This window comes from Pogoniulus pusillus, chromosome 11 (assembly GCF_015220805.1).
Source record: "Pogoniulus pusillus isolate bPogPus1 chromosome 11, bPogPus1.pri, whole genome shotgun sequence".
In the NCBI taxonomy this organism is placed as follows: Eukaryota; Metazoa; Chordata; class Aves; order Piciformes; family Lybiidae; genus Pogoniulus; species Pogoniulus pusillus.
Window position 1 is genome coordinate 25507918 of NC_087274.1, and position 140683 is coordinate 25648600.

At 47.8% G+C, this 140683-nt stretch overlaps 5 protein-coding genes across 6 annotated transcripts; 1 reads left to right on the forward strand and 4 right to left on the reverse strand.

The window, feature by feature from the left end:
• Positions 1 to 1665: 1665 nt before the first annotated feature.
• On the reverse strand, positions 1666 to 54657 carry FAM53A (family with sequence similarity 53 member A). The gene is made up of 5 exons (XM_064151542.1): positions 54564 to 54657; positions 36645 to 36892; positions 32208 to 32262; positions 29117 to 29916; positions 1666 to 2167 (listed from the first exon to the last, which is right to left on the reverse strand). The coding sequence occupies exons 2-5, from the start codon at positions 36720 to 36722 to the stop codon at positions 1844 to 1846; spliced, it is 1257 nt and encodes a 418-aa protein (XP_064007612.1). The 5' UTR covers positions 36723 to 36892; positions 54564 to 54657; the 3' UTR covers positions 1666 to 1843.
• A 16387-nt stretch (positions 54658 to 71044) lies between these two features.
• On the reverse strand, positions 71045 to 79039 carry LOC135179567 (histone RNA hairpin-binding protein-like). Its single transcript, XM_064151543.1, has 8 exons — positions 78641 to 79039; positions 77581 to 77712; positions 75857 to 75961; positions 75194 to 75253; positions 74808 to 74939; positions 73382 to 73531; positions 72821 to 72905; positions 71045 to 71884 (listed from the first exon to the last, which is right to left on the reverse strand). The coding sequence occupies exons 1-8, from the start codon at positions 78682 to 78684 to the stop codon at positions 71768 to 71770; spliced, it is 825 nt and encodes a 274-aa protein (XP_064007613.1). The 5' UTR covers positions 78685 to 79039; the 3' UTR covers positions 71045 to 71767.
• Positions 79040 to 80366: 1327 nt separating this feature from the next.
• Positions 80367 to 96052, reverse strand: LOC135179568 (uncharacterized). 2 transcript variants are annotated; one of them, XM_064151545.1, is made up of 14 exons: positions 95975 to 96052; positions 92465 to 92536; positions 91680 to 92022; positions 89819 to 89935; positions 89471 to 89578; positions 88247 to 88378; positions 87376 to 87525; positions 86668 to 86805; positions 85633 to 85740; positions 84918 to 85016; positions 84383 to 84496; positions 83543 to 83656; positions 82081 to 82275; positions 80367 to 81531 (listed from the first exon to the last, which is right to left on the reverse strand). In XM_064151545.1, the coding sequence occupies exons 1-12, from the start codon at positions 96003 to 96005 to the stop codon at positions 83551 to 83553; spliced, it is 1518 nt and encodes a 505-aa protein (XP_064007615.1). In that variant the 5' UTR covers positions 96006 to 96052; the 3' UTR covers positions 80367 to 81531; positions 82081 to 82275; positions 83543 to 83550. The 2 variants fall into 2 exon arrangements, with proteins under 2 accessions (XP_064007615.1, XP_064007614.1); XM_064151544.1 differs by having other exon boundaries at positions 85600 to 85740.
• Positions 92868 to 99940, reverse strand: TMEM129 (transmembrane protein 129, E3 ubiquitin ligase). Its single transcript, XM_064151547.1, has 4 exons — positions 98926 to 99940; positions 97703 to 98177; positions 96872 to 97031; positions 92868 to 96234 (listed from the first exon to the last, which is right to left on the reverse strand). The coding sequence occupies exons 1-4, from the start codon at positions 99128 to 99130 to the stop codon at positions 95986 to 95988; spliced, it is 1089 nt and encodes a 362-aa protein (XP_064007617.1). The 5' UTR covers positions 99131 to 99940; the 3' UTR covers positions 92868 to 95985.
• A 680-nt stretch (positions 99941 to 100620) lies between these two features.
• Positions 100621 to 120826, forward strand: TACC3 (transforming acidic coiled-coil containing protein 3). Its single transcript, XM_064151548.1, has 16 exons — positions 100621 to 100687; positions 104864 to 105044; positions 105177 to 105322; positions 108366 to 109481; positions 110849 to 110927; positions 111354 to 111546; positions 113471 to 113517; positions 114366 to 114499; positions 114588 to 114699; positions 115503 to 115640; positions 116726 to 116802; positions 116890 to 116933; positions 118162 to 118322; positions 119198 to 119304; positions 119973 to 120093; positions 120659 to 120826. The coding sequence occupies exons 2-16, from the start codon at positions 104865 to 104867 to the stop codon at positions 120722 to 120724; spliced, it is 2721 nt and encodes a 906-aa protein (XP_064007618.1). The 5' UTR covers positions 100621 to 100687; position 104864; the 3' UTR covers positions 120725 to 120826.
• Positions 120827 to 140683: the final 19857 nt, after the last annotated feature.

The following is a 140683-nucleotide window of genomic DNA, read 5'->3' on the forward strand; positions in this document are numbered from 1 at the left end:
CAGACTATGCAAAGTCTCATCTAGAGACATTCAAGACCCACCTGGATGTGTTCCACAGGTGACCTGCCCTGGGTAATCCTGCTCTGGCGGGGCAGGGGTTGGACTGGGTGATCTCTCAAGGCCTCTTCCAATTCCTAACATTTTGTGCCTGTGAAAAAAAGCCTGGTCCCATCCTACTGCCACACCCACCACTGAAGTATTGCTCAGCATGGATGAGATCCCTCCTCAGTCTGGCACTCTCCAGGCTAAAAAGCTCCAACTCTCTCAGTCTTTCCACATCAGAGAGATGTTCCAGTTCCCTCAGCATCTTGGCAGCCCTGTGAGGAACACATTACAACATCTGAGATGACCACAGTGCATGCAGCCACTGAGAGAGTTGGGGATCCAGCATGAGCTATTCCCTGGCTCTCCAGACCTGATGTCACTTTCTTTGCAGATGACCAGGAATCTGCCCTCCTCTCTCCACCCATCCTGCACATAATTCATGGAGTGGTCTGGGTTGGAAGGGACCTTCAAGATCATCTAGTTCCAAGCCCCTGCCATGAAGCAGGGCCACCTCCCACTGGCCCAGCTTGCTCAAGGCCTCATTCAATCTGGCCTTGAACACCTCCAGGGAGGAAGCATCCACAGCCTCCCTGGGCAACCTGTTATCGTCTCTCACCCCCCTCACTCTAGGGAATTTCTTCACACCCAGTCCCAATCTTCCCTCTTCCAGCTCAAAGCCATTCCCCTCTGTTGTATTAGCTTTTTTCCTGATCTCCAGTCTAAATCTGCCCTCCTCAAAACCACATCCCAGAACCTGCCACAGACCCCCTCACACACCATTTCCCACTGGTGCAATTCAGCAGCAGACAACAAGTGCAAAGCAAAAATGTCATTTTTATTTCTTTCAAGGACTATTTTCCTTCTACTATTGCTGAAGGGATCACCTCCTGGGGAATTGATCACTACAAACTCCCTGTCTAAAAGTTCAAGTGCTCTTGTTGTACATTCTTTTGAACCACAGAGAAAAAAAAAAAAAGAAGGAAAAAAATAACCCCACAACCCATAATGACCAAGTAGGTGGGCAGCTGCTTGCAGTTTTATCCCACCCTAGCATTGCTTCAGGCTAGAAAACAATTCAAGTAGTAAAAGAATGGAAAACAAAACTGTTAACCTTTAAGGTCACTGCCATCTTTTGATCCAAAAGGTCCTGACTGTATGTAAAAGAAGATCTGTAGATGCTGGGAAGGTTTGAACCAGACCCTCTGCAAAGGTGGCAGTTAAGGATTTTGGAGCAGTTGCCAGCTAGGGATTGCTGAGTTCTAATCTGAAGGTTTAATTCCCAATTTCATGATGCAATTTCACTTTTCACGTGAAGCTCTTCAAACAAAAGCAACAAATACCTGCAGCAGAATCACCGGAGACAGATTTTTGTTTCACAGAATGCCCTTCTGAAAATTCATTTCAAAATAGAGATGCCTTTTTCCCAACCCCCTCTTTGTCTCTTTTTTACCCCCTCTCCAGAACTGTAAAAGGCTTAAAAATGCAAAACATCCCTTAAGAAACTTTGAATCGAAACTTAATTCCTTAAATGTTCAAAGTAACATTTAACCTCCTAACTTTTGTTGTCATCCACGTATTGATCAGCAACAGACTTCAAACAGGTAACAAAACGGTTCAACGTTTGGTTGTTGGGTTTTGTTTTTATTGTTTCGTTTCCCCACCCCACCCAAAACATTTCTAAAGACAGGCCCAAACCGGGGCGAGATTCAGGGACATGGATTATGCACGGCAAAGGTAATCCTCTAGCAAGTTGAATTTAGAATGACTCTGATTCTAGCACACAACTCTTTTTGGAGTCTCAGTTGTTTTCGATCTGCTCTAGGTCCAAGTCCCCACAGTCCAGAGGGAAGATGCCCTCCTCAGTGCTCTCACAATCACTCGTGTCCTCGTCGCTTTCACAGACCGCAGCTGCCTGCTTGTACTCCCTTGCCTGGAAGCTGCCTCGGCGTGACCCGCGGTGCCTGACTTCATCCAGCTGCTCTCTCACGGGGCTGGAACCTGGCGTGATGATGTTCATGAGATCGTTTGAGTCACAGGGGGATGACACAATGGTCTTCATCTGTGTGTCATCGTCATCATCTTCGTAGTCAAGGGAGCAAAGACTTTTGGAATTTTTTAAAGTCTGCAATTACAGAAAAGAGAAACAAAAGGAAATATTAACGGTGAGGCTACAGCAGTAAAGGCAGAGTGGGGTGGGTGGAAGGGAATTTTAGAATCATCCAGCTCCAGAGTGGGGTTGGGGGGGAAGGGACTTTCAGGATCATCCAGCTCCAGAGTGGGTTGGGGGGGAAGGGACTTTCAGGATCATCCAGCTCCAGAGTGGGGTTGGGGGGGAAGGGACTTTCAGGATCATCCAGCTCCAGAGTGGGTTGGGGGGAAGGGACTTTCAGGGTCATCCAGTTCCAGAGTGGGTTGGGGGGGAAGGGACTTTCAGGATCATCCAGCTCCAGAGTGGGTTGGGGGAAAAGGGACTTTCAGGATCATCCAGCTCCAGAGTGGGTTGGGGGGGAAGGGACTTTCAGGATCATCCAGCTCCAGAGTGGGTTGGGGGAAAAGGGACTTTCAGGATCATCCAGCTCCAGAGTGGGTGGGGGGGAAGGGACTTTCAGGGTCATCCAGCTCCAGAGTGGGTGGGGGGGAAGGTACTTTCAGGATCATTCAGCTCCAGAGTGGACTGGGGGGGAAGGGACTTTCAGGATCATCCAGCTCCAGAGCGGGTTGGGAGGGAAGGGACTTTCAGGGTCATCCAGCTCCAGAGCTGGTTGGAGGGGAAGGGATTTTTAGGATCATCCAGCTCCAACCCCCTGCCATGGGCAGGGACACCTCCCACTAAGCCAGGGCCTCATCCAACTTGGCCTTGCAGACCTCCAGGTAGGGGACAGGTGCTACCTGTGTGCCTCAGCTAAAGGGAGGAAGTGCCCAAGTGCCTCACATAGCTAAAAGAGACTTGAGGAGACTCCAGAAACAACATTTAGGAAAGGAAATGGATCTCTGCAAGCAGCAGAATGAAGATCTGAACAACTGAAGCACTTCTCGACTGCGCTACACTCAAGTCAGACAGGGAAAGGAGGTGGAACCAGACAGGGCTCCTCTCGGAGGTGGTAAGTGGCAGCAGAACAAAGCTGTGCTTGCTTTCAGTGTCCCAGTGAAGTGACTCCTGCCTCTCACACACAGCAATCACTTTAGAACAAGCAGATCCACAGGGAACAAACCAAACTTTCACACCCATCTTCAGCTTCCTCCCCAATTTGTCATTTATTAAGTATTTTGTGTTTGTTGATAGATTCAGATGGAGCAGGAACATTGCAAAATTCCCAGAACACCACATTCCAAACGCTTACTCCTCCAGAGCAACTGGATCATCCTTCCACCTCATCAGTGCATGTCAGCAGCCACAGGAGCAGCTTTCCAAGATCTTTGGGTGTTTGCTTAACCAAAACTCCACACATTCAGAGGAAATCTGAAGGAAAAGCCTTGCCTGTAGACAACTGGATAATGGGAGAGTGAGGAAACCTCACTGAGGTGACCTGCCTGCTCCTTGGGGTCAATGTTTGACATGGAACACCTTGCAGACAAGCCCACAGCCACTCTGCAAGGTGATGAATTTCTTTGGCCACCTCTACAGCTAACCTAGATGGAAAAGTTTACTGTAGAGAGGGCCTGGGTGAAGGTAAAGAGCACCACAGTTGAAGTTTAAGAGTCCAACCACAGCACAACCAGGATGAGGAGGGAATAGCGGTACTGGCACAGGATGGTGGCTCAGCATGGCTAGTGTCTCTCCATAGGTGAGAGTGCAGCAGCACCCCCCAAACTAGGACTCTTCGATGTGGCACTTCCCTCTGCTCAGAGGGTGCTGTACTGCACAGCTCTGCTCCTGCTCTAGTAACTTCTGTTAGAAGAAACTTCCTCACAAAAGCTCCCAAGGACTGGCACAGGCTGCCCAGGGAGGTGGCTGAATCTGCATGCCTGGAGGTGTTTCCCTATGTGGTGCTGAGGACCACGGTTTAGCACCAGCCTTGGTTAAGTTAGAGAATGGTTGAACTGGATGATCCTAATAGCCTTTTCCAATCAAAACCATTCCATGACTCTACATTAGATAAGCCACAGCTTTTCAGGCCAGAATGACCTCTGAGGGACAATCCAGTTTGGACAGACACAAACAAGACCTCATTCAGGAGCTGCAACTCCAAGACCTGCACCCAAAGATCAAAGCAATCAAATAGGTCAATAGGAAGCGACCAAAGCCTTTGCTTCCTATGCTGAGAACCTACATCCAGTTCTGTGTAACTAGCATCCAAAATGCTGACAGTGTTGTGCAATCACAGAGCTTTTCACTTCCAAATTTCACTCCCCTACAAAACCAGTTCTGCTATAAAACACATTCCTGTTTCCCAAACATTTCTCTGTTGCTCACAGCTTACTCAAGTGCAAGCAGCTGAGCTCCATTTTCTGACTGAGGGGTGACAATTTCTCTCATTTCACTAAAAGCAAACCAGTAGAGTTTTGAAGTACAAAGTGCAAGAGAAGATTTGAATCCAAATTTATCTCATGGCTCTGGAAGTGAACACATTTCCTGTTGTGTATCCCCAAACAGGGGACCATATTTTCAGCTCTTGAAATCTCATGTTCACAGAGTAATTTTGGTTGAAAAGGCCCTTTGAGATCATCCAGTCCAGCTACTCTCTTAACTCTCCCAAGGCTGGTGCTAAACCATGGCCCTCAACACCATGTCTCTGTCTCTTTGAAATACCTCCAGGGATGGGGATTCAGCCACCTCCCTGGGCACCCTGTAACAGGCTTTGAGAACCCTTCCAGGGAAGAAATTTCTTCTGATGCCCAACCTAAACAGGCCTTGCTGCAACTTGAGGCCATTTCATAGATCCACAGAATGATTTGTGTGGGAAGGGACCTTCAAGATGATCCAGTTCCAATCCCCCTTTCATGGGGACAGGGACACCTCCCACTAACCCAGGTTGCTCAAGGTGTCATCCAATGTGGCCTTGAACACCTCCAAGGAGGGAGCATCCACAGCCTGCCTGAGCAACCTGCTCCAGTGTCTCACCATCCTCACTGTCAAGAATTTCTTCCTCATCTCCAGTCACCACCCCTCCTCTTCCAGCTCATTCCATCCCCCCTTGTCCTATCACTACAAGCCCTCATCCTGTCACTTGTTACTGGGGAGAAGAGACCAAGCCCTACCTGGCTCTGGGAAGCAAAGGGATCAAACCAAGGCAAGCTTTGGAAGTCCTGTTGTCAGTCTTTCAAGGAAGGAATTCCCAAGTTCCTCTTCAACACCACCTTTGACTGGATGCACTGCTGGGAGCCAGCCCGGGCAGCCAGCTGTCCTGCTGGCAGGTTGGGTGCAGAGCTGGAGAGCTGCCTGCTAGCTGTGCTGAAACCACTTGAATGGGGACTTTTAACCGGTTTCAACACAGCAAAAAAAGCATTCAACTGGTTCTTTGTTCCCCCCACACACACTTGTCACAGCCGCACCAGGCTAAAAATAGGTGGATTTATTATCTCGGAGCACAATCCCACTCCTTTCAGCAAGCAGAAAGGTAGAAATTGCAAAGCATTCAGGCCGCTGAGCTGGGCCTGGGTACAGTACCACACCTTCCAGGCACAATTGTGCCCAGTGGGGAGCCTACAAGTACTTGCTCAATGGTCCTGGTTTCATAAAGGATGCTGGACTAAGAAGACAAAGGAGTCCACAGTTGGCAATGGATAGGACTCAATCAGCTAAAAGTATTCTTTTGTGTGATGGGGGAAAAAAAAAGAAACTGAGTTTTAAATGAAGTGAGGCAATAAAATGTCTGAATATTAAGGGGGGGGGGAGGGGGGAACCACCCACAAAACAACAAAAACCCACCCAACTTTGTGCTGAAAACAATGGTGGGGAAGGAAATCAAAGAACTCTCTCTAGACCCTTGCCATAGAAAGCAAACAAGAAAAAGGCCCAGAGCAGCCTGAAAGGAAGCTAATGTCTGTACTCTGGGCTAACCCCCCCAGTGCAGGAGCTCCCAACACATCACTCTCTAGATATCAAAAGCAATAAAAAAGTTGGGTTTGGTTTGCTGACACAACTCCAGCATCTGCTGCAGTAGGCAAGGACAAAGTGAGCTGCTGCTCTGCATGCAAACCCAGGGCACAACGGCGGCAGCAGCAGCTCTCAGGCTGCTTCCCTGTGCCCCCATCACAGCCCCTCAGCACCCCCTCCCCCCCCCATTCCTGACTGAGGCTGGCAGATACAGCTGCTCTGAAGAGGTGCAGCTGCAGCAGCTGGCACAAAGCAAGGAGCAGAGGAAGCCTGAAACCACCAGAAGCCCAAAGCCCACCCAACTGCCTCTTGACACTATGAGAGGCTGGGCTGTTCCCTCAAGGCACAGGCTTTGGAAGAGAAGGAATCCTGGTTAGAGCAGTTACCTGACTGAATTTCTGCGCTTTTGGTTTAGAAAAGCCTTCTGTGATCATCCAGTCCAAACATCAGCCCAACACCACCATGGCCATTAAACCATGGCCCAAAGTGCCACGGCCACAGGTTTCTTGAACACCTCCAGGGATGGTTACTCCACCACCTCCCTGGGCAGCCTATTCCAATCCCTGAGACCGATCTTGCAGTGCAGAAATCTTTCTTAATCTTCAGTCTAAACCTCCCTAGTGCAACTTGAGGCCATTTCCGCTCATTCTATCACCCAATACTAGGGAGAAGAGATCAATCCCTACCTGGCTCCAGTCTTCTTTCAGGGAGCTGTAGAGAGCAATGAGGTCTTCCTTCAGCCTCCTCTTCTCCAGGCTAAACACCCCCAGTTCCCTCAGCTGCTCCTCACCAGCCCTGCTCTCCAGACCCTTTTGCAGCTCTGTTGCCCTTCTCTGTTCACTTTCCATAGCTCTGCAGAGCCCCTGAAGTTTGACATCCATATTTATACTGCCAAATGCAAGGCTGATTTCATCAGCTACACCTAGCAGCAGACAAAAAAGGCGGCACTGGATGGGAAAGAGAAAGAGCAAAGAACAGAGGTTCTATGCCATGTAATTAGACACTTCACTCTAATCCCCATTTCTCACCTCAGAGAGAAGATGACTGCTGCAGCTTGTTGTTGAAGGTAAATCCAGCTGCAAAGCCACAGACCCAGTTAAAGAATCAACCCAAGCTGGCACAAAGCAATGTGGTTATAACTTGAAATGAAAAGTTGTTCAGTACTTTGTCTCTGCTGGATCTTCAAAGGTTGCTTTAATTTTTTTTACCTGTAGGTGCCCAGGAAGAGAAGCAAACAGACAGCAGCTTGTTCCACATCACTTGCTGAACAGCACTGTGAAGGAACAGGCTTTCATCTGCCACTAACCAGACTGTTCTAGATTTAAGCCTGCAGTTTTCTGCTGCAGTCTACCACAAAAGTTGATCTATTTATTGGCCTAGATTTCAGTGCATGTACTCTAAAAATTGTGCCACAGTAGCCTTCTGAATTTTGTTGATGAACTTTTAGACTAGAAATTATGGAGAAATTCTTTCCAGTGAGGGTGGTGAGACACTGGAACAGGTTGCCCAGGGAAGTTGTGGATGCTTCCTCCCTGGAGGTGTTCAAGGCCAAGCTGGGTGAGGCCTAGAGCAAACTGTTCTAGTGGAGGGTGTCCCAGCCCATGGCAGGGGCTTGGAATTGCATGATCTTGAAAGTCTTTTCCAACCCAAACCATCCTAGGATTCTGGGAATCACAGAATGGTCTGGGTTGGAAGGAACCTCCAAAGGTCACCTAGTCCAACCCTCAACTTCTGACTCCATTTGGCTTTTTACTTAGGGCTATTAGTTGACTAAAGTCTTCTGGCTAAAGAAGACCTTTTCACCTCTCACCTACAGAGGTGAAAAGCCGAATGAGTCGGATCACACTTTGTGCAGTGGCACAAAGCTGTTCAGAACAAGACCGCTGACAGAAAGCACTGGAAGAAGGTCTACCAATGAGAAAGACAGACTGGAGTGGCCTGGGCAGCCCAATTGCTTCCCTGTGCACCAGCACTGGTGGGCAGACTCTGGGAACTCATCCATTGCAGTCTGCAGAGTGGCACAGCAGACTGCTCATTTAGCCAGGACATTTTGTAAGATCCAAACCAACTAACAGCCCCTCCAACCCCTACCAAATTCCAAGACACAGGCAGATCCCAAACACTGCAGGGATGACAACCACCAAGGATTCAACTCCACCTCACCTGCTCACCCCAAATTCAGACATAAAAATTATCATGGAATGGTTTTGGCTGGAAGAGACCATCTAGTCCAACCTACCCTGCCATGGATCCTCAACCAGATCAGGCTGCTCAGAGCTCTGTCAAGCCTCACCTTGAATATCTCCAGGCATGGGGCCTCAATAACCTCCCTGGGTACTCACGATGGGCACTCTGCATACAAAATTCAACTTCCCACTTGCTCTAAGGAGCCTCTCCACACCTCTTCCTCCTAAGGGTTCACAAAGATCAGCTGAATCCCCCAGGAAAAATCCCCACATCCCTCTCAGAGCCATCAGCTCACTCCTCATGGGCTCAATTAAGTTGTGACATTAAGTGACATCAGAAGCTAAGTAATTGAAGCAGATGAAAGGCAAGTTTGTCAGTCTAAAGGGGTTCCTCTAAACTGGATTTAAGCAGACAAGACCCTACTGAGAGCTCTTACTCATCACCTTCTAAATTTTGGTTGGATAGGGGCAGTGTAGGGCAGGGAACTCAGGTGCTGGGGGTTAGGAGTTGCTACAAGTCCAGCTCCATTCACCACAGAGGTTCACTTTGCTGTTAAGGATAAATTGGAAGCTAAGCTGGTCATGAATCCTAGTGCTGACTGCAGTACAACAGCAGCACTGCCATGAAGGTGAACACAGAGAGCAGTTTTCCCCTTAGGAAACCCAGGCTGACATTAAACTGCATCTTTAAAAGTTTACTGTGTGGAATTTTAATTAAGATGTTGGCACCTCACACTCTCCAATTCAGTGGATTTGTGAACTGCAACCTTTTACCTTTCCTCCAAGTATAAATCATTCAGGATTTTATTATAAGAAAGTGGAATTAGACTCTGCAAACCCCAGGCCCATTTCACCTGCATGTAATTAAGGAGAGTAAGTTTCAACTGTTCTTAGAGCCAGCCCAGCAAGTTTCAATTCCTACAGATGCTGGGAATTACTCCATTAACTGACCCACAGGAGGGTCAGAACACCAGGCTGGAAGAGACTCCTCCCTGGAAGAGTTCAGCATTGGATGAGGCCTTGAGCAACCAGGCCTAGTGGAAGGTGTCTCTCCCTGTGACAGGGGGTTGGAACAAGATCATTTTGAAGGTCCATTCCAACCCAAACCATTCCATAATTCTATGACAATCAAACCAGCAGAGAAAAAGTTGTAGCTGTGCTTCCCCAAAACTCCTACAGCCACATTCTGAAGTTCACTTCACGCTGAACTCTGGTTTTAAGTACCAGAGTTCACTGATTATGCACCAGAGTAACACAGGGTTGGATTACACCCCTCTGGCTTTGAAACATACCCACATTGGCTTTGTTTCCTGCCATTTATACCATCTGTTTTTATAGAGGACTTTGATTCCTCAGCAATTTGCCAAGGTCTTGTTCCTTCATGACTTTGCCATGAGCTGCTATGACTTCCATCACTGGGGTACAGGGAGTACAGAGTACAGCCATGAAGCAACTTCTCTTCAAATGCTAGCACGTTCCTTGCTGTTCCTCCTCAGGTCTAACAGAGATGAAGCAATGGGTCAAATTTAGAAGAAATTAGGAAAGCAAACTCCAAATGCTGATTCCAAGGCTGCCCTCATTAGGTACTGACAGCCATCAGCCTCACCTCTGTTATTGGGTTATGCTGGCACTCCATCATAACCAGCATTTTAGGGGATCCTGTAATTGGGCCATAAAGTCCATTTCTGCCAGAGAAGGGGGGTGGGAGAAAGAGGCAAACACAGTCTCAGTTCAGAACAGCTCTCCCTCCTTCAGACCAATTTTCCACTACAGCAACGCTTGTCCAAAGCAAAGCCTGAAGATCCTGTTACACCTACAAATGCAACAGACATACACTGTACAAGGGCTGCTGCAAATCATCTGCTCAGCTCAATGCAAACCCCATAATCTAGCAGTGAATAAGCAGTCAAACTGGAGGTGGACTCTCACCATTAATCACTTCCAGAGAAGAAGTGAACACAACACATTTGTGGAAAGAGAACAGAATTAGCACTGCTCCCCTTCCATCTCTGTTCTCTGTTGCAGATTTCCAGCTCAGCAGCTGATTCTGGAGCATTCTGAACACTAGGCTGAGGAAGTGCTCTTGGCATGAAGCGGCAAACCTGCTACAAGCTCCTATTACTGAGCCAACCTGTGCTAAAATTGTTTGAGAAATACAGTTTCATAGAATCACAGAGTGATTTGGGTTGGAAAAGCCCTTTAAAATCGAGTCCAATTGCTCCTAACTCTAGCAATGCTGGAGCTAAAAACTGCATCCCTCAGCACCACAGCACTGCCTCTTTGACACACCTGCAAGCAGGGGATTCAACCACCTCCCCGGGCAGCCTGTTCCAGTCTTTGAGACCCCTTTCAGGGAAGAAGTTTCTTCAAATGTCCAACCTAAACCTCCCCTGGAGCAATTTGAGGCCATTCCCTTCCATCCTATCACTTGTTAGGAGGAAGAAAAGACCAACCCCACCTCACTGCAGCCTCCTTTCAGGGGGTTGCAGAGAGCCAGAAGGTCTCCTCTCAGCCTCCCCTTCTCCAGAACTGAAGACTTTCAGCTGCTCCTCACCAGACCTTTTCTCTAGACTCTCCATCAGCATCACTGCCCTTCCCTGGACACACTCCAGCCCCTCAATGCCCTTCTTGGCCTGAGTGGCTCAAAAGTGAACCCAGTACTCAAGGGGTGACCTCACCAGTGCCCTTCTGCTGGTCACACTGTTGCTGATGCAGGCCACCCTGGACACATTTACTGGTTCAAACGCCCAAGCAGACAACACTTCAGCACTTGAAGCACACAATACTTTAAAAAACTAATTCAGGAAACCACATTTGTAGCCTTTCTCCTGCAATGGCACAGAAAAGCAGCAGTACAAGCTGGGGCTGTTCAGTCTGGACAAGACTGAGAGGGGACCTTATAGATGTTTATCAATGTCTGAAGGGTAGGGGCAAGAAGGGGCCAGGCCCTCTTCAGTGGTGTCCTGTGACAGGACAAGGGGCAATGGACACAAACAGGAAAACAACCATTTCCACCTCAATATGAGGAGAAATTCTTTGCTGTGAGGGAGCTGGAGCCCTGAAGCAGGCTACCCAGAGAGGTTGCAAAGTCTCTGGAGACTTTCAAAACCCACCTGAATGCATGCCTGTGTGACCTGCTTTGGCAGGGAGGTTGGACTCAATCTGCAGAAATCCCTTCCAACCCCTGGGTTCTATGAAGCCCTTTCCCAAAATTACCCTTTAAGTTACCCCAATTAATTTGGAAATCTAATTTATTACTGGCCAGGAGATCTGGAAAAAAACATTCCCCCATCAGAGGCTGAGCATGACTCAACACATCTGCTGCCACCTTCTCTTGTAACTCAGAGCAAGGGCAAAACCTAACACCTGCCAGCTGCCAAACCCCAGATGGTAAAACCTGAGAAGAGTGCTCTCACCTCTTTAAACCCCCTGCTGCAGCTCAGGCACATGAAGTACCCTGTGTGTAACACTGAGCCTGAGCTCAGCTCAATGCTGGGTTCTATTCCAAGCAACCACCATCAATAATTTTAGCATAATCCAATTTTATGACAGGCTAAGTAATAATTAAAAGACAAAATATCCACAGCTGGCTGAAAGCTGGCCTGTCAGCTAAGAGATGGCCCCTTCTCACAATGTCAGCTGCAGGCCTGGTCCTCATTAGCTCTTTCAACAGCAAGCACTGACTGGGACATGCAGGAACTTGCCAGAAAGCAAAAGCAAATCCGCAGTAGATACTCAGCTGCCTCCTTCTCTTCCAAGTACACTGCTGACAGCAAAGTGCTCCAAACATACACAGCTAAGTTCAGGTAGGACAAAGCGATACAGTGCTGAACAGCTCTGAGCAGCTCCAGCTGTCTGCAGGGCATCTGTTACAGGGTCTCTGCCAACAGTATTGGTTCTATCTATTCCCTGACAGGAGCTTGGAGCCAGGTGCGGGCTGCTCTGTTCTCCCAAGGAAGGAGTGATAGAACAAGAAATGGCATCAAGTTGCAGCAGGCAGGGCTCAGGCTGGACACGGGGAATAATTTCTGCCCCTTGTGGGTTGTCAAGGCCTGTGTCAGACTGCCCAGGGCAGTAGAGTCCCCACCCCTGGAGGGGTTTCCAAGCCACACAGATGCAGTGCTGAGGAACATGGTTTAGTGGTGACCTGGCACCACTGGGGTAGTGGTTGGACTTGATGATCTGAAAGGTCCTTTCCAGCCCAAAGAATTCTGTGAGTGCCATGTATAACAGGCAGGGATCGACCTCTGTCCTCAGTAAGACTTCCTTCCCTGTCCTCCCTTGCTGTGGGAGCCCAGGGAAAAGTCTAGCACTGCAGCTCAGTCCATCACACTCCCTTCTGGGCCTGATTTCACATGGTGACCCACGCTGCTGATGCACAGAAAGCCAAACACCAGATGTTCTCTGTGCTTGCAGACTCATTCACCAGGCCAAAACACTTCCAGTCACCCATTCAAAATGAAGCACCCCCAGCCTGCTCTGTCCTGCCACAGGACAAAGTGCTGGCTTGTCTTCAGCTCACTTTTGATGCTTGCCTATCATCTCCCAGCCCAGCCTACTCCTATCTCCTTTCCTTCTTCCCAAGCCTGCTGGAATTTGAACTTTAAATGGATGCCCTCCATGGCAACAATAGATAAAAAAGGAGCCTTTGATTGTTCATGCATCAAGGCAAAGAAAGGAGGAGATTCATCCTGGCTGTGACCTAGCAGGAACTCATCAAGCACGGCTCCCCTTCCATTCCAGTGGGATGCCTTTCCCTGTAGCTACTCATTCAAGCTCCCTGCATCTCTGTTTCCATTCAGAGAGGATGAATTCCTCAGGTTTCCCCTGTTAAGGAATTAAACGTTGATCCTATGAATGAAGGGCAACACCAAGCTTGGAGAGCTGCCAAAAGGTTCTGTAGCACTCAGCAGTTTGCAGTTAATTCAATACTTATTGATATCCAGCAGGATTTATGGCTGCATTATTTATAAGGGGGGGGGGGTAAGTCAGAGCCATATTTAGACCTTGGTAATAAACTATTTTTAGCACCATCTGTTTTTCTGGCTTAGACAAGAGCACACTTCTACCCAGTTCCTTCTCCCATGCCCATTTAAAAGAACCCACAAAGCCTGCAAAGTCCAAGTAAGGATCACACCGAGTTATTTCTTGCCCAGCAGTCCTCCTAATCAAGATTTGGAAACCAAAGCTGCTGAGCAAAGCTAGCCGCGGGGCGGTGCAGCAGCATGTGGTGTCTCCAGTGAAAGCCTGTGAATGCAAGGGGCAGTGTGCTGCACGCAAGGAAGGTTGTATCTGGAAAGAAACAACTGATCCTTAACTGCATGAAGCCACCTGAGAAGTGTTCACACACTCCTGGCAGTGCTTTTCTGCTAGCTGCCAAGTCTCACCCTCATTAAACTCGCAGACCTTTTGTCACAAGCCAGGCTGCTGTTGGAGGGGAGACACAGATCATAAGCAGCTGCTGCAGGCATCTTGGAAGAGATGTTGCAAGCTGCAGCTTCCACCCAGCCAAAAGGTCCCCCCAAAACCTCAAATTTAAGCTTATATTTATATGGTGATTTTAGCATGGGACACGACACAGGTGGCCTCTGCAGCATGCCAGGAGGGACAGAGCGAAGGGGCTGCTGGTTCCCTGATCTCCAGGGGAAGCAAGGCTTTGGGTGGTCCTCACAGCCTGATTCAGTTCTCAAACACTGGATAGCAGCAGTGTCTCCACCTGTCCTCCTGACTCACACAAGTTTCCGTTTTACATGAAATAGCAGCACAAATATTTGAAAGCTTTCCTGTTGCGTCAGATGAAGAAACTGTACTTGGGAGGAAGGCAGAAACCTCATCTGAAGTGTGAGCTCCTGGAGTCCTTACTCCTTGCCAAGGGCAGCAGCAGGGAGGGTCTCAAGCTGCTCTACTGCTTGACCATTCCTGGTGAGTGGAAGACACGTAGCAAAACCCAGGCAAAAATCCCAGCAGGCAGCTCCTAGGTCAAAACTCAATCCTATAAATGCACAACAGACAAACATGCAGCACTGATGGAACTGGCAGAGTGGGGCCAGGGGAGGTTGGAGCAGCTCTGCTGTGAGGACAGGCTGGGAGAGTTGAGGCTGCTCAGCCTAGAGAAGGCCCCAGGAGACCTTAGAGCAGCCTTCCAGTACCAGAGGAGATGGGGAGGGACTTTGTACAAAGGCACAGAATGACAGAATATGGGGTGATGGCTTCAAATGGGAAGAAGCTGGACTGGGATCAGACATGAGGAGGAAATTATTCCCCATGATGGTAGTGAGGCACTAGAATAGGTTGCCCACAGAAGCTGTGGAGGTTTCAAACCTGGGAGTGCCCAAAGGCAGGTTGGATGGGACCCTGAGCAAGCTGAGCTGGTAGGAAGTGTCCTTGCCCATGGCAGGGGCTTGCAACTAGACAGCCTTTAAGGTCCTTTCCAACCCAAACCATGCTGTGATTCCAACGCATTTCAACAGGGGACTCTGAAAGGTGCAAGTGATCAACAGACCATTCATTTGGCACTGACACTGTGGCACTATCTTTGAGTGAGAAGGAAATGAAACCTGACAGTGCTGTCCCACCAGCAGCCCTTGGGATGCTTCCTTCCACTCTACCATGTTTTCCAGTGGAGGAAACAGTGCACAGCAGTTCTAACAGTCAGGTAGATGGAAGGGCTGCCTGGCAGCCTGCTGCAGACTCAGGCCATCCCCAAGATCAGAGCCAGGGCACCAAACCTCCTCCCGGTGAGAAGCATCTCCGCACACCCTAGCAGCAAATGCTGTGTCCTATCTGCCAGACAAAGCTCAGTGGCTGCCACCAACTGCTGTGCTGAGTGGCCTGTACCTCTCAAGGAAAAAAAGCTCCCATCTGGGCAGCCTGGCCCAGATGAAGACTTCAATAAAAGGAGAAAAATCCAACTCTGCAGCACTTTCAGTGGCCATAGAACACAGATGGACAACAGCCAACATCCACAGGAACTGTCACAGTGAATTTAAGAGCTACTGCCAAGCACGTTTAAGAGTAAAAACTGAGCTTGCAGCTTGTAGTGCAGCTCCCTAAGGCTGTTGCATAACCTGCAAATACATTACAACAGGAGAACAAAGTCACACTGATTAAACTGGAGTGTCAGCAGAGAAGCTGGAAATCAGAGATTCACAGAATTGTTGGAGTTACAAGGGACCTTCAAGATCATCCAGTTCCAACCCCCTGCCATGGGCAGGGACATCTCCCACTAGCCCAGCTTGCTCAAGGCCTCATCCAGCCTGGCTTTGCACACCTCCAAGCAGGGGGCATCCACAGCCTCCCCTTTCAGTGTCTCACCACCCTCACTATAAAGCATTTCATCCTAATCTCCAGTCTTTGAAGTGCAGCTTGTTGCAAGCACTGCACCAAAGCATCCAACCCTGGGGTGGGTGAGGATGCTCCCTTGTTTGCACTCAGCATCTGTCTCATACTACTGCACTTCTACACAGAGCTGAGAGTGAAACTCACCTTACTCCTACATTTCACACCTCATCAGCTAGCATCCAGGCATTGTTAGTACGACTATACATGTAGACAGACAGGGCTACAGGGACACAGGTGCTGAAAAGTCTCAGAAAGCAACTGGAGGTGGTGATGGCAAAGAGAGCCAGGAGAAGGCTTGTTAGGATCTGCCCAGCCACTCTTCCCTCACACACCACATCGCCACAGAAAGAAAACAGTTATTTGTCCTCCCAAATCAGTGCTCACAAAGAAAGGACTTTGTGATTAACTCCTAAGTCCATACCCACTGGAGACCTGGCTGGAAGCCAGCGAAGGAACTGTGGCAAAACAAAACAGGGGAGTCTGCACAAGCTCCATTTAGATCCTAACCCACAGTGACCTCTCTCTTCCATTTCATGACCAGTAGGGCTCTACGGAACTGTGGTCCACAACTTCACCATCGAAGTGAGGACAACCTGGGCTGGTGAAGGCATCCCTGCCTGTGGCAGAGGGGTTGCAACTAGGTGATCTTGAAGGCCCTTTCCAAACCCAAGCCATTCTATGAATCTATGGAACTCTTTCTTGGCCAGTATTGTTACACAGCGAGGCCACGTTCAAACGACCTACATCTGGTTCCAGCTGTAACAAATATACTGGCAAACCCCAGGAACCATTAGGAGATTTGCAATTTATCCTGATTAAGCAGCTAATAATCTGTGAGTGAAGTCTGAGTTAATCTTTAACCCCTGAGTTTAAAAATAATGCTCCCAAAGCACCAAGGGGGAGCTTGGGAGGGACTTTTCACAAAGGCTTGCTGTGACAGGGAAGGGGCCAGTGGATTTAAGCTGGAAGAGGGGAAGTTTAGACAGGAGATTAAGAAAAAAATTGAGTGAGGTTGGTGAGACACTGGAACAGGTTGCCCAGGGAGGTTGTGGATGCCCCCACTTTGGAGATGTTCCAGGCCAGGTTGGCTAGTGGAAGGTATCCATGCCTATGGCAGAGGGTTGGAATTAGATGATCTTGAAGGTCCTTTCCAATCCAAACCATTCTATGAACAGCAATGGTATTTTTTCAGCATGGAGTGCAGATCTTGTCCAGCTGCTCTCTCCAAGCCATGTGAAGGCAGGTAAACTCTTCAGCAAATACCCAAATGGCACTGGCATCTCCAAGACCACTGAATGACCTAAGGTAATTTTCTTCATTACTGCAAGCTCAGGAGTCTGATTAAAAAAGCTGTTGGGGGGCTGAAGGGTGTCACACCAATACTGCAACTTCAAATAACACACAGGAATGGAGAAGCTCCTCACAGCCTTGCAGTTTGACTGTTAAAAGGCAAAGTACTGCTTTAGTCACTACAGGTTTACCATTAGCTGGACTGATCCTCTGACCTAGAAAAATTCAGCTTGATACACAAAGACTTAGCTATGACTTCAGCTGCAGCACAGGAGGTTCCAGCTCAGCACAAGGGGGAACTTCTTGCCTAGAAGGGTCCCAGAGCCTGGCACAGGCTGCCCAGAGAGACTGTGGAGTCTCCTTCTCTGGAGCCTTTCCAGGCATGTCTGGATGTGTTCCTGTGTGCCCCGAGCTAGCTTGGAAGGTCCTGCTCTGGGAAGGGGTTTGGACTTGATGATCTCCTTGGGTCTACTGCACCTCAGAGCAAAGAACTCCTGTTCAGGAGTTGCATTTTGCTCTCCACTTTATTATTACATAACAGTTTGGGTTGAAAGGAACCTTAATGGCCATCTAGTTGCAAGCCCCTGCCTTGGGCAGGGACATCTCCTATCAGGTTGGCCTGCTCAAATCCTCATCCAACCTGCCTTTGGACACTGTCAGGTTTGGAGCATCTACAGCTTCTGTGGGCAACGTCTTCCAGTGGCTCACCACCCTCACACAGAATAATTTCTTCCTCATGTCTGATCTCAGTCCAGCTTCTTCCAGTTTGAAACCATCACCCCTCATCTTGTCACTCCATTCCTTTGTCACAAGTCCCTCCCCACCTGTCCCATAGGCCCCCCCTTCAGGCACCAGAAGGCTGCTCTAAGGTCTCCTGGGGCATTCTCTTCTCCAGACTGAAGAACTCCAAGTCTCTCAGCCTGTCTTCATAGCAGAGGGGTTCCATCATCTGGACCAGCTCTAACAGCTCCAGTACAACAGACCTTACCTGCAAGGTACCACCTTATTTGCTGGTTAATGCAACTATTTACTTGAGCTATTTAACTTCATCTTGAAACCAGACAGGTGAGGTCTGATCAAAGAGTGTTCCTGACAGTCACAGACAACCTAGCAGCAGATGTGTTCACGTGGCAGAGAAACATCATTGTCTATGGTGTGATCCCCAGTCCTTGGAACAGTGCAGAGGAGCTATAACCATGACAACAGGTAGAGAAAAGCTGCAACAGCCTCCTGGTACACAAACAACACACCAGTCCCAGCTTCAACCCGAGTTGCCAAAATGCATCCCCAGTCTGATGCTTTTAGTCTCAGACCTCTGAAAAACAAACTTGAAGCAAGCTCTTCTTGCTAAGCAGACAAGGAAAGGAATCAGATTCAAGAACTGAGGAAACCAAAGACTGCAGGACCTAAAGAAAAGCATCACCAAGTCTCTGCACGCATGACAAGCAGACAACTCCAAACACCTAGAAAGGAAGACACTAGCGACAGCTGAGAACTTCAGTCTCCTTTGCTGCTCTTCATTTTCTTTACAGAACAGAATCATGGAATAGTTGATTGGAAAGGACCCTTCAGATCAAGTCCAGCTGGCTCAGGTCCAGCTTGTCATGCACCACCACTCTCATCTACAGGGCTGCTCTCAATCTCATCATCCCCCAGCCTGGACAGATATGGATTGTCCTGACTTAGGTGCAGGACCTTGCACTTTGCCTTACTGAACCTCATGAGATTCTCCTCAGCTCACCCCTTCAGCCTGACCACATCCCTCCACATGGCACCCATCCTACAGTCACTTTTAAATGAATTAGTGATACTCAAACTCTTTACCTTGTTAGGGTTAAGTACTCAAAAGCTTTTCAGTTGGAAAAATAGGTACAAACCAGATGAAGGAATTCTAAATATGCCTTATCTGGGACTGCTCTGTGGAAGCAGGAGCCAATGCAGAGGGAGTCAACAGCAGCATTTGTAGTTTGCTAACAGCTCCACTGAGCTTTGCTCTACAGATCAGAGATTATTACAAATATGACTGCTTGCTAAAAATGCTTTTCAACATCCTGCCATTGCTCTTCATTTCCTTCCCTGTAATCCTCAGTTTTACAGTTTCCAAGCATGAGCTTCAAGGACTGAGTTACCTCTGTAATTTCAAGGTAAAGCTACTAACATGCATCACAGACTTTTATTACCACAGAACTGGACTTGATCCCCACACTGAATGGGTCTAGATGAAATGATCCCAACAGAAGGAATGAGATCAAATCTGTTTTGTAATAAGGGAAGGACTTAACCACAAGTGAAGAAATAAAAAAATACCAAATATGAGAACAGCTAAGGCAGCCCAGCAGCACTGCTTGCAGTATTTCCTGTAAGATATCAAAGGAAAAAAAAGGTCTTATTTTCATTTCTTTTCCCTCAAAATAAACAGAGAAGAAATTCAAAGTGTCCCAAACCTGTCACTCGTTCTGCTCTGCAGACAATGTGCTGGAGCACTGGTTTGAATCTCTTCCTTATTTAGGTCACACTTCCTGCTGCTCCCCCAAGTTCATAGATTCATGGAATGGTTTGGGTTGGAAAGGACCTTCAAGATAATCCAGTTCCAACCCCCTGCCATGGGCAGGGAAACTTTCCACCAGACCAGGTTGCTAAAGGCCTCATGTAATCCAGCATTAAACACCTTCAGGGAGGAGGCATCTGCAACCTCCCTGGGCAACCTATTCCAGTGTAAAGGCAGAAGATCCAACATTTTTCTTAAGTCTCATACCTGAAGAAGAAACATTCCTGAAGCTTAAAGAAGCTATCTGAACCCAAAGGCTGGCTCAACACTGCCACTTGTACAAACAGTGCTGCTCAGGGAAATAATGGAAAGAGACAGGCACTGAGAGCTATTCAGAGACCTCGAGCTTAAACAAAAGAACTGCAGAAGACAGATTCTGTCCTTCCCCTTTCAGATGCCAGCAACCCCCCCTGAAATACCAAAGTCTGCTTTTACTAACCCAGAGCTTTAAGGGACCAGCTCCCAGGTAGTCAAACTGCTGAGAGAGGTAAAGAAAAAAGTAACAAAAAATTTTCTCAAATTTGTTTGGGAATGAGACTTCTGGAAAGTTTTTACACTTTTGCTACTATTATCTGGCTGCTGACTGTGCACATCCTACTTGTGAGACTCAAATCGTGGCACCTCAGAGGTCTACAGATGTTTCGGCATACACCAGAGCCATGCCCAGCAGTTGACAACTCAGTATGGCCACATTAGAGACTCTGAGTCACCACTGTGGAAGTGAAAGCCCCAGCAAGAGATGCTTCCATTAATGTTCACAGAATGGTTTTGTTTGGAGAAGGCCAGCAGTTCCCTAAATCTACCAATTCTGGTGATAAACCATGTTCCTCAACACCACAGCTCTGCCCTTCTGGAACACCTGCAGGCACAGGGATTCAACCACCTCCCTCGGCAGCCTGCTCTACTCTGAGAACATTCTCAGGGAAGAAGTACATTCTAGTGTCCAACCTAACTCTCCCCAGCACAGTTTTCTTCAACAGCTAAATTAGGCCAATCCCTGACCACTCTGGCACCAAAGTCATTTTCCTTCTGGATGTGTCCTCTTGTCCTATCATCTGATACTCCCCACCTTGCTCCACTCCAACTTCCTTTCAGGGAGTTGCAGAGAACAAGGTCTCCCCTCAGCCTCCTCTTCTCCAGGATGAACAATCCCAGATCCCTCAACTGCTCTTCACCATTTTTTTTGTCTTTCCCTGGGCAGGTTCCAGTACCTCAATGCCCTTCTCTTGGAGTAAGGGGCCAAAGCTAAAGCTTGTATTCAAAATGTGGCCTCGCCAGTCTTAAGTACAGAGAGAACAACAACAACATTTCAGTCAAGATGGCTCAGAGGTGATCAGCTTGGATACTGAAAAGATGACCCTTTTGTACCAACAGCAGGAGCATCTAAGAGGGAACTGTAAGTAAGGATGTGAAAAGACCTCACATGGCTTCAAAATACATTTGATACTCCCCAGCCTGGCCCCCAAACACATTGTGACTACACTTGAGCTATCTGACAAGAGTCAGGGTCTCCAGGTCCCTTCCTCAACTTATCAGAACACTTCAGTAACATGCATAAAGCAGCTCCTACAGCAGCCCCAGACCACCTCTGTGTACAGAGAAACTGAGGGTAGCATCTGCAGCTTGTCACAGTGAGAACAGAGTTCCACTAGAACTTTCCATCAGAAGGTACAGAACACTTCTTACTGCCCCAGGGAAGACAGAGCAGGTTTAGTAATACTCAGCACCAGGAGGCACCACTGGTTTCCTGGTTGGTTCTTCTCTACAAAGGAATCTAAACAGGATTTTGACACCAAACCAAAGAACTTTAAAAAAAAATCCCTGAACAGAAACCAGCAAAGCAAGGCAGAGCAGCAGAGATAACTCAGAGCAACACCAAACAGGGCTCACAGAGCAGTCATACCCAAGAAGCATGAAGCTGAAGAGCAGCAAGCTGTGTAAACTACTTAATTCAGCACATGCCCTGGTTTCACACAGTAATCTAAGAAGAATTACTCCTGCTTCCAACATTTACTTCTCCTGTCCTCCCCCCAAAGAGAACTCACAGCAGTAAATAATCATCCACAGCTTCCCTGTAAAACATAAGCACATGCAGGACAAATCCAGTCCTGGGAAAAGAGGCTGACAACACTTTAGAAGGAAAACATTTTGAGAACATGTGGAATGAGTCAGGAGAGAGCAGGCTGGCTTGCCAGCTCCCAGTGAACATAAATGTGTGTAGTGTAAGATGCTGAGCTGCCATTTGATCCAAGTCATAGAACTGTAGAATCACAGAATGGGGTGGCTTGGAAGCAACCTTCAGGATTATCCAGTTCCAACCCCCTGCCATGGGCAGGGACACCTCCCACTAGCCCAGCTTGCTCAAGGCCTCATCCAACCTGGCCTTGAATAGCACCAGGGAGGGGGCATCCAGAACATCCCTAGGCGACCTGTTCCAGCATCTCACCACTCACACCGTAAAGAATTTCTTGTCAATATCCAGTCTAAATCTCCCCTCTTGCAGCTCAATATATGAAGGATCATTCTCCTGCTCATCTAAATAAAAAAATGAAGTCAGTATCAGATGCAGACCGGGGGCAATACATCACTTGACCCCCAAGATATAACAGGAATTATTTTCTTAATGCATAGAAAACTTAACCTCAGCTGCTGTAAACTCACAAGAGCTCACTAGAACAGGCTGGCCAGAGAAGTTGTGGAGGCTCCAAGCCTGGAAGTGTCCAAAGGAGGTCTCATAGAAGGGGTCTTTGCCTATGGCAAGGGGGTTGGAACTAGATGACCTTGAAAGTCCCTTCCAACCCAAAGTAGTCTGTAATTCTGCAATTTTCTGTAACTGAACTTGTCAGAAATCAAGGGCACAAAGCCATCCCCAAAAGGCAACCCTGTGAGAACAATTCACACTGATTTTGCACCACAACATAGAAATAGACATTTCAAGGCTTCATGTATTAGATCAGTTTATCAACTGGGTTTCTCCAGTCCATCCCACTGAAAGGCAAACTACCTGTTAGGTACTAAATCTTAGCAGAAGAGGACACTAATCATCTATTACTCATTAGCCATCCCACAAATCTGTAATTGCTTCCTCTCATGGAAAGTTCTTCAGGGCTGTCATATTCTGAAGCCTGGCAGGCAGAAGATGACTCACTTGCTTTGAGACAAAACATGACCAAAATAATGCCTGTTGCACACAGACTTTGTAATCACCATTGTATGTGCAAGAGGAAAACAAGGAAAAGGAATTCAGCTTCCCTTCCTCTGAGTCCTCACACAAAACTCAAACCACAGGGGTGGCAGTGGAAGGGGAAAAACAAAAAGTGGTTTCTATAACCAGAACTTTCCTCATTTCAAAGCAGACTAAGTGATGGCACAACAGGAATATTCCATCTCCTCTGAACCCTCTCAGAGTCATTCTGGTTGGAAAAGACCTTTATGATCGAGTCCAACCACTCTCTAATTTTACCAAGGCTTGTACTACACCATGTCCCTCACTGCCACATCTCTGCCTCTCTGAAACACCTCCAGGGAACAGTTTCACCTTGTGCAGTGTCTTAACTGAATAAACTATGTTACCTTGGTAGTTCTTAAGCGTAATAAACAGACTTTTAAACCAAAACACCAAGAATTTTAAGCACTTCCCATTGAACCCCATTTTCAGGAGGGATGGGTGTAGCAGCCCACCATCAGTTTTCAAACAGCACAGCTTTAGTAAGAGCTGGGTAATTATAGCTAAGCCTTTTAGCTGCTGGTAACAAAGTCACTCCTGAAATAGAAATATTTAGAGGCTTCCCACGTCCCTTTCACACAGCAGATGTGCTGCTCAGCTATTTAGGTTCAGCAGGATGAAAGCGCCACACAACTCCTCCTGAAATGCCAAATTCCAAGCTCAGAACTGATTTTATCTGATAGTAACATAAAGCCCCATGGAAAACACAGATTTCTAACAAGGCTAAAAAGCTGCCTGGAAAGTTAAGTGAAATGAACAGTTTAATACTTCCCTGAAAATACTGCTGCTGTTTAGCTGAGTTCCTGCTCAAATGATGGGCATGGCAAGAGACAAGCACTGAATGCTACGCATGAAGTTTAGAAGGCTGCTAACAAGTACAGGTGTATTTAAGATACATGACTCCAAATATAGGAACAAATCCCTGCTTCAGAGCCAACACCACAGCCCAAGTTCAAGCACAGAGCAGAGGGGGTGGCTTGCTTGCCTTCAGTCAGAAAGCAGCATTGCCTGTGTCAAGCTACTGCTCATCCCTCTTGGGGAATTTTCTTTAAGAGGGAAAACATAATTTGATCTGGAGAACTCCCCACATGACCTTCCCTCTGTTGAGCCATACAGTTGTTTCAGGTGGAAGGGGCCTCTAAGATCACTGAGTCCAAGCATCAGCCCAACATGACCATTAAACCATGGCCTTAAGTGCTACATCCACATGTTTCTTGAACTACACCACCTCCCTGGGTAGCCTGTTGTAATCCCTGACCACTCTTGCAGCAAAGACATTTTTCCTAATCTCCAACCTAGACCTCCCCTGGAGCAATTTCTGGCCACGTCCTCTCCTCTTATCACCTGACACTATGGAGAAGAGACCAACCTCACCTCACTCCACCCTCCTTTCAGCAAGTTGTAGACAGCAATGAGGTCTCCTCTTTGCCTCCTCTTCTCCAGGGTGAAGAAACTCAGGTACCTCCAGACCCTTCACCAGCTTTGGTGGTGGAGGCACCGTCCCTGGAGGTCTTCAAGAAAAGCCTGGATGAGGCACTTAGTGCCACGGTCTAGTTGACTGGTTAGGGCTGGGTGCTAGGTTGGACTGGATGATCTTGGAGGTCGCTTCCAACCTGGTTGATTCTATGATTCTAGACCTGCTTCAGCAATCCCAGTGTCCTTCTTACAGCAAGGAAGCCAAATCTGAACAACTGTAACAATGCAGGCTATAAAGCTGTGTTGGTTTCATTTTTTTTTGTGTTTTGTTTTTAAGTGCCTGGAGTTGAAGTCCACTTGCTAGTCACACACACCTCTACTGCAGATGACAGAACACAGGCTTTTTTTTGTCCTGATGCAACAGAGGTTTTATGGATTTGGTTTTGCTTTTCTCAGTTTTGAAAACAGCAGCTTATTTATTTAAGCAGAAGAACTGCAGCACAGGAAGCAGCATCTGTGCAACACTTCACAAAAAGAGTAAATAAAACTTTAGATGACTGAAAAGGTTCATTGCTTTCTACCAGACATTCATTTTGATTAACCTATTTTACTGGAGCACTTTAAAGAGCTTTAAATTAAGAGCTGGGTAGATTGAGACTGCAGATTAGGAAGAAATTCTTGACAGTCAGAGTGGTGAGACACTGGAACAGGTTACCCAGGGAGGTTATGGATGCCCCCACCTCGAGGTGTTCAAAGCCAGGTTGGATAAGGCCTTGAGCAAGCTACTCTAGTGAAAAGTGTTCCTGCCCATGACAGGGATTTTGGAACCACATGATCTTGAAGGTCTCCTTCTAGTCCAAACCATTCTATGATTCTGTGAATATCTGCTCTCCCTCCTATGACTCCTGCAGAAGCTGCTTTCAAATTGAGACCAAGGGAGCTCATGTAGTCCTCAACCAGAGGATCAAGATGCTAAATTTAAAGTTTTATTTCCCTAAAATATTATCGTGGCAGTAGGACAGAGATCCAAAAATACATGCCTCTATTTAAGTGAGTCTAAATTTTTATAGCTTAAGTGAAGTTGCCCTTGCTACCCACAACAGCCTCTTTATCTGCTAAGGAAACCACATCCCTGGAGGCACGTAAAAGGCTAGAGTGGACCAAGGAGCAAAGAAATACATCTTTGTGGGGAGTAATCACACATCAGCAGAGCATTAGACAGGATGATTTAAAAGTTCTTTCCTCACCCATGATTTCCACAATTGGTTTTACAGATGGATAAGGAAGCCAGATGCAAAGAGTCATTCGAAGTTCAACTCAAGGCACTGTGCATTGTTTTTGTGTTTCATATGAGGACACTGGAGGCACAGCCACACTACCTGGCAGATCGCTCAGCTTGCAAGAAACCAATCTAGCCTACATTCCAAGTCAAAATACTTGGAGTTTAATAGACAACCATCATCCACAGAGCTGTGAAGAGTTCAAGATCAGCTGTGCTGTGTCACCTGTGACAGAGGTGCTGGGATTGTCACTGACCATCACTGGAGTATGTTCAAAGTCTCTCCTCTTCATACATTCATTACACAAGGAGCAGACATAGAATCAACCAGGTTGGAAGAGACCTCTAAGATCACCATATCAAACATATTAACTGTTCCAGCCTTCCACATACCTATTTGCCTCCAAAGAGAAGTTCTTTCCTATGATAGCAGTTCTCTAGCTTCTACAGAAGGCCTAGCTGGACAAAGCCTTGAGCAGCCTGGTCTAGAGAAAGGTGTCTCTTTCAATGGCAGGTGGTGTTGGAACTAGATCTTAAAGGTTCCTTCCAACCAAAGCATTCTATGAATTCTAAATTAATTTACAATGAATAAGTTTAAGAGCTTGGCCAAACTCTAGCAGCAAAAAGTCCACTTGCATTTCATTATTCAAAATCCTGTAGAGAGCTTCATGCTGATCACTGAAGTTTTAAAAAGCCAAAGTCCTTACATCCACATCCATCCAAACATTTTGTCCTCCAAATCAACAAGGTAGCCCTTCAAGAAACAACACATTTTGGAAATCAAAGAACCACAGAAGGGGTTGGACGGACCCTTAAAGACCGTCCAACTGCTGAAGTCTTTGGCCTCCAGCATGCAGAAGGATATTGTGCAGGCCAGCAGCAGAAGCACTTCTCCTGAGAAAATAGAATGATCTGGGTCCAGAGTGACCCACAAGCCTTTTACACTGATTTTGGACCTTCTAGAAAGAAAAAAAAACCCAGAAAAATCAATCAAGGTGCTTGGAGAAAGGGATGATGAACCTGAGTTTATTGCAATGAAACTGCTGTGGAATACTGGGAAGGTCCAAGATAAAGAGTTAAACCCCAGATCTTTCACAGAACCCAGACCTATCGGTTGTTAGTTGTTGTTTAGTTTGAACCACTGAAGCCTCCAAGATACACCCTGGCTGAAGCCAGGCCATCATGCTGCACTCATATAATCCTACAATGGTTTTAGTTGAGAAGGGACCCTCAAGATCACCTATTTCAAATCCCCCTGCAATGGGCAGGGACACCTTCCACTAAATCAGCTTGCTCAATGCCTCATCCAACCTGGCTTTGAACACCTTGAGGGAGGGGACATCCACAACCTCCCTGGGCAACCTGTCCCCAGTGTCTCACCACCCATGGAAAGGAACTTCTTCCTAATCTCCACTCTAAATCCATTCCCCCTTGTCCTATCACAAGCCCTTTGAAGACAACAAAATATTTGCACTGAAGCTTAGAACAAAAAAAACATCCTTAAAACCACTTGTTTTCAGCATAGGTCTTGCATAAACTGACTTAGAAGTGATTTTGAAATCACAGAAGATGACTTTCTGGAAGCAGTAAGGAGCCATCAAAGTACATGAAAGAGGTCTGATGGCAGCCCTGACCTCCACTGAGCTATATGCAGACATGGACACATCCACGTCTTGTGTAGCACTTCAAAACAAGTCCTTGTAGACTCACAGAATGGTCTGGGTTAGAAGTAACCTTCAAGATCATTTAATCCCAATCCCCTGCTATGGGCAGGGACACCTTCCACTAGACCAGCCTGCTCAAGGCCTCATCCAACCTACCTTGAGCACCTCCAGGGAGGGGGCATCCACAGCCTCCCTAGGCAACCTGTTCCAGTATCTCACCACTCTCACATCAAGAATTTCTTCTTCATACCCTGTCCAAATCTTCCCTCTTCCAGCTCAAAGCCATTCCCTTCCACAGTATTAGCTCAATGTTTTGCATAGCAGTAATTTAGCTTAAATTTAGACAGAAACACTGAAGATCACAGTATCAGTTTCAAAGCACACATCTGGCAGAGTTTGGGGCATGGGGAGAAGGTAGAGTAGGAAGAAATGGAAGAGTTCTAACAACATCACAGGGAAGCAAACTGTCAGCATACAAAAACCCCAACAGTTCTTGAAAACTTAATTCAATTTTTTTCCACTTCAAATGTCTTCAGCACTTGCTTGGTTTTCAAACAGATGTTTTCACTAAAGTTGAGCATGTTTGGAAACCAGAGATGCATTTCCAAGCTACATTGTGCCTTTGATTAAATACACAGTAATGTCTTTAGAGGAAGAGTCTACTGAAATAGCTGGAAAACCAACCCCACCAGGCCTTGACACTGCAGAGTGAACTTTGCATAGACTCATCACAAAAAGCAGCATTTCAAAACAGGTCTCATGGGGGGAAAAGTGATCAAGACTGAGTACTAGTCCCATGTACTTTTCAACACAGCAGAAAATCTACATGGCCCCAAGCCCTTCCACCGGGAACCAAAGCTTTCCTACAGACAACAGCTGTACCAGGTTTGCTCCATAAGTGTGGGTTATTCAGGTGTGCCATCTGAGCAATCAAACTCTGCCTCACCTGTAGAGCTTGAAAGGCACAAACAGCAAGCTGGCAAAAACACCCCATGACCAGCTTCCACATTTTATGTTCAGTATAAATCAAGACACCTGCCCACAGGGGCAGCTGAAAGGCAAACCAACCCTCTATATTGCTGGAGTAGATTAGTAAACTAATCTGAGCACCAATTAACACAGAAACAGGTAAGAGCTGATTACCTATTCAGGAAACTTGCATCTCAACCAAACCTCAGTGCCTAATAATACCTAAAACCTGGTAACCAGCCTCAGAAGCCAACAGACCACCCTGGATGGCTTGCCAACCAACCAATTACCCCACAGCTCCAAAACACTTACCTATTTCTCAATGGAAAATGCTTTAAGCTGCAAGCTGTCTCATGAAGGTACAAGAGATAGACAGATGCCATCATACAGACCTTTAGTCAAGCAAAGCAGACAAACTAAAAGGAAACTACTTGTAAATTCAGTGAACATCCCACAGCAGGCTTTTTAATCACCTGATGACAGGGAGAAGAGATTAATCCCACCTCACTTCAACCTTTCAGGCAGTTGTAGAGAGCAATGAGATCTCCCTTCAGCCTCCTGTTTCCAGGCTGAACACCCCCAGTTCCCTCAGCTGCTCCTCACCAGCCCTCTTCTACAAACCCTTAGATAGCTTCAGTGCCCTTCTCTGGACCTGCTCCAGCCCCTCGATGTCCGTGGAGTGATTGGCCTCAAAACTGAACCCAGTCCTCAAGGTCTGGCCTCAGCAGTGCTGAGCACAGAAGGACAATCCCTGCCCTGGTCCTGCCGGCACCATTGCTGATCCAGGCCAGGATGCTGGTGGCCAGTGGCCTTCTCTGCCACCTAGGCACACACTGGCTCACATTCAGCTGCTGTCAGCCAGCACCTCCGGGCCTTTCTGCTGGACAGTTTCCAGCCACTCTACCCCAAACCTGGAGCCTTGAGGGGGTTGTTGTGACCCAGGTGCAGCAGCCAGCCCTCGGCATTGCGAAACCCCACTCAAAGCGAGGTTGTGACGCACACCAGCACAAGGAGACAAGTGAACGGCACAGCTACAGAGGAGCAGCTGCCTCTGCAGGGTTAGGAGCTCTCTCTGCAAGAGCTCCCTTCACAGACTGAGGAAAGTAAAATCTCACCCGTGTCATTTTAAAAAAGTCCAAGGAGGGCCTGTTCCACCGCACGTCCTCCTCCCGCCTGCGCTTTAGCCGGCTCTTCTTCTCGTTGAGGACACAGGGCTGGGAGCGGCACCGCAGCAGCCCCTGCCGCCGGCTCAGCTCGGGCGTGGAGGTGGGAGTGCTGCTGGCTGAAGGCAAGAGGTTCCCGGCCTCGGTGATGTGCTCCTGGGACAGGGAGAGGCGGCGCCTTGGGTTAAAGTCACAAGGGCCTCCAGAATTCCAGCGGCTGCTGGAGCTGGTGCTGCCCTCGCTGCTGTCCACGAAGCCGCTGCTGGCAGAGGAAGGTCTGGGGACCGGTGAGGTGTTGAAGCTGGTGACGGTGAAGACGTTGTTGAGCGAGAGGATGTTCTGCGGCAGGCTGATGCTTGTGCTTCTCTGCAAGGTGGCGCTCCCGTGGCTGTTGCAGCGCTGCAGGGTGGCACTGCCGCCGCTGTTGCAGCGTCTCTTTGACACAGGAGTCCAGACTTTAGAGCTGCCAGGCTTCCACGGGGAGCGGCAGCGGGCCAGCTCGTCGGGTTCAGACAGAGACCTGCAGTGGCGTTTGGTTGGTGGGGCCAAGGGCTGGCCCGAGTTCTCGTTCAGGTTGAGTTCACTTATCCATCCCGACACCATCGACGTGCTGGAAGGTTCCTGCTGCCACTGCAGAGCACCATTGCTGACCGTGCCGGTGCTGAACGGGCACACTGGGAAAGGGTAAGCTGAACTCCTGGTGTCAGTCTGGATTGGGCAACCCCCATTTAAAGCTTTCCAAGGACTCTCTTCTGAAAACAAGAAAGATGCAGATGAGAGATGGAAAGGGACCATTCGTTTTACACTTAGCTCAGTGAAAAAACTCTAATCCACAGACTTTGAAGGATGAGCTACAAATGTCCAGCTTCATCTAAATTTCACACTAGCATTCCACATTCATTTGAAAAGAGGCAGGAAATTCCCAAATCATGAGGATTTATTTCAGGAGCCAAACCAGGCATTCCCAGTACCTTGTTAATGTTTCCTCCTGTACAGAGAAAGGGTTTTAGTGAGCAGCAGGGCCAGCTTCCTTACCTGCTTCCTAACACGCACCACACTGAAAAGCTGTAACAGGGACAACCAAATTGGATTAGCAAATCATGCCAGAACCCACTGGGGAATCAATTTATTTATTTTTGATATGAAGAGCAGGATAATCTCTGCTGCCCTTCATTTGGCTGTTTTAATAACACCTTTCTAAAGAAACATTACAAAGAGTTCATGTTCGGTGGTGTGAAAAACTTTACTTGAAACTACAAACAGCATAAAGCAAAATCAGGCTGCAGGTTTCCTTTTATTTTGCTCAAAGAGCAAGGGGGGGGGGGGAAATAAATATCTTAATTCAACACAAAGTACCCCTGAAGAACCCACTGCAAGCCTTGCTGTGAATACAGTGCCCAACTCCCCAGCTGAAGTGGCAGAGCTGGGTAAAAAAGCAGGCTGCCAGCGAAGCCCCTCGCTCCTTTTGTGAAGCTTTTCTTTGAGAACATTCTGCACATTTTACAGCTGTTCCTCCACATTACACAATGAAGTGTAAGAAGAACTACAGCACTTTGGATGTGCAAATTGAAAAGCAGCAAAAAAAAAATCCCCACCACCACACAAACCCTGTTGGCCAGTTAACAGTGCTTCATGCTTGGTTAGAAAATTTGCTAATTTAAACCAATTAGCCAAGTAAGTTTCACTGATCCCAGCTTTAAAGAAAGAGCATTTAAAGGTTTTTCCCCTATGCATATTAAGGACCTAGCTACAGCCTAACCGTTCAATACTTGCATATTCCTCTGTCTAAACTTCAGTTTTAGAATGATCAACAGATAAAAAGATTTGCTGAGTAGCTTTAAAAGTTGCAAATCCAAATAGCTGTGCGTGTTCCATGCCCCGAGTTTGTCATGGATTATCCTGTTTATTTGGATCTTATTTAAAGAACACCCTATTGTCTCAGAATCATTTAACTGTGCAGACAGCTGGCCTATTCAAACAACATGTTTTATTAGAATTCCTCTGTCCTTCCTCCTCCATTCTTTCAGATGGGTCCAGCCACATACTGTGCTTTGCCTTAAGCATGTAAGCTCTTCAAGGCAGGGACCATCCATAATTCAATGCAAGTAAAATAGCCTACACAATGGGATCCAGATAATGTTTGAAACTCCAAACATCGAATGGAGGACAATTTCCTAGCTTGGGCTGCCCTGATTTAAAACAAAAAGTCCTTTAGGAAGCTTTCTCCCAGGCTGGGAGGTTGGTTTAAAGTGTGTCAAATAAAAATCTAAGAGATGGCTGTGTTTTCATTGTTGACATGGCAATGGTATTTAAGATAAAATAGTGCTTCCCTTTTGAAACCTCACATAAACCAAGATTCACACTCAGAGGGAATCCCACTGAGCAAAGAGAAATCCTCCATGCTTAAAAGAAACATAGAATGGGCAAAATTTTAAGTCTATCCTTTAATAAAGTTGCAAAAGATTCACACATCACTAACTGGCATTTGCAGGGGGTTTTGATACATAACTTATACTCATCCCAGTAGGACTAAGGAGAGAGAAAAGCAAACAGCAAAAAAACCCCACTTAATCACTATCTGGCATTTGTAGTTTTTTGATAGATATAATTTACTCTCATTCCAGCAGGACCAAGGAGAGGGGAAAACAAACCAAACTTGTCTGAAGGCAACTGGACTTCAACTTATGATTTACATAGTGCTGCATATTTCATGTGGTAAAGCATTTAAGGTGTGTAAAGATGTGAGCGCTTTCTGCTAGCTGAGGAACCCGAGGAGATGTTTAGCATGAAAACCGACATCGCTGTGCTTCTGTACACCACGGATATTGAACCCAAAAAAGTGTTACAAGGGCTTTTACTATGCAAAGCAGATCACAAGCACAAAACTAACAACCAGCTATTCCCAGTATTGTTCAAAGAACAGCTTAAAGCAGCAGGCTCTACAGCAGCATGCTCCATCCCCCTCACCTTATTTACAAAAGAAAGGCTGCTTGCTATAGCAATTACCTCAGTCAAACACAGCTCAGGCTTCTGCAAAACTTACCGTTGATTTCGAAAGGGAACAAGCTGCCACTTTTGTTCAGCTTCTCAGATGAGTACTGAAATTAATCAGAAAAACAAGTTTTTACTGTGTGAAAAGAGCACACACCCCAAGGAACCTGCAGGCAGCTTGCAGCTTCCCTCTGTGTGCATTCAAAACAGCTTCAGGAGAGAGTTTTGCTGGGTATCCTGAAATTCCTTAACAGCTCATTTTTCTAGCATCTTTTTTTTTGGTGATGTTTTCTCATCTATTGCTAAGTATCAAACGGTTTCAGGACATGCAGCATTAGCCCATGTGAATAAACTGCAAAATTAAGAGTGAGAGTTCACCCCTGATGAAAGAGTTTTGATCCAATTCTCATTTCAGTGAAGAGGAAATTACAGCCTGACAATTGGAGTTGCCATTTTCAACTTTAAAAAGCAAAAGGACTTCCTCTTAAGCAAAGAGACAGGAATATCTTATCTAAAGGTGTCCCTGCCCATGGCGGGGACTTGGAACTAGATGACCTTTAAGGACCTTTCCAACCCAAACCATTCCAGGCTTCTGTGAAATATACAAACTTCTAAGAGTCTCCAGAATGACTGCTGCCCAAATCAGGCTTTGCTAGTAAGTATTTCATATATTCAAAGGTACAGAGCAGGAAAAGTTGTCTTATTTCTTGAAGGGTCACTAAAAACAATCATTCCTACCCTCAAAACATCAGTTTGAGTAGTGAACCAATAAGCAACACAAAATCCATTCTTAAAGTAAGGTTTGTGTGGAAAAGGGCTTCAGAATATATGATTAAGCTCTTGCCAGCAAGACACGTCTGTGTGCAGAATGCTTTTCATTTTCTTAACTAATTTTACCTCCAAAATATCACTACAAAGGCCTTCTCACATGGTATGCATTTTTCAGACAAAGCACAGAGCTTGCTAAAGAGGACTCATAAAGGGCTTAAAGCTCTCTAAGAGCCCAAGGACTGTTCTTCATTTTCCCATCGCCACCAGGACAGAGAGAGAGGTTTCTTGACACAGAGCAGCGCTCTTGATGTGAGCACTGCTCTGTGTCCAAGCACAGCAGACAGCACTGCACACACACATAGACACTTCCTTCCTAGAGACTAAGTCAATTTTTAAACAAACATCCTTGGGCTACAAAGCTTTTCTTTCCCAATACATAGCAACGCGGGGAGGGGTGCTACTGACAACTTCATATCCTTCAGACACATAGAGAAGACAAATGCTAAGCCATGGTAACATTCCCATGTTTTAGAGGTAGGAAACAATAGAACTGATGAAAGGACAGGATTTTAGTCAACATCAGTTTGTTAATGAACACCTACATGAGGCAAACCACTTGTTTTTTACTTTACATTTGCATCTGCAGAAGCATTTATAACTTCTTTTTGGAGAAAGCTACTTTAAGCTAACAGCTGAACCCCAAGTCTGAATCTCCATCAGTTTTGCAGTGAGTAAGCCTCCCTCATGCTATCAGAAGTCTAGGACCTGACAGCAGGAGCAGCAGCCACTGTTATTAGTTGCTTTTCACAACTGCTGTTGCCAGGTACAGAAACAGACTCACAAAATTGTCTGGGTTGGAAGAGACCTCTAAGATCAGCTCCAAGTGTCAGCCCAACACCACCATGGCCATTAAACCATATCCCCAAGTGCCATGTCCACATATTTCTTTAACACCTCCAGGGATGGAGACTCCACCACCTCCCTGGCCAGCCTGTTCCAAACCCTGACCACTCTTGCAGCAAAAGAAGTTTTTCCTAATTGCCAGCTTAAGCAATTTCAGGCCATTTCCTCTTGTCCTGTCACCTAGACACTGGGGAGAAGACACCAACCACCACCTGGTTCCAGCCTCCTCTCAGGGAGTTGTAGAGAGCAACGAGGTCTCCTCACAGCCTCCTCTCCAGGCTGAGCAACCACCCCAGTTTCCTCAGCTGCTCCTCACCAGACCCTTCAATAGCTCTGCTGCCCATCTCAGGACCTGCTCCAGTCCCTCATTTAGGACCATATTTTAAAAGGTAGCACCAACTCTTTAGACTAAACAGAACACAACAGCACCTTAAAACAGTAACAGTTATATTTCAGCTGTCCCTGAAGGGAAAACAAATTAAAGGTAGGGTTTTCCAGCAATTTCTTCCCTCTTTGGGTTTCAGGCTACAGCAACCTATTCAGCTATCTGATAGTAGCTAAGGAAAACAGGGGTCTGGAACAGAACTCCATGTCCAAATATCTCAGAGCTAATGTATACCTTAACCACCTGGAAAAGGGCAGTAAAGAATGGCTTGAACATCAACCTGATTACTATGTTATGAGCAAAGCCAGGCTGGATGAGGCCTTGAGCAACCTGGTCTAGTGGAATATGCCCCTGCCCATGGTGGGGATCGGGGCTAGATCTTGAAGGTCTCTTCTAACCCACGCCAGTCTAGGATTCTGTGATTAAAAGACAGCTCACACAGGCTAAGAGCTTTGATAGTTTAGAAGGAACAGAACCTCTAGGACAATCCCATGTGGCACTTCAGAGGATACCTAACTTCTACAAGTAGTTCTCAATCAAATGCACCTTTACCAAGGCTCTCTTCACAAATACTTGTGTTATCAAACGGTCTGCACTTGAACCACCTTAAAAAGCCTTGTCAGGTAGAGACTGAACTACACCTCTGATAGCTGCAAAGCACTGCAAGCATTTTTCAAGGGGGAGTATCAAGTGGCCTCACAGACACAATCTGACTGCAGTCTGTAACAGACAGTAACCCGGTCCTCAAGAGCCTTCTGACCAACTTCTAGTGAAGTTAGTGCCCAGCTCCATGACCAACCAAGCAGACACATTACAGCTACTTCTCTTAAATGATTACTGATCCAGAATCATGCTAAGATACAACACAGCACTAATTCTTTGGAGATTCAGACCAAAACCAGCACTAAGAATGCTGCAAGTGACATCATGTGAAGGAAAGGGGCAGGAAGCTGCAGTGTTTCCAGTAAAAGCTTGAGGCACTGAAGTAACAGAGAGAAGTCAAGCATCTTCTTTATGATAGACACTTGGCTTCCTATCACTACAACCACTCAGAAACACTATCTGGTGGTGTATTTTAATGATGTCTGGAAGTCCAAACTTGAGTAGACTATCAGGCTGTAAACTGTTTATAGAGAAGGGAGGATCTTTTTATCCACCCAGCACATGACAGAAGTCCCTCTAGATATGGTTGTAACAGGGCACTGAACCAGTTTATCAGCTCTCCTGGGGCAGCTATGCTCTACCCTCCCCCATTCATGCCCTTTGTGCTAGGATCTACCTGGAGCTTCCTGGATGAAGAGGTTTTTGTGTTTTATCACCCTCAAGGAGAGATTGCAGTTGCTAAGAACCTTGACAGGGCAGTCTGCTACCCTCTTGTCAGAAGGAAATTTTCCTTACAGTAAGGACAAATTATTCAACAAAGTAATTTTCTTTAAGAGGAAACTCGAGAGGTCATGGCACATCCATCTTCAACTACTGCTTTTAGAACAGATGTTAAAACACCTCACTGAGATCTAGTGCCTCTGGAGAACTTTCTGGGTCAGAAAAGCCCAAATTAAGCTACAGACACACCAAGTAAAACAAGAAGCTTCCTGTGAAGGTCTTGCTTCATGCAAGAAAGTGGGTCTGTGTTGAAATGCTTGTTCAAAAGCAGAAACTCTTTCATGCATTGGGAAATGTGGCTGAGGGAACTAGGGGTGTTTAGCCTGAAGGAAAGGAGGCTGAGGGGAAGCCTCATTGCTCTCTACAACTGCCTGAAAGGAGGTAGAGTGAGGTAGGGGTTGGTCTCTTTTCCCTAGTGAAAAGTGTTAGGAGCAGAGGGAATGGCCTGTAGCTGCACCAACACAGATTTAGGTTGGACATCAGAAGAAAATTCTTCTCTGAAAAGGTTCTTGAAGACTGGAACAGGCTGCCTGGAGGTGTTTCCAAGAGGCAGAGCTGTGGTGCTGAAGGCCATGGTTCAGCATCAGCCTCAGGAGAGTTAGAGAGTGGCTGGACCCCATGATCTTTAAGGTCTTTTCCACCCAGAGTGATTCAGCCCTACAGGAAAGATGGACACCATGCAGATCCTTACACTTCCTGAGGGCACCACATCAGCAACTCCACATTTTTCTCCTCAGTCTCCTCTCCTCCACAGACACCCCCAGTTCCCTCAGCTGCTCCTCATCAGACCTGCTCTCCAGACCCTTTACCATCTTCACTGCCCTTCTCTAGATCTACTCCAGCACCAAAATGCCTTTCTTGTAGCAAGGACATGGAGCACCACACACTGAAGTTTCAGTCCTTACCCTTTACAACTCTAGCCCATTTTCCAAGCCAGCCTTAAATAGCTGACTCCTGGCTAACATACATCCTGAATGTGTGTAGCTTCCAGTCACCAATCTCTTCAGCACCTCCCTGTTATTAAATGTTACGTTGGCAGATCCTTACCAGACCGATATTGTAGGTTTTACAGGTCAGATCATCCAAGCTCTGGTTCTGCAGCTTTTCTGTTATTAGTGTTACCATGGTAGTTGCTCCTTTTCCACTGCTCACACAGAAGTGTTGGAGGCTCTTCAGTCTCTTGTTTCAATACTCATGAGCCATTTTTCTGGTTTGGCTTCAAGTCTCAAGATTTATGCTTCCATCTTATTGCCAAGGTCTATTTCCAATGCTGTCAGTGTATCATGTCTGGTTTTCTGTAAGATTGGAGCAGAAAAAAGGGGGAAAAAAGTCAGAAAAGTTTTTGTATAGATCACAATTAGTGTTGCAACAACGAGAGTAGCGTTTGGGCCATTCATCTGTACAGATGGAGCACTCAGATCATTGCCACTGCTTCCTGTTCCAGATTCATAGATTCACAAAATGGTTTGGGTTGCAAAGGGCCTGGAAGATCATCCAGTTCCAAACCCCTGTCATGGAGAAGGACACCTTCCACTGGACCAGCTTGCTCAAGGCCTCATCACTGAACACCTCCAGGGGAGGGGACATCCACAATCTCCCTGGGCAACCTGGTTCCAGTGTCTCACCACCCTCACTGCAAAGAATTTCTTCCTAATCTTCATCCTAAATCTCCATTCATGGAAGAACATTCCATGGATGGCATGAGGGAGATGAGACTCAAACAGTAAAGATGAGGATATTATTTGCCTGTTTCCTGTTGGTAGACTGACTCCACCCAGGAATTTTACCCAGGGCAGATGACTGAAGCTTTCCTTTAAGCTCCTACAGAATTCTTAGCCAGGTGAACTTACTACCATAGTACCATGCACCAGTACAGTGGCTACCAAGAAGGTGGAAACTCCTTTTTACAAGGAGTCCTATGGAAAGGACAAGGGATAATGGGGACAAGTTATTGCTGGGGAGATTTCCATTTGAATCCAGAAGAAAATGTTTTCCCATGAGGAGTCAGATACTGGAATCATCTCCCAGGGGAAGCAGTTAAGTCCCTACATGGGACAGTTTACCTCAGCTTGACAGTGTTGGATCAGCTCATTTCAACTGCACTACCACCTAGGAAGGCCAGACCAGGTCATCCTTGGGGTCTCTTCCAACCTGTCATTCTGTGAAACCAGACCAGCACATGAAGCATGCTGACAGCCACCACACTGCTCTAACAGCATTTGCCATTCTAAGCCATTCAACCACAATGCTCCATCACTAAACCCTTCTTAATGAGCAGAGTGGAGCAGGGGATAGCTCAAATGCTGCATCCACTTCCCAAAGCCCTCAGCTACTTTTAACAGATCCTGTGTGGTTTTTTTTTCTTTTTTAAAGCTTCTATAATTGCTACCTGTCAGCAAACACCCCATCTGAAACATGTAAGCAGGCCAGATTACCATACACCTAAAAGCATCACTGACAAAAGCTGAGATATCTTTATCCTGTGAGCAGTCAGCTGAATCAAAAGCTCCATGTTCACCAGCTGCCTCTTTCCATCCTAAACATCCTCTACAGAATCTCTTCCCCTCCCTCTCCTCCCACAGCATCACCACCCCTTAGCTGCTGCAGTACCATTCCTGTCTCCCAACAGCCTTTATTAGTTGGTTATTTTTACCCCAGCAAACGGACTTCTGTACTTTCCTCAACTCCACCTCATTCTTTCACTTCTCAAGAACCACCAGAACAAAACCACAGGACTTCAGCTTCTTCCTTTTCCTTCTTCTATCATCAAGTCTTTCAGGCTCACCACAGCTCTTTCAAATTCACTTCCAGTTTTCAAGCCCAAGCCTACAATAGCATTCATTCTCATTTCTTCACAGCACCTTCAGCCACCTCCCCTTCCCAGAATGACAGAGTTGTGGTTGGAAGAGACCTCTAAGATCATCCAGTCCAACTGCCAACCCAACACCACCATGGTGTGTCACCAGGTGCCACATCCACACATTTCTTGAACACCTCCAGGGCTGGTGACTCCATCACCTCTCTGGACTCCAGCACCCTCACACTACAGTTTTCCCTCATGTTGAGGTGAAACTTCCTGTGTTCCAGTTTGTGTGTGCCCCTTGTCCCCAGAGGATGCTATTTAAAAGGGCCTGGGCCCTTCTTGCCCTCCACCCTTCAGATATAGATAAACATCAATAAGATCCCTCCTCAGGCTACTCTTCTCCAGAATAAACTGCCCCAGATATCTTGGCTCTACTCAGATGTTCCAGTTCCTTCATCATTCCCATAGCCTCTGATGGACACTCCAGTATACCCCTGTCACTCTTGAACTGGAGAGCCCAGAACTGGACACAATACGCCAGCTGTGGCCTCACCAGGGCACAGTAGAGAACAACCTCCCTTGACCTGCTGAACATGATTTTCCTACACTAACCATGCACAACTTCACCTTCACAGCTGTCTGCTGTGTAACTGCTTCCCTTGGTCTGAGCACAATCCCACCATGACAATTTCTGCCCAGCTTTTGGCCTCATTCTCAGACCTACTTTTATTTAAGATGCCTACAAATGCTCCTCAACCACAAATAACTCTACCCAGAGATGTGAAGATTCCACTGGTCTATTTTTACTGAACATGTCCTATCTTTCAGGAAAGCACCCAGCCACTTGAAGTACTGATACCACATCTTGTTCTGAACTCACACCAAGTCAAATACAAAACCATTGGGGTTGATAAGCTCACCACTGAAGTCACACACACCCTTCTCAGTGTCAGTATCTGCCAAAGCCAAGTGTGGCTCAAGAAATACTCTGCAAGGCTAAGGGCAAGTGTTGGAACAGGACAATATTCAGTGGCAGGTCCAACTACCACCACAGCAAGACTTATTTGGATTGGAAGCAACCTTCAAGACCATCTAGTTCCAACCCCCTTCCATGGTTAGGGACACCTCCTATTAGAGCAGCTTGCTCAAGGTCTCATCCAACTGGCCTTTCAACACTTTCAAGCTTACAGCCTCCACAACTTCTTTGGGAAGCCTGTTCCTGTCTCTCCTCTCTCATGGGGAAGGCTTTACACCTAACATTTCATCTCAATCCAAACATCACAGCCCTCTCTAAACCTGGTGAGGATTAAACTAGATCTAGATATCCAGAATAGGAATCAGAAATTCTCCACAAAGCCAGAAGGTGCACTGCAACCTTTAGGTACTCAGCACCCTGAACTTGACTGATGCGGGTCCAGAGCAAGCCACCAAGTCAGGCGTACACTGTGGGCATCAGCACTGAGTCTTCTACAGCACAATCTACTCCTTCTGGGCAGTCCTCCTTGCTACTTATGATGCTACCACTTAAGAGGTGTTCAAAGCCAGGCTGGACAGGGCCTTGATCAATCTGGTCTAGTGGAAGGTGTCCCTGTTCATGGCAGGGTGGTTGGAACTAGATGGTCTTCAAAGTCCTTTCCAACTCAAAGCACTCTATGAAGAAACAAGACTGTCACCATACTCCTCCCAATGAAAGCCATTCCAAGTTGCAGTCCAATGTACCTCAGCTCCCATCACAACTGCCAATACGTTTTTCTCTCTAGCTCCTTGGCTACCCATGGTAGGATGCCAGCATGTTTGCTGCTACACAGAATGAGAGCAAAGAATTTTTACGCTTGGATAATAGCAAAACACTTCCCTTTGTCCGGGGTAAAAAGGTTGTTGTCCAGATGGATCAGTTCCCCAGTCTAGTTCGCTATGAACTACACAAATTCTTGTGTGGGCATCGTGTGGGACTGTGACACCGCTTAAAGGACTGCCCAGAACAGAGGACACCTCTGTCCAACGAGTCAGGAAAGATGAATAAAACAAAGCAAAAAGCCACAGCAGAAAGCTGGCTGACATTAGCCCATCCCACACTAGAATTACTGATTAGATGCCCCTTTCTGAAGCATGGTTTGAATATCATCTGTTCCTATTGTCTCCTCCAATTCACACTTTTTTGGCTAGTAAAACCTCCCAGTTTGAGATGATCTGAATTCACCCCTGTAGCCTCAGCACTTCAAGCCAAAGAGATCAAAGTCCTGGCTCACTCCAGGACTCTCTTCTACTGGGAATTGTTTCCCTTCCCTCCATGTTCCCAGCTCACAGAGGGTGTTAAATGATGCAATTTCTAGCAGGCCCTCCAGCTTCACTGTTACCACTCCAACACCATCAAGAGTTACTTCCAATCCTTATAAGCTTCTCAAAACCTCACAGAAAGGTGTTCCTTACACCACAGAGAATTCCTCTACAATGGAAAAACCTCAAGAGGCTTTTTTTCCCCATACCCTCTGGTCTGTATTTAATGCACTCAAACAGCAGGTTGGTTATTGTAGGTCTTCTTCCCATCAGCTCCTCCTTCCATGGCTGGTTAAAAGCAGCCAACTTTGGTTTTCAGCCTCTCCTCATCGTGCCCTTTGTGCTCAGCAACCTGAACCCCTCCCAGGCTGCTCTGCACTTCAAACCAGGATTTTCAGTAACAGGAACCATCTGGCCATCCACGTCAGGGCAATGTAGATCCTGCTGAACCCTCATTTCCTGGGCTGCCTCATGGCCTAGATCTTCAAGTTGTGCCTGCCACTGTGAGTACATGCCCTGCTTTCTACACAACCTGCAAACATACTCCAAAGATACACCTCTGCTGTCACCAAGTCTTGACAGGTAGCTGCTGAGCCAAGACATGCAAGTTAGACAAAGATCCTCCAAGCCTTGAGGTAATAACAACAGCCCTTGGGAACTCCAAGGTGGATGGTTTCCTATAAGATCATGGCCACTTCTCCCTTAACACACCATCCTTTATAGAGCCTGAGTAGGTAGAACAAGCAAACTGAGCTCTCCAAGACAAATACACCACAAAAGATGAGCATCAGATGATCTCCTCAAGATGGGGTGTAGAGGTGAGAGGTGGTGGGGAAGAGATGCTGCTTTTGTTGCTGAAAGGGGGACTACTAATAAGGAATAAATGGAAGATTGAAATGAAACTCCTAATGGAAGCCAAACCTAACATGGCTCATTGCTGGAGAACTGGCAGTGATGCAATCAGTCTCACCATTATCTTTCATTTCTAGTTCTGTAACACGTGGTGAAGCCTGAGAGCAGCAGGTTTCTTGTTCCATCTCTATAGTACTAGTAAAGAGATGGTTTACTTCTTGAGAAGTTTAGCCACCAGTAGTAATGACATGGAAAATCTCTGCTGCAATTAAGGGGAGAGAAGAAATGCTCATGTCACGAATTCTCTATCTTCTCAGTGACGTAACTGAGGTCTTTTTTAGGGAAGACTACTAAAAATATGGATCATCCAACCCCCAGTCAATTAAAGGATGTCAGAGGCTCATCCAACTTGACAACCTACTTTCAAAGAGATGAAGAACATAAAGCCAATTCAAAAAAAGTCTCTGCCTGGCTCTAAGAAAGTAAGACAGCCAGACTCATTTCCAACCCACTCCTCCTCCTCTGCATCCTGCAGGACAAAATGTTCCAGCAACAGCTCATCTCACTGGGAAAATTTCACACAGTCACAGAATGGTGGGGGTTTCAAAAGATCATCTAGTCCTACTCCCCCTGCCAGAGCAGGATCACCTAGAGTAGATCACACAGGAACACATCCAGATAGGTCCACTGAAGATGACTCCAGCACCTCCCTAGGCAGCCTGCTCTGGGGCTGTTTGAAACTCTTGAAACACTTCTTTGGAAGTTCTATCTTGGATAAAGCAGAGAAGATCCAACCTTTCAGATCCTAACACCAATGCAGGTGCTTCTTGATAAGCACATCCCATTTCTTTCTGCCTACTGCACTAAAGTCACCTAGTTTAAACACTGAAGGTTGCTCTTTCTTTGCCATTCCTTCACTTTATTTCCTGCTCTTCAGAGAACTACAAGGAACCCTTATTATAAACAATCCCATACTTAGCCAGCTCCCAGCAGAAGGATTAGCTGGAGTCAAAATTCCAACCAGGATAAATAGGTCCTTTAAAATATTATCTCTGCTTCAGCAAGCCAAAGCAGCTAATCACCCTTGCAGTACTAACTCCAGATCTAGATCTGGTTTGCTGTGGGACTCTAGATGAAAGATGTCACGGCATTTTTGCCTTCCAGCACTTTCTGTAGTATCTGAGAAGCATTTCCAAACTGAAATTTCCACCTCAAATACTGCACCTGGTTCTGGTGTCCCCAGCATAAGAAAGATGCAGAGGTGTTGGATTGGGTCAAGGAGGCCACAAAGATGATCCAAAAGCTGAAGCACCTCTGCTATGAGGATAAGCTGAAGGAACTGGGGGTGTTCACAGCCTAAAGAAGACTCAAAAGTTGCCTTTCAATACTTGAAGGGATGCTACAGAAAGGCTGAAGAGGGACTTTTCATAGGGGTGTCTAGAAACAGGACAAGGTGGAATGGTTTGAAGATGAGAAGTAGGTTGAAACTGGATCTTAGAAAGAAATTCTTTAATATGAGGGTGCTGAGACTCTGGAATAGGGAGGCTACTGATGCTTACTCCCTGAAGGTGTTCAAGGCCAGCTTAGGTGAGGCCTTGAGCACCTGAACCTAGTTGAGAGGCATTCCTGCCCAACCTAAGCCATTCTGTGATTCTGTTAAAATTGTTTGACAATCATCTAGCAAATCCAACTTAAACATGAGTTCCTCTCCCTCCAAAGTTCAGATGTGACAAAATAAGGTTAAAGCTCAACGACACACTGCACTTGCTGGAACCCAAAGTATTAGCTCCATCATCTGCAATCCAGAGTTTCTTTTGAAGACTAAAGAGAGATTTATTCAAAAAGAGAGATTCTCCACAGCATGCTTTCATGAGCCATTTTTTTCCTCAGAGGGAAGCCTCAATGGCTGATGACAGGACAAGAGGCAATGGGTGGAAGCTGAGGCATAGAAGTTTCAGGTAAAGAGGAGGAGGGATTTTTTTTTCTACTGCAAGAGTGACGGAGAACTGGAAGAGGCTGCCCAGGGGGCCTGTGGAAACTGGGAGATCTGGAGATATTCAAAACCTGCCTGGACATGTTCCTGTGTGATCTCCTTTAGGTGATCCTGCTCTGGCAGGGGGTTTCGACTGGATGAGCTTTTGAGGTCCCTTCCAGCCCCTGACATTCTGCGATTATGAGTTGTTCAAGCCTGGATTGAGACTCTCAATTTCAGTGTAAAATTGTAAACAGGGACAAGAAAGACAGTTTGAAGGCATCTGCATGGTCACTGGAGTCAGGTTTCTCAGATATTCCACGTGCTCCAGAAGCAGGAGTAACAAGAGCTCAAAAGCGTCTACTGAAGAACATCCATCGGTTAACACGCAAGACAGAACTACAGTTCACCATTTTTGAGGTTGAGAACACAGGATTTGGGCTGTCACTGCTCCCAGAGACAGGCAAGAATGAGGTCTGCTTGCCTCAAATGCAGACTATTACTATGGAGACCAGGATTTCACTGTTTTGACCCTAAAACATCCTAATTCTAACAGCAACCAGTCCCTGAGACAGCTGTGACAAAATAGAAACCATCATTAAATCAGGCTGCATCCTGCACACCCTTCTATTCCATCTCCTACACTTCAGAGGTGAGTGGTCCTCTGAAGAGGAAGCAAAGCCTCAACCATCACACACAGCCTTTAGTTTCTCTTTTATCTAAATCCATTTCAGCAAATCCCTTGAAGGCAAAGGGAACAATCAGTGCCCAGAGGATCCCAACTGAAAAAAAAAAAAATCAGACCCCGTTCAAATCCTTTGCAGTGAGATTGAGAACACCTGCAAGAAGCAGCACCACAGAGCAATAACCTGGGTTAAGATGGTGGCTCCCAGTTTGCAGTTCCCACAGCCAGGTGGTGTGCTGGAAAAGGTAACACCACTTTGATGAACATTTCTCATCCAGCATCACTGAGAAACACACAAAATAAAGACCTACGTTGGTTACTGAAACCTTAAGGAAGATTTTACTCTTACATTATGAACTGCCATCAAGTCTGACCACTGACCCAACACCACCACGGCCATTAAACCATGTCCCCAAGTGCCATGGCCACAGGTTTCTTGAGCACCTCCAAGGATGGTGACTCCACCACCTCCCTGGGCAACCTGTTCCAATCTCTGACCGCTCTTGTAGCAAAGACATTTTTCCTAATCTTTAACCTAAACCTTCCCTGGCACAATTTCAGGATGTTTCCTCTCCTAACATCTGATACTAGGGAGAAGAGACCAACCTCCATCTGGCTCCAACCTCCTTTCAGGGAGTTGTAGAGAGCAACTCTTTCTCCAGGCTGAACACTCCCAGTTTCCTCAGCTGCTCCTCACCAGACCCTTCACCAGCTTTGTTGCCTTTCTCTGGACAAGCTCCAGCCCCTCAATGTCCTTGGAGGGGGCCAAAGCTGAACCTAGTATTTGAGATGTGGCCTCACCAGTTGCAGGTACACATTCTGCTCCCCAAGCAGAGCTAATAAACCTCGTTTGCATTCACGTTCATCCTGAAGAGTTTAAAACACACAGCCCAACTGGTGGGTTTGAGTTTACTGATCCCAGGTGTGAAGTGCTCTTGCTGGAGACCTCAGGCCAGGTGAAAAGCATTTGAGTTAAGCTGCTGCTTCATGGTATTTCTGGGCTCTAATGAGCTCTGTAATCTGCAGCCAGGGAAGTCTCCCTAACCTTAGCTTGAGTACAACTATGGAAATTAAAAACAAGGAACCCATGGCAGGCCAAATATTTTTCAGTAAATAGTACAGCTGGTGAACTGCAGCTCGAGCTAAATTTAGAGCTCAAGTGCTTAGCAGTGCTCTGTAAATATCCATACATCTCAGTGCTCGCAGTCACATGAAACACACTTCCCCCGAGCCTTGCTGTCCTAATTCTTCATTCTACAACGAACATTTCCCTCTCATGACAAAATATTACACCCAATTTCGTAGTGCAAGAGAACTTTCAGTCTTTGGCTCAAAATTCTACCTCTGTGGAAGATCATTGTGCAGCTGCACTGAACCACAGAACGCATCAAGTTGGAAGGGACCCCCCAAAGGTCTTCTTGTCCAAGCTCCAAGCAGTCAATAGGGACATTTCCAACTAGATCAGGTTGCTCAGGGCTCCATCAAGTTTAATCGTGAATGTTTGTCAGGGATGGGGCCTCCATCACACCTCTGGTGAACTGTTCCAGTGTTTCACCACCCTCCTTGTTAAGAACTTCCTCACAATCTTCAACCTAAATCTCCTCTGCTCCAGTTTCAAACCATTGCCCCTCATTCTGTCACCACAAGCCCTTCTACTACACAGTCCTTCCCCAGCCTTCCTGTGGGTCCCTCTCAGATACTGGAATGTAGCACCAAGGTCTCCCTGAAGCCTTCTCCTTTCCAAGCTGAACAGCCTCAACTCTTAGCCTGTCCTCATAGGAGAGGTGCTCCAGCCCTGACATATGAATGAGCTTCTGGATGTGCATGCCCTTATTTTAGCAGTTTATCACAAGCACATATTTTCATATAAACCCCAAAAGTCTATAAAAAGAGAGCACTCAGAGGAAGAGCTATGCAAGACTAAGGTTCTGTGCAGGCTTGCATACCACGATTAACACCTTCTGCTGTATTATCTGTCTTAAAGCATGAAAATGCTCTGAACAGATATGAGATATGGTGCCCAACAGCCAACCAAGCTCCCTCTCCAGGTCCAAACTTCTTCTCAATCATCACTAACCATCTGTAATTTACTACCCAGGAAACTTCAATTCATCTGGCAGGAGACACCACCTCAAGAGGCGGCACACCAAAACGCCCCAAGTTTTACAACACCCACCTAGTTAAATGAGCTGTTGAAGTCCAAGTAGCAAGGACACAAATCAGTGAAAGCTCCTGTGTGGGCATCAAAGGGGCAGAAGGTGGCAGTTGGTACCCAAGTATAAGCAGCCACACTCCAGTTACGACATGGTAAGATAGCTGAGTTTTGTTTGAGCATAAAAATACAAGGTTAAAAATAAAAGGGGAAGAGCCTTCAGCTTTAATCTTCACTGCCTGAGACAGGAATCTAGCAGCTTTAAATGGCAGCAGGTAAAGCAAGTCAAGCACGTAACATCTGCAGACATCAACAGTGCAAGAGAGGACAGGACCATGTGTCCTCCCACTTGGGCAATTCCCTTTACAGCCGACTGCATTCTGACAAGATCAGCTTCTGGTAACCAAGTTGAAGGACAAAACAGTAAAGATTCACCTGATAAAGTCAACAGCAAAAGACGTCCTTTCAGCTCTTCACCTGAAAATTCTCCATCTTTCAAATCAGCTTTCAGTGCTGATAAGATGAGTGCTTTATCTAAGCACACTTTAAAATGAGCCTCTGAAATGACATCTGGCTTCCTGGCAGCTTCACTCATGCAAAGGTTAAGCATACTACAGCCTGCATAAAGCAGGGACATCTTTCCTGCTGAAGATCTAAAACATCAAACCACTGTGTTGGGGGAAGTCACTGCCTAAGCACCTGGACCCACAAAGTACTGAAGTAATAAACAAGCTTCTGCCAGCTGCAGCCTTGCTCTGCAGGTGCAAGAGGTATTTACCTCGTTTCAGCTGGGCTGCATTTAACAATTAGCTCAACAGGATTTAGAAATAGGTTTGGGTTTGTTCAGTGCTCTCAGATCTTCTACTCCACTGAGAAGACAGTGAGGAGAAGGTCCTCCTGAACCAGTTCCAAAGCATAAGGCTGTTTATCTAACACAACTGGATAGTTTGGTCTCAGGGACACACAGTATTTTGCAACTGATTCTATTACTAGAATTTGAGCATCATACTTTGTACTGGAAGATCTCCCACAGCAAGCATTGGCCCACCCTGAGCAGTTTCTCCTCTACCAGTCTCAGCTGCAGTCTCTACGGCCAAGCCTGCCCAACACCATCACTGACAGCATGACCCATCTAACTGTGTATTTAGAGGGCAGATATAGACTGGAGATCAGGAAGGGATTCTGTAGTGAGGGTGCTGAGACACTGTAACAGGTCACCAGGGAAGGCTGTAGATGCCCCCTCCCTGGAGGTGTTTAAGTTGGAACAGGCATTAAGCAACCTGTTCCTGGGGAAGGTGTCCCTGCCCATGGCAGGGGGTTGGAACCAGCTGATCTTGAAGGTCCTTTCCAACCTAAACCATTCTATGAATCTATGAACTCAACAAGCCTGGAAAAAGCCCCCATGGGCAGGCCGAGTGAGGCTTTGAACAACTCTGTCTGGGCAAGATAGAGCCATATTTGCTGATGTTTCAAACTAAAACTTCAGCACTTGGACATTCAGGGTATTTCACCGTAAACAAGAACTCACACCTGCCTTTCTTCATGCAGAAATAAAGCAGCTCCAATCACATCCCATGGCAGGAGGCAAATATCAGCAGTATCCTGTTGTATCTTTCTCCTCTGAGCAGCAGAACCCAGAAGATGATTGCTTCAGAAAGAGGAGCGTGCTCAGCCTTCTAACCACCTAAAGCAGTGATGTAATAGCTGCCATTGATGTGCTGTCAAAGCACTGTCACACCAACATATGCACGACCTTTTACTACAGCTATAGCCTTAGGCTTGGACTTCCCGTGGATGGAAAATGCTGCACACAACCCAAATACTCCACAGGACAAACCAAGGCATGCAGAGTTTCACAGCTGGGGAGCTGAAGCAGACAGCAGTAGTTCCAGGCAGAGGAGATCTGTGCCTGAGAAGTTCTATCTTCGCATAGAAACTGCAAAACCTGAAGTCATTAAAGCAGGAAGGAATTAACTCCTAAGAGTTCAGGCACAAAGAGGACACCTAAGCAGCACATAAAAGCAAAACTCTCCTTTTGTATCCCTCATTTTGGCACTACAAGCATTTACCCAGGTACTTGCTTGATTTGTTTCAATGCCATCCCTCTGATCTGTGAAGCAAAAATGAGCAAGCAGCAGAAGCCCATCTTCCCCTCCAGCAGCTCAGCAATTTCTTATCCAAATATTGAACCAGGCAGGTCTGGTCAGGATGGAGTGTTAATGGAAGAGGATGAGGTAAGCAGGCACACGCAGAGCCAAGCTCAAGTGGATTACCATGCATGAACGGTTCCAGCCTCACACATGTTCCAGTCCCAGCACTATCTCCTCCTAACCAGCAACCGCATCGTGTCCTAACCTTCAGTAGTCCCTTTCAGCAGGCAGCAACACCTCAGTTTGGCCCACGAGTTACACTTCCCAGGCATCAAGTTTTAACTTCACTGTTCCATTTCATAGAATCATTTTGGTTGATGCAACACAGAATCACAGAAATATTCAGGTTGGAAAAGACCCTCAGGATCACCAAGTCCAAACAATAACCCTACTCTACAAAGTTCATCCTAAACCATATCCCCAAGCACCACATCCAAACGACCCATATTGATGGTTGGTGACTTGGACATCTCCCTGGGCAGTCCATCCCAATGCCTGACCACTCTTTCTGTGAAAAAGACAGCTTAAAGATCAAGTCCAACCATTCTCTAACTTTACCAAGTCTGGTGCTAAACCATGCCCCTCAGCATCACAAAGCGATTTCATCACTTTCCACAATGAGGTCCTAGGTTCCCAATTCCTCCTCCCACCAGAAAAAATAGATCCTGTATTTTACCCAAATCAACTAAGTAGATATTAAATGCTTATTTTCATTGCTACTCTCCTCTTCACTAAATATTGCATCAAATTATACTCTGGAACACAGCAGGAGTCTTGAGGCAGGCTTACACACCACTACACTCTATTCCTAACAGGACCGCTAGTAGAGTGGGATAGTTGAGCTAAAAGATTCCTTTTTTAGAACTACAATTCTAATTCTGTCATTTCATAAAAAAAAAAAGCTACCCATTCATACAGATATATCCTAGAGATGTAAACAGAGACCATCACTCTCCAAATCACAGCCTCACGCAGACCAGACAACTAAAGTCTATGTAAGGAACACAATGTGGGTACAAAACCCATCTGCAGGCTCAGGGGCCATCATAGAATGGTCTGGGTTGGAAGAGACCTTAAAGGTTATCCTGTTGCAATCTCCCTGCCATGGAGGCTCAAGGCCTCATCCAACCTGGCCTCAAACATTTCCAAGGAGAGGTCATCCACAACCTCGCTGCTGAGCTGCTAGAGACAGAACCCAGCGGATCCAGACTCAGTGTTTCTACAACTGTCAATTCATCATCTACATCCCACTTGAGGCTCCCAACTTCAGCCTTTCTCATGTTCTGCACACTGCTTTTGGAGTGTGGAAGCTAACAAAGCAGCAGGGTTTGACAGATTCAGATGACAAATAGCCTCTGTCATTTGCATCCCTCCTTAAACACACTCAATTTTCATCCCTCTAAAATGAAGAGGTCAGATCAACAGACATCTTGAAGGAAGACAGGAAAGATCCATTTGCATTGGGAAAGCAGGGGAGTTAAAGCACACAGGATCTTTAAAACAAGAATCTTCTCCATCAGCAAACTCTGGAGGGCAGAAGAAAGAACACAAACATCACACAGCAGCAGCTCTGTGAAATCGGGAATATTTTACTACAGCCACAGCTGAGGAGGTGGCACAGAACCCATGTGGCCAGCACTGAAGGAATGATTTCATACCACTGATAACCAACACCAACTGCAGAGAGCAAAAATTACACATGCTGCAATGATCAATTCAACTGCCCAATTAGGTTAAAAAACACATTTACCCTACAAATTAAAAACCCTCCCAAAGCCCTCAAAGGCATTAATGCTGCTCACAATGTTATTTGAGATGCAAATTAGAGACTTAAAGTTAATATAACACCAACAGAAGTTCCTATTATTCCCATTCATGGCTCAAGGGGAGGCAACGGTGGAAGAAGCGCCACAGTCTGGTTCTGAGGTCTTGTTAGTACAGTAAAAGAAGTTTCTTGATTTTTGAAGCAAGCCCACCTCAACTTCAGTGTAGAAATCGCCAATTTCTAAGTTTTCTTACACATTTAAGTGCATCAACAAGCCAGTCATCTGCCAAGGCTGGCTGAGGGAGGTATTAAGGAGAAAAGTCTTCAGAAGAAGGGAATTCAGATGCCACCTTCCAACACTACAGACCTCACTCGAAAGCACAAAAGGATAGACAAAGGCGCTGCAGCTACTCCTTCAGCTATTTCCTCTATCAGCTGGGTTCCAACTCTACAGCTCAGATGCTTTCTTCTACCTCAGATGCCTTCCTCACAATGACATGCATGCAGGTCTTGCTTTACCCAGTCAGTTTTGCAAATGCGACTTCTGATGCCAGCTCTAAGCAGAATACTGTTTGATTTCACACTTCCAGCTCCATTTGCACAGGCTTCCACACACTGGAGAGCAATGGCCAGAACTGGCACTGCATGTCCAAAATCCTAGGCCTGTAATAATTTGATCTACCACTGACTATTTTGACCTGTGCTGCACCAGAGCTTCATTTTCACAGGAACTTAGACCAATGTCATCACACCAAATTCAGAGCAACAAGGTAAGCAGAATCCCTGATCTCCCTGTTAACACCCAACAAGCTATGGTTTTGGTTTCACTAACTCACAATCAAGTTCAAACAGGGGAAAGACAATTATAGACACACAGAATGGTTTAAGTTGGAAGGGGACTTCAGAATCATCTGCTTCCAACCACCTTCCACTAGGCCAGCTTGCTCAAGGTGTCATCCAACCTGGCCATGAACAGCTCCAGGGAGGGGACACCCACAGCCTCCCTGGGCAACCTGTGCCAGTGTCTCAGCACCCACACTGCAAATAATTTCTTCCCAATATCCAGTCTCAATCAGTTTGGTGTTTGTAACTCAGTAAGCTTCCCAGCTGAAACACTTGCTAGCAGATGAGAGCCTCTACACTTCTCTTCCCTGTTCTATCACAATATTTTAAATGCAATTTTACAACCAGACTCTGTAAGACTGAAAACAAGATCCTGTGAAGATTGTTAGGCAAATATCAAATCTGAAATATGTGGGAATCTTTTAAAAAAATAGTTCAAGAAGTTTATTTTAGAGAAATAAAAGTTAAAAGCAAGCAAAGTTTTCTCTAAAACACAGCACAATACTTGTGAGCTTGCAGGGGAGGGGGGAAATTCACTGTTGCCAAAAGGCAAAATTTCTGCTTATAGTCTGATCCTCAAAATATACAGAAAACAAAGAATGCAAATTATAACAGAAATACTATTTCCCAGCAAAGCTTTAACAATGCTTCTTTCTAGCATTTAAGACGACTCAAAGCAGAACTCAGAAAGGGCAAATTCTCAGAACAAAACTCAAAACCAGCATATAGAGTGCAGGAGCAAGGAAAGGCTGGTGTTTGGGAACTTTTAAGTACACCACGTTTCTGAAGGGAATAATCTATCAAACCACAGGAGGTGACTAGAACTGCCATCATCACTGCTAACACAAAGGAATGTGGACTGGGGGGAGGCAAGAGAGGAAGGGGGAGAAAGAACAGCGAAGGGAAAAGGAGAAGGAACTCAACAAGGGAGCTGCAGTAATGGCTACCAGACTCTCTAGGAATTCCTATAGGAAAATAAATCCTTCATGATTTTTCCCTCCCCTGTTTAAATAAAGCAATCCATGCAATAAATTGCAGTCACCTGAGTCATGTGAAGCTTCTGGGTTTTCTGCCCACCACGTTTTCATAAAAAAAAAAACAGCTTTGTGCCTATACTGAACTTAACACACAATGCTTGCAAAACTAAGTAGTGTTTTTCTGCTTTCATTCCTCATTCTTCTGAATCACAGCACCCTGCAGGAAAGCAGCTTTTCAAAGGGGAGCAGGCAAGTTTAACGACATCAAATGTAAAGTATCCTTTTACAATTACTTAATCGACTTTAATACTCTAGTTAAAGAGACAACGACTAGGGGGTCATACACTGCCAGGTAAAGGCCACCAGAGGACAGGCAAGACTACCATAGCCTAGAACATCCTGTAAGGGTTATCATGAGTGGGATGATCTTGCATAGCTGTATTTTAAGACTGTTTAACTGGCAGTGTGTGTTTTTCACAGGGTGAAGAGCAGCATCTTCATCTTGACCAAAAAAAAAAGGACAGGGATAATTAAAAAGGAGATATTAATATCAATAAAAAATAGATAATAATAATAGTAAGATATATTAATAATATTCAACAGAAGTGAGCAATTAACTCATTTTCTAGTTGAGAGTGCCAGCTATGTTCTGCATAGAGCTACTGGAAATTTTAAGCCCCCTAGACACACTGATCTCCTGTCTCTCTGATTGTTCCAGTGTTTTCAGAAGCAGAAAACCTAAGACACAAGTACTTCGGGCCCCATCAAGTTCCCTACATCTCCAGCAAAACCAAACCAAGTCCCATGTTTCATCAAGAAAGTTTCAGCTTTTCAGCAAGCCTTTTGCTGCAGATTTCATAAGCCCAACTTGAAGCAAACAGACTATTCACAACTCAAACACATCCAGAAACATCGCAGCTTGCCACAAGATACACAAACTTCCTGCCTCTTGCCAAAAATGGCTTTGATGAAAATATTTCCTAACAGGCAGGCATATGAATGGGAGGCAATGTAACAGCAAAGGCTGCAAGAACTGTTCTCAGGAGCTAATTTTAATGTAAGCACACTGAACCAGAAAATAGATCTGACCAGCTGGCTCAGCTCATCCCGAGGCCTGGAAGGTCTAGGTTAGGAGGCAGGTTAAAAGCCAATGTCTTATCTGCTCTGACTCACCAAGCCACCCTCAACCCTGCAAGCGCCAGGGCTACTCCAAGGCACTCTCCCGGCTGGTTTCTGGCCGGTCTGGGGGGATGGCTCCTCATTCTGAAGGCGAACGCCTTCACTTGCAGCTGTCTGCCAGAGGATTCAGGTAACTGACGCAACGCTATACCAGAGGATCAGCTACCGAGGCCAGCCTCTCTGGCTCACGGGACCCTAAAGCCACCTCCTCAAACAGCATCCCGAACGGCCAACAGATAGTTGTATTTAGCCCTCACGCAGCCAAGAAGACATGTAATAAGCCAAATAATCAGAACAAAGCCATGCTAATGCCCTTTAAAAGGCCGGGATAGCACAAAGAGCCCATTCACCGCCGATCTCGGACTTCTGAACCCAACTGGTCGTTATACTTCTGGGCCATAAATTCGGAATCAACTTTTCTATTGCTGAGGGAGGGAAAGGCAGAAAATCGTCCCCTTTTTCACCCGGAATCGCTGCGGGAGGCAGCTATTGTGGAAAACACGCACCTACCCTGACGTAACTCTATCCTCGGGCAACGGAGAGGAGAATCGCGCCCAAAACGCCACGGTTTGCGCCCGCAGATGGGCGTCCTGCCGGGCAGCGGCACAAAGGAGCGTCCGCGCCCTGCCGAACCCGGAGACCTTTCCTCCCCTCCCGCCGGGCCAGGCCGGGGCCCTCGTCTGGAGCAGCCCCACTGGGAGACACGGCCCCGCTGCGCAGCCGGCCCCGTTCCCAGCCCGAGCGGCGATTACTGCCGCTGGGAAGTTGGGGTTCAGGGGTTTTGCTTTCTTTCCTCCAGAAGGGCTGCGGGCAGCCGCCGCTTCTCCTCCAGAGCAAGTCCTCAGCTAACAGCAGGGCGCAAGGCAGCTAACCTCTGCCTGCGGCCGTGATGCACGAGAGCGCGGCTCGCAGCCTGAACACCCGTAACAATAAAAACGCAACACCTGGGCTCATTTATCCCATAATTAGAGAGATGAGCCGCCTGCAGCTCTGCGGCAGCCAGAGGCCGCTGTCGCGGGGAAGGGCAGCTTCCTCATGACACCCCTCAACCCGTAAGGTCCCCCCCGTGCGAGAGACACGGCCGACGCTCGGTCCCCCGTCCGCCGAGAGCTGTCCGGTCCCTGCAGCAACCGGGGTTCTTGTGAAGGAATGGGCGCGGGCCTGGCAGCCTCCCCTCTACTTGGGGCTGCCTCGGGGCCGCCGGAACGGCTGTTTGAGCTACCGGCTGCACTCGTTTTCCCTGCGCAGAGGCTGCCCCTGCGGCACCTCGCGTTGCCCCCACCCCCTCACCGTAACGCCAGCCACCGGTACCTGAGCCCCGCCGGGCCGCCTCCCCTGCGCCTATGGCTGGGAGCGCTCAATGGCAATTGAACAAAACACAGCCGGCCCCGCCCCTCTGCCCGCCCGCCCTCTCCCATTGGCCGCACCGCCTCGCTGCCGACCTCTGACCCGCTCTGCTATAGGGCTGCGGGCCCACAGGCCCGGCCCACAGGGGGCGCGGCGCGGGCTCACTCCCGGCGGGGACCCGCGGCGGTGGCGCCGGCAGAGGCGGGGAGGAGGCGCCGGACTGCAGCCCCCAGGAGGCCTTGCGGCCTCGCCCAGCGCTCATTGGCTGGCCGCGGCGCGTGGGAGGGCGGAGGTGCGCTCCTCGCGCGGAGAGGCCATGACGTCATCGCGTCCCCGGATGGAGCCGCAGGAGGGGCGCGGGCGCGCGCGTGGCGCAGCTCGTGCCGCCGCGTTGCGCATGCGCGCTGGGGCCGCGGGGCCGGAGCGGCTGCGCTGGGAGAGACCTTTGGCATCCGTCATTCTCTGGCCGTGCTGAGCCTGCTGCCAGGGCGTGTTTCTCAGCGCCGCAGCTCTGTTTCTTTGCGTTGCCAGAGATGGGAATGCCATCATACCCCTTGGGAGCCTGTTCCAGGCTGTGCAACCCTTTCAGTAAATACAATGTTCCTAACGTCCAAGGCAAATCTCCCTTGATGCAACTTGAGGACGTTTCGTCTTGTCTTAACACTTATTCCTAAGGAGCTCAACCTCCACCTCACTCCAACCTCCTTTCAGGGAGTTGTTGAGAGCCGGATGGTGTCCCCCGAGCCTCCTTTTCTCCAGGCTGCACAACCCCAGTTCCCCCAGCCACATCCTATGGCAGTGGCAGTGCTTCTCTTCCTCAGGGGTGCCAGGCTGCCCCCTTGCCCACCCCGTGCCAAACTTGATGAGTTTATGCCTGTCAGCCTGTGGGTGACGGCTGCCAAAGCCTGGTCTAGCCCAGCTGGTTGCACCCAGTCTAGCACTTCTGGCAGTGCCTCTCTCCACAGAAATGCTGATGGGATTCGTGGGCACCTGGACCTGTTGTGGTGGCCCCGGAGGAAGCAGGAGTAGCATCCAGGGCTTCCCTCAGAAGCCATCAGCATGGCTTGGCCTAAGCAGCTGTGGCTGCCTGTGTTGCTTTCCTGAGGGCAGGTTCTCCCCAGCGCCCTTGTTGGAGGTGCTGCCCTGCGCCAACAGTGTGGTTACACTGCCCTCTGCTTGCCTGCTCCCTGCTCTCTCAGCTGCCAGCTTCCAGACCCAGCTGCTGGAGACAACCTCAGCTCCATCTCCCACAGGGCTCCTGCATGGATCCAGGCTGGTGCCATCTTCCCTTGGAAGTCTCTCAAAATGGAGGCAAGGAGGAAAAAAAAGTAATGAAAAGCAACCAACACCAAAAAAAAAAAAGCCCAACATCTGCTTCTTACTCTGCGAGAAACGTTCCTATGGGAGTTTCTCAAAAGCATTTATGAGTCAGCCCTGGTGAGGAAGTGGGATATGTTTGGACAACAATTACATTGTACACTTGTCAGGGCAGAGACTGCTTTATGTGGGTGCATAATGCTTAACATCATGAGAAACCAAACCCTGATTTACTGTTGCCTACAGGCCCTAACATTACTGAGGCACAGGTATTTTTTATTAATGGCAACTCTTGCTTCTCATCCCTTTCACAAGCATCTGTTCTTTCACCCTGCTGCAATCTGTTCTTCAGTGTTTGCACACGGAGTTGTATTTCACTCCCTCACCTTTCCTGTGACCCAGAAGGTTTTCAGCTGACTTTATTTTACTGCCCTGTAAGACTTTGCTGAATTACAAGAGAACGCTGCAGAAAGTGCCTGGATTAACGTTGCAGCGCTCGGTGCAAAGCGAAACTGTGTTCATGTGCAAACCAAAACTGTGGTCCTGGCTACTTTGTCTGGTTTGTATTTTAGGCTTTCTCATCTTAACCTTAAGAAACTGATGAAGCAAACCCAAATTTACTTCGAACAGCACTACCAGGTTTTGTTTCTTGTTCTTCGTTGCTGTCATCTCATCCTTTGCACCCTGCACAACCTTGCAGCAGCAAGTTCCTTGCAAGAGTTTGCTTGTTTGTTTTATTTTGCTGAACCTTAGGCTGAAATTCTTTCAGATGGTTTTCCAAGACACCTTTCCCAAATTATGTAATGAATATTTAAATGAGTGTACGAGTGCTCTGTCAGATAACACCTACCTCTCCTTAGAAAGATCTTGTGAGCGATTAAAGGCATGAAGAGAAAAGCACACAGCTTGCTCCCAGAGCTCAGCCCTGGCTCTGGAAATACTTTCTGGTTGTGCTCATTTTGCTCTTGGCCTTGTTGTGAATTCTAGTGCCTGGGAAATCTTCGTTCATCTGCTTTCCTGATCCTGCCCATATCCTTGGCAGGGATTTGACTCCATCCTGTAATCAGTTTTGCACACAGAATTCCCCACTGAACACAAGTTACCCCTGAAGCAATTCACTTCTAAATCCTTATCCCAATGGAGAATTAACAATTTTGGTTTTAGGGAAAAAAAATGAAGTCATAAGATAATTTTCTCTTTCATAACCACTATAGCTGAGTATTCCACTGGAGTGCAGCAGCTCAGGCCTCAGATTTTGAGGCAGAACTGGTTTTCCCTCGCCTAGGAGCTCAACCGTTCTCACAGCTGTGAGTCATTGATGTTTCTTTCCATTAAGCCCCAACGCTTTCCTCCAGCCTTCTGCTCCGGTTCTGCTGCAAGTGGAAAACCAGAGGGGACATAGTCTGGCTGAACAGAGCTCTTGATTGTGACTGTTTGTGAAAGGAGCTTGATTATGACTCCTGAAAGGAGCTGCAGCTACACTCCCCCAGCACTCAGTGCTCCTGCTCTCACCTTTCACAGGCTGGATACTTCCACCTAGGGTAAAAACTTTACAGCAGTTAAATTATGGTGTGGATTCAGTCTCCTTTCTCCCCTGCCGTAATGCTCCCCTGTCATTTCTCTCTTGATTTCTTTTATCACTTTCTGTTCTTTCCCCCAACCTTATCAGCTTTGTTTCCATTGCGACAAGAGCTGATAATCTCTTCCTTTGAGATGGAGCTGCTTTTCCCTGTCTGTAGTCCAAAAGCAGGTGGGAAGCTGAGCCCTAAACCAGTGCTGCTACGGAGGGGATATCTCCTGCAATCAGCTGGTTGCATCCCAAAAATTTATTCCATGGGCACATCACACGCAAAGGTCAACAAAACTGCAAAGAGGCTGGGGTGGGAAACAGGAGTGAGCGACTGTGTCTGAAACAGGGCAGGTGGAAGCTGTAATCAGTGTCACTCAGCACTCAACCGTGGTCTTCTTTTATACCCAAGAGCAAAGCTTTGGCAGGGATCCAGTTTATAATTCAGATCTTGGTAAACACAGAGCTGAACTTCCCTCGTGACAAGGTTCGATAGTAATTGTCTAGCACTTTAAATATCTCATTACAAACATGCTACCATGTGTTAAAGTGGTCGGTGTCTGCTCACTCAACTGTGTCTCCAGGAAGGGCCATATGTTTCCAACAAAACAGTCAGACATCAGTGTAGACAGGTTTCTAAATTTAAATAAACCCAAACCCAAAGAGAGACACAAAGCTGTCTTTACAATAACGTTCAGGCTGAAATAGGTGCAATCAGAATCATACAGTCATAGAATGGTTTGGGGTGGAAGGGGCCTCTGCTCTGAAGACAGGCTGTTCAGCCTGGAGAAGAGCAGCCTTACAGGGTTTGGAGGGGGCTACAGGAGAGCTGGGGAGGGACTTTTGGCAAAGGCATGGAGGGACAGGATGAGGGATGATGGGTTCAGACTGGAGGATGCTGGATTGAGATCAGATATGAGGAGGAGACTCTTCCCTGTGAAGGTGATGAGGCACTGGAACAGGTTGCCTGGAGAAACTGTGGAGGCTTGAAGCCTGGCAGTGTTCAAAGGCAGGTTGGATGGGACCTTGAGCAAGCTGCTCTAGTGGAAGGTGTCCCTGCCCATGGCAGGAGGTTGGAACTAAATAATTTTTAAGATTCCTTCCAAGCCAAACCACTCTGTATGTGATTCTATGATTCTGTGACTTTGGAGTCCAACAAAGAGCAGACCCAGAAGGCACTGCTGAAATACCAAGGGGGCCTGTGATATCCTGTGTGCTTTGAAAGGATGTTTGAGCATGGCTGATCCTCACCAAAGATGCTTTTCACACATCTCTGCTCTCTCTGTTTAGCAGTTTCACAACTGAGCATGCATGTTCTGGGCGCAAGAGGAAGTTCTGCCACTAACTGTGTCTATCAGGTGGTGGTTGGAACATAAACCTTGCTCAGAGTCCTCAGACAGATGAGAGTCTGCATAATGGGCATTTCCTTTTGTTTCAGGGCTTGTGATAATTGAGATGAAGCAATAATACTGCTAAATAAACCAGGTGGGTATGACAAGCAAAGCAGTGTTCAGCATCAAAGTCAGAAACAAGTAGAGGACTGACATCCTGGGATATTGGTGTCAGGGGTCCCTTCTAGGCCAGACATTGTGTTCTCTGTGAACTCTTAAAAGGGCTCTAAAAATGTAGAGTTAATCACAACCAGGCCAGGTTTTATTGGATTTCATGGAAGGGTGACTCCATCCTGTGCCCCCTGCACACAGCTGACTTTCTCTGCACCCAGCCTCTCACCTCCATTCCCTGCTTATTCTTCAGCTGAGCCACCTGGCCGGGACAGCCTTCATTTGTCAGGCTATGGATTAGCCACATGACTTCCAAAAGGGCAAACCAAGCTCCAAGTGCTGAGCTAGTTCAGCATCATTCTGCTCTCCACTGCTGTCCCTAGAACAGTTCCACTTGTGGGGACTGAATTGCTGAGAGTTCAGACAAAGCATCTTAACCTTGCCTGGGTGTGTTCCTGTGTGACCAGATCTAGGTGATCCTGTTCTGGCAGCAGGCTTGGACTCAGTGATCTTCGGGGGTCACTTTCAACCCCTACCATTCTGTGATTCTGTGTAACTCATCTTTGTAGTCCTTCCTACAAACATTTCCAGGTACCTCCTTCCTTTTGCAGTATCCACCGTGCACTTCCTACACTCAGCCCTCCTCACTGTCTGCTCATCTAGCCCGTACTTCCTAAGCTTCCCTAGGAGGATGTTCTGGGATACAGTGCCCAAAGCCTTGATGAAGTCAAGATAGATGCCATCCACCTCTCTGCCCTCATCTACCCAACCACTGCCACCATCACAGAAGGCCATTGGCTTGGCCAGGCATGATTTGTTCGTGCTGACTGCTGCTAATAATGTTCTTTCCCTCCCCCTTGGCCCAGGAACTATCATTGAGCCTGCTTTTTGGGGAAGCAGAGCAATCTTTGTGTGTGTTTCCTGTTTCAGTCCATACTGAATGTTCTAAGGCCAGTGGGCAGTTCTTCTATCACCAGCATCTCTTACTTACTCATCAAGAGAGCTGCTTCAGTTCCTTCACAAGTGGTGCATCTCTGAGCTGATGATAGATGTGTGTGTGAGTGCTGAGGCCTGCTGTGAAAACAGCTCAAAGCAAACTTCACAGCAGCAATGGCTCTGCCTGTTTCCTCTCCAGTCACAAATTAAAAGCACATTAAGTCACTCGGACAAGAAATCTGCCTGCAGTTCAAGCCCTTTGGAGTCCCACCTTTTAGGACAGCAGCAGCATTCCCCTAGCTAAGGAGTGAACTTCCTGCTTGTGCTTGGTTGCTTCATTTCCTGTTGGGCTCACATTTTGTCTGATTCAGGACCAAAAGGCCACTCTGAATGGGGTGCATGATGGACTTTGCAGTAATTCTCTTGCAGTCCAACGTGTGCCTCTCTGCACAGAGGTAGGGTTTCTGAGACGTGCATAAAAATAACCAACAATGTCTTTCATCCAGCATGTTCTCACAGTATCACAGTATCATCAGGGTTGGAAAAGACCTCACAGATCATCAAGTCCAACCCTTTACCACAGAGCTCAAGGCTAGACCATGGCACCAAGTGCCACGTCCAACCTTGCCTTGAACTGCCCCAGGGACGGTGACTCCACCACATCCCCGGGCAGCCCATTCCAGTGTCTCCCCTCATTGAATTACCCATCTCTGCATCCCCAGTCCTTCTCACAGCTCTTCTCCTTGTGTCCAGCTTTGCATCTGTGTCCACGACAAGTTTCTCCCTATTACAATATCGCTCTTTGAGTCTCTAAACCAGGACAAAAATAGAACAATGGGAAGTGCTGTGGTCTGTTATTCATAACAGCTCTCAAGGAGGGCTCAAAGGAGCAGATCTGCAGCATTCTGCTGTTCTTCAACTTCTGAACACTCAGGACTGAGGATGGGACAGATCAATGCTTTAGCAAAGGCCTGTGAATAATGGAGATGTGATACCTGCAGCTTCAGCCTCTCCCCTGATGGTTCCACACAGCTTCCCCGTTCCACACACATCTCCTGCTGTACAAAATCACCAGGCTAGGAGAGCATAAAGAGCTTTTCTCTGGTGTTCCTTCCTGGGTGAAGAACACTGGAGATGTGGGGGCCAGCAGAACTGGAGAACTTGAGCTAGAAGTTCTGGCAGACAAAAGCAGGGCCTGTTGCATTCCACCTGTTATCTCTGTGAGTCAGCAGCTCTGCCTTCCCCCGCCAGCTCCCCTGCAAGTCCTGGCAGCTCCGAGATAACATTTCCTTCGAGATCTGCCCATGCCAGCTTATCGATAACGGGAGGAGAATGAATCCCTCGAGGGAACAAGAAGGCTGGACTTTCAGTTGGCTTGATTTATGGGCCAAGCCTAGCCTGGCACAATGGAGATCCAGCCCTCCTGTGCTTTGTCACCCAGCCGTGCTTCGCAATGGCAGGACATGAAAGAGGGTCTGAGGAACGCTTCGCAGGATGGCTGCTGACTCCTGTAGAGTTTCTGGTTACAATTGACAGCACATTCTCACCACCTCTCTCTGATTCTGCTCCTTCACAGGCCTGGGGCAACCAGGAGATCTTTCTTTTGTCCCACACTCCTTCATCACCCTGGCAACAAATGGGCAAATGGTGTAAATTACTTCTTTTTGCAAGTAGACTGCTGAGTTCTCAGGACCACACACACACAGCGCAGGTAGTGCAGACCTGGGGCATGAGCATGTTGAAACCTTGTGTTGAGCCTGTACCTGGGGCTGTGGGCTAGCTCCGTGCCAGTGCCCGCACTGCCAGGGTCACACGGCTCAGAGGTGGCTGCTCAGGTGTGCGGGCAGTGCCCAGTGCCAGCCTGTGGCTGGCGTCACCAGCACAGTCACGCAGAATGGTAGGGCTTGGAAGGGACCTCTGGAGATCACTGAGTCCGACGCCCCTGCTAAGGCAGCATCACCCAAGGCAGGTCACACAGGAACACATCCAGAAGCTCTTTCCAGTGAGCATGGTGAGACGCTGGCACAGGTTGCCCGGGGAGGCTGTGGCTGCCCCCTCCCCGGAGGTATTCAAGGCCGGGTTGGAGGAGCCCTTGAGCCACCTGCTTTGGTGGAAGGTGTCCCTGCCCGTGGCAGGGCTTTGGAACCAGCTGATCTCGGAGGTCCCTTCCAACCCAAGCCGTTCTAGGATTCTGTGAGTCTGCATGGCTGGAGTGTTTCATGGGAAAGTTCTCTCCTGGCTGGCTGCGTGTTGCTGCTTGCAGATGTTTTCCCCTGTATCTAGACCATCTCTTCTTTTCAAGTGACAGCTACTGAAGGCAGTAAGCCGTACCGACACGTACCACCGGGCTCACAAAGACGATCTCTCGGGAGACAGTGAAACAAACCCTGGCCCCAACATCCTCCCCTTGCCCCCTTGCCAAACCACCTCCTTTCCTCCTGCCCTGCCAGCAGCTCGCTGCTGCAGCAGCACCCACAGGCAGGAGGCAGCCAGGTTCCTCCCTGCCGAGCCTTCCCAGCACACGGGCAGGGGCCAGGCTGCTTTCCAGCCCCACAGGATCCATTAAATTCCCATCTCTGAAGGATTTCAGCAGGGCCAGCACTTGACCTTTAGCAGACAATGGTCTCAGCCCTAATTGGCAAGTGGCCATTGTGTGTCCTGCTCCTCTCCAAACAGGCAGCTTCATGCTCATTCTGCTGCGGGCCCAGGGCTGGGGACACGGCCAGGGTTTGCTGATGTCTGATTGTTCTGGAATGCCACCTGCTGACTCCAGGGCCGCAGCAGCCACTGGATCCAAAGTCCTTTCGCCCAGCCCTGCTTTTAACTTCAGTGCTATTTATATTAATGGGATCACTCAGAGCAGCTCATTCCTGTCCTGATTTAGAGCACAAGGACAGGTCCCAGTGACAGACCCCAAGTAAGCACTGTAAGATGCATCAGACACAAGCTCCAGTGGCTTCTTCTGCTTCGCTTAGGGTGTAACCACAGAAGGTACTGAAGGGGTGATGGAAACACCTTGATGCTCAAAATGGTAAAATGCTGTGTTTACAATGTAAGGACAACACAAGAAGGAGGCCACAAAACTATCAGGGGCTGGAGCACCTCCTCTGTGGGGACAGGCTGGGAGAGTTGGAGCTTTTCAGCCTGGAGAAGGCTCCAAGGGAGACCTTAGAGCAGCCTTCCATTATCTGAAGGGGCTGCAGGGAAGCTGGTGAAGGACTTTTCACAAGGGCTTGTCGTGATAGGATGAGGGGTGACAGCTTTGAGCTGAAGAGGGGAGATTGAGACTGGAGATTAGGAAGAAATTCTTTCCAGTGAGGGTGGTGAGACACTGGAATAGGTTGCCCAGGGAGGTTGTGGATGCTCCCTCCCTGGAGGTATTCACAGCCAAGTTGAATGAGACCTTGAGCAAGCTGATCTAGTGGAAGGTGTCCCTGCCATGGCACAGGAGTTGATTAAGTGATCTTTAAAAGTCTCTTCCAACCCAGCCTGTTCTAGGATTCTGTGATTCTATGCTCAGGGTACATTTTTTAGAGGGCTCCTTTTCATGGTTAGCTTGATGCTCTGCAGCAGGGCTGACAGGCACTGCAAAGCCTTTGCACCACTCTCCTCCTTCTGGCACCTCGGTGGGGTTTGATTTTTGTGCTGGCCTCCCACACACTCACTCAGAGCCACGCGCCAGAGCAGGCTTTGTGCCCAGAACCCAATTAGGCACCCAACTGTCCCATCTGTGTGGCCACAGCCTGGCCTTCCCCAGCCTTCTCAGGTACAGCTTCATGCTGGTTCAGCAGGATTCCATAGAGGGCAGGAAATGGGATTTGGCTCTTTCTGTCGTAGGCACTGCAAAGAAAAGGGGAGTAAGTGAAGCTTGTCTTTGGCTGCAGGGATGGCAAAACAAACCAGGAGTGAGGGTTTAGCTGGAAGTGAGGTTTGCAAGGGAACCAAGCATGGGGGTTGATGCAGATTTCAAGATCCAAAGTGAGGCCATTCTGTGTGTCTCACTTTTCCCTTCCCCTCCCTTTTTCCTCCTATACACATCAGAATGCTTAACAGTAATTTCTCCATCCTCAGCAGTGCTGCTACTTACAATTCCAGCAAGTCCTAGAGCAGTTGGAGGTCTCCTACACTCAGCACTGGTGAGGCCATGCCTTGAGGACTGCGTTCAGTTTTGGGCCCCTCACTACAGGAAGGACACTGAGGGGCTGGATTGTGCCCAGGGAAGGGCAATGGATCTGGCAAAGGGTCTGGAGAATAGGTCTGGTGAGGAGCAGCTGAAGGAACTGGCGGTGTTCAGCCTGGAGAAAAGGAGGCTGAGGGGACACCTCGTTGCTCTCTACAGCTCCCTCAAAGTGGACTACAGTGAGGTGGGAGTTGGTCTCTTCTCCCTAGGAACAAATGATAGGATGCGAGGAAATGGCCTCAAGTTGCACCAGGAGAGGTTTAAGTTGGAGATCAGAAGAAGCTTCTTCCCTGAAAGGGCTCTCAACCACTGGAACAGGCTGCCCAGGGAGGTGGTGGAGTCCCCATCCATGGAAGTGTCGGAAAGACACAGACCTGTGGTTCTGAGTGCCGTGGTTTAGCCCCAGCCTTGGTAGAGTTAGAGCCTGGTTGGCCTGGATAGTCTTGGAGGTATTTTCCAGCCCAAACCATTCTGTGATTCTATGCTCAGGCAGGGTGAGGATGGCCTCCAGAGCTCTTGTGCTGCTGCTGCCTTCTCCACTTTTGCCTTCCTGCAGCAGTCTCTGTGCACCAGCTCAGGTTAACAGCTGCGCAAGCAAACCCTTGGAACAAACGAATTCATGGCCCAGGGCCAACCTTATTTGATGGAGCTTTGCTGTAAATGGGGTTGGGATTTAGCCCTGGAGCCTTCCCCTGCATTTCCTCTTTTCACCCATTCATGTGCTCCACATGTGCAGCTTGCTGGCAGCTCCCCCAGCTTCGGGCTGAGGCACTCCCAGGTACCAGCTCCCAAAGTTGCTCCAGTAACCTCCTGGTGTTCTCCACCCCCTCCCTGGCCCTGTCTTTCTCCTCAAAGCTGTTCCACTCATTTTAAGGTTTCTTGTAAAAGACGGGAGAATGAAGACAAAAATAGATCTTAGCTCATTCGCGCAGGTTTCTGCTGGGCTGGGAGGGATTTCAAGGTCCTCTCACCTCTTGTTTATCTGGTAGCCTCAGGCCTCATCTCCATGAAAGAGTTGCCCCTATTCAACTCCCTGTTAATTGGAACCAATTCATTAAAGCAGTCCAAGCCCCGGAGCAAGCAGAGGGATGAAGTCTCCTGCACCCTGTCAGAACCAGGCTCCCATCGCTTTGCTTTCATCTGGTGAGAAACTGAACCCAAGTGAGGAGCACCCATGGGCAGGTTTGCTGTGGTTTGACTGAACTCCTGTTCCAGACCCATGCAAATCACACCAGGGAGTTCTCTCAGCAGGGCTCTTCTGCTCTTTGGCCTGCAGGGGCCAAGTCAGGATTTGAAGTAAATACCTTCCACCCCAGCCTGCTGGCCCTTGGTGCAAGGCTTTCCTGTCCTGCAGGAGAGAAGCCACCTGCCTCCACCCTGCTGCTTTGGAGAGGATGCTTCGGGATGCAGCAGAGAAGCTCCAAAAGACCCAGCCCTGTGAAGAGCAGCTGAAGGAACTGAAGTTCTTCAGCCTGGATGAAAGGAGGCCAAGGGGAGACCTTCTGGATCTCTACAGCTCCCTGAAAGGAGGCTGGAGCCAGGTGGGGGTTGGTCTCTTCTCCCTAGGAACAAGTGGCAGGATGAAAAGAAGTGGCCTCAAGTTGCACCAGGACAGGTTTAGGTTGGATATTAGAAGAAACTTCTTCACTGAAAGGGTTCTCTAAGACTGGAGCAGACTGTCCTGAGGGGTTGTGGAGTCTCCTTCTCTGGAGACATTCAAGATGGACACATTCCTGTGCGACCTGCCCTAAGCTTTGGCAAGGGACTTGGACTGGATGATCTCCAGAGGTCCCTTCCAACCCCTACCACTCTGTGATTCTGGGATCATTGGTATTAAGTCTGTGACAAGAAGAAACTTTTGTCACCCTCTGAACTGCATCTCAGAGCATCTGGGCAGGAGGAGGGTGGTGTTACCTAGGAGCTGCAGGATTGTCTCCAGCACTTGGCTCTTGTCTCCAAAGCTGCTGAGCTTTCTTTTCTTCCCCCTTCGCCCCACTCCTCTCAATGGTCTGGTGCCCTCAGAACCCAGGAGCAGGCACCAGCTGGCCCCAGCAGAGGCCACATCCCCCACTGCCTGCCTTGTTCTCCCCAGCTCAGCTCCAAGGATCCCTTAATTGCATGCATGTCTTTCAGGCTATTCTCCATGCATGAGCTGTCAGCAAAACCTTGCTGGAAAGGCTGGAATTTCACATTTTTCATGGAGATTTCCCAGATCAAGTGGGCACATTTTATGTATTCCATGAAATTCCTAATGACTACTCCCCCCAAAAATTACATAAATATCTAAATAAAATGCAGGCAGGGTGTTTGGAAGGCCTTGCTCAGCTCCCCCCAACAAGGCACCACTCAATGCCTTGTGTGAATTTATTTAGCATCTCATTTGAGGGATGGGATTGGGATATTTTTTTGGTTGTTGTTGTGGATGACAGGAGAGCAGCCAGCATTCATCCAGCCATTCATCCACCCCACTTGTGGCACTGCACGCTGGGGAAGGGACCCTTCAGCATCGTTTTTAAAGCAGGGAGAGAGTGCAAAGCCCTGTCAAGTGACAATCTCCATCCAAGCTGTCATTGCCAATCACTTGAATGGACTGCAGCAGAGAGGCTTTGCCACAATGAGATACGGATGGGGGTGACCATTAGGTCAGGAATCTGGATTTTCTCAGCTCACCAAGCCCTGCAAATAAATTCTCACCAAAAGGAGAGAAAAGCCTCATTGATTTGACAGGCCATCAGACAACTCCAGTTGTCATTTTCCCAGCAGTTGTGAGCATATTGTAGTGGTTTTTTTTTTTTGCTTTGTTTGCCTGGTGTGTGAGATATGAATTTCCCAACTCTTAAAGGGATCAGCCCTTCCTCATCTGCATCCTTGTAAGAAGGAAAGCTCGGGGCAAGAAGAGTCTGAAAGCAAAGCACTGCTCCCAGCTTTAATGCAGGGAGGCTCACACAGGGGGGCTGTTTTGTGGTTGATAGTCAGACAGGCTCCTGACCCCCCTGCCTCCCCACAGTGTGGTTTGTCTCCATCAACACCATAGAATCATAGAATGGTAGGGGTTGGAAGGGACCTCTGCAGATCAAGTCCAACCCTCCTGTCATTTTCATACCCATTTTAGTGAATTCAATTTCTTAACAAAGTGCAAGGTTTTATTTTTAGTTCATGAAGGCATCAAAACCAAACTAGGAGAGGCTTTTGACAAGGGCTTGTAGTGACAGACAGGACAAGAGGCAATGACTTTGAGCTGGAAGAAGGAAGATTGAGACTGGAAAATAGGAAGAAATTCTTTCCAGCAAGGGTGGTGAGACACTGGAACAGGTTGCCCAGGGAGGTTATGGATGTCCCCTCCCTGGAGGTGTTCAAAGCCAGGCTGGGTGAGGCCTTGAGCAAGCTGGGCTAGTGGGAGCTGTGCCTGCCCCTGGCAGGGGGGGTTGGAACTAGATGATCTTGAATGTCCTTTCTAAGCTAAATCATTCTGTGAGTCTATAAATAGGTACTTCATGTTTAAGAATATCAACTTCAGGATTTATCCACAGGTTAACTTTCTCTGGGAAGTAATCAAACCATCAGGGAAAAAAAGAAAAAAAAAAGAAAAGGAAAAGGGAAAAAGGAAACAAAGAAAGAAAAAAGAAGGAAAAATGAAAAAGAATAAAGAAAAAAACGAAAAATGAATTTTATTCTTTGCAAAAGTAAAAAATACTAAAGTGTCTTCAGCAAGGAATTGCAATCAGCATCTCCAGCCACTTGCCCTGGGCAGCAGCAGGCTAGTGCTATCTGTCAGGACTTTTTCCTCCCCTGAAGTCCATCCTGTCCCTGGCTGCTGTTAGGTTGCTATTATCTCCCAGTGCCTGCAATAACGAGTTTGAGCTCGAGTGAGGCTGGCAATGGAAGGAGCAGTGAAAGAGGACAGACTTGCAGGGGTTTTGTTGGAACCCTGAGTTGCTCCTAAGGTCACCATCAGGGAGATTAATGAGATTCCTGGCATTTAGCACAAGTGGAAAGCAATTCTGGGGTGCCTTTTGTCTGCATGCAATTAAACACAAGCTCCTACTGCCCTCTGCAGTGCTGCCAGGTGGATTCCAGCACAGGGAAGCTGGCTTCGAGAGCAGGGACAGCTCTGTAGCTCCACCTTGCACTTATCTTCCTGAAAACAGAGTGGAATGGTCCCTTCCCAGAGAAACACAAAGGGGAACCTTGGCTTTAGAGTAATGAAATCACTGTGGTTGGAAAAGACCTTTAGAATCATCCAGTCCAGTTATTATTTTGTTAATTAGAGCCATTCTGTACCTCCCAGGAACTGCCTCAACAGAAATTTGGGTAGACAGAAAGCTTGCACCACAGCTTCAGCTCCAGCTTAACCCACTAAGTTCATTCCAACTTTAAACTTTCTGAAGCTCATGAGTCAGGCACTTTTGGAACTGAATAGTCATAGACAAGTTTAGGAGGGAAGTGACCTAAAGATAATCTAGTTCCAGTCCTTTTGTGCACAGTCCCAGAGAGGCCAATTCTCTGATCTTGATGAGGAGATCAAGGCATCCCCAGTCACTTTGCAGATGACACTAAACTGTGTGGCAGTCTTGACCTGCTGGAAGGTAGAGATGCTCTGCTGAGGGATCTGGCCAATGCGCTAAGGCAAATTGTATGCAGTTCAACAAGACCAAGTGCTGGGTCCTGCATGTGGCTCATAACAACCCCATGAAGGGTCAAGGCTTGGGGCAGAAGGGCTGGAAACTGCCCAGCAAAGACCAGGGTGGGTTGATCAACAGCCAGCTGAGGATGAGCCAGTGTGTGTCCTGGTGATCAAGGCAGCCACCAGCATCCTGGCCTGAATCAGCAATGGTGTGACCAGCAGGATCAAAGCATGGATTGTCCCCCTGGTCTTAGCACTGGTGAGGCCACACCTTGAGGACTGAGTTCAATTTTGGGCCCCTCACTCCAAGGACATTGAAGAACTGAAGCAGGCCCAGAGAAGGGCAATGAAGCTGGTGAAGGGTCTGGAGAACAGGCCTGACTGAGGACACTGGGGTTGTTCAGCCTGGAGAAGAAGAGGCTGAGGAGGGACCTCATTGCTCTCTACAACTTCCTGAAAGGAGGCTGGAGCCAGAAGAGAGTTGGTCTCTTCTCCCTAGTATCAGGTTGTAGAACAAGAGGAAATGGCCTGAAATGGCACCTGGGTTTAGGTTGGAGATTAGGAAAAAAGTCAGAAAGAGAAAAGGAAAGGTTGGGTCCCAGCTTAGCTCTGCAGTGCTGTGCTCACCATCTCATCAGCACATGGCCTCCAACAGGCCAGGCACAGCAGATGGAGGTTTAAATTAGCCACAGCTAGGCCTGTCAGTTAGCCAGGCATGGCATGAGGGATGCTGAAAGAGGACAAGCCTTGGTGTGACAGAAGCAAGAGAAACAAACTGGAAGGCATAAAGCCCTGGAAAGCAGGGGGGTGCCAGGTTCTGCTACCCACAGAAGACTCTGCTCTGCTTTATTCTTAAAGGAACTTAACCCAACAAGGCTGCAGCTCGGCAATGGCAGTGGGCAACCCTCCAGCTGAAGCACTCACTGCATGCAGCAGGCCACAGCTGAACCCATGGATGTCATCTTTCCACAAGCCGAGTCTGCTCCTAGATGTAACGCAGCCGAGGTTACCTCAGAGCTGGCCACCAGAGGGCGCCAGTCCACAGCAGAAGGCGCTCCCCCAGTCTGAGGCTCCTGCAAACGCGCCCTGTTCTCTGGATGCGCCTCACGGCAGCCAAGCTCAACAAAAGGCTGAAGGAAAGGGATAATTTGTTGGGTAGAAGACACTCTGGGTGCCCTGCTGCTTCAGGGTAAGCTCAGAAATCTGAGCCTGGTCCTGAACTTGGCCAAGATGCATTTCTAGGCTGAGCTGGTTAAACCCCTTGTAGCTATTTTGTAGAAGCCTTCAAGAAAGGCATCAAATGGTTCTGGTTGGAAGGGTTTGGCTTGACCTTAAGATCACTACTGAAGAGGGTAGAAGAAAAAAGCTCCAAAACAAATGGTGGCACTCATGGGTGCAGCTGCTATTCAACACCATGCTGCCATCATGCCAGCTTCCAAATGAAAGTGCTGGCTGGAGTAAAGCATCACAGAGCTTGAAGTTCAGATTGGAAGACGAGAGGCTTCTTGGTCTGGTAGGAAAGCTGCCTCCTTAACAGCAGTGTAGATCTAACCTTACCCCATCACCACTGCTTTCTCTTGGAACTTTCCCCATCAGATCAATCTGCCAGGCTTAGAGTGCCCAACAGATAGCTGCAACTAGGATACTCAGAGCTGGAAAGTTTAAGTGTCTTCATTGAGTCTGGCAGTGTTGTAACAAACAACGCCCAGGAATTCCGTGCTAGAGATAAAATCAGATGAGGTGACCTTAACAAAAGGGCCTGTATGGTAAACAAGAAACCACAGAGAAGAGAGCCTAGTGACTAGCTAAAGGACACCTACTAAATTGCTTCTCAGGAGTCTGCAACAGTTACCCCCTATTACTAAGTCTTGAAGTCACTCCAGCAGTCTGTTCCCAGAGTTCAGAACCCTTTCAGGGAAGAATTTTCTTCTAATCCAATCTAAACCTCCTAAACAACCTGAGGCCTTTTCTTCTGGTCCTATCACTTGTTCCTAGGGAGAAGAGACCAGCCCTCTCCTCACTGCAGACTCCTTTCAGGAAGTTGTAGAGAGCAACGAGGTCTCCTCTCAGCTTCCTTTTCTCCAGGCTAAACACCCCCAGTTCCCTCTGCTGCTCCTCACCAGACCTGTTCTCCAGACCCTTCCCCAGCTTCATTGCCTTTCTCCAGACCTGCTCCAGCCCCTCAATGTCCTTGAAGTGAGGACCTCCAGACTGCTGACACAGCCTCCACCCTCACCCTCAGACACGTGGCACCTTCAGCATCCTCCCACGTGTGGTTATGCAGAGATCAGTGGCAGGAAATGGAAGCTGAGTCACAAGGAAATCCAATTCCATTTATTTTCCAGCAACGTCCCATACAAAAGCAATAGAAACTCCAGCTGCTTTCAGCAGCAGAACCTCTGTACAGCATTACCATTTACAACAACTTTACACTGGAAAACAGCAAATTAAAACAACCAAGCCCTCTCCCTAGCTACTATGTCCTTGTCTGCATTAATGAATCATGACTCCAGTTCAGGCTACTGTTGCCTGGGTTTCACCAGGCCGACCTCCAGTTTCTGTGGTGTTTCATTTCCAGTGGTTTCTGAAACAGTTTGGCAGCTCCAGAATTGTTTGTTTTCAGAAGGCAAGCAGCCATCACCTGTGTGACTCAGATCTTTGTAGAAGAGCCAAATGGAAAAGCAAGGTCAAAGAGGTGCTCAGAAATATCTCCCTGCTTTGCTCTTGATCTGGAGGTGAATGAACTGAAGTGATGGACACAGCAGCAGGGCCAGGGAAGAACTCACTGAACTATTGACACTTGAGGACAGCACTGCCTTTGGCCAGGTTTGCTATCGAAAAGTTATATAAAAAAACCTCTCATATACATAAATTAAAAGGTTAAAAAAAACTCAGGCACCTGTATTTGGACAGAAGTTTGGCCCAGAGAACATGCAGAGCAACCACAATTTAAAACTCAGCTTTCTTACTACAAACAATTTGTGAGTCAAGCCAACCTCTCCAATATCAAAGAAACTGCCTCTATATGATTTTGCATAAGACTTAACTCACAGTATCAAAATCTTTCAGTGGTTCACCCAAACACACTTCCAAGTCAAATTCACCTCCTGCTTGATAGTCAACGTGTCTAACTTTGGTGGGAGTGCCACAACAGGTATCCTGGAAAACACAGACAGTGGATAATGAGCAGTTTAGTTACTAGAATCATTCGTTTCATATCTCTAATTCCTTGGGATCAGCCTGCAGCAGAGGCTTATGAACACTCTGAATGCCCAAGGTTACTCTTCCAAGGATTGAAGTGAAGGCTGTGCTGCCTGTTCAACTACCTGCAGCCCAGAAGGCACCTGTGTGCAGGGCTGTATCCAGAGGAGTGTGGCCAGCAGGGCAAGAGAGGGGATTCTGTCCCTTGACTCTGCTCTGGTGAGACTTCACCTCCAATACTGCCTCCAGTTCTGGTGTCTCCAGCAGAGACAGAGCTGTTGGAGTGAGGCCAGAGGAGACCACAAGGATGATCCAAAGGCTGAAGCACCTCTGCTATGATAGGCTGAGGGAGCTGGGGGTGTTCAGTCTGGAGAGGACTCCAGGGGGACCTTACAGCTGCTTTCAATACCTGAAGGGATCCTACAGGAAGGCTGGAGAAGGACTTTTTCATAAGGGTGTCCAGCAATAGGACAAAAGGGAATGGTTTTAGGCTTAAGGAAAGCAGGGTTAGACCAGATCTTAGGAAGAAGTTCTTCAGTACAGTGGTGGAACTTTAGAACAGGCTGCCCAGGGAGGCTGTGTGGATGCCTTCTGCCTGGGGTGTTCAAGGCCAGGTTGCATAAGGCTTTCAGCAACCTGGCCTAGTGGAAGGTGCCCTTACCTAAACCATTCTATGAACAAATCTGAAATGGCCACTCAGATTCTATCTCTGTAAGCTCAGGCTCCAGATGGATGTTGGCTGCAGCTGGGAAAATGCCTGAATTTAAAGGTCTCAGTTTTATGAGCAGTCCCTAAACACAGCAGGTAAGGGAACTCCTCGCATACCCAGGCCACTCTGGATACACTTTTATGTACTGCACTAATTAATGATTACCAAATGACAGCCTTGCTTACCTCAGGATCTTGACAGCTCGCCTGAGATTCGGTGGAGTTGCTTCCAACAGACTCTGTCTCCATCTCACCAAGGTCCACAGGACTACTGTAAATGTTTAGCAGAACACAGCTTAAAACAAATTCAGTTCTCAGTAGCAAGTTGCACTTAGTAGGAACAGTTCAGAAAATGATGCCCACATGGGACACTGAACAGGTTGCCCAGAGGTGTGGAGCCTCCAAGCCTGGCAACGTTCAGAGACAGGCTGGACGGGGCCTTGAGCAAGCTGCTCTGGTATGTGTCCTCATGGCAGGGTGCCAGAACTAGATGATCTTTGAGGTCCCATCCAACCCAAACCATTCTAAGATTCTATGATTGTTTCTTCCTTTGCAAGGACACTTGTTAAGTCCAGCTCCTGGATCTAGGTGGAGAAAGCTATTAGATATTTGACTGAGAAGGAAATGAGTGGCACTAAGTATGGACAAGGAGCTAATGCAAAGAGCAGTCACCACCTGCTCTCAGAAAGGGTGTTTTTTTGTTTCTTTGAACATGAGATTTCCCACTCTTGAATCACTCATACATACATTTCTTGCAGATCACATCCTGCTTCAGTAGGTGGATCCCAGGAATGCAGTGCAACTTTCCAGAGCTTGATTTGCTGGTCCCATGACCTACGGCTGTACTTCTTGAACTTATTTGGAGTCCTGGGATGAACTCCTGGTATCCGATGGTATCTGCTCACATATTAGAGGTGAAAAGGTCATCAGTGGTTGCTGCATGCACAGAACAGGTAGCTTACATGTTCAGATGGTTGGCCTGCTACCCAGGCTCACTGCAGCACAGCAAAGTCTAAGGTACTGAATCATAGAATCAACCAGGTTGGAAGAGACCTCCAAGATCATCCAGTCCAACCTAGCACCCAGCCCTATCCAGTCAACCAGACTATGGCACTAAGTGCCTCAGCCAGGCTGTTCTTGAACACCTCCAGGGACAGTGACTCCACCACCTCCCTGGGCAGCCCATTCCAATGGCAAATCACTCTCTGTGAAGAACTTCCTCCTAACATCCAGCCTATACTTTCCCTGGCACAACTTGAGACTGTGTTCCCTTGTTCTATTGCTGCTTGCCTGGGAGAAGAGGCCACCCCCCACTTGGCTACAGTGTCCCTTCAGGTAGTTGCAGACAGCAATGAGGTCCCCCCCTGAGCCTCCTCTTCTCCAGGCTGCACACCCCCAGCTCCCTCAGCCTCTCCTCATAGGGTTTGTGCTCCAGGCCCCTCACCAGCTTTGTTGCCCTTCTCTGGACACATTCCAGCACCTCAACATCTTTCTTGAATTGAGGGGCCCAGAACTGGACACAGTACTCAAGGTGTGGCCTGACCAGTGCTGAGTACAGGGGCAGAATAACCTCCCTTGTCCTACTGGCCACACTGTTCCTGATGCAGGCCAGGATGTCATTGGCTCTCTTGGCCACCTGGGCACACTGCTGGCTCAATTGAATTATTTATGAGGAAAATGTGTGCAATTCAAGCACTAAAGTGAAAAGTTCTCTGCTCCATATGAAAACACTAAAGATTACTTGAAGTCCTACAAAGCCAGGTGCAAGGTCCTGCAGCTGCAACTACCAATCACAGGTCTGAGAACCCTATTTCAGCTATACTCCAGGTTGCATTTGTGTCCAGCAGTGAGAAAACTGACTGCAAGCAGCAGTTTCATCTGCTCTAGTTGACAAGCATGACTCAAAGAGCTTTTATTTTCATTTCTGCAGCATGAGAAAGTTGGAAGGGATATTCCTCATGTACCAACTGGTTAAAAACCAAAAGGACCCATGTCTCATTTTATGCTTAAGGGGGGGAGCTGTGTGTTAAAAAATGCCTTGGCAACTGCCATTTGTAGATGTCTTCTACTTGAACTTGATTCAAATGCCAAGTTTAGGAGGTTAATATGCTTGCAAAGAAGAGATGTGGCTCACAGCCCAACACTAAGCTTTCCAGAAACTCCAGCAGCTTACCTGGGGACTTCTTTCATGTATCTGTCATAGGCAATTGTGTTTTTCCCATAGTTTATCTGTTTTTGTCTTCTCATCAAAACCACTTCGTCTGTCTCCAGTTCTACTGTCACAGTGGACTCCTTTGAATCAGAACTAAAAAAAAACATAAATCCAAACCATTGCAGATTTGATAAACACTGAAAACAAGCCACACTCAAACCAACCCAGGTGCAGAAGGTGATAAAGAAACATGAAAGCTTTTCAGATCAACACTTGGTACGTTACTGAGCAGCGATGCTGGAGCAGACTAAAATGAACAGCATCAAGTTCAGCATTTTAAAAAGCAATATAAAAAATGCAGCTTTATCATCAAGATTTTCTTGAGCTAAGACAGAACTCTAACCTACCTTCCAGAAGAGGACTTCCTTTCTCTGGAAAATTCATTTATCAGGAGCTTTCTTCTGTACCTGTAAGAGTTCAGATCAGCATTAGGAACAGAGAGGCTATGCTGATGGAGTTCAGAGATGGTTCTACTTCTCAGCTAAGCAGCAGTCTAGAAGGCAGCAACCCCCAGAAGTGTCAGCACCTTTGCAGTGCAGAATGGATGTTTCACTTATCCCCTGAACCTCCCAAACACTCAGTTCTTTTTTTGCTTAAGCCTTTTCCACAGAAATCTTTGTATAGCAATGGTATGGCTTTGAGCAACCTAGTCTAGTGGAAGGTATCCCTGCCTATGTCAGGGAGTTGGAATTAGATGATCTTCAAGGTCTCCTTCAACCCAAACCATTCTATGATATACAAAACCAGTCATCAGTGACAGAACACTTGGAAGAATCCAGCCCACATGATTCAGGCAAGGTTTCTTCCAGAAAGGAGGTATTGATGGCAAACATCAACTCTCTGGAGTATACTAGGTCATCTCTGCAGGACTGAGGCCAAAGACAACCTAAAGCAGCAGAAAAGACGCTAAGGCTGGCCTGATTTGGCTACAGTGAAGTTAAGAATCAACTGATTCTACAAGACAACAACCATTTCCCCATCTTTCCCCAGTCTGTCTCACCCACAGGCACCTTGCAATTTCTTTGTTAACGTTGCTCCTCATCTCCTCTTCTTCCACTGCTGTTCCCCAGTCTGAACACCGGGGGAGGGGTCCAGGGCCTTCTGGGGTTGTAAAACTGGAAAGAAAAAACAACCCAAAGCCTCTACATTAAAAGTTTCTCTTATTGCATTGTGCATCTACCCCACTCACAACTTGCTAGCTCTTTATTTCATTCATTGATCATAACCATCAAGGGCTGTGATATTTTTGCTCTATTAAAATGTCATCACTGCAAAATGAAGCCCCAGTTGAGTGTCCACCTTGAAGTTCTGGGGTTTGGGCTTTGATTTGGATACATCATCTTCAGAAATTTCTGGAGATATCTATAGTAACATAGCACTGGCACCCAGCCTACTCTTGTGATAACTTTGAGCTGGTGTCCCTCAGAAAACGAGATGTGGAATACCAAATGGATTCCTTTACCCATTTGACTCCCCTAAATAGGTTAAGAAAAATTAATTCTTCCATGGCTGCAGGCTAATTAGCTTGGTAAGAGACAAAAGTTGGAGCATAGGATGGAATTGTAGAGCTAAATGATTAAAATTACACAACTGCATTAAGAGGTTTGCCATGTGAACGTGGGCAGGCTACAAGAGTTGGGGCTCTTCAGCCTGGAGAAGAGAAAGATTCGAGGAGACCTTAGAGTGGCCTTTCAGTATCTGAAGGGGGACTACAGGAAGGCTGGGGAGAGACTATTGACAAGGTCTTGCAATGACAGGACAAGAGGTAATGGGTTTAAACTGGCAGAGGGCAGATTTAGACTAGATGTTAGGAGGAAGTTCTTTACAGTGAGGGTGGTGAGACACTGGAATGGGTTGCCGAGGAAGGTTGTGGCTGCTTCCTCCCTGGAGGTGTTTAAGGCCAGGTTGGATGAGGCCTTGAGCAACCTGCTCTAGTGGGAGATGTCCCTGCTTACAGCTGGGGGTTGGAGCTGGATGATCCTTGAGGTCCCTTCCAACCTAGACCATTCTATGACTATATACTTAGAAGAGAAGTCAAAGGCACAACCCCCCCAGGCAAGTCCCAACTGAAATACCAGTTTCCAGAGTCATAGCGAATGTAACAACTTGATTGCAGCCCATTAGCTCCACAAGCAGATTCATCTGCTGCAGGGGAAACAGGACATCTCCCTCTCCAACCAACAACGGCTGCCTGTGCTCAGATTATTAAATGTATTTTCCAGTTCCTGTCCTAATGACCAATTTTCCTCAAGTATAAAACTCCAAACTGTATCCCACTGCCCAGAGTTTGGCAGCAGATCTGAAGGCTCTTTGGGTTCCCTGAAATCAAGGAATTGAATCCTGTTGTACCTAAAACTAGTCCAAACTCCCAGCTGAGAGATTGGTTTACATTGCTTTGAAGCTGTTCAATTTCAGCTAAAGTTCTTTTTAGATGGAACCCAGTGAGCATGATAATTAAAACCCCACAGCTAACAGCACAGGGCCCTCTGCAAAAGCCTGCTTAACCTCCACAGATCTTTAGCGTTTCTTTCTGTTGGGATTAGAAAAGAACACTGCACTGGAATCTTTTCCCTCCTTTAAGATCAGCTATTTATGTCCCAAGAGTGATCAGCTATTTATGGCCCAAGAGTGATTAACAGGCAGAGCTGTTGAAAAACAACTAAGTACCACAATCAAAACAGAGGTCCCGATGAACTAAAGAGCACAGAGCTGCTTTGTCCCATGCAGTCCCTACCTGTCCAGCCGGTTGTCGGAAGGCCTGGGCTTGCCTTCTTCAAAAACAGACGAATCAGCCTCACTCTGCTTCCTCCTCTTCCCATCAGCACCACGTTTCCTTCCTTGCGACCAGCGAGGAGGGGGCTGCGGGCTGGAAGGAGACAGACCAAGACAACATGAGCGTGGCCAGGGCAGGCCATGAAAGAGATGCGAGGGCTGGAGCAGCTCTGCTGTGAGGACGGGCTAAGAGAGTTGGGGCTCCAGGGGTACCTCAGAGCAGCCTTCCAGTTCCTGAAGGCGACGATAGGAGCTGGGGAGGGACGCTGTGCAAAGGACAAGGGGTGCTGGCTTCAAACTGAAAGGAGCTGGATTGAGATATGAGGAGGAAATTCTTCCCCACGAGGGGGGTGAGGCACTGAACAGGTTGCCCAGAGAAGCTGTGGAGGCTTCAAGCCTGGCAGTATTCAAAGCCAGGCTGGACAGGACCTAAAGCAAGTCGGCCTGGTAGGAGGTGTCCCTGCCCACGGCAGAGGGGTAAAACTAGATGATCCTGCAGGCCTCTTCCAACCCAAACCGTTCTGTGATTCGATGCGGGGGGCTTTACTTCAGCAGCCTCACTGAAATATCACCACAGGGTGCTATTATTTACTAATTTTACTTCCAACAACCTGTCTTAGCGCCACGAGTGCAGGCCTTGAGTTCCTCTGAGAGAGGCACTCCCAACGCCACCACCAACCGCCCCACAGCCGCCGCTCGCCACCCTCCCCGGACAACGGCGGGCACAGCAGGAGGCACTCACACCCACGCCCGCCGAGGGAGCCTCAGCCACACTCCCCTCACCTCAGCCAGGGGGGTCCGGCCGCCCCGGGGCCAGGCATGGCGGGTGAGGGGCGAAGGGGAGGCCACGCCGGGGGCGGCATGGGCCGCTTGTCCCGTCCGAGGCCCGGCAGGGGGAACCGGGAGAGAGGGCAGCTCGGCACTGCCCGCCGCCCCGCACCAGGGAGCGGGGAGAAGGGCAAAGCGAAGAGGAGCACAGCAAAGCGACAAGGAGCCGCATCGCTGCCCTTCGTCTCACCTACCTGCGCTCCGGGCCGCCGTGCGGGCTCCTCTGACGGAAGGACATGGCGCGGAGTGTGCTCGGGCGGGCCGGAGGAGAGAGGCAAAGGGCGAGAGGAGCGGAGCAGAAGACAAACGAGCGGGGAGCAGCGCAGCTTTCCCCTGCTTCCCGCTTAGCCCCTTCGCATCTCCCGCCGCCGCTCACCGACACCGCCCCCACGGCAGGGCGCCTGCGCCGCCCACTCCCACGGGCACAGGCAGACGGGGGGTGGGCGCGGGGGGTGAGACGAGGCAAAAACCGCAGCCGCCAGCCTTCTGCCTCTCCTCGCTCGCTCCTCTGAGCCGCCCTGCTGCTGGTCGCGCAGTGGAACAAACGCGCTCCCCGCCGCAGCGGTCCCGACGCTGTCTTCTGCACCTCCTGCACCCCCACGCTGCGGGCAATGGTTTCGCCCAGTGGCTCCGCCCCGGGGCGTGTTGGCGGGAGAAGCGAGCGCGCGGTTTTGGCGCGCGCTGCTGCGGGGCGGGGCAGAGGAGAAAGGAAAATAAAGGAGAAAAAGGGAAAAAAAGAGGAGGGAAAAAAGGTAAAGAAAGAAAAGGAGAAGAAAAGGAAGCAAAAAGGAGGAGAAAACAGTGAAAAAAAAAAAAAAGGAAAAATGTTTTTATAAAAAAGTTAAAAAGGAAAAAGGGGAGGCAAAAGCCCTCTGTGGCTGGGTGTTCACCACGGTGGAGGGGAGGAAGTGAGGGGACAGCCAGCCGTGACTTCGGAGCTGCACTGGTCTACCTTGGTCCAGTTCATGGAGTTTAGGTGGGAAACACTGTGATAAGTTTCATCAGGTTGCTTGACAACAGCTGAACACAAGCCAGCGTGAGCCCAGGCGGCCAAGGCCACCTGCATCCTAGCCTAGATCAGCAATAGTGTGACCAGCAGGAGAAGGGTAGGGATTGTCCCCCTGGACTTTGCACTGGTGTGGCCACACTTTGTGTCTTGGGGTAAGTTTTGGGCTCCTCACTCCAAGAAAGACAGGAGCTTTCTCTGGAGCAGGTCCAGAGAAGGGCAATGAAGCTGGGAAAGGGTCTGGGGAACAGGGCTGGTGAAGAGCAGCTGAGGGATGTGGGAGTGTTCAGCCCTGGAGAAAAGAAGGTTGAGGGAGACCTCACTGCAATCTCCAACCTCCCTGAAAGGAGGCTGGAGCCAGGTGGGGGTTGGTTTCTTTTCCCAACAAGTGAGAGGACAAGAGGAAATGGCCTGAAATTGTGCCAGGGCAAGGTGAGGTTGGACATGAGAGAAAACTTCTTCCCTGAAAGGGTTCTCAACCAGTGGAACAGGCTGCCCAGGGAGGTGGTTGAATCTCCATGCCTGGAGGTGTTTCAAAGATGCAAAGCTGTGGTGCTGAGGGCCATGATTTAGCACCAGCCATGGTAGAGTTTGAGAATGGTTGGACTGGATGATCTTTAAGGTCTTTTCCAACCAAACCCATTCCATGATTCTGTATCAAAATGCAAACTGAGGGGTTGAACACAGCCCAACCTGGATATTGCCTTCAGGAGCTTTAGTCTCTGAAAACTCCTCAAAGGAAGAAAAAAAAAAGAATCCAAATAAACACCCTCAACCCTGGAACAAAGCAGGGCTGTTGGAACTCACCTGTTCTTTTCTAATGAAGCTCTGACAGTGGAACAGCAAAAGCAGACTGACATGGACCTGCCCAGCTCAAGAATATCAGCTGAGGATGTGTCATGGTCTTGAAACAATTTGGAAGTTGAAGTCTTATTTATTTCTTTGCCCAAAGGTGACACATCCCTTAGGTACACCCACCACAGACCACAAGAGAGCATGCAGACAACATCATAGTTCTACACAGGAGTGCTTTAGAAAGTGCTGCACAAACAGGGCCCTGCTGGGACATAATGGAACCCCAACACCTGGAAATGATGTCTGGGAGTGGTTTCTGGGGAAGCAGCTTGCTTCAACAATGGGCTTCTGGCCCTGGGTACACTGCCAGCCCCATAGCAATGCTGCTGCCCATTATCCACACCACTGCAGAGGCCTCTGGAAAAGCCAGACTCCAGCAGACACAATTCCCAACTCCCGGACATCCATATACCAGTGCATGCTACATAAAGTGCAACAAGGACTGCCAAACAGCCTTGCAACTGACACATGGATTTGGTCTAAATTTCACTGTAGGCACAGCTCTAACCTGGACCTTCTGAGTGCAGTGCTAGAGGAGGCAAACTAGGAAAGCCTATCTCAGCACCACCACAGCCCTCAGGCTGCAGCACCAAGAGCAGGCACTACAATCACCTTCTTACACTTAACAGCAGATTGACTCTTTGGCTCAGGCTGCAACACACACACACACTAAAGCAAACCCCAGGTTGCTCTTCACTTATCCCTTAAAGGAGAGGGATCTGATTTTGATAATCATTTTCTTTGCCCTTCTCTCCTCCCAGTAGACTCAGGACAATGCTGGCTTAACAGCTCTTAGAGAGCAGCCAACAGCTACAGGGATGATCACCAAAAGCCAAGAACAGTTTATCTTTAGCAGCTTGGAGGAAGGCTGAAGTTCTCTACATTCTTCTGAAGCATAGTTCTGGTCCAGAGGAGCGAACGGGGTTCATCCCCTTGGTTTGAGGGGTGACATTCTTCAGTTTGACTCCCATCTTGGACCAGTTTTCCAGTGTAACATGGAGTCAGGCTAAGCAGCACAATCTCACCATGGCAGCAGCAGGATCCATCAGCTGAAGCAGCCTTCACAGCAGGATGCAGATGTCATCTGCCAGTGTAGGTCCAGCAGAAAGACTCTCACAAAAGCTTTAAGGAGCATCCATCATCACTGCAGCAGAGGCTTAACCAAAGCTGGAACTTTACACTTGAAGGCCTTGCAGAAAACTATCCTTAAAGATCTGGAGAAACCTGAGCAAAAAAGTGGGCAAAATGGTGTTATAAAGACAAAGTGTGAGGTCATCTACAGCAAACCATCCTCTCTCAAGCTGTAGTGCTAGGGTAGCAGAGTTCTGCATGTCCTGGGCTTAAATTAAAGCTGGGAAGAAAAGACAAAGCCATGTTGTCCTTACTTATGAAGAGTTGCAGAAAGTATCAACACTTTGAGAACTAAGTAGCTGGAAAAGCAGGGAGAGTTCTACTTCCCCCATAGTCCTAAAGTCTTGTCAAACAAAGAATGAAGCAGTTGAGCCTCTGCCAACCTCCTACTTTATTTCCATCTAAATGTTATTATTAATTCCCCAAATACATTTTGCTCAATTCTAATTATTCACAGAATCCTAGAATGGGATTTTGGTTGGAAGGGACCTTGAAGATCATCTAGCTCGAGCCGCTGCCATGGGCAGGAGCACCTTCCACTACACCAGGCTGCACAAGGCCACATCCAGCCTAGCCTTGAACACCTCCAGGGAGGGAACATCCACAACCCCCTTGGGCAACCTGTTCCACTGCTGCTTTTACCTGCACATTTCACCTTGTGTGGACTGCACACATGCTGGCTGTAAATCTCTTCCTCTGTCAGTGCAGCTCTTCTGCGACTGCACCAGGTTTCCAAGACTTGATCTGCTGATCTCAGACTACATCCCAATTCCTCAAATCATTTTCTGTCACAGGAAAAAGTCCTTCTTCTTTGATACTTCTATATACAAGGAGAGACTAGACATATTCAAATATTGAATTAGCACTTCAAAATTGAATCCAGATGAAGTCTTCTTCATGGTCAAAGTATTTAGGTTTAAAATCATTAAGGTCAACAGAAAAATGACATTGCCACAACTTTCTAAGAGCTCTGTCTGCCTTTTCTCATATTGCTGGAACTCCAGATCTAACTTGTGTAAAACTGTGCCAAATTCTTAGAGCCTCCATGAGTTTCATCACGCAGAACATTCCAAGATCACTGTTAAACAGACATCTAGAGAGTCACAGAAATGTTTTGACTGGAAAAGACCTTTTAAAATCAAGTCCAACCATTCTCTAACTGTACCAAAGATGGTGCTGAACCATGGCCCTCAGCACCTTATCTCTGCCTCTGTAGAATGGGTTGGAATTGACCTCTGGAGATCGAGTTAAACTCTGCTGCTTAGTGTCACCCAGGGCAGGTCACACAGCAACACATCCAGATGAAAGTCTGCAGAGGAGGAGACTCCACAACCTCTCTGGGTAGCCTGCTCCAGGGCTCCAGCACCCTCACAGTAAATAAGTTTTTCCTCATATTGAGGTGGAGCTTCCAGCTTGTGTCCATTGCTCCTTGTCCTGTCACAGGACACTACTGAAAAGATCCTGGCTTCTTCTCTTCTTGGCCCCTACCCTTTGGATATTGGTAAACATTAAAGATCTCTTCTCAGTCTTCTCTTCTCCAGACTAAATATTCCCAAGTCTTTCAACCTTTCCTCACCAGACAGATATTCCAGTCCCTTCTTCATCCTCACAGTCTCTGTTCAACACTCTCCACTAGTTCCCTGTCCCTCTTGAACTGGGGAGCCCAGAACTGACACATAACTGTAATTATATCCTAGTCCATAATGTTTCGGAGCCTGCACAAATTGCAGATCAAAGACCTTCAAAACAACACAAGAGCCTAAAGCAGTTCTGACTCAAGATGAGCACCCATTCTAGCACCACAGGAACCTACAGCTCAAGAGAGAACTGTCATTGAAACCTACTTCTGCAAAAAAATACTGAGAGGGAGAAAAGCTGCCACTGGGATCACTAAAAAACCTGGTACTTGTCATCTGGGGGGGGCTAAGCTAAACCCTTTTGTTCTCTAGCTGACAGCTAAATAAGTCTGATGCGTGAGATCCTTTCATGAAGGTGCTGCATGAACAAAACACTAATTAATAAAGGAATAAAGAAACTGTTCTGCTAACAGCTGGGTTCTGGGGCATGATCCTGCACATAGGCTACTGAAACAGCATCTACTCACCTTGGTATTTAGATATTTTTCCTCATTCCTCTGCCTTCAGCACTTGCATCTCCCCATCCCCTTTCGGAGTATTCTGACTGGTGTCCATCCAACAAACTGCCGCAAAGTTTGAGCCTACAAATAAAACAATCCCCCAAGACTCAGTGGCTTTATTATGGGAACATTTTAACACTAAATCCAGCTCCAGCCTGATATTCCCTCTACTAGACACATGGATCACAGAACTGCTTTGGTTAGAAAACATCTTTAAGATCAAGTGCAACCTTCTTGGCCACCTGGGCACACACACTGGCTCATCTTTGGCTACCGTTGACTAACACCTCCAGGTCTTTTTCTGCTGGGCAGTTTCCAGCCACACTTTAGGTTGTTGTGAGCCAAGTGCTGGACTCAGCACTTAGTTGAACCTCATCCCACTGGCCTCCAGCCTGGTCAGAACCCTCTGCAAGAGCTTCCCTACCCTCTGGGCAGATCAGTGCTCCCTCCCAACTTGCTGTTGCCCGCAAATTGACTGAGGGTTCCTCAATCCCTTTATCGAGATGACTAATCAAGATCTCAAAGAGAACTGGGCTCAGCACTGAGCCCTGGGGAGCACCACTTGTGACTGGCCACCAACTACAGTTAACTCCATTTCTCATCACTCTCCTTACAACATAAGGACAGAATTTTACCACACAACACATAAATATTGGCTAACATCCCCCTAATAGGAATAGTAAAAAAAAAGTTTCAAAACTCCTTATTGTAAAAAACTTGATGAACTACAAGCAATAAAGCAATTACTCTCCTAACAATACAGTCAAAAAGCACCCCTCATTATTTGATTCCCTCCCCATTTCCTACCTCTCCAGCCTGCAGTCTGTGTCTCTCCAAGTTTTGCTGTCAGGCAGAAAGAAGCTGGGGGTTTTCTGCTTTTGATTATTCCATCCTGAAGAACAACTGGCTGGAAGTGGGTCACTGCATAAAAACAAGTAACTCTCATTGTTGCCACCTACAAAACAACATCATCTCTAAGGAGACAGAGAGGAAGCTCTCAGCTCCTAAGTTGAGGTAGTGAGAGGCTAAGAACAACCATGAGGACCAATTCTATAAGGTGGCTTTGTTTTCCATCAGACAAAGAAGGTGAAAGGAGATCAAATCCTAGCATTAATGGAAGCAGCAGAAAGCAACAGATGGAAAGTCAGAGTGGGAAAAGCCAGGTAAACTCAAGGAGTGAAAACATCAACCAAAACCACTGCATGCTGGAGGAAATGTAAGGGAGGGAAAAAAAAACAAAATATAGTATTTAACAGCAAAGGAAAAGAAAAGACAAAAAAAGCAAAGGACTCCTTCAGAGCACAAAGCAGAAAGAGAAAGCCATCATCATCATGGCATTTACTTTGTTCTTTCTGTACCATCCTGTACTGTCATTACTCCATCATTTCCACCAAGTGCTTCCCACTCTGAAAAGGCCTCCTGATGTCCTGGTTCTGTGAGACTAAAAAGGGAAAAGGGCTGAAATCACAGTCTTTAGCACACAGCTGCTCTTCATTCTTATCATCAGAAGTGGTTTAAGTAGAGAGAAACCTCCCACACTTCATTTTTACTGAACTTAGTGTGAGAAGCCTGCTGATCCCCCCAAAAACTTAAACCATCAGGCCCCAAAAACTTAAAACCATCAACCTGCCCACCCTCTGTGCACCACAAATGTAGTGAGGAACAGCTGTGGCAGACACCCAGCAACTGCAGAATTGCAACCTCTGAAGTAGAAACCAGGTTCCAGGAGAAATCAAGAACAAGAGTTTTGTGCTGCCTAAAGCTACACACACACACACACTAAAATGGTTGGGTGCTAGGTTGGACTGGATGACCTTGAAGGTCTCCTCCAATCTGATTCTATGAACTGTGTTGTCTCTTTTGACTCCTTTGCCCACTGTCAGAATTTGCTGTCATCCAACACAGTTCTTCTGGCATGATCTCCCTTCCTCATCAAACTGCATGCATACAAAGAGGCAGAATTAAAGCTTTTAACTCCTGGAGGGATAAATAACAGTCATGCTCCAAAAGCCAGTTGGCAATACCTTTGGGTTTCCCCATGGAGAGTCATTTTATACCTTTCCAGTATGTTTTCATAATGATTTTTGCTCTTTGAAACCACAGAGGAGTCAGGGCTGTTTCTTTTTCTACGTTTCCATACTGGAGAAGAATAAGGAGAGCAGGGGCTGCAAAGATAAGACTCAGATTTTACATACACAACATTTCACCTCTGTTTAAATGCTTACCAGATTTCTGCAAAATAACAGCACATGATACAGAGGAAGGGGTTTTTGGTTTGGGTTTGTTTTTTTTTTGAGGCACAGAGGGACACCACTCCATTGTGTGTTCTGGGAAGTGAACCAAGTCACAATCAAAGAAGAAATTTGGAAGCAGAACCATTTTGAACGCCCCTACATCTGATACCTGAAGGGGGGCTAGAGGAAAGCTGAGGAGGGGCTTTTTACAAAGGCTTGTAGTGCTAGGATGAGGGGAAATGGATTCAAGATGGAAGAGGAGAGATTTAGACTGAAAATTAGGAAGAAATTCTTTCCAGTGAGGCTGGTGAGACACTGGAACAGGTTGTGCAGGGAGGCCATGGCTGTCGCCTCCATGGGGGGCCAGGCTGGATGAGACCTTGAGCAATTTGCTCCAGTGGAAGGTGTCCCTTCCTGTGGCAAGGGGTTGGAACCAGATGATCCTGAAGGTCCCTTCCAACCCAACCCATTCTATGATTCTATGATCATAATATCTCATTAAAGAGAGAAGAGCTTGAGGAGCTTCACTGTCTGTAACATGGTTAATTAAGGATGGTCACTCCAGCTTCCAAGAAAGGTCTCCTACTTCCAGCCCTTTCCAACAGTGATTAAAGAAACCTCTGAGCTGTAAAAACTGCTCTGTAAAAAGAGAAGCTGAACCCCCCATTTTCTGATGTTAATCACACAGTACTGCTGAGAGCTGTTCCACACACAATGCTCTGTGCACGTGTCAGATTCAACAGTAGAAGTGCCCAGCTGAGGCTGAGCATTAGCTGCCCTCACTCGCTGCAGAACACTGACAGCACCAACAGCTGGTCAATGATTTCAGTAAGTGACCCCAGAAGCTTTCTCTGGTACCTCTCTGGTGTATAGTCAGCCTGTTTGCATTCATCCTCACTCTCATTTATCTTCTGGTTTTCATCAAGCACAAAGGAGCCAGAAGCATCCTGATCTTTGCAGAACCATTCCTGGGAACTTCCCGAGGCTTCTGTACTCCTGAAAAATAGCAAAGGGCAAACAGTGACAACAAAGAAGAATATTTAAAACACTACCCACTCCAAGCAGAAGACAGCAATAATTAACAGTTAATAGTTAACATCTTGAACCTCTCCTGCAAAAAGCACAGAAATCTCTTTGATCTTCTTGCATTTCTCACATCCTCTAACATGGTTATTGCAGGAGAATGGTGATTCCACCACCCTCAGAAAGGAAAGCTGGAAAGGTTAGCAAGGCCAAGCGACAGGATGCACCAAATTTCTGCTTATGCCCATCCCTTTCCAGTGCAGTGATTTTACCTTGTGCTCACCATGTAACAGAGGGAAAAGGGGTACAGTACTGTGAGGAGACCAGAGCCGTCCACCCCAGAGTGGGGTGCATCACTGGGGAGGAATTTAGAGTAAATCATGGAGTATCCTCAAAACTAACAGACTTGCTGAGAAAATCAAGGCATTCAAGGAGACTCTCATCTCTGAGCCTGATCCTGCTCCCAATTAGGAATGTTCTGAAGGAAAGAGAGTCCTCCTGTGAAGCAAGAGCCATGTACTGACTGAAGTCACGCATACGTACACTGGCTGCAGGTCCCAGGTGTCTTCTGGAGGAGGATCCCAGGCATGTAGGGCTATCTTCCACAGCCTGATCTGCTGGTCCCAGGATCTACGGCTGTACTTCTTGAATTTGTTGGGAGTTCTAGGATGAACTCCAGGGATTCGCTGATGCCTGTCAGTGCACAAAACATTAATTTCAGACCAGGAGACCTTCTGACACCCCACCTGGAACACCCAGTCTCAGTGACTCCAGCACAAGAAGGACATTGAACTGTTGGGAGTGGGTCCAGAGGCTGCCATGAAGATGATCTCAGGGCTGAAGAACCTCCCCTGTGGGGACGGGCTGAGAGAGCTGGGGTTGTTCTGCCTGGAGAAGTGAAGTGACAGCTCCAGGGAGACCACAGAGCAGCCTTCCAGTACTTGAAGTGGGCTACAGGAGAGCTGGGGAAGGACTTTTTTACAAGGGCTTGCAGTGGACAGGATAAAGGAGAGTGGTTTGAAGCTGGAAGAGGGTAGATTTAAACTGGAGATTAGGAAGAAGTTCTTTGCAGCGAGGGTGGTGAGACACTGGAACAGGTTGCCCAGGGAGGTTGTGGATGCCCTTTCCCTGTGAGGTGTTCAAGGCCAGGCTGGATGAGGCCTTGAGCAACCTCGCCTAGTAGGAGATGTCCCTGCCTGTGGCAAGAAGGTTGGACCTAGATCATCTTTAAGGTCCCTTCCAACTGAAACGATTTTAGGAGTCTCTGATTTTCACTCTGTAGGGCTAGGAAATGAAACATCCTTAAACACTGAACTGTTCATATAATCTTAAGAGAACTGAAGCCATGTCCTGACCTACAGGTCAGGAACAAATAAAGATTTTATCTGGAAATGTGCAACACAGCTCAACTTACTTTGGGACTTCTTTAATATATCTGTCATAGGCAAGGGTATTCTTTCCAAAATTGATCTGTTTTTGTCTTCTCCTCAGAACCACTTCATCTGTTTCCCTTTCAGCTGGGTTGGTGGAATCACTTGGAACAGAACTTTAAAAAAAAAAAACACAAAGAGAATGAAGCTGAAAGTAACCTTCATAGCTTTACATCAACATGTTCTTAGCTTGAATGGGTGGATGCTTTTCTGGGCAAAAAAGCTGGCTGATGGCCACGCTCAGAGAGTGGTGGGAATGGAGTTAACTCCAGTTGGTGGCCAGTCACAAGTGGTGTTCCCCAGGGCTCAGTGCTGGGGCCAGCTCTCTTTAGTATCTTGATCAATCATCTGGACAAGGGGACTGAGACACTCTCAGTCATTTTGCAGATGACACTGATCTGGGCAGCAGTGTTGATCTGCTGAAGGAGGCTCTGCAGAGGAACCTGGACAGGCTGGATCAATGGGCCAAGGCCAGTGGGATGACATTCAACAAGGTCAAGTGCTGGGTCCTGCCCTTGTGTCACAACATGCCCATGAATACTCCAGGCTTGGGCCAGAGTGGCTGGAAACTGCCCAGCAGAAAAGGACCTGGAAGTGCTGCTTGACAGCACCTGAATGTGAACCACTGTGTGCCCAGGGGGCCAAGACGGCCACCAACATTTTGGCTTGGATCAGGCATAGTGTGGCCAGCAAGACCAGGGCAGGGATTATCCTCCTGTACTGGGCACTGATGAGGCCACATCTTGAGTACTTCTCCAAGTAAAAGCAGTCTGTACTCTGGAACTGCACATCGAATGTTGATGATATTGCTTATATGGGTAACAACTTCCACGTGTAAACATGGGAAAGCTGAAACGCAGTAAACCAAAGATGCAGAATATAAAGGAGCCTAGCTTGAATGAGCTAAAGCCAGACCTCTCTCCAAGCCTTGAGGGCTGCTTTTCAGTTTTCCTTTCACTCTTCCAGTAATTTTCTCTTCAGAGAAGCTGTAATGAATATGCAATTTAAGCTGAGAAAGAAGAGGCTCTGAAAATATCATCCAAGTGGCTTTAGAGATAAGGCTTCTCAGTGCCACTCTCCCCTTAAGGCTTCCTATGAAGCAGCCTGGCTGTGTGTCACTACATTAATGTGTGTAAAGGAGCTGGAGATCACCAGATGGCTGCTGCTCAAAGCAATGTAAGAATGGTTAATAATTTCTCAATACCTACTTTGTCACTTTTTTAGCTGACATCCTCATTGTTCTGCCTTCTTCAATTCTACCTTCCCAGCTAGAGCAAGTAGAAAGAGGCCCTGAATGTTCTGGTGCTGTTGTAGAGCTGGAAGATGATGAGAACTCAGTATGAATAGTTGCTGCAAAATGTATTTAGTGAACAGAAACTTCAATTAGCTAAACTGCATGGTCTGCTCTTGCATAATGCAGGTATCACCTGTTAACTCTGTGCTACTCTGTGATTAGATATCATTCAAATAACCCCTTCCAAAATCTGTTGTTGGAGTTCTAAAGAAAAGAGTGCAGCAAAGTGAAGGCTTAAACAAACCTCACATTTATTCCTCACCTGCCCAGCCATTGCCCCAAGTGTTTGCAGTGACATTTATTCAACACCAAAGAATGCGAATCATGCCAACTTCTACCTTCTTGGTCTTGATGCCAGCAGTGTGAATGTTGTGCAGAACTAGAAAACAAGATGGTTTTGGTCAGAAATCAAGTCACTGAGCACTGCCTATGTAAAACAAAAATGGACAGTCTGAGAGTCATCATTTATAGTTACAAAATGCACATTTGGCATACAGATCAGATCTCCACCAGCCTACTCAGGCAACACGACTAGAAGTGTTAGAAAAGACAATTACTCATAGAAAGTCTTTGAGTAATGCAGTCAGGATTATCAGTTTTAACATAAACCACTCATGTTTAGGTAGCCAAAAGTCTGTTCTCTTTGCAGATAAAATAAGGAAAAGCCAACAACTGAGGACCATCACCAGTGTTCACAAACTGCTAACAAGTGTCAACATTCACAGACTGTCCTCAATGCATTATCTGACACTTCTATAGCAGCCTACCCAGGACTAAATCGTGGTGAGGAAAACAGACATTGCTTCAATACCAGAAAACAGCATGTCTAAACAAAGGCTAGTCATAAAGTGATGTGGAAACACTTTTACACATTAAATTCTTTACCAGATACTGCTGCAGAGTCCTCACAAGTAAATGTAGGACAAGCAGATAGAGTGTTTTCACCGTGCTAGGAGGACAGCCAAAGATGGGTTAAGGATTAAGAGGTTATCTACATTTTCCACCTCAGTTCTGGCAGCTTTGACATCTTAAATGACAGGCTACTAAACAAAACACTGTCACAGTGTCTACTAACATCAGATCTGGCTAAAGGGTTCAGGACAACACTGCAGACCCACCACACCTGGCTTCAGGGCTCAGGACAACACTGCAGACCCACCACACCTGGCTTCAGGGCTCAGGACAACACTGCAGACCCACCAGCACCTCCCCGAGAAGATGAGCCTGCACTGCAGCCCCCCCCACCAAAGCAAACATCCTGTTGTGGAGAAGCCAGGGCACAGTAAGATGTTGTTCTCCATGTGCCAGCGAGCAGCAGACACATGCTCCTCAATGCCAGGTCTCTGCATGCTTTCTGTCAACAATCTCAAGGGAAAGGAAGCTTTTCGTTATTCCGATCTCGCCTTAACAAGCTGTTTTCCTTCCCTTCCTCCTCCTCCACCCTGCCTGGCTTTGGGAGTTTCCTGCTCCCAGAGGGCTCAGAGTCAACAACACACAGCACAAGCAGCTGCCAAAACACACTCGGGTTTTGCAAAAGGTAAAAAAAAGACCTAAGACCTTTCTCTAACCGCGCTCAACAACGATCACTCCGTTTACAGACCTAAAATAGGGGATAAAAGAGAAGAATCATGCTTAGCCCACCTCAGGTAAACGCGATCAGAAAACCTAGGGGGAAAAGCTAAATAAAAAGAACGCCTTTAGAAAGGAATTATCCCAGCATTTGACTGCAGTGCTTCGCACTCCCTACACGCCGTAAGAGGAGCCCCAGTGACCCCGCAAGTCACCGACCCTGTGGAGCATCTTTCGCTGCGAGCCCAGCTCCGTCCCCGCTGCCTAAGAGACCGAAGCAGCCCCTGCCCGGAGCCTCCTCGGCAGGGCGCAGGAGGAGGGGACAAGGTGCAGGGCAACCAGCTGCCAGCAGCCGCCTCTCTCCGCCACCCTTGGCGGGCACCGAGGAGGACAAGGGCCGGGGGAGAACGAAGCGAACTCACCCTGCGCCCTCCCCACCGCCTGTCCGCCCCCAGAGGCTCTCCGGGACGGGCACCGCCACCCGCCCACACAGCCTCCGGAGCTCCACAGACACCCTGCGACACCGACACCCGCCAGGTCCCGGCCGCTCCTACCTGCGCAGCCCGCCCGGCTCCCCGCCGCCCCGGGGCGGCAGGCCCCGCTGCCCGCCGGACATGGCCCAGCGCACCGGAGCCGCCAGCGCACTCGGCTGCGGCCCGCAGACGGCGCGCAGGCGCGGCCCTGCCTCCACAGGGGCGGCGCAGGGCTGTCGGGTGCCGGGGGATGAGGCGAGAGAGCGGAACCGGCTGAAGGGAGACAGCCTAAGGATGGAGGCAGGGATACGGAGCTCCAGCTGAAAAGTGCGTGTGGTTGTAGAGAGGAAAGGTGGACTCAGGCGACCATTTCTTCTCTCTATGACGGGAAGCTCTCTACAGCTCCTTGAAAGGAACTTGGAGCCTAGGAAGAAGTAACAGGTTGAGAGGAAACGGCCTCAAGATGCACCAGGGCAGGTTTAGGTTGGACCTCGGAAGTTGTTTTCCCTGGAAGGGTTCACAGGCTGGCACTCCAGAGTGAGCTGGTTGAATCCCCATCCCTGGAGGTGTGTGAAATAGCTAGAGCTGTGATGCTGAGGGCCATGGTTTAGCACCAGCCTTGACAGAGTTAGAGAATTGTTGGACTTCGGTGACTTTGAAGGTCTTTTCCAACCAAAGCAATTCTATTTCCCTTACTGCCTCTTCTTTGTCCCACCCAGTTCAAGCACAGCTGAACTCCCAGACTCCAGCCACTAATCCAGTGAAAACCCAGCTCCTACATCAATACCTGACTGCTACATGGCTACATTTCATACCATTAATGGGATGCACTGTGCTTTTCTACAGCCCAAGCCCATGCTGCTTACCGTGTCTAAACACCACCATCATAAAATACTTGTTTCCACAGCTCATGTCATTCCTATGTGCTATATGATCTCCTGAAAAGACAAAATTCTAGTCATTGCCCCTGCTGATTTCATTACATCCAGTGTCAGTCCTTGCCCCTCCTAGTTACAGGAAATTATTTTAGGGTTTTTGCCTTGAGATACACACAGGATTTTACACACCTTCTTTCATTTTTGCAGCCCTTTGCATTCAAATCATTGTAGGAAAATTCATCAAAGAAGGAATTCTCAGGTTTACCATCAGAACTTAAACCCTCTTTATATCCCCCTGTTTTCAGATAAAACACTCTATACAGGTTAAGTCAGATTGCCACCCATACAAAGATTTAAGCATAACTTTAAAATGAAAAGCAGAAGTCTTACATAAAATTAGTTGTATTTATTCAGCTCTTCAGAGAGTTTTAAGGTTACCTACATGTAATCATTAAGACTTTTCCTTAAAGGCTATCTAAATAATACTGTCCTTTTTAAAATAGATAAGCTAAAAACAAACCCAAACAACAAAAGCACCACAAATAACAAACCCTGTGGTATATCTTTGGAAGAAAATGTCTTGCAATGTATGTAAGAGCACGAATACTGAGATCTCAAATATCTCCAAGTCCGTATTTCTTAGGGAATGTCACTCAGAAGTTTACTCAGTTATGTCTCACTGAGGTTTAGCCTGACTGGAATGGTACAGAGCTGCAGCTTACTAAGTTTTGACCCAGTGAAAATATTCACACTGAAGAAATCACATCATAACCTGTGTGTTTTGGTTTTAAGCCTCATGGTAAAGATCTGCATGCCTATTGTGGATTCAAAATATGCCCTGCTTGGACAAAATGGCTTATTGTTTTTGCTCAGCAAACTATGTTAACCTAAAAAAAGAATCAGGTAACACATTTTGCCCCTATTTTCTGGAAGGTTACAATGGCAGAAATAACACAACAGTGGAAGTAAACAGCAGCCACAGCCTATGGTTTCAAGAAGATCTGCTGAGCTGCAGCAAAGATGGAAATTTGGGGTATTTATACTGACACTGTGGACCCACATCTAGATTGTCTTACTGCAATGACATCACGTTTATAGAAAATACTTCAGATCACTGAAGTGGCCCCACTGATGTGAAGAAGCACACACCCAGCTGAAAAAGCAACAGGGAATCACTTGTAATTCAAGACAGTTTGGAAGTATTTTAGCCCATCTCATTCCCTGGTTCATATATTGTCTTAGGAAAGTGCTGTAAAAAGACAGATTGTAAACACTCCCCTTATGTTTATGAAACATCAAGACTGGGTGGAAGGCAACTCATTTTGTTTCTTTTTACTGCACACAGAGAGAGATTCCTCTAGAACTAGCTCTGCATGGACATGAGGTCCTGCAGATGATGACCTGAAGCTCTTATAAAGACAAATTCCTATTTTTGTGCTGTACTATTTTCACATTCAATGATTTATTTAAAACAAATAAGGTTTAGAAACAGTAGTATGAATTTTTAACAAGCTGCTTCTTTAACACAGCCTTTAAGCTTATGGCATTTGGATGTGTGCCAGGTTATTTTGAGAATTTAAATTTGGGGGAGGGAAAAAAACTTTGTTTTAAGGAATTTAAGCCAGGCACTATTATGACCATAAATCATAATTTTATTTTGGTAATTATCAGTCTTCCAAGAGGCACTTCTGTGGATAGAGCACTACCTTTAACAGAGGCAAAAGTGTTACACACTTCTGACTGTTTGTTGTGCTGTTAGATTGGCTAAATAAGGAGAATGAATCAAAGCCAAATTCCACTGAAATTAAAACTTCCAATAAATTTCAATTAGAGTTCTTGGAGAGGTGCTCCAGCCTTCTCAAGATCTTTCTGGACCTGCTCTAATAGTTCCATGTCCTTCTTGGGGGCTCCTAGACCTAGTTATATCTAGTTACAGATGTGATGCTGAGGACATAGTTTAGCACCAGACTTGGTAGAGTTAAGAGAATGGTCAGATTCCGTGATCCTAAATAGCTTTTCCAACCAAAAAGAATTCTGTGATTCTCCTACACCAAAGCATTAAAATATTCCCTTCTCTTGCTTTTTGACCCATCTGTCTGCCTACTTCTCTAGGATGGACAAACCAAGCAAGCAAAGACTTGCACCTCAGCTCCTGAAGTGTACAGGTTAGTGTAAGAACTCCCATGCTGTCCAGCAGCTTGAGGCTTTTCATCAAATCCTTGCTCATTGAAGGGTGTGACGGACAGCCAGAGCACCAAGCACTGCACTGAGGTCTAGGAGCAGGTCTCTCTTCTCAGAACATGCTTGGATTTTAATTGACAACCATTCAGATGCAGATCAGACCAAGACATGCATATTGGTACCCTATGAGTATTAAAGCAGTGAGTACTGCTTATGATCAGTCATTGAAAGACAAGCCTGGCAAGCTTTGGTTAATGATGGCACAGCAACTTGCAGCTTTGTAATTCTGCTGTCTCTTTCATGGGCAAGTTACCCCTCAGGAGCAGCTGGCAGGCTCTGAAACAGCTGAGCCTTCTTTCAGAATACTGACACCGTTCAGAGGTTTGCTGCACTCTCTTCAAAAGTATTTTTAAAAGTCCATTACCTAAAGAGCATCAAACCTCTGAGCAGTGCAGCTCCTGGAAACCAAGAGATTTCATGATGCTTAGCAATAGCAGAGGAAGTAGTGGGACTGTGTTTCTGAACCCTTTTGTTGTTTGAAATTTAAACTAACATTAAAAAAAAAGGTAGAGGCAGATTAATGGAATCAAAAGTCACTGTAGGAGCTGTACATCTTGAGGGATTAAATTCCTTAGCCTACAGAAACTCAACTCTGTTATTAGCAGAGGGGACCAGCAGAAAGAACACAACTGGTATACTAGTGTGGTGAACACTTGCTAAGGTAAGAACTTTACAAATGGACTGAAGAAGAGCAAAAGTATTAATGACATCTAACCAAAAGGATTTTCTCAGTTAGCCCTTTACTAAAGAATCAAAGCTCCTGCAAAATTTACAAATGTATAGAATTTGGCCAACCTTAAAGCTTGAAGAGACTGGAACTGCAAAGGGAGAAGGATCCCTTTGTTCCACCCAGGACAAGAGACACCGGATTAGGTTGCCCAGGGAGACTGTGGATGCTTCATCCCTAGAAGTGTTCAAGGCCAGATCGGACGAGGCCTTGAGCAGCCAGGTGTAGTGGAAGGTGTCCCTGCCCATGGCAGGGAGGCTGGAACTAGGTATCTTGAAGGTCCCTTCCAACCCAAACTATTCTATGAATCTATGAAAGTAAAATATCAGCTAAAAAAATAATAAAATAAATCCCACAAACTGACACCTGGTGAATAAAACTCAAAGAGAGAGGGAAAAGTGGAGAGGAACTGTCAAAGAAAGCATTGGGGTTTGCACCCTGGCAGAAGGTGAAGTCTCAGACACAAATCTAGAGGCCCTTTAACCAAACCCTCTATGAAATACACCCCAATTACAAAAGCTAAAACATACCCAGGTATGATTCATCGTATAATGCAAACATCTAAAATGCAAAATCTGGCTCGGCAAGTGGGACAAGGCACTTTGCTGGACAGCCATGTCTCTGGGTGCTGCTGGTCCTGGCGGCTGGCAAACCACTTGCCCATGCAGGTGAGGCACCACATGGGCCGACAGTAGCACTGCTGGCACTCCCCTTCGTTTGGCTCCTGGCAGTTCTTGATGAGTTTGATGTTAGCAGTGCTCTGCATACAGCCTATGCAGGGCTCCAGGTCCTAAAGGAGGAGAAAAACATCAACATGATGACCTGCACATCATGGTTTGTGCTTTTCAATGCCTTTCAAAGCATCATCTGCACACAGAGTAGAAACCTGAGCTGGGCAGAGTCACAGAATAGTAGGGGCTGGTAAGGACCTCTGATCATTGAGTCCAGTCCTCCTGCCAAGGCAGAGTCACATAGAGGTCACCCAAGAACACATCCAGGTGGGTTTAGAATGTTTCCAGAGACGAACACTCCACCACCTCTCTGGGCAGCCTGTTCCAGTGCTCTGCCACCCTTCAATTGCAGAATTTCCTCTTCATGTTACAATGGAACTTCTTATGTTCAAGTTTGTGCCCATTACCCCTTGTCTTCTCACTGGGCACCACTGGAAAAGTGCTGGTCCCATCCTCCTGCCACCAGGATCAGCACTGATGAGATCCCCTCTCATCTGCTCTTCTCCAGACTAAAAAGCCACAGCAGTTCTCTGTGTTTCCTCAAAAGAAAGATGATCTTTTGGATAACCCCAGAACAGTGACTTCTCTTAATAATTCACCTGCGACAGCCCTAAGCAATCAATGATGCACTGACCACAGGCTCTCCTCCACTGAAAAATGCAATTGTGACAGCCTGATGCAGGCAGAAAGGCTCACCTGAGTGCTTGGAACAGGGTAAGTCTGGTTTATTTCCACCAGAGATGTAAAGGTCTCTAGAAATAAATCACTAAGGCTTTGATGGATCACAACGTTTGCTGCGTTGCTGATGGGAGCACGCAGCTTTTCTCGCAGCTCTCCATACTCTGTCGAGTTCAGCCTGAAGAACAGAAGATGATACAAAGTGTGACCATCATCATCCATTCAGATACAAAAGGTGAACATCAGAGACCTGGACCCACATGAATGATGTTTAGGTCGGTACCTACTAGTCTAAATAGACACACAGTGAGTGTTTGGTTTTCTTTTCCTCTTTAGTTGTTGGTTTTGACACAACCTAGCCAAGCCTTCCACTCCTGCTCTCCATCCTGCACCCAAGTTTTTCCAGTCATCACTTTCTGCATCCAACTGAATCCTCCTCCTAAGGGGTCAAACACAGCAGTCTCTTTTTCAGCACCATGCTGAAAAAATCCAGACAAATAACAGAACCATAGAATTGTTTGGGTCAGAAAAGACCTCCAAGATCACTAAGTCCAACCATGGATCCAGCACCACCATGGCCACTAAACCATGTCCCGAAGTGCCACATCCACACACCTCCAGGGAAGGTGACTTCGCCACCTCCCAAGGCAGCCTGTTCCAGTGCCTGACCACTCTTTCTACATAACCTTTCTTCCCTGCACTTTGTAACAGAACCACACATTCAGCATCTCTGAACACCAGGCAGGGAGCAGAAAGGGAGGGACGAGACTCAGGGAGCCTTCTGCTCCACCACAAAAGCACCCCACTGGCACCATCCAATGGCACAGGCATAACACGTGGTGGCTTTACCGGATATCGAAGGCCTTCACGTAGGGGTTGGTGCTGGCAACACGGATGGTGAGGAACTGCACAGGCACGTTGGAGTCTGGGGTGAGTTCGTGCTGTCTGGAGTCTGTCACTGTCAAGCGAATGTCCTGCTGCTGGGCCACGTGCAAACAGTAGGTGGTCACTTTAATCACCCACGTGTCCGTAACGATCACCCGCGCTCCTGGGGCTCCCGTAGCGAATTTGTCAATTCTCCTGAACTCTGTGTTGATGGAAGAAGCCACAGCCCTCCAGCCCGACTGGGGGAGAGCGTGGACAGCCAGCGCCTGGGCCAGCGGGTGGTTGTTCCAACCCTTCCGTGACCAGTAATAGGCCAGGGCACTGGTGACTGCTGGGAGGAGAACAGCCAAGCAGAAGAAAGTTTTCCATCCTTTTGAAGCCAGGTAGAAAAAACCAAGATATTTTTCAGGAGCAGCAATGCACATGCCAAGGTAATAACCTGCAAGGAGGAAAATGCAAGCTGCTTTCAGAAAGCAAGTACAAACACACAGCCCTGAATCACAGCAGAAGGAACACAAGTGGTGTAAAGGAACACAACTGGTGTACTTGTGTGGTGAACACTTTCAAAGGTTGGTGAGAACTTTACACATGGATTAAAGATGAGCAAAAGTATCAATGAGATCTAATCAAAGTGATTTTCTCAGCCCTTTACTAAAGAACCAAAACCCCAGAGAGTTGCTGCAATTCTAGATGACAACTGACATTCTAGCCTCTTGTCTTAAGCAATCTGAAGTTAGTTCTTACCTGTCATTGACTTCTATCAGAATTAAACACCTGAAGGAAGCTGATTTGAGGTTGCAGGTTAAATAAAATTTAATATGCCTTTTTTTACTGGAACTTAAAGGAAGCTGATTTAAATTTGCTGAACAAATCACTATTCCTTTCCAACTTCATGTACACTCCAATGCAGCTGAGTTACAAAGCTCAGAGTGCACACTGCAAAGAAGCTAGAAGATACCAAACCACTCCATTTCCAAGATGTAAAGCGTAACCTGATTCCTCCACAGCTAGCCGGACACAGGTCAGGACCCTCCTTGTTCCCCCTGGCCAGGGTCGCAGCGGGCACGGCAGGTGCGGAAAGCATACTCCCCCATCAGTGCCTCTGCCATTCCCCCACCTCTGCCCGGTGCCTCTACCGCCGGCATCCCCCCGAGCCCTTCATCCCTTCGGCCGCCGGCGTGGCTCACCCAGGGGCAGCAAGGAGTGTGCCAGCAGCGTGCCGGTGCTCCGCCGGAGGTGGTACTGCACGAAGGCCGCGTCCTCGCTGCCCAGCCAGGCTGCCAACAGGCTCTGCACCGTCAGCCCTGCCGAGCGCACCTCGTCGGGCGGGAACACGAAGCAGACCGCGAACACCAGGTAGGCCAGGGTGAAGGTCACCGCAGGGCTCTCCATACTGCGGCCCGCCGGGCCCGGCCCGACCCAACTCGACCCACTGTCCTGCGGCTCGCTGGGAGCGGTAGTTCCTGCACGGCGCCGGATGGCAGCGCCGGTGGGGGCGGGGCGAAGGGCGGAGGCGCGGCCCCGGCGCTGTCTGAGCCAGGCGTGAGCTGCCCGCTGGTGGTCCGCGCTCTGGCGGTTTGGCAGTGCCAGCGGCGAGCCCGGAGCCTGCCGCCCCACAGCGGCTGGGTGCCGGCCGGCAAACCCGCCCCGTTACTCCGCTGTTACGTGATGAGATTAGGAAATTACAGAATCCTTATACTGGAAAAGACCTTTAAGATCAAGTCCAACCTTCTACCAAACACTTTCATGACCACTAGGCACCTTTGGCTGGAAAAGACCTTATCGAATCCAACCATTTTCTACCTCTACCAAGCTGGGGCTAATCCATGTCCCTCAGTGCCACATCTCTGCCTCTTTTACACAAGAATTCCATTCCTGCTGAGTAACGACCTGAAAAGACTGTGCTATTATTTGGAGTACACTAAGAAGCTCAATAATAAAAATCAGTTTGTGCAGCAGCAAGTTCTCCCTCTGGAGTTCTATTCAAGAGATTGTTAAAGCAGAGAAACTGAGAGGCTGTGGATGCACTTGGAGGAGAGGGACTGCTGGACTTGTGCAGCGAGGGAGATCAGGGACAAAATGCTTCACCAGCAACATGGGGCAATCCCGAATATAGCAGAAAGGCATAGAAGCTTAGAAAAGTTTGGGATAAGGAGACCTTCAAGATCTAGTTCCAACTCCCTGCCATGGGCACGGACACCTTCCACCAGACTAGGTTGCTAAATGCAGCACACCATCTCACTCAGAACGCTGCCAGGCCTGAGCCTCCACAGCTTCTCTGGGCAGCCTGTTCTACGGCTCCCACAGCGAATTCCCTCCTCCTATCTCATTTCAACCCTGCCTCTTCCAGCCTGAAGCCATCACCCCTCATCCAGTCACTCCATGCCTTTATCCTAAGTCCCCCTCCAACTCTCCTGTTGCTCCCTTCAGGTACTGGAGGCCTGCTCGAAGGTCTCCTTCCACTCCAAAAGGTTTCGGGTGTCGGGAACCTGCTTTTCTAAGGTTTCATACCAGCCTCAGGAGCTGCTGCCACAGTCCCCGCACGCAAAGCAATTTAACTTCTGTGAAGCCTGACGCTGGCACTACAAGCACTCAACCCAGCTCTTCCCAAAGCCCCAACCCCGCCAGCTCTCTCCCCAAAGCACTCGGCGCTGCCCCCGCAGGCGCCTCAGGGCAGGCGCCGGCAGCCGTTGCGAGCCACCGCTGCGTCACGACGTCACGGCCACGCGCAGCTCTCGCAGGGCCTTATTAGCCACGACTCGCAGCTATCCCCACCCCCTTCCCCCCAGGCCGCTCTTCTGATTGGTGGACCTGTCCCGCTTGCCGCCTTCTGATTGGCACGCCCGGGCCGCCGTTGACATTTGAAATCCAGTAGTGGCGAGGTTAGTGCCTGCCGCGGCTGGAGCCGCCCCTCCGCCCTGTGGCTTCGCATCTCGGCGCCGTCGGCAGGTAGGGGCCTTTTGGGGATCTTGGGCTGCTGAGGATGTGGCGATCCTCATCATCAGAGGGCTCCCTCGCTGAGTTTGGGTGTGGGATGGATGGAGAGGGGTTCGGGAACTCCCTCTGTGGGCTTGAGGAGTGTGTGTGGGTCTGGAGCATCCTTCTGTGAACTTGGTGGGGTGCGGAGCCGCGTGTGAGGGAAGAGGGGCTTGAGAATTCCTGTGATCTTGCCGGTGGTTTGAGGTTGAGGAGGGACACAGCTTTGGGGGAGCCTCGTGGTACGGAGTTGGAGGGCTCTGAGACCTGCTCTGTGAGCTTGAGAGTATTGTGAGACTGGGAGGTACGGGCTTTGGGATCCTCTATGAGCTTGAGAGTATTGTGAGACTGGGAGGTACAGGCTTTGGGATCCTCTATGAGCTTGAGAGTATTGTGAGACTGGGAGGTACAGGCTTTGGGATCCTCTATGAGCTTGAGAGTATTGTGAGACTGGGAGGTACGGGCTTTGGGATCCTCTATGAGCTTGAGAGTATTGTGAGACTGGGAGGTACAGGCTTTGGGATCCTCTATGAGCTTGAGAGTATTGTGAGACTGGGAGGTACGGGCTTTGGGATCCTCTATGAGCTTGAGAGTATTGTGAGACTGGGAGGTACAGGCTTTGGGATCCTCTATGAGCTTGAGAGTATTGTGAGACTGGGAGGTACGGGCTTTGGGATCCTCTATGAGCTTGAGAGTATTGTGAGACTGGGAGGTACAGGCTTTGGGATCCTCTATGAGCTTGAGAGTATTGTGAGACTGGGAGGTACAGGCTTTGGGATCCTCTATGAGCTTGAGAGTATTGTGAGACTGGGAGGTACAGGCTTTGGGATCCTCTATGAGCTTGAGAGTATTGTGAGACTGGGAGGTACGGGCTTTGGGATCCTCTATGAGCTTGAGAGTATTGTGAGACTGGGAGGTACAGGCTTTGGGATCCTCTATGAGCTTGAGAGTATTGTGAGACTGGGAGGTACAGGCTTTGGGATCCTCTATGAGCTTGGGGTTTTGGGAGGCTGGGGAGCTAAAGGCTTGGGGCGTCCACTTCAGCTTGGTGCTCTGGGCCCTGCAGAGACGTTAGATTGGAAACGGTGCCTGGCTGAAGAAAGCTCTTGTCAGCGGCTCTGAGGGACTCTTGGGAACTTGGAACTAAGAGACCTGGAGTGAACTCCTGTGATTTTAGGGACAGAGCAGAGCTAGGAGCTTAGGAATGACGATGGGGGCATTGAGGGTGATGAGTGTGGAGCTCAGAGACCCTCAGGAGTTTGGGGATGAGGTGGGCCTCAGATCTTGAGGGCACCTCTGAGTTTCTGGGTGTGTGATGGGAGGATCTTGTAGCCTAGGGTGGCTCAGAAGCGTTGAGGGCACAGTGGTGAACTGGTAGAGGATTGGGGTTCTTATTGCTTGGGTTTCTTTTTTTTCCCCAGTTAAAGCATGACTAGGTGCAACGATGGTCAGGGCTGATGCTTCCCTGCAGAGCCTGCCAAGCCTCCTCCCCCAGCTTTGCTGTTCCTCCTCTTCCTTCCCACAGCTGCCTCAGCTGAAGGCCAAGGCCGTCTGTTGTTCCTCTGCAACGAGCTGTGGGCTGGAGCTCCGTATCTGCTGCCTCCCGGGCCTGGGGTTTTGGCTAAAACTGTGCATTTGCTTTCCTCAAGTCATCTGAGAGTCAGGTGGCTTCTGCAGCTAAGGGATCAACCAAAACAGTGTTTGTTTATGCTGAATTGAGATGCATGCACTGAAAAAAAAAATCAACCCTGTGTCATTTTGTATGGAAATAGTCACAGGACAAACTAAGTTGCTCAGTGAGCAAGTGCTCTGCACCTTAGCTGCTGCAGGAGGTCAGGAGGATAATGACCTAGACAAATTCCTGCATATTTAGTGGCTTTTATAGGCATTTGAAGTCACCTTGGTGATTTGGATGCTGTGCCTCATTAAATAGGCAGATGCCATGAAGCCCTCAATTTACAGATGATAGGTACCTGATGCCATGGAGCTCATGTCCATTCTCGCATACAGAATGGCAGACTCCTTCTGCCTGGATGAATATTCCTCTCAAACTGGTAGCAGTTTCACTTTGTGAACTGCAAGGATGAGAGAGGATGAATTGAAGCTTGAGGAGAGCAGATTTAGACTGGAGATTAGGAGGAAATTCTTGATAGTGTTGAGGGTGAGACACTGGAACAGGTTGCGCAGGGAGGTTGTGGATACCCCTTCCCTGGAGGTGTTTAAGGCCAGGTTAGATGAGGCCTTCAGCAAACTGATCTAGTGGAAGGCATCTGTGCCTGTGTCAAGGGGGGTTGGAACCAGGTGACCTCGAATGTCCCTTCCAACTCAAACCATTCTAGAATTCTGATTCTGTGAAACTTGGCCATAGTGGGAGAATTTGTTGCATTTCACAATATTTAGCTGCCTCCAACACTGCTGGCCACTTCAAACAAAAGCATGTCTTTAACAAACCTTCCCCTTACACTTTGTCACAGCAGCTAGCTAATAAATTCAGTTTACATCAAATCTGTGCTGTAAAGATATTTAATCCTAATGATCTTATCTTAGAAATTTGGTGGTATTTTTTTAGGTTTAGTATTTAAAATGCTGGGCACGTTTGTGTTTGTGGTGTTGATTTCTTGAGGATTTTAATGATCTGGTTTTAGCAATGGTGCACAAGTAGCTCTGACAAACCTGAACTCTCTCAAGAAGCCTGTTTGCTTATGCAGCTTGTTTGAGAAGGTGTTGAAAACTCTATTTCATGTCCTGGGCTTTATTTGTAGAGTAACTGCAATTAAAAAAAATACAGTTGGTAAAGATTCATTTGATTTGTTGTCTCAGTTGTAGCTTGACAAGAAGGAATGCAGTGAAGTTCAGTTATTACCATAAAAATACTTCCTGCATCTATTTTAATTTAAAAATACTTTTCTTGGGCTGAAATATGAACATGATGAACAAAGAAGGGATGCAAATCCAGCTAATACAGACATGCTTTGTTTGCCAGTGCTTCTGTAGCCATTGTTTGCATTCCATTGCTGATTAAAAGTGCTGGTTTGGGGCTTGCAGACAAAGCAGCTGAGTTCAGTGGAGAGAAGGAAGAAAATTTTCCCATAAGGATTAATGTAGGAGTGAAGAAATGTGTATGGAGAGTTAAATACAGAAATTTGAGTAGGTAAGGGCAAGGAGATTGAAAACATGACTGCAAAATTCCAGTGGGAGTGTTCTTGTTGCCTCTATGACCATGAAGGCAATCATTTGGAGTCTTCCTCAGCTGGATTTCTGGATTAATCTTGCATGTATAATAGAGGATGGAAAAACAAGCTAAGAAGTAGCTGTTAGGTCATGCCAAGCATCTGAGCCATTGCAAACAGCCAGCATCTCCTCCCTGATGATGTTGATCATCCTATGTAAGTGGAGTCACCCTCCATGGCTAGTCTGGAGCAGAAGGGCTACTGGATGAGGAGAAGCTCACCCTGAGCCAGCACTGTGCTTACAGCCCTGAAACCAGCCCTGTCCTGGGGCTGATCCCCAGCAGAATGAGCAGTAGGGGGAGAGAAGGGACTCTGCATGGAGCTGTTAAAGCAGGTCCAGAGGAGGCTGTGAAGGTAAGAGGGCTGGAGCACTCTGCTGTGAGGACAGACTGCCTGGAGAAGAGAAGGCTCCAGGGGTACCTTAGAGCACCTTTCCAGTACTTGAAGAGGGCTGCAGGAGAGCTGAAGAGGAGCTTTGAACAAAGACATGGAGAGACAGGATGAGGGGTAATGGCTTCAAACTGGAAGAAGCTGAACTGAGATGAGACATGAGAAATTCTTCTCTGTGAGGGTGGTGAGGCAGTGGAACAGGTTGCCCACAGAAGCTGTGGAGACTCCAAGCCTGGCAGTGTCCAAACGCAGGTTAGATGTGGCCTTGAGCAAGCTGCTCTAGTAGGAGGTGTGCCTGGCCATGGCAGGAGCTTTGAACTAGATGGTTCAGGTTGGAAGGGACCCTTCAAGACCGTTTGATTCTGTCAGATGCCTTTTCCCATGAAGGTTTCTGATGCTTTCAAAACTCCCTCTGCAGCTGTTAACCTTTGCTAGCCAATGCCAGGCTTTCAACTTCTTTATCTGCAAGTGCATCTGGCTGCCCCCGCCCTCTCGCTCACACTGCCTGTTGGATGTGTTGATGTTCTAGAATGAGTCTGCAGATTTTGAATGCAGAGAACGGGGGCAACGGAGGAAACCTCAGCGATGATCTAACAGCAGAAGACTGCAGCTTTTTCTTTGCACAACCAGAACCCACAGGGAGACCTTCCATTCTGCGCCCCTCTCAGAAGGAAAACTTGCCACCAAAAAGTGGGGCAAAAGCTATGAAGGTAAGTTGTTTGTGGGCTCCTGTCAGTTCTGCTTCTTCTGTCATCTCTGCTATTGACTGCGTTTGCTATTTGGAGCTTGTAAAAAGCACTGTGTTAATGTTCTTCCGTTTTCCTTCCTCCCCTTTCTTAAAGGTGACCTTTCATACTCCTCTCAGAGATCCTCAGACTCGAAAACTCTTGAGTCCTGCTATGACAGACAGACTCGATGCTACTTTCACACTTGACGATTCTAGTGAAGCCTTGGTGCATGAACTTTTCTCTGCTTCTGTCAATGATGAGTAAGTAATGTGTTCAGTGCTGGTAGTGTTCTCACTGTGGGACATGCTCAGCTTAACTCCTCATTCTAAGCCTGCTTAGTTAAAAAGTAATCTTGTATTTTCTAGCAAGTTCTGGTTCTGTGAGAGGTGTCCTTGCCCGTGGCAGGGAGGTTGGGACTTGATTTTCAAGGTCACTTCCGACCCAAACCATTCTATAAACATATCAACTTTTGCTTGACTTGCTTGTCTCTTGCAGCAAGTTTCAGCTTAGGAAGCTGGTTTGCTCTTTCACCAGGCTGAGCTTAGCTCTCCATCTGACAGCTATGGATTTTTGGAGGTTTGGATGTTTTTACAGTATTGAAGCCTACCAAAGAAGTTTGTGAAAGAGCAGCTAGTAGGGTGGGGAGTGTTCCACAAGAACAAGCTCATTTCCAAGATCAGCTTTGCTTCAAAGCAATGGCACTGGCTGTAATAGTATCAGGCTCTAACTCCTCAGCAACTGATTTCATAGAGGGCATTTGAGATGGATAAATAGTTTAAGAGAAAAACATATTAGGCAGTGAGCACAGAACTCTGTCATAGAGTCATAGAATCAACCAGGTTGGAAGAGACCTCCAAGCTTATCCAGTCCAACCTATTACCCAGCCCTGTCCAATCAATGAGACCATGGCACTAAGTCCTACAGTAAGGCCTTAGTGTGAGGCTGCAGCTGTACTGAAATCAATCCTTATAGCCAAGCCCTGAACTTCTTCCCTTGTATGTTCAGTTTTATCTCTTCAGATTTTTTTCTCCTTGTGATATCTTCTGAAGGCTTACCTTGACTTGACGCCTGGAGTCGATGAGCATTAAGATTAAAGAAGACCTAGGAACACAAAAATGAGTGTTAACACCAGCTCCCTAGGAAGTACAGCTGTCTTTACAGCCTGACAGTTTGTGGCTCAAAGTGGCTTTTGGGATCTGTCTAGGGAAGAGCATAAAATGTGTGGGGTTCCAGTCTGGGGCTTTGTAACCCTCTTTTACCAGAAATACTGTCATGATGGTATTAGAAATTAACACCATACTATGTTTATGCTCCCAACTTGTTGCTCGCAGGAGTCAGTGAATATTTAGCACCTAAAAGGTTGAAATGAATTAAAAGGGCTAGCACCAAGCTGATTTCTGGTTAGGGCATAATTATGTGTCAAGACATTGCTTTTGCTGTGACATTGCTATGACAATATTTAATAAACCTCAGGGCATATTTTTTGAAATGACTTTTAGCCCCTTTTTGAAATGGTATTGATATCTGACATCTAATTCCCAGGGCAGCAAGGCTCAGATCTTTATCTTCTGCAAGGAAATGCATCCCTTTGATGCTTTTTAACTACCCACTGCTCTCATTTGACCCCTGTTCTTGTTTCTGGGGAGGAGAGGGATAGGTGGGCACACTTAAATGTTCTTCCATAGAATCATGGAATTGTTCTGGTTGGAACAGACCTCAAATATTCAGTCCAACCAGTAAACCAAGTCCCCAGGTGCCATGTTCACAGGTTTCTTGAACACCTCCAGGGATGGTGACTCCACTTCCTCAGGCAACCTGTTCCAATTCCTGACCACTCTTGTAGCAAAGAAATGTTTCCTAATCTCCAACCCAAACCTTCCCTGATGCACAGATTTGCTTCAATTTAAGTCTAGTTTAGAGAAGTCCTGATTGAGCCACCATGGTGACATTAAATGGCATTTATGCCCTCAACACAGGAATAAATGAAAATATAATACATATAAGGATGGAGTGAATTAGTAGGGCTAGCATAAAATTGAGTTTACTTATGACATAATTGTGTGTGGAGATATTACTCTTGCGGTGTCTTTTTTGATTTCTAATGTCAGGATCTGGTTGTAGACACAAAGCAGAGGAACAGGGAGCTGCTGATGGGTGTCACTTGGGACTGGCCTCAAGCAGTTGGGGTTTGGAGCAGGTGTTTAACTCTGGGCTGGCATTTATCTAGTTAAAGACGAATGGAGAACGGGGAGGAGCCTTAGGAGCTGAGCCAGCCTGGGGCTGAGCTCTTGCAGGGAAGAGGCTCTCAAACCGGTGAGAACTTCCCCAACTCTACCCTCCTGCTTTGCTTTTCGGGGTTAGCCAAGGGGTGCTTGTAGTGAACAGGTTGTGATCGGGCAGTGTTCTGCAGCAGATGGGGATGGTGCAGAGCACAGTTAACTTCAGAAGGCACAAAACAATGGGAGGAAATCCTGTTTCAGGAAGTGATGGCTTAACTCCCTGCAGTCTGAGGCTGCAGCCTCTAAAATTGAGTAGAGTTTGGGGGAAGAAAGTGGAGAATAATAACTTGTAGAATACTCAGCAGCAGTGAGCACACCAAACTCTTTAACCTGTTTATTCTAGAGATTTAGCTTTCTCTTTCTCTTACTGGAGCTGTATTTCTTGTGACCAGTGCCCTTTCCAGACCTGCTGTTATTTTGGAGTACCTGAAGTCCAAGTTCTGTTCTGATTTATAGATCCTCACAGATGAACTGCTGGTGCATATTTTGGGGGCTAAAAGTGTCTTCAGAATGACCAAAGTAATGACTAGAATGGGAGAACCTGACTCATAAACTGTCTGGACCTAGGACTGTGAGTTGGTCATGACTCATAAGTGGATGTCTGTGAAGATATAGTGCTAGTTGTGGCTGTGTCTGAGCTGCTTGCTGTTAATACCTCCCCTTAAACAGTGTGTATTTCATTGTCTGGTGGTGGTGGCAACATCCATCTGCTGTTGGTAGAGTTGGTGGCTGGTATAAGGTGACACAGCTTTTAGAACAGACAGCTGAGGAGCACTGACTAGCTGAAGAATTTGTCTCCCCGTGCTTCATGTCTGCCACAGCTCAAGCTTCTGAGTGTTTAGATGGCAGCTGAATTCTTGTTCTTGTGATTATAAGGCAGATGACAACAAAAGACTATCACAAAAATCAGATTACTCTGAGCATGCCAAGCTACTTGTGCAAATTTCTTTCTGAAGCTACCTTCAAATGTTGTCTAGGAAAGAGCTGTAGCATACAATTGATTTTTTTTTCTTTTAAAATGCAGCATATGTCAACAAAAGGCTGAAGCAAACACCACAGTGTTTAAAACACAAATGCCAGAGAAGGTCAGCACAGCTGCTTACCCAGATGATGAGATGCCAGTGAGGAGTCGAGGTTCCTACAACCTTGATTTCGATAACTTAGACAACATCAATCCTTTCCAAAGTTCAGCACAGTTGCAAAATTCTCCTGGAAACCTGCAGAAGCCTTCTGGAAGAGTGTCTAACAGTCCTGAAAAACCTGAAAAGAGTCCTGATTCCCTTCAGCTGGATGAACCAGCTCCTGCTTCAACCACAGCAAGTACAGAGCACTCCAGTGAGGAGAAGGTTCTCTCCTCTGGAAAAGAGCCTGTACTGAGAGAGTTGGAGTGTGACAAAGCCAAGCTGTCCCCTAAGCAAGCCATCAGTGACTCTGTCCAGGATGTGCGAGCTGCTTCCCCAGATGTCAGCCAAACTGACAATTCAACAGAAGTACCTACACCTCCTGTTCAGTTGTCTGGCAGCTTTGGTCCCAGTAGTTCTGATGTAGCTGGTTCTTCTCAAACTGGAGATTTGAAGCTTCAGGATGTTTCAGTATCAGAAAAAGTCTCCACAGAAGAGTCAAAGCCTGCAGAAGGACTGTCTGTCTCCAAAGGGGAACCTGCAGAAAAGCCTAGTGTCACCAAGGCTGAACCAGTAAAACTGGAATTTGACTTTGATAACACTACTGCTAGAAAGCCACCCCCTAAGAAACTAGGGAAAAGACCTGGAATTAAACCACCTTCCAAAAAAATTCCCATTGCCAAACCCAAACCAGAGAATGCTGGAGTGCAAAATCAAAAGATTCCCATTGCCAAACCAGAGAATACTGAAGTGCAAAATCAAACTACTGCAGAAGATGAAATTCCTATTCCAAAAGCATCTTATAAGTTGGACTGGGACAAACTTGATGATCCAAACTTTAATCCGTTTGGAGGAGGCTCTAAAATTTCTAGCTCAAATGAGTGTTCTCAACCTGACCCTCAGAAAGCTCAACTGCAAGAGGAGCAGAATACCACCTCATCAAGGGAGCCTCATCCAGTGGAGCAGGATAAGAGACTGAGTGCCTGTGATGCTCTTGAGAAAAGAGAACCCAAAAATCTGTAAGTAGATCTGTAGCTGAATGTAGAAGCATATTGAACTCATGTGAGGAAAAGCAAGATGGTTATCTTGAACTAATTAATTCCTACCTCCTTGAATTCCTCCCTCTGTGGTTGCCCAGGTCCACAGCACATCAAAATCAGAGAGTTTTCAGTTGGAAAAGCCCTCTAAGATCAAGTCCAACCATCCACCTAAGACCACCATGGCCATGAAACCATGTCCTGAAGTGCCATGTATTGTAACCTGTGCACAGTGTGGTGCAACAGCAAAGATCCCCTTGGGGCAGCCATCCCAAGATGGCTAGCTCTGGGCAAAATGTATGCTAAAATCTGGAGGAGTGAGGAGCAGCAGACTGCTGTGACAAAAGCATTAGTACCTTGGTCAAGTTCTCCACTCCAAGATTAGAATAAAATGTGGAGAATCAGCTGACTGTTGTCTTTCAGAAGACAGCTAAGTAGGCAGCAATTCTGCACATGATTGGAAGGGACTATGCAGTTGTGTTCTGCTGAATGTCCTGGCTGGACTCTGAGGTGCAGTGGCTTCCTCCCATGTCATAGACATGTTTGTTTTGGAAGAGACCCTAAAGATTATCTGGTTCCAATTCCATTGCCATAGGCAGGCAGCCAAGGCTGCCTTTCAGTTTCACATTACCCACCAGCCCATCCTTGTTGGTGAGGACAAGGTCCAGCATGGCACCTTGTGGGCCCCCTGGTATCTGCTCTCTCCAGGCAAGAGGCCTGTCACTAAAGCTGTGTTTTCTTGGCACCACATAACTTTTTATTCAAGAGGGAGATGTTGTGTTGCCTTTACTGGGAAGTCCAACTATTAATGTCAACATAGCTACAGGCACCAGGTGCTTATCATCTAGCCTGGCACAAGATGCCCATCTGCCAGCAATGTTTGTGTTCTGCTCCCTGTGTAATGTGATCTGCTGCTCAATACCAAGGTGGGAAGCTTAAGCTGGTGCTGTCAGCAGGAGCCGAAGGATTGGACTCTAAAGTTCTGTGCTTTATACCAATCATCACTGCAGTGCTTTAGAGGGAGAAGCAGGCTGCTAGGATATCTCTTCCTAATTAATCAAGGCCTATCTTTAATTACAAAAATGAGCTTAAGAAATGGGACAGAGCAGTGTGAAGTGAATAGAAGTTAGTGACACTGCTGTGACTTTCTGCTTCCGATGGAAGGAGAGCTGTCACTGAAGTTGTCACCAGACAAGACAGTGAATTTACATGCCCACCCCCTGTAGAGTTTCTTGTCCTGTAGCAGCTGAAACTCAAAGCAGCTCACCTTGAATGCTTCAGTAGATCTGACGATGGAGAGTTGAGAACTGTGCAGCTTTGATTCTGATTTATTTTTACTTTTTCTTTAGGGAAGTCAGCACACAAAAGATGGTAGAAGAGAAGCCAGGAGTTCAAGCAGAAGCTGAACTTCCAGGAGAAATAGCCATGGTAAAGTATAGAAAAGTTCAGTTTGTTTCATGAAGGCCCTTTGACAAGCCCATGTTTGATGTTTTGTCCAAAAATTGGTGGCTTTATGCCTCTTCAACAACTCTAGAACAAATATCAAGTGTGCAGACTTGTCTTTTGAAGGTAACATCAGAGGCAGCCAAATTGGTGCTTTAGGTGCTAAATACCCTTTTTGATCACTTACAAGGACAAACATAAGGGTGTGGACTCTAAAAGAGGGACTCCTGTATAATGTGAACTGTACTCAGTGTTGGTAGTTTAGTGTCTCTGCCTATGAGCTTGTGATTTATTGTGTCACCTGCCCAGCTGGTTTATGACAAACCAGTGTGGTCATTATTGTGACTTTCACTGTACTTAAGTCATCATTTTAACAGTAAAAAGGACCGTGTGGTTTCTTTTTCTCATCAGGAGAAGCAAATGAGCCCATCTAAAATATCTCCAGCTAATGTCCTCTCTCAAGATCATTTAGTGTCTGCTGACAGTGAAAAGAAGTCACTGTTTGTGGAAGATGTTAAACCTAGTTCCCACAGAACTGAAGTAGCAGCAGACGAGCAGGCAGCTAACACTGAACCTGAGGAACAATTCAGGCCATCATCAGAAGGTAAGGGCAGTTCTTTAGAACAAACTGGAAAGAGACTATTCCACTAACCTCTGCATGCGTTTCTCTACTTAGTTTTGCTCTTGATTCTAGGTTTTTCTGCTTTTGTTGCTTTTCTGAAGGGACTGCAAAGCCTACAGTGACTAGCAGGGGGGTGAAATGCACCTGAGTGTTTCTGCCTTTCTATGAATTAAGCTAAGGTCAAGCAGCTGGCTGTTGGAAGCATCTCAGCTGTCTGGAAAGATGGTATTTTGACAATACAGAAATAACTTTTAGCACTTCACTGGCAGCTTTGTAGTGAAAAAAAGGCTCCCTGAAAATTTCTGGAATGAAGGTTTTGGTTTTTTTTTTTAATGAAGTGCACTAGAGCTGCACAGCTGCCTGGCTTTGTCTTGTAGATTGCTGCAGGCTGTAGCACTGCTTCACTCTTGGTCTCAGAGTCACAGAATGCTAGGGATTGTAGGTGACCTCTGGAGATAGGCTGCTCCCCGAGCCAAGGCAGAGTCACCTAGAGAAGGTCACAGAGGGACACATCCTGACTGGTTTGGTATGTCTCCAGAGATGGGGACTCCACCACCTCCCTAGGCAGCCTGTTCCAGTGCTCCACCACCCTTACATTAAAGATTTTCCTCCTCATGTTTAGGTGAACTTCTGATGATGAGGTTTATGCTCATTACCCCATGTCCTCTCACTGGGCACCACTGAACAAAGCTTGGTCCTGTCTTCCTGACATCCACCCTTAAAGTACTGATCAGTCTTGATGAGATCCCCCATCAGTCTGGTCTTCTACAGACTCAAAAGCCCCAGTTCTCAGTTTCCCTTCATCGGATATGTTCTAGGCCCATCAACATCTTTGTAGCCTTTTTCTGCACCCTCTCTTTTTCACGCTGCAGCGTGGATGGGCTTCTTCCACCTGCTGTCTGGAAAGTTTACTGCAGAGCTGTGACATTAGCACCTGGAAGTCTTATTACTTGTAGGGACATTGGGTGGAAGGATCAACGAATGCTCTGGCAGGGGTGCAGTTGTCACTTAATACTTGAGTGGAATCAGTATATTGAGACACGATTGTACCTTCATTGTAAAATCTGAGCTGTGTGCTAGCTTTTAAAGGTTAGATTAGTAGTCTTACTTTTCTTCTGGGGTGTTTTATAAGAGTGGAATATCCAAAGGGACCTTAAAGGCCATCTAGTTCCAAAACCCCTGCCGTGGGCAGGGATGCCTCCTATTAGACCAGCTTGCTCAAGGTCATAGAATTGTCTGAGGTAATGCTCTACATTACTGCTAACAAAACCCATGTTGTAAGTACTGTACTGTTTTCAGACACAAACACTCTAATGTCTTTAACAAGCTGAAACTAAAAATAGTAGGTCCCATGCAGCCTGCCCTTGAACACTGTCAGGCCTGGAGCTTCCACAATTTCTCTGGGCAACCTGTTCTAGTACCACCCCACCCACATGGAGAAGAGCTTCTTCCTCATGTCTGATCTCAATCCAGCTTCTAGGTTGAAGCCATCACCCCTCACCCATGCCTTTGTATGAAGTCCCTCCTCAGCTAGCTGAAGGATTTTTCAAGTGTGTGTTAAATCCTCTGGATTGTTACAAGTATCTGAGGACAAGTAGTTGCTGTAAACTTCTTACCTTAGAAATCTCTGCCTGATTATTTCAGATCCTGACAGAAATACTATAGTTTCAGCAGATGAAAACCCAGAGCTGATGAGATGGGAGCAGGGATTGATTTGCTTTGTACACATCTATTTGTTTCTGTCTGTGGGTGCTTCCCTGTGAAACAACAAAACATTGCATCTTTATTGTATCATTTCGTGGCACTTGGTGCCATGGTCTAGCCTTGGGCACTGTGGTAAAGGGTTGGACTTGATGATCTGTGAGGTCTCTTCCAACCTTGGTGATACTGTGATTTCCTCTTCCAGTTCTAGGAATGGGCATAGACTATCTGGAACAGTTTGGCACTTCCTCAGTAAGTATAACACTGAAATGTTTTGTTTGCCTCCCTGGCAGGGGTGGGGGAGGAAACTGAAACTGTCAAGCCTTAAATATTTTCCTGAAATCGCTTCAGTCCAAACGTGCCCACAGAAATCTAGATTCTGTTCCAAAGAAATGTGTCAGAAAGCCTGGTCAGGGGGTGCTGGGGGAAGGCAGTGTGTTGATAGGCAATGTTGCTATAGATGAGAGGCCTCTCTCCTTCAGTTTACAGCTTATTTTCTTTAACAGGGGTGAAATGGATGATATTCACCTCTCTGGTTGCTGAAGCTGCCAGAACATCAGGCTTTGAAAGTGCAGTATCATTGCTTAGAACACGTTTTGCCTTTGCCCCCCTCCCAAAGCTCTTTTGTTTTTATGGGCAGTTCCAGGAAATCTCTGGAAATAGGCTGTCATGTTTTAAGCAGTTCAGCTCAGTTGTTCTTTCTCTTGCTTTGGGCCACACTAGGAGTGGCTCTGGAGATAGTGAGTACACTGGGATTGTTTTCTGCTCACACTGTGCTTGGCCTTGTGTGAGCAAAGGCAGGATGACACACACTGCACATCCAGCTTGCAAGCTCTTTCCCTTTCAGTGTCTTCTGCTGATTTTGAGTAGTTCACAAATGTTTGCCCTTTTGTTTCTGCTTGTGAGCCGTCTGAGCTGACTTGGTATTACATAAGGACACAAGAGTGTGGGCACTGAGCTCTCTTACATAATTTTTCTCCTGGGAACAATGAAGAATTGGCTCACTCTTTCTCCAGAGGATGATTTCTCTGCCTGTGTGAGATGTCTGTGTGTGTTTTTGCTATGAAGCAGCAGATCTGCCAGTTTCTCTCTCTACTCAGTTCAAAGAGTCTGCCTTGAGGAAGCAGTCACTGTATTTGAAGTTTGACCCCCTGTTGAAAGACAGCCCAAGAAAACCAATCTCTGGCACTGCTGAAACAAATACTCATATCTTGCCAGCTCCACTTCACAGTGGGTAGGTACTGACTCAGCCTAGGCTCTAGTGCAAAGCTTTGCAAAGGAAGGCAGCACCTGAGTGTAATGTTGTGTGTGTTCATTTTCAGTCCTGCTGCTGATTTAAGTAAACTGTTTGAGGAAGCCGAGAAGCCTGCAGTGAGCCTTCAAAGGGAGGAGAAACCCCAAGGACTGGATCTTCTGGGAACATTTACAATTCCTGTAAGGATTTCCAGAGCATGATCAGGTCCCATGTTGATCTTTTAGGAAAGAGATGGGGGTAGATTCTGAGACTAAGACTTATGCAGATATACTAAGGATGACAGAATCACAGAATAGGTTGGGAGGGACCTTCAAGGTCATCTAGTTCCAGCCTCCCTGCCATGGGCAGGGACACCTCCCACTAGACCAGCTTGCTCTAAGCCTTGTCTAAGCTGGGCACCTAATAGCTTTTGTAATACTTCATACTCATCAAGCTGTTATCTTAAAAATCAGGTTGGATCCTTTATGAAAGTTTTTGGTGACCTTTAATTTTCTTTGGAAGCTGCTGTGTTGCAGCTGGTTTAGTAGTCTGTTGCACATGGTGATGTAGGAGAATTTGAGCTGGTTGTAGGAATGCTTTAATCAAGCCACAAAGTGTTTTGTTTTTTTTTTAACTGCAGTGCTTGGGTTAAACTTGATGCTCTGCAGTCTAAGGTCTGTAGTATAAACAGCCTGCTATGAACAGATCTGCACACAGCAGCTCAGCCTGAAATGGTGCCTTTGGTAGTGGTGGGGAGCAGTGTGGTGTCATCTGCTTTCTTTCTGAGCTGTCATTGGTGGATAGCAGCGTCTTTATACTTTAAAAGTAACTCCATAAGTTTGTGAGATCTACAGAGTTAAAGTTAGGGGAACAAAGTTCTGGAGGTATTGTGGATGTTTCAGTAAAACACAATGAATTACCATCTCATAATCTGTACACAGCTAATCAGTGGCATGAAAATAGTCTGAAACTCCATTTTTTTCCCTTTTTTTCCCTTTCCCAGGAAACAGATTCTCTAATTCCAGATATTTCTCCACTCCCTCTTGCTGCTTCTGCAGGCACTGCAGTGGATGCTATTATAGATGTGCTAAAATACAGTCAAAAAGACATGGATGCAGCTGTTGAGCTGGTTAAAAAAGAGGTATGGTGACCATTCCGAAGCAGAACTCTGCCTGGGCTTGCAAGTTGTGTTTAGATGATCTGGTATCAATCTCTGTACTTCAATTCTTTTATTGTACTTGACATTAAATACTATCTGAAGAGTTTGCTCTGCACTTGGTAGGAGCAATAGGTATAGAATTCTTCAGAGCTAACATCTAAGGAAATGGGGTGAGCTTCACTGTTAGTGAAGCTGTGCCTTAGAAGTGGTCAGCATGAAAAATAATCTGTTATCATCTGCAATGGTGAGGCTTAATAAAGAGAATTCTGTCCCTAATGTTAAACTAGGCAAGAAATACCTCTTGCCAGAGGCTTCTAAGGATATTTTCCTTAAAGCAGTTCAGTGCAGTGTTTTTGCCTCTACCTGTTGTTCCCTGTCCTATCACTGGGAATCATCAAAAACACCCTGGCATCTTCATCCTGACACCCACTCCTCAGATATTTATAGACATTGATCAGATCTCCTCTCAGCTTTCTCTTCTTCAGACTAAACAGGCCCAGGTCTCTCAGACTTTCTTCATGGCAGAGATGTTCAAGTTCCCATCATCCTTGCAGCTCTCCATTGGGCTCTCTCCCCTGTGTCTCTTGAATTGGGACTACCCAAAACTGGATACACTGTTCCAGGTGTGGTCTTACCAGGGCAGAGCAGAGGGGGAGGACAACCTCCCAAGACCTGCTGGACACACTTTTCCTGATGTACCCCAGGATGCTACTGGCCTTCTTGGCTACAGGGCACATTGCAGTCCCATGGAGAACTTGCTGTCTACTGGTACTCCAGGGTCTTTCTCCATGGAGCTGCTTTCCAGCAGGGAGGAGAGGTTGGAACATCTTAATGCTTTTAACCATATAAAAGTTATAAAAGATATTCATGTCACTGGGAATCATGCATGTGAAATACATTTGAGTCTGGATCTTACTTGATGCATGCAGTAAAACCATTTTGATTGCTAGAGGTAGCTTGATATGGAGGAAGGGAAGTGCTGTAACTAAGCTACCCTTCAGATTGTTCCAAGCATCAAACCTTCTCTTCCTGTGCAAGAAATAAAGGTAATCTTTTTCCCCTCAAAGGTACAAGAGAAACAGTTGGAGACTGAGGAATGGAAGAAGAAGTATGAGAAGCTTCATGGGGAATATAAGGAAATGGGGTATGAATTCACCCTGATTTTACATCTATGCTTTTCCTCCCATCTGCTGTTTCTAACCTGTTCAATGTGTTTTCTGTATCTTTTTAGAAAAATAGTTGCTGAGTTTGAAGGCATAATAACCCAAATGATAGGTAAGTTCTGTGTCTACACTCTGAGTGACTTGGGGGTGTGTGGGGCATGCTTACTCTAAGGGTACTAACTGAGGGTAGCACTCTGCCTTCTGATAGCATTCGTATTACAAGTGCTTCCAGGGTGAGTGTAAGGCTTCAGACAAGGCAATGTTAACACTCTGATGCATGTTGACACACACATGCTGCACCTGGGAGGTGATGATGACTTCCTGAGTCAGGCATGGACACATCTAACTTTCTGTTGTCCTCCAAGGGAGTCTAAGCTGCTACTTTATTGATCCTGGCACTTGTCTGCACCTTGCATTAAATTGTTTCTTATCTGACCTCATTTGAGATATCAGTAGGAGTTTCTGCTGGACAGATTTGACTTTTGCCTTCAGTCTTGTTTATGGCTTAAAAGCTAGGAGGGCATTCAGTGAAATTCTTCTATAGGCCTGTTCTCCCAGTTCAAAGCTGAATACTCAAATTGGTCAGACTGATTTGGGTTGGAAGAGACCTTCAGCACCGTCTGGTTCCAGCTCCCCAGCCATGGGCAGGAGGGACACTGTACTAGATCAGCTTGCTCAAAATTGCATCCATCCTGGCTTTGAACACTGCCAGGCTTGGAGTCTCCACAACTGCTCTGGGCAACCTGTTCCAGTGCCTCATCGCCCTTCTGGGGAAGAATTACCTCCTAATGTCTCATCTCAGCTGAGCTTCTTCCACGTTCCTTAGATGCAGTTCAAGGAGACTGACTGATGTCAGCTTTCACATGCTGCTTTAAGCCTGTGGAGACACAGTGCAGGAGTGCCAACAAAAACTTGTCCTGAGAGAATTTGCTATGCTGGTTTTGCTTGTTATCTCAGTTTCCTCAAGCATCCAGCTCTTGTATGTAAGGAAAACAAACCCACTTTTGGACTCCTTACTTCTATCACAGCATTTGAGGCTCTTAGGGTGAACCCAGGTGTAGTGTTTTGACTGCATTTGCTTTGGACTACCACTTTATAATTAGTCTTTAATGGCATTAGGATTGGGATGAAGGAAATAAAGGAAGTAGAGACTTTATGACTGCTTCTTTAGAAGCCAAGATGGTGTCTTTTCAGGGAAGAGGTTGCATTAGGAAACACTTTTTGTGCTTAAAAGGACAAAAGTCCTTGAAAGGGAGTTAATCATCCCATGTAATGGAACCGAGTTGCCTTGGTATCATGGAACATCACATGTGTAACCCTGTCAACTCCGCTTTTTTCAGGGGATGCTCAAAAGCAGAAGGAATTGGCAAGTAAGGAAATGCAGAGAGCGGTGGAAGAAAAGCAACAAGCAATTTCAGATCTGAACTCCATGGAGAAGTCTTTCTCTGAACTCTTCAAACGATTTGAAAAGCAGAAAGAAGCACTGGAGGGTTACCGCCAGGTGAGATGCTGGAATGCAAAGGAAACCCTTCCAAGACAGAGGAGACTCAGTGGAGAGGAGCAGCTGTTCATTAGCTCACATAGGCACCACCTATAAAACCAGGGGCTGAGGTGGTGTTTACTTAATGATTTAAAATTACTACTTTGCTGTATTTAATGTCTGGCGTTAAGGGGTGATAAAGATCTCTGCTAGGAGCCAAAGTTCCTTCAGACAAGGAGCTCTTCCTTGCTGCATGCACAGCACTTGTCTGCTGATCACAGACCAGCTTGCTTCCCTTACTATTAACAAGTCAAAATGGATATAGTTTATTGGGTCATCTTTAGTTGGAACCCCACAACTTCTGTAAAGTTAGAATCACAGAATGGTTTGGGTTGGAAGGGACCTTCAAGATCATCCAGTTTCAACCCCTTGTGATGGGCAGGGACACCTCCCACTAGCCCAGATTGCTCAATGCCTCATCCAGCCTGGTCTTGGACACCTCCAGGGAGGAGGCATCCACAACCATCTTGGGTAATCTGTTCCAGTGTCTCACCACCCTCACTGGGAAGAATTTCTTTCTACTATCTTTTGGACAACTGCAGGCTGAGGCAAAGCTGACTTTAAAAAGTCCAAAGCAAACTGACTGGTGGCCTTAGTTTTTTGTCCTTTCCTCTTTAGTAAAGATTGCTCCTGAATACCAAACAGCATGTTGGGAGGGAGGTGGGATGGATAAATCTTAGTTTGCAAAGTGAAGACAGTTGGAAGGGGAAGCTTCAATCCTGTGTAGGTCTGTGGAAGTGGTCTCTGTTAGTTGAGCAAATAGTGCCACTTAGGTGTCGTCAAAAAGCCACCTGTGAAGTGCACAGAGCTAACTGAACTTCTTGGGTTTGGGACAGAATGAAGAAGCTCTGAAAAAATGTGCTGAGGAATACCTGGCTAGAATTAAAAAAGAGGAGCAGAGATACCAAGCGCTGAAGGCACATGCTGAGGAAAAGCTGAAGCAGTAAGTCCTGGGAGTGCAATATTGGCTTTACTTGCTCCAAAAGCATAGTGCATCAGGTTGGAAGGGACTCTCAAAGGTCATTATGTTCAGCACCCCTGCAGTTAGCAGGAACAACCCCAACAAGGTCAGGCTAACCATGGCCACATCAAGTCTGACCCTGAATATCTCCAAGGACAGAGCCTCAACCACATCCCTGAGCAACCCATTCCAGGATTTCACCACCCTCTCTGTACACAGTTTTTTTATTGCTGTCTAGCCTATGTCTCCCCAGCTCCACTTTTGGTCCTATCACTCCAAGCCCTTCTGAACAGTCCCCCCTCAGCCTTCCTGTAGGTCCCTTTCTGATACTGAAATGTAGCTCTGAGGTTTCCCTGGAGTCTTCTCTTCCCAGGGCTGGGCAGCCCCAACTCTCCCAGCCTGTCCCCATAGGAGAGTTTCTCCAGTCCTCTGAACATCTTCATGGTCACTTCTGGACCCACTCCAGTAGGTTTGTGTCCTTGTGTTGGGGGTCCCATAGCTGGACACAGAACTCCAAGTGAGGTCTCATCAGAGCAGAGACCATGGCTTAAAATATTTGGTGTGGGGATTGATGCCAAGTGGAAGCAGGTGGCATGCTTCTGACAGTGTTGCTGAGCACTCATGTGGACACCACCTTGCTTCCCTTGCAGAGCAAATGAGGAGATTGCCCAGGTACGGAGCAAGGCCAAGTCAGAGGCTGCAGCACTGCAAGCCACTCTCCGAAAGGAGCAGATGAGGATCCAGTCCCTGGAGAAGAGCCTTGAGCAAAAGGTTGGTTGAAATGCTGTGAGTGAACCTCTTCAAGCTGTTGCCTTAGTCTAGGTTAACAAACCACCTCGTAGCAGTGCTGGAAATAGCCCTGGTGTAGTTGTGCTGGTTCTGTCCTGGCAGACCTTGGGAAATAGGCTCTGAACCTTAAGCACAACTCATGTCAAGTCTCACCTCCCTGTTTGGGCTTTCTGGAGTAAAATTTTTGTTCCTGTAGGTGGATTGTAGAAGTGATCAATCCAGGCTGCTGTCCAGGAGGTTATTTGAGCTACTGCAGGAGAGTGTGACTTAAAGAGAGTGGTTGAAAGAGACCTTTTAAGAAACTTGAGTCCAACCATCCTCCACCATCAGTCAAGCAAGAGAGTCCAGCTCCATGTCCCAGGGCAGCCTGGGAATGAATGTTTCAGCCTTTGGTTTATTTTTGTGGGCCTTTAGAGTAGTCCCTGGCATGGAGGTTGAGTTTCTGTTCCATTCTGTTAGCAAGCATGTCTTGTTGCGACCCAGCTCTCTGATGTAGCATAACTCAGCAGACTTGAAACTCACTTTTTTCCCCTTCTCTCTTCTACAGACTAAAGAAAATGATGAACTAACGAAAATCTGTGATGACTTGATCTTGAAGATGGAAAAAATCTGATAGCTTCCCTGTCTTGTAAATATATCCAGTTTCTGACTTCCTGTCTTGTGTGTCCACTCACTTTTTATGTATGTTGGGAAGAAATAAAAGTCTCGATTTGCACTTGTCTTGCACATTGCCTGCCTCTCTTTTGTAGCACATGTCAGTAAGCTTCAGTTCAGGTGCTGCTTCCAGGAGGTAACAGCATCTTACAGGATGCTTCTGCATCTCACCCAGAGGAAAGACTTTAATTGTCTCACTCTCAATGTTTTCCCTGTGTAAGAACATCAGGGTTCTGTCTTCATGTCCTGGCTGAGGGGAGGGTCAGCAGGGACCATGTCTCTGTTTTGGACTGAATGGATTCACAGAATTGTTGTGGTTGGGAAAGACATTTGAGAGTAATTCCCACCATTAACTGTCAAGGCTGGTGCTGAGCCATGTCACTCAGCAGCGTATTTCTGCCTCTTTGAAACACCTCCAGGCATGGGGATTCAGCCACCTGCCTGGGCAGCCTGCTCCAGTCTTTGAGAAACCTTTCACAGGGAAGAAGCTTCTAAACCTATCCCTTGGTGCACTTGTTCTGGAAGAGTGATGATCAACCCTCCCCTGCTTACCTCTAGCCTCCTTTCAGGGAGTTGTACAGAGCAGTGAGGTCTCCCCTTAGCCTCCTTTTTCTCCAGGTGATCAACCCCAGTTTCCTCAGCTGCTCTTCATATGATGTCAGCCAGACAGACTGCTCTGGGGGTAAGTATCAACAAAACAGAAACCTGCTGGTTCACAGTGGGTCAGCTTGCTGTGGGGCTTCACTCTGTATATCTTGCAGCAAAAGGGGCAGAAAAAGGCAGCTTCATTTTGAAGCTGGCAGGATGGTGTTGAATGTATTCAGCAGCAGCAGATGCAGCTCAAGCCATGACAGCCATAAGCCCATACGTGGAGGGGTTGAGTTTTGGTTTCTTGCTGCCCTGCAATTTTGGATCTTCCCACAAGATGGAGCTGCTGCTCTTTGACAGCACCACCCTGGGCTGTGTTCCAGCGCCTTGCAGAGCTGGAGGTTGTGCCTTTAGCTGTGCTTGATGCTGATCAGTAATTGCTGTCAGGGATTTCTGCGGGAAAGGAGCAAGAGCTGCAAAATGTCCTGTGGCAGTGGACTGCCTGGAAATAGAGGCAATGCTGTTGAGTTTTTGGGCTATAAGTGCCAAAGTGTTGTACCCCTGGGCTGCTTCTGCTGCACAAGGGAGCTCTAGGATGTTCTCCGGCTTTCTTTTTCAAGGTCAAACAGCTTCCTAGTATTCCTGCTGGTTTTCTGCTATTTCACAGAATTTGAGAATGGTTTGGGTTGGAAGGGACCTTAAAGTTTACTTAGTTCCAACCCCCTTGCCATGGGCAGGATCATCCACTTGACAGGTTCCTTAAGGCCTCATCCAACCTGCCTTTGAATACTGCAGGGCCTGGAGCCTCCACAGCTTCTCTGGAAAACCTCTTCCAGTGCCTTGTCACCCTCAAGAGGGAGGGACATGAGGGAGAATTTATTCCTCATCTCAAGCCATTACCCTCGTCCTGTCACTACATGCACCCCTCAGCTCTACTGTAGCCCCCTTCAGGTACTGGAAGGTTGCTCTAAGGCTCCCCTGGAGCCTTCCCTTCTCCAGACTGAATCACCTAACCTTTCACCCTGCCATGTGGTTATCTGCCCTGCCTGTCCAGGTGTCAGAGTGCTGTGCCCTTCATGCCATGCTTTGCTCACAGGGCTATTCAGTTTCTCAGCATTGCCAGGGGTATTATTGATGGGAGCTTCATGCTGCTGACAGCCAACCAAGTAATTACTTCAGAGTGCCTCTTTCAGCTGGGCTTTGCTGTGGTTTGTGGCTGTGAAATCCAGAGTCTGTTAAAGAAATGAATCAAAGGGATTTACATTTGCATTCTTGTAAGTAAAAGGAGCTGCAGTTTGGGTTTTAGCTTGGTTACCAGTGAACAAAATACAAAGGAGAGGGCTTTAACCTGGAGACTGCAGGAGAAATCAGCTGGCTGGCTCATTTTGAGTTCCAGGCTGTCTGGAATGGCTCAAGTGAGGCTGTGGATTTCTGTGTCAACAGCAAGCCTGTCTCTAGGTCCCTACCACCGTGCTGAGTGGGATCTGAGCTATGAGATGATGTTAGGTGATAGTGAGGAGCCCCAGAGCTCAGGGAAGGTAACTGGCAGTGTGCTGTCTGTAGGACACAGGGCAGAGTGAGCCAGCACGATTTTCAACCTGTCATTTGCAAAAGGCTAGAGGGCTCCATGAGGTCGATGTGTGCTGCAGGTGGGTTTGGAGTCTTCATTTGATAGTTTATAGTCATTGGATATGCTGAAATTGCTGTCTGCTAAGAATCATAGAATCATAGAATCACAGAATCAACCAGGTTGGAAGAGACCTCCAAGATCATCCAGTCCAACCTATCACCCAGCCCTATCCAATCAACTAGACCATGGCACTAAGTGCCTCAGCCAGGCTTTTCTTGAAGACCCCCAGGGACGGTGCCTCCACCACCTCCCTGGGCAGCCCATTCCAATGGGAAATCACTCTCTCTGTGAAGAACTTCTTCCTAACATCCAGCCTATACCTACCCTGGCACAACTTGAGACTGTGTCCCCTTGTTCTATTGCTGGTTACCTGTGAGAAGAGGCCACCCCCCACCTGGCTACAATGCCCCTTCAGGTAGTTGTAGAGAGTAATAAGATCACCCCTGAGCCTACTCTTCTCCAAGCTACATTTTAATACAGACTTACAGAATGGTTCCAGTTGGAAAATATCTCTGAGTCAAGTTCATCCATCAGCCATGGCTGTTAAGCTAAGTATTGCTCTAAAGACACCAAAGGTGCAAATCTGCTGCTGAAGGGAGCTGGTGTCACTCTGCTGCAATCAGTCCCTCTGCCTGAGGGCTAACCTCCCTCCCAGCTCTTTCCCCCAGTGCAAAGAGCTGTGCTCGGTGGGAATTCAGACCTATCCTGAGCCCAAGAAATTCTTGCCAATGACCTGAGTTTTACTTAAGTTTGGAATTTTCAAGCTTCTTTAATTTACTTTTGAGAGGTTCTCCCAGGTGGAAATTTGCTGAATGAGAGGGAGAAGTAACCCAGGGATTTTATTTCTTCCCTAGCCTCCTTTTTGCAGCCACTGGGGAGGAAATGAGAAGCTTTTTCTCCCCCCCTTCTGGCCCTTTTTTGCTGTCAGACCTTCTTGCTGGCAGAGAGGGTGGGGTTTTTATTTCTCATGCTTCCTGTGGCTTGCACACCAGCAGGTGACTGACTCTGCATAATAAATTTGGAAATGACCTGGAAAAAAAGGCCCCAGCCCTGAATAAGCTGCACTCTCTTAGGAGCTGGAAGAACATATGCTCCAACCCCTGTTTGTCTGTATATTGACTGCTGTTTCCAACTGCCAAGGACTGCATGTACACTTCTCCTTCTTCAAAAGCACTTTGTGTGTGCGCCTGACAGGAGGCACTCTGGCTCCCAAATGCTGCCAAAGAGCCTTGTCAGACAGGGAGAGATTTTCCTTTCCCCCTCACTGTCCTTTCTTTCTGCCCCTCTCCTCCCTCTCTTCTGTTCTCTATACTCCTCTCTCCCTCTGACACAGAATCTGGGGTGAGAGGCTGCTCTGTACAGAGTGGGGAATTTCAGTCTGGACACTCAGCATTGCCCTTTGTGATTCTGACTTTTTAACCTTTGAGGGTCCTAGGGTGCTGGCAGTGACCTTCATGAAGCCACAAGACCCACAGTGTCTGCAAAACAAAATAACATAAGAAGGTAGCAGCCCTGGTACAGAAATGCCTCTTCTCCCAGGCAAGCAGCAACAGAACAAGGGGACGCAGTCTCAAGTTGTGCCGGGGGAAGTCTAGGCTGGATGTTAGGAGGAAGTTGTTGGCAGAGAGAGTGATTGGCATTGGAATGGGCTGCCCAGGGAGGTGGTGGAGTCACCGTCCCTGGAGGTGTTCAAGAAAAGCCTGGCTGAGGCACTTAATGCCATGGTCTGGTTGACTGGATAGGGCTGGGTGCTAGGTTGGACTGGATGATCTTGGAGGTCTCTTCCAACCTGGTTGATTCTATGATTCTATGTGCCAGGTTAGGAGAGAGTGCACCCAAAGCAGGGATTGACCACAAGCACCTTTAGAATCATGGAAAGGAGGGGGTTGGAAGTGACCTCTGGAGACCATGAAATCCAACCCCTTGCCAAAGCAGGATCACCTGCACAGAAACACATTCAGATGGGCCTTTGAAAGCCTTCAGAGGAGGAGCCTCCACAGCCTCTCTGGACAGACTAGTCCAGGGCTCCAGCAGCCTCACAGTAAAGGAGGTTTCCCTTGTGTTGAGGTGGAGCTTCCTGGGTTCTAGTTTGGATGCTGTGCTACTCTGAGGCAAAGTGGAATATTTTAGTGAGAAAAATCAGATGACAGACTGTGAAAAGAAAACAATGCTGATGTCTGCTTCACTCAGAGGCTTGCTGAGCTGTGTCAAAACAAGAACACAGACCATAGATAAGACAGTGTGTGTGGGTCTCTGTTGGAGCCTGTGCTTTCTCCCTGGGCTGCTTTCTGTGTAACTAATCCTTCTGCTTTCTAACCCCCCCTTCCTGATCCTCCAACCTCACTTTGCATGTAAGTCAAACTCTGGGACAAGGCAGAGGGGTGGAAAGAAGGTGGAAGGGTGGTGATAAACCTCCCTTGATCTGCTGCCCACACTCATCCTAATGCAGCCCAGGATGTCCTTGACCTTCTAGGCCACAAGGGCTGATTGCTCTCCCATTGTCTACCTGGACTCCAGGGTGCTTCTCCACAGAGTTGCTTTACCTTTGATTAATAAATAAATAAGTATTTGGAGGCTGAAATAATCTCAGTACAAAATTGATTTGAGTCACTGAGTCACTTTGGCCACAACAACCCCAAGCAGCACTACAGGCTGGGGACAGAGTGGCTGGAAAGCAGCCAGGCAGAAAGGGGCTCGGGTGTGCTGGTAGGTAGTAGCTGAACATGAGCCAGCAGTGTGCCCAGGTGGCCAGGAGAGCCAATGGCATCCTGGTCTGGATCAGGAACTGTGTGGCCAGCAGGACAAGGGAGGTTATTCTGCCCCTGTGCTCAGCACTGCTCAGGCCACACCTTGAGCCCTGTGTCCAGTTCTGGGCCCCTCAATTCGAGAGCAGTTGCAGTACTGGAAGGTGTCCACAGGAGGGCGCCAAAGCTGGTGAGGGGCCTGGAGCAGAGCCCTGTGAGGAGAGGCTGAGGGAGCTGGGGGTGTGCAGCCTGCAGCAGAGGAGGCTCAGGAGTGACCTCATTGCTGTCTGCAACTACCTGAAGGGAGGCTGTAGCCAGGTGGGGTTGGGCTCTTCTACCAGGCAGCCAGCAACAGAACAAGAAGACACAGTCTCAGGTTGTGGCAGGGGAGGTCTAGGCTGGATGTTAGGAGGAAGTTGTTGGCAGAGAGAGTGATTGGCATTGGAATGGGCTGCCCAGGGAGGTGGTGGAGGCACCGTCCCTGGAGGTGTTGAAGCCAAGCCTGGCTGAGGCACTTAGTGCCATGGTCTGGTTGATTGGATAGGGCTGGGTGCTAGGTTGGACTGGATGAGCCTGGAGGTCTCTTCCAACCTGGTTGATTCTGTGATTAGAAACAGCAAACATGACTGAGCTGAAGCTGTTGATCTGGCTCAGGAAATGTAACATGAAAAGCAAAAGTTGGTAGCCATTTCCTCCTGGATTTTGTGCCTCTGGTTGTAACCCTCTGGTTCAGGAATGTCTGTTAGTGTCCAATAATGCCCTGGAGTGGAAACAAAAAATGATTTCCAAGGACTCTGAAGACAGCCCTTCATAAAGGAAAGATATAATTGCACACTGGCCTCTTTAAAATATAAATATTGGATTTTGTTATGTTTTTACCTTCTTTGCATCCCAGAAACTTTAAATAGACTTTCTTTGTTTGTTCACACTGCACCAATATACCCAGGGATGTTGGCAGAGTTCCAGCTCCTGCCAGCAGCTGCCAATAAAAGCTCACTCAGCAAGTACAGGGAAAAAAATCCAATCCCACAGCATCGTTTTGGACTTTGATGAAGTTGTGCTGGACTACTCCAGGGGAGGTAATGATGAGCTCCTGGGGTGGGAGGCAGCGTGGGGTGTGAAGGATGTTCATAGAATCATAGAATCAACCAGGTTGGAAGAGACCTCCAAGATCATCCAGTCCAACCTAGCACCCAGCCCTATCCAGTCAACTAGACCGTGGCACTAAGTGCCTCAGCCAGGCTTTTCTTGAAGACCCCCAGGGGTAGTGGCTCCACCACCTCCCTGGGCAGCCCATTCCAATGCCAATCACTATCTCTGTCAAGAACTTCCTCCTAACATCCAGCCTAGACTTCCATGTTCATCTTGTTTTGTGAAGAGGAGGGCAAGGATCTGGTGAAGGGCTTGCTTGAGCGTGTCCAGAGAAGGGCGACGAGGCTGGTGAGAGGCTTTGAGCACAGCCCTAGGAGGAGAGGCTGAGGGAGCTGGGATTGGTTAGCCTGGAGAAGAGGAGGCTCAGGGGTGACCTTATTGCTGTCTACAACTACCTGAGGGGTGGTTGTGGCCAGGAGGAGGTTGCTCTCTTCTCTCAGGTGGCCAGCACCAGAACAAGAGGACACAGCCTCAAGCTACTCCAGGGGAGATTTAGGCTGGAGGTGAGGAGAAAGTTCTTCACTGAGAGAGTCATTGGACACTGGAATGGGCTGCCCGGGGAGGTGGTGGAGTCGCCGTCCCTGGGGCTGTTCAAGGCAGGATTGGACGTGGCACTTGGTGCCATGGTCTGGCCTTGAGCTCTGTGGTAAAGGGTTGGACTTGATGATCTGTGAGGTCTCTTCCAACCTTGGTGATACTGTGATACTGTGTGAAACAAATCTTGTGAAGAGCAACTGAGGGAGCTGGGGATGGTTAGTTTGAAGAAGAGGAGGCTGAGGGGAGACCTCATTGCTGCCTACAGCTGTCTGAAAGGATGTTGTAGAGAGGCTGCTGCTGGGCTCTTCTCAGGCAAACAGTGATAGAACAAGAGGGAATGGCCTCAAGTGGCCACTGGATAGGTTCAGAATGGACATTAGGAAATATTTTTTTCCCAGCAAGAGTGGTCAGGCACTGGAATGAGCTGCCCAGGGAGGTGGTTGGGTCACCAACCCTGGGTGTGATGCTTAGGGATATGGTTAAAAGGTGAACTCTGTAGAGTAGGGATAACAGTTGGGCCTGGTGCTCCTGAAGGGCTTTTCCAACCTGAATGTTTGATTCTGTGATTCTGTGCCTTGTATGGAGATTGACTGCTCCCTGCTTTCTCTTGCCCTTCACTCACCCCTCTGGCTCCATGACTGCAGGCCCAGGTTAACTCCACCACATCTCTCTTAGGAGGAGAGCCTGAGGGAGTTGGGGCTCTTTAGTTTGGAGAAGAGCAGACTGAGATCTGACCTCATCAATGGTTAGAGATAGGCACAGGGTGAGTGCCAGGAGGCTGGAGCCAGGCTCTGCTGGGTGATGCCCAATGCCAGGACAAGGGGCAATGGTGGAAGCTGAGGCACAGAAATTTCATGTAAACAGGAGGAGGATTTTTTTATCCCGTGAAGGTGACAGAGCACTGGAACAGGCTGCCCAGGGGGGTCATGGAGTCTCCCTCTCTGGAGATGTTCAAAACCCACCTGGACATGTTACTGTGTGATCTGCTCTAGGTGATCCTGCTCTGGCAGGGGGGTTGAACTGGCTGAGCTTTGGAGGTTCCTTCCAGCCCCTGACTGTGCTAGTTTGAAGCTAGCTAGAATGTTTTGGTGAGAAGGATTAGATCACAGGCTGTGAAAGAGAAACAAGGGTGATGTCCACTTCACTCATAGGCTTGCTGAGATGTATAAGAACAAGAATCCAAACATAGATAAAGCAATTCTTGGGAGCTCTGAGCTGCATTTCTCTCTCTAGCCTCTCTGCCTTCTCTCTGATTAATCCACTTTGCTTCCCACCCCCCTGGCAGAACCTCCATTCTTGGGACTGGGGTGAGGTTGAGAGAGGTGAGAAAAGGTGAAAGGGTGGTTGGGAGCCCCTCCTGGGGACTCAGGTTTGGGAGGGCTGTTGTGTTTCTGTATTACCTTTTCCCTCGTCTATTTCTGTCTATAACTGTATATACTGTAACTATCTGCTTGTATATCGAGCTAAGCTGTACATAGAAGCTTCATTCCAATTCCCAGAGTGGACTGAGTCTAGTCTGGGTGATTTCCAAAGCGTGTGGGGCAGGGAACACCCAAACCACCACGCTGGCACGCTGTGATTCTCTGCCAGGCGTGAGCCTGGCTGACAGCAGCCGCATGCAGCCGGCGCAGGTGACCGCCTGACGAGAGGCATTTGTCGCACGGCTGCGAATGTGCAGCTCTGCTGCCCTGAGAACGCTGAGGAGGGGAGAGATGTTTGCTCTCGCTGCTTTTCTTCATGAAAACCCACAGGTTTTCCTTGGCTGCTTCTGCAGCACGTTTGAAAACAGAAGGAGCCATTCCTTAGGGGGCAGCCAGCGCTGGGCAAGGAGCCCCTCAGCCCCCAGCCTGTTTCCATTGCCTCGCACATATTTTTGTCCTATTTCTTTTGGCCTGGGCTCTAGGTTAGCTCCTTGCTTCTCCAGCTCTTTGCTACAGGGCTAAACAGAATGAAATCCTGTGGTACTGTGCTGCGTAGACTTGGGCCTGGCTAGGGCTGTTTGAGGTCTAAAGTTTAAAGTTTAAAGTCAGCTCTGCTGACTTTCTTTGCCTGCTGCACTGGGCAAAAGCTCTGCTTTTGCAGGAGGTGGGAGCCTGATGGTGTTTGTGGTCTTTCATCCTGCAGAAGTGTCAGGAGACATGAAGAGAGTTCCACCAGTAAAGGGTAGTGTGGTGCCATCTTGGATATTGGTTCTTCATCTTTTGGTGGTGGTGGGTAGGATGCATGTGTGTTCAAATGCAGTCATTGAGTGGCTGGGGTTGGAAGGGACCTTAAATATCACCTTTTGGAGGGTAGGGAGGCTCTACAGAGAGACCTGGCCAGGCTGGATAATGCACTGAGGCTGATTGTATGAGCTTGAACAAGGCCAAGGGCTGAGTCCTGCACTTGGGTCACAACCACCCCTGGAATGCTCCAGGCTTGAGGCAGAGGGGTTTGATTGCATGCTCCTGCAGGCAGAGCTGTGCTGCACACAGCAGTCCAGGCTGTAGATGGTGCTGCTGGCCCAGAAAAGCAATTCTGGGCTCTGCTCAGCCCCAGTCAGAGCTCCTGCCAGATCTCCTGCCAAAGCTCCAGCCAAAGCAGCCTGGATTGAGCCCGTCTGAGGAAACCAGGGTGGCTCAGAGCTGTGGGAGCACCTTGAGGGGTAAATCCTGAGCTCTGGTGCCAAACTCTGACAGGGTCAGGTGATGGAGGACCACCGTGGGTTTCACGGGGACAAGACCTTCTCTTTTGGCTGTCCTTTGCAGCCCCATGGCTGCCTGTGGTGAGGCAGGTTGGTGCTTTGCCTGGGCCACTTCTCAGGCAGGGGCAAGAGATGTTACAAGAGAACCTCAGAGAAATGCCTTCCCTGTCCCCATTCCCTGGTTTCAACCCTGAGGACTTTTATTTCTCCCAGACCTCTTATCTTTTGTTTGGTTGCTGATCTTGTTAGCAAGAAATGCAGGCAGCTCTCTTTTGAATTCCTGCTAGGTGTGGTGGTTTGGGGGTGGGGAAACTCAAGCAATTGAGCTGTCATGGCATCGTGAATGATCACCTCTCCACTGAGCTGTGGCTTGTGAACCCTCTGCAGAGCAGAGCTCAGCAGCAATTGTAGCTCAGCTCCAAGCTGCTATTGCAGAAGAATGGGAAGCCCCTCAGCACCAGACCCTCTTTCACCATCATCCAACATGCTGGGGAACAAGCCATGATCTGCTTGGAACTTGGCAGTGAGTTTCACAGATGAGCTGGGCAGTATTTAAAGCATTTCCTTCTGCTGGTAACATCTCTGCAGCTGGCCAGGTGCCTTCAGCTTTCCTGTAACCTTCTAGCCTATGCAAAACAGAGCCAAGATGACCTCATGGAGGCTTGGACTGGATTGCTGTGACCTGCCTGGAGGTTTTCTGCCCCAAACCACTTGCCTAGCACATACTCACAGGTTCACAGGCTGCATCAGGTTGGAAGGGACCCTCCAAGGTCATATTGTCTAACCCCACTGCAACCAGCAGGGACACCTCCAACTAGATCAGGCTGCCCAGGGCCACACCGACTCTGATCCTGAGCGTCTCCAGGGATAGGGATTCAACACTTCTAGGCAGCTTGTTTCAGTATTTCACTGCCCTCATTGTGAAGAACTTCTTCCCTCACCACTTTCTGTGTGGAAGTGCTTAGGGAGCAGCCCTGTGCCCAGCACTGGCATTCCTGCTGCTACAGCAGCAGTTTGGGATGGTTCAGATTGGGCATTTTTTTGTCACATGGCTCAAGGTAGTGCTGAAACTTCAGGGCCCTTTCTTTAGGGGCTGGCAGGACTCCACAAGTCCTGAATCAACACCTTCATCAGTCCCTTCAAGCACATCAAGCCTGCCAGCCTTCCTTGACTCCGTTTCAGGCTTGCAAAGAAGTTTTCTTCTTCGCCTTCCCTCTCTCCGAGGAAGTTTAGCTCAGAATACTGCTGAAACTCAAGACCCCCTCATCTGCCTCCCCCCTCTGCCCAAAAACCAGAGGCACAAAAGAGGCCTTAAAGACACCAAACATGCAAATAATTGAGTGTTTTCATAGGCAGAAGAATGGCTGCTTTTAGGAACTCATCCTAGAACACGGCGGCGGTAGAGGCTTTGGAATGAGGGCCTCCCGACAGCATCAATAAAGGGAAAAGGTCCAACAAGAAAGCTAAACACTGCTGCTGCCTGAATATAGCCTTTCATTCAGCCTCCCCACACTGTTCCAGCCTCACTCTGGAGGGTTTTCTTCTTCTTCTTCTTTTTTTTTTTTTGGATAAATGATGGAATTTGTATTTTTTGGCTTCTGTTCAAGAGTTTATATTTTCTCTCTCTAATTTCCTTAAACATTTAATTTCCTACATTAGTTGATGGTCTCCTGCATCTGCTGGAAAATTAGTTCTGGTGCTGCTGTGCCTGCTCTGGGAATGGATGCTTTTAGGTTTGTTTTTGAGGATGCAGAGAGACTGAATCCATCCCTGGGTAGATGCTGCTGGGGAGAGGCTCTCAGCTTTGCAGAGGATAGAATCTTAGAATGGTTTGGGCTGGAAGAGACCTTAAAGATCATCTAGTCCTAAATCCCTGCTGTGGGCAGGGACACCTCCCCCTAGAATAAGTTGCTCAAGGCCTCATCCAACCTGGCTGTGAACACCTCCAGGGAGAGAGCATCCACAACCTCCCTGAGCAACCTATTCCAGTGTCTCACCACCCTCATTGTAACGAATTTCTTCCTAACCTCCAGTCTAAATCTCCCCTCTGCCATCTTCGATCCATCCCCCTTCATTCTATCACTACAAGACATTGTACAAAGTCCCTTCCCAGCTTTCTCATAGCCCCCTTCAAGTACTGGAAGGCTGCTGTAAGGTCTCCTATATAGGAAGACAAGATAAAGGAAAATATGTTAAAGATTTCCACTTCTGAAGTTATTGGAGGATGTTCTGTTCTCTTTAAGTGCAATGCTGTGGCCATTTCCAATACAATGAGAATGGTAAGACACTGGTCAGGATTGCTCAGGGGGCTGCTAAAAGCCCCATTACTGCAAAAATTCAAGGCCAGGTTGGACAAGGCTTTGAGCAACCTGCTGTAGTGGCAGATGTCCCTGCTGACGGCATGGGACTTGCACCAGATGGGTTTTAAATGTCCCTTCCAACCCAACCCAATCTGTAATTCTCTATCTGAACTCAGAGGTGATAAATACCTGCAAACCAGAGTTTTGTTGCAATTGCTGCCACTGAGCCATGGCAGCTCCTGCTGTGAGCTATGGAATCATAGAATCACAGAATCAGTCAGGGTTGGAGGGGACCACAAGGATCAGCCAGTTCCAACCCCCCTGCCATGCCCAGGGACACCCTACCCTAGAGCAGGCTGCCCACAGCCTCATCCAGCCTGGTCTTAAATACCTCTAGGGATGGGGCCTCAACCACCTCCCTGGGCAACCCATTCCAGGCTCTCACCACTCTCATGCTGAACAACTTCCTCCTCACATCCAGCCTGAACCTCCCCACCTCCAGCTGTGCTCCATTCCCTCTAGTCCTGGCACTCCCTGAGAGCCTAAAAAGTCCCTCCCCAGCTCTTTTGTAGGCCTCCTTCAGCTACTGGAAGGCCACAAGAAGGTCACCTGGGAGCCTCCTCTTCTCCAGACTGAACAGCCCCAACTCTTTCAGTCTGTGCTCACAGCAGAGCTGCTGCAGCCCTCTGAGCATCCTCATGGCCCTTCTCTGGACACACTCCAGCATCTCCACATCCTTCTTGTAATGTGGGCTCCAGAGCTGGCTGCAGTACTCCAGGTGGGGTCTCACCAGAGCTGAGTAGAGGGGGAGAATCACCTCCCTTGACCTGCTGGCCACACTTCTCCTGATTGGTGTCACCTTCAACCATTGGGCAGCATTTCTGCTAGCTCTCCCCATTCCTCCTTCATTTGTGCTGCTCTTGCTTCCCAGTGCCACCTTTGCAAATGTCAGAATGTTCTTCATGTCAGGCTGACCTGGTGGAGCCAGCACCCCTGAAAAGTGCCAAACCACAGTGCAAGGAAATATTTGGGGTTTTTGGTGGCATTTTGGATTCTGTGATCTTAAAGGTCTCTTCCAGCTGAGGTGGTTTTATGACTCCATGGCTCCAGGGAATGATTTCATTTAGCAGGGAACACCAAAGAAGGCACTCAGCATCACCAGAGAAAGTAACTCATGGTAACTGGGAGCAGAAGTAGGAAGCTGGTGTGTGGGTAACAAATTAGGGAGAGAGTGAAAAAGGTGAGAGGTAAAGTGATGCTGGCAAAGTGTAGTTAGGGAGCAATCACAAGAGGGATTTCACCTCAGCTGTCAGCCACCATAGTGCCCTTCTCTGTGTGACCACAGGGGACCCTCACCCAAAGCTGGGGCCAGCAGCCAGCAGGCAGGTTTGCTCAGGCTGCTGCTGTCCCTGTCTGGGCGTTTTGTCCTGGAATGAGAGGAATTTGAGTTTGGACACCCTGATTCCTACAGGAATCCTGTCCTTTGAGAAGCATCATTTGACTCTTGGATGTCTTCACTCCCTGTGTCTCAAGCAAACCGAGGCAAGAGGTTTTTGGAACCCAAAACCCTGAACCCAATGCCACAGATATAAATATTCTTGCTCCTGCAGGACTGGGAAGTAATAAATTCTGCTGCCCTGACACTAGCAAATTACTCCCCTCATGAGGTGACTCCTCATCAGCTCCTACTGGATGGAGTTGCAGTGATGTGAAATGACAGAACCTGTCTCAGTTGTGCATCACTGAGAGGTTACTGAAAGGCTGAAGATTTGTGATTTCCCTCATTCTTGGCTGGCTGGAAAGCAAGCCACATGCTCCAGCCTTTTGCAGCGTGGAGGACTGAGTGTTCTTGGCACCAAGGCAAGGAAAAAGAGGAGAAGTCCTGGCCTGACATAGGATTGGACATCTGAATGGGCAAACCTCACAGCAGTGGGACCACTTGAACCTCCCCTTGTCAGCAAGGCAGGTGCTTTGTGTTCAGGTGAGGTGAGCCTGCTCCTGTGAACAGTCCTGCTTCTTCTAACAGCCTAGGCTTGCCACCACTGTGTCCAGGCAGACCTGATCTCGTCTGAATCAGCACAGCACTAAAGAAGAAAAAGCCCCCTTCCAAGATCAAGAGCATCTAGGTCCAACCCCCCTGCCATGGGCAGAGCCACTTCCCACTAGACCAAGTGGCTCAAGGCTTCATCCAACCTGAACACCTCCAGGGAGGGGGCATTCACAACCTACCTGGGCAACCAGTTCCAGTGTCTCACCACCCTCACTGCAAAGAATTTCTTCCTAATCTCCAGTCCAAATCTCCCCTCCAAGATGTGTGTGGAAATCCAGGTTACTCCTGAGCATAGTGGAGGGGTGGGGAACAAAGCCTCCTCCTCACATGGTAAGGGCACCTCTTGCAGAGTGCTGATTGTTGCTGCGGTTTGCTCTCTCCCCTGCATCAATGGGACACTGTCAGGAGGAAACAAAGATCTGCATTTTTAATTCATTCTCTTCCTGGCAGATATAAAATGTGCTGCTTTGTGGAAACCTTTGGGGTTTATTTTTAATAGCAGTGTGGGACGTCAGGAAACATTCAGGTTTCAAGCCTTGCACAGTGGCAGAATTCACATCTCAACGAGGTTTGAGAGGAGGCTTTCTCTGGCCAGCAAGGTGCTCGCCAGCCCCAGTGTTCAGCCACAGGCCTCCTCGTAGAAACAGGGAGTCATTTCAGTTGGAGAAGACCTTGAAGACCATTGAGTCCAACCATTCTCTAGCTCCACCAAGGCTGGTGCTAAACCATGGCCCTCAGCACCACATCTCTGCCTCTTTGAAACACCCCCAGGGATGGGGATTCAGCCACCTCCCTGGGCATCTCATTCCAGTCTTTCAGAACTCTTTCAGGGAAGAGGTTTTGAGGCATGGAGACTAAATAACCCCTCAGCTGTTCCTCCTAAGGTTTGTGCCCAAGGTCCTTTGTCACTTTTGGTGTCCTCCTCTGGACCCGCTCTGGCCCCTTAGTATCTTTCTTGGAGTGAGTGGCCCAAAACTGAGCCCAGTCCTCAAGGTGTGGCCTCAGCATTGCTGAGTACAGGGGGACAGTCCTGCTTCTGCTGGCCACACTATCCCTGATCTAGACCAGGATGGTGGTGGCCTTCTTGGCCACCTGGGCACACACTGGTTCACCTTCAGGTGCAGTCAACCACCATCCCCAGTTCTCTCTCTGCTGGGCAGCTTTCCAGCCCCTCCTCCCTGTATCTCTGGGCTCACTTTTGCAGATGCTCATTTTCAGGGGAGTACTGCAATTCTCAGGACAGACAGAATTTCATTGGACATGTAGATAGTGAAGAATTCAAGCATCAGAACAACCTCCACCTTGGAAGGCTGAGAGGGATGGAGAGGTGGCTTTTCAGCTGGGTGCACCTCGTGAGCTGTCGGAATGCTGAGCATGACAAACTCGTCAGCAGGCTCAGGGAGCGCAGGGCTGGGGGATGGCTGATCTGGCCAACATAGCCTTGGGAGCAGACTTCAAAAGCTGGATGTGTGGGATGCTGCCAGGCACGGGGAGCCAAAACAAGTAGTAGCAGCTCTTGCTGTCTGTGAGATTTTCCTAAGGGGACCAGATGGCTGGCAACAGAACGAGTCCCCAAGGTCTTGCTTGCGCAAGCCTCCCCCAGGAGCACAGCCCCACCTCTCCCCACACTTCCATGGGCTCGAGGTGTGTGTGTGTCAGAGAGTGTGATCAAAAGCATGGCCCTCAAGATGTGTTTCCTCCCCTGTGTGTGGACATGCCCAGCTGAACAGGGCTTGGAGCTTGGGTTGAAGAAAGTGGGATTGGAGAAAGCAGAGCTGACACTGAAGGCTCTGAAAGCTTTTAACGGACCCATTCCTCCCTCAGGCACTGAGGCATTTGTTCCTGCTTCATCAGCTTCCCACTGTGCTCTGCTACATGACTCAGAGCAGGCCTGCCCCACCATGTACACTCCATCCAGCTCCAGCCTGCCGCCCTGAGCAGTCTACAGGGTGATAGAACTCTAGGAGAGGCTGTACCAACCAGGCAGCTCCTCTGCTGGGCTAGAAAGTTCTGCATCATTCCCTGTGTTAGATATGGCTTTCTAGAGCTCAGGTCTGGTGAGGAGCAGCTGAGGAAACTGGGGGTATTTAGTCTGGAGAAAAGGGGGCTGAGGGGAGGTTGGATATTAGGAAGAATTCCTTCACTGAAAAGGTTCTCAAGGACTGGAACAGGCTACCCAGGGTGGTGGCTGAATCCCCATCCCTGGAGATGTTTGAGTCATATAGATGTGGTTCCTAGGGATGTAGTTTAGTCAAGGACTTGCCCTGACTTCTGCCCTGGGCATCCAGCACCAAAGCAGATAATGTATTCATCCGAGTGGCTAAAGCCAGCCCTGAACCTGCTGGCCAGGCACGGCTGAGTACTGGTGCCACACGGTCACTGCTCCTGTCTCCATCACAGCAGAGGGGCTCTGCTGGTGACACGAGATGTCTCTCCAGCTCTCTTTTCTAAGCACATCAAACCCCTCTGTTTTCACAGGCCCTCTGCAGTGCACAGCCCGAGAGATCCCACCATGAGGATCAGACAGACACTCTGCTCGCAGCAGTAGATGAAGTGGTGAGAAATTATTCAGAGGATTAGCTGCTGGTTCAAACACAGGTCTGCTGGAGCAGCCAAAACACTGCTGAGGGCTCAAATGCTTCCTTTTGTGCTGCCTGCCATTTCATAAGATGGGGATTCAGAGTTCACAGGGCAATGAAGGCAGCGAGGCAGCTAAGCAGCAGATTTCTGTGACAGGCCCCTGGAAGAAAGTGCAATAAGGGATGTTAGCAGCATGTCCCTTGCTGTCACTGTCCATGGAGCCAAGTGCTAGGGTGGATCAAGAAGGGTCAGGCCAGGACTCTGCCAGGTAACTGCAAGAGGCACAGTTGAATGGAGCAGCATTTTGTCTTCTGATCTTCACAGAATCCCAAACTGGTTAAGTTGAAGGGTCCTTTAGAAAGCTCATCTCATCCAACCCCTGCAGTCAGCAGGGACATCTGCAACTAGAGCAGGTTGCTCAGAGCCTCATCCAACCTGACCTAGAACAGTTCCAGGAATGGGACACCTGATCTTGAATACCTCCAGGAAGGGAGCATCCACAACCTCCCTGGGCAACCTGTGCCAGTGTCTCACCACCCTCACTGAAAAGAACTTCTTGCTAACATTTTTAAATCACTTACATCTCCCCTCTTCCAGTTTAAACCCATTACCACTTGTCCTGTCATTGCAAGACCTGGTAGTTAGTCTACAAGGTTAGGGTAGAGACATTTAAGTTGGGGCTCCATCAAAGCCGGTTTACTGACTGGGGCTCCCTTATCCTGCTCCTCAGCTGCTCTCCTCACAGCCTGCTGCCCAACTTCAAGCCCAAGACTCTTGTTAGGGTCATTGGCTTTGATGTGGGATGGATTTATCACCTATTCCCCCAGCAACTCGAGTTTAAAGCCCTCCTCACCAGTGTGGAAAGCTTCTGTCCAAAGATGTTCTTCCCCTTCAACAGACAGACCACAGCAGCCCAGAGTTCTGAAGTACATTTCATGGCCAGTCACAACAGGAATTGAAGTGAGCAGAGTCCCTGGTGAAAGCACACTGTGGGACATGAAGAATAACAGCATTCATTGCTTTGAGGGAGCCTGGCAGGATGGGCAATTCCCCTTGTATTTTGGCACTCTTACTTCTAATCTGGGGACCCTGAAGAACTGAGGGAAAGAGAAAGAAGAGGATAGGGATAAAACCCAAAAATAAATCCCAACTCTCATTATTCAGACTTTTAAAGAGCTCTATCAAAGGGTTGGTTTGTGTTTTGGACATGTCTCAATGCAGGTTGTCATTGACTAGCTATATCTGAATAGATGCAAGTGACAACCCAGAGCCTTTTCCCAGCCTTTCCCCCCCCTCTCCCCAACTCTGGTGTGTAGCAAGAAAGGGAAAAAAAAAAGGTTCATTGCAGTTGAAAATACATCTGCAGATGGTCTGTGCTCCTTGGCTCCAAGGGGGGCCTCAAGTGAAGCACCACAAAATGCCCATTGTTGGTAGCACTTTCTGCCCCACTATGGTGAACAGCTCTGTTTGCTCTCAGCACATTTGGATCCCAGTTCCTGTGCCTAATGCTTTCATGTGAACTTTTCTTGGATGACACACCAAACTTCCTGAGGTTTGCCCATTTCTGGTTGTAGGCTGCTTCTCAGGAGTCATCTAAAGGCCACAGTACCAGTTGCCATCCTGCCCAGAGTGTGGGCTGCATCCCAGGACCCCTGAGGTCAGTAGATTAGCAGTGGTGGATGTCAGAGGGACTACAAAACCACAGCTCTTCTGAACGCCTTGGAAGGTGGGTAAAGCTCATTGCTGTTACACTTCCAGTAAGTCAAGACCCACAGCAGCATTTAGGCCCCTGATTCTCACTGGTTTCCCAGCTATGGTCCAGGTTAGGAGCTGAGTCCCTAAAGAAGTGGTAGCTGTAAGTCTAGTGGCTCAGTGCATTCAGTTCTCTCCAACAGCAGTCCTGTTGTTGCCATATATTGAGATTCTGGCTGGAATCTGGGCTCTTTGAAACAAGGAGGTTGAGGTTTAGGTGGCCAAGTGATGAAGTTTACAAGCTGATGCTTACATGACAGCTGGTCCAGGGGTAAATTCATAGGTTCATAGAATGGTTTGGGTTGGAAGGGAGCTTCAGGATTGCCTAGTTCCATCCCCCTGCCACGGGCAGGGACACCTCCTTCTAGCCCAGCTTGCTTGGAGCCTCATCCAGCCTGGCCCTGAGCACCTCCACAGGGAGGAGGCATCTACAACCTCCCTGGGCAACCTGTTCCAGTGTCTCACCACCCTCACTGCAAAGAATTTGTTCTGTGGTATTTTGCCAGCTGTGAGCCGATGCTGACTTTTCTCTGGATGATTTTAGACACATGACATCTTCCAGCTGCTCTTAGTGTACCTGGAGAGCCACATCTGTCCTTTCCCACAGCAAGGCAACCTCAGCTTCTAAGGCCATTGCTGCTTTGGAGGCTCCATTGGTATGAGCTTGAGGCGCCTACCAGGGGAGGCAGGATCTTGTCCGTGCTCTGCAGAGCTCTTTCAGCTCCTTGAGATGCCATTGTTGTTTCAACACTCTTGTGAAATCCTGAGGGTCGTGACTCCAGAAAGAACTGGCCCTATGGAGAGCAGGGTGAGTTATGTCAGCAGATGACAGGGCTGTCCAGCACTGGAATCATAACACTTTAAAGACCAGATAAACAAGAGCTATGGGAAGGCCATAAACTCTTCTGTTTGGAGGCAGAACTCTTGGGGGTCAGGAAGTGATTCTCCTTTCAGGCCATTTATTCTCTAATTGGTGGCTGCAACTGGAGCCGAATCTCTTCACAATCAATAACCCATGGCAGAGGCACCTCTGATTGTTTGCTGCTTCCAAGTTTTGCAATGAATTCATGGAGATAAACAAACTTTTGTTTTCCTCTTGCAAGTTCAGCCACCTCCCCACTTGTTGTATTCCCATACTTTGTAACTCTTGCTGGCATCAGCTGTGTGCTTTGTCGGCGTCTTTCTGCTTTCCAAGACCCCAAGCCATGACTTGGGGGGCAGGTCACATTTACACCCCTTTGCAGATGGCCTGTTTCTAGCACTGCCACTCCTGGAGGTTTAGTTTTTTGCTGTCTTTATGCTGAGGAACAGACACTGCTCAGTGGTTCTTTGTGATTCTAATCCTCTTTATTTGTTTGTTGTTTTTTTTCCCCATCCAATTTGAGGAGCAATGAACTTGAAAAACAAGATCCCTTTCTCCTGGGAGAGAAAGCACCTGAATTTGGGCCTGCCTGTGCCACCCACTGAGGATGTGTGTGTGACAGTTGAGAGGAGCTGAGGGCAGTGTGTTTGTGATGGCTGCAATGCCCTTTGTTGTTCCCATATAGCTCCCATTTCTCTAGGCACCATCTGTTTGTTGGGAACCTTTTCTTTTCCAGCCCGTCACTGCGGGCTGCAGGAAATGCCATCTTGCCAGGTGGCATCTCTGTTTGCTACTGCTGCACCAGAAGCAGGTGCAGATTGTGGCATAATGTAGCTTTGTGCCAGCCCATTACGAGGCACGGCCCATTCAAAGGACTTGGAAGGGGCTGTTGCTTTAGTTGGGCTCCGTTGGAGGCGTGGGCATTGGATCTGAAGTGCCCCCTGGCAGCTGACTTCCCCCTGGGATTTGTGCTGCCCTTGGTGCTGCTGGTAATGACATGCATGGGCTTCTGTGCAGGACCTTTGTGCAGTCGCCAAGGA

Bases quoted from the DNA above. Each gene is read 5' to 3' on its own strand.
- TACC3 (XM_064151548.1), top strand. From the start codon at position 104,865: ATGAGTCTGCAGATTTTGAATGCAGAGAACGGGGGCAACGGAGGAAAC. The intron at 111,547-113,470 runs GTAAGGGCAGTT...TTCCTCTTCCAG, and splicing joins ATTCAGGCCATCATCAGAAG to TTCTAGGAATGGGCATAGAC. The intron at 118,323-119,197 runs GTGAGATGCTGG...GGTTTGGGACAG, and splicing joins CACTGGAGGGTTACCGCCAG to AATGAAGAAGCTCTGAAAAA.
- TMEM129 (XM_064151547.1), bottom strand. From the start codon at position 99,130: ATGGAGAGCCCTGCGGTGACCTTCACCCTGGCCTACCTGGTGTTCGCG. The intron at 97,032-97,702 runs GTAAAGCCACCA...TCTGTTCTTCAG, and splicing joins GTGAAGGCCTTCGATATCCG to GCTGAACTCGACAGAGTATG. The intron at 96,235-96,871 runs GTGAGCCTTTCT...CTCCTCCTTTAG, and splicing joins ACCCTGTTCCAAGCACTCAG to GACCTGGAGCCCTGCATAGG.
- LOC135179567 (XM_064151543.1), bottom strand. From the start codon at position 78,684: ATGTCCTTCCGTCAGAGGAGCCCGCACGGCGGCCCGGAGCGCAG. The intron at 75,254-75,856 runs GTGCCTGTGGGT...GAACTCTTACAG, and splicing joins GTTAACAAAGAAATTGCAAG to GTACAGAAGAAAGCTCCTGA. The intron at 74,940-75,193 runs GTAGGTTAGAGT...GTTTTTTTTTAG, and splicing joins AGGAAGTCCTCTTCTGGAAG to TTCTGATTCAAAGGAGTCCA.
- FAM53A (XM_064151542.1), bottom strand. From the start codon at position 36,722: ATGGTAACACTAATAACAGAAAAGCTGCAGAACCAGAGCTTGGATGAT. The intron at 29,917-32,207 runs GTAAGTTTTGCA...TCTTGTTTTCAG, and splicing joins GTTCCCTTTCGAAATCAACG to AAGAGAGTCCTTGGAAAGCT. The intron at 2,168-29,116 runs GTGAGATTTTAC...CTGTAATTGCAG, and splicing joins ACTTTTTTAAAATGACACGG to ACTTTAAAAAATTCCAAAAG.
- LOC135179568 (XM_064151544.1), bottom strand. From the start codon at position 96,005: ATGTTTGCATTATACGATGAATCATACCTGG. The intron at 84,497-84,917 runs GTAAATGCCATG...GTTTTTATGCAG, and splicing joins GATGGTACAGAAAGAACAAA to TGACCCACTTCCAGCCAGTT. The intron at 83,657-84,382 runs GTAGGAAATGGG...TTTTATTTGTAG, and splicing joins ACAGACTGCAGGCTGGAGAG to GCTCAAACTTTGCGGCAGTT.